The 144,179-nt window shown below is 40.1% G+C and overlaps 2 protein-coding genes across 2 annotated transcripts in view; one reads left to right on the top strand and one right to left on the bottom strand.

Annotated features, from left to right (window-relative positions):
- Window positions 1–44,604: 44,604 nt before the first annotated feature.
- Window positions 44,605–111,411, top strand: LOC147144099 (nuclear factor of activated T-cells, cytoplasmic 1-like). Its single transcript, XM_086038122.1, has 11 exons — window positions 44,605–44,793; window positions 44,916–45,071; window positions 47,890–48,994; window positions 50,437–50,596; window positions 61,066–61,268; window positions 62,142–62,314; window positions 63,771–63,911; window positions 72,775–72,830; window positions 74,265–74,397; window positions 86,706–87,362; window positions 109,616–111,411. Exons 2-11 carry the CDS (start codon window positions 45,053–45,055, stop codon window positions 109,669–109,671), a joined length of 2,703 nt encoding a protein of 900 aa, XP_085894248.1. The 5' UTR covers window positions 44,605–44,793; window positions 44,916–45,052; the 3' UTR covers window positions 109,672–111,411.
- Window positions 111,412–143,673: 32,262 nt separating this feature from the next.
- The window catches only part of slc52a3-2b (solute carrier family 52 member 3-2b), an 8,325-nt gene continuing 7,819 nt past the window's right edge, over window positions 143,674–144,179 (bottom strand). The window contains exon 4 of the mRNA XM_086037950.1: window positions 143,674–144,179. This exon is cut by the window's right edge and continues 255 nt beyond it. The gene's annotated coding sequence lies outside the window, so the exon portion shown is untranslated.

Below are 144,179 nucleotides of genomic sequence, written 5' to 3'. Positions count from 1 at the left end.
AAATAATAACATTTGAAAACAATTGTTTGGCTTTGTCGGTGACCATTGCTCTAAGTACATTTTGTAATTGTTTTCAACAGAATGTTCTCTTGGGTTTCCTGTGCAGTCTGCCTGAAGCTGTCCTCATATTAAAGCTGTTGTTCATGCCTGAGTAACAGAGGACGTCTCTGAGTTGCAGATATCTCATCAGGAATCCTAGAGGAATGCACCTGCTATTAATTATTTAAAAGGGTGTGTAAGGCACTGAAGCTCTACCAATAAGGAAAGACAGAGATGAGAGGAAGTTTTCTTTCTTCCAGGGAAGAAATGTGATAAAGAAGACCCTTGCCTTTTATATAACACCTAACCAAGACCTTCCCCATGTTCAGGGTGTGGCTGATGGATGGGTCTGCATTTCCCGAGCCTGGAATCACCCCCATAAACACACACACCCTTCCTCCTGCTGCACATCTGTAGCTTGGACAGGTGATACAAGTGTATATTTATTTATTTTCTTTAATACTCTTCTTTATCTCCTTTGTTGTTATTTGGCCTGGGAGATTGATCAATATTTAATTTTCTGGGAGAAGAAGTGGAGAGGAATCAGGGCTGTAGTGACACTAAGGAAAATTTTCCTTTGCATACCCGCTTCAGGCCACCATCTGCTTCAATCTTCCTCCTCATGTATCCCTCATTTGCCGTATCAAAATGTGACTCCTTCAAGCCAACATCATTGTTAGCCGGTTTCACCATGATTCACTAATCTGGCTTTTGTTGTGTTTGCCCTCAAAGAACAAAAGAAAAGGCAGGGAATAACCTATAATTCAATGAAAGACGTTAAAGGCACCTACTGTGACCTCTTGCAAAAAATCATATTGAGGAACAGGACACTCTGGTGACCTCTGACCCCATATTATCATTGCCCAATACTTGGCTATGCTCTGTAATGACTAAGCAGTCAAATCAATGGAGCATTTTTCACTTTGAAGGAGGGGAAGTCTTGCCTTTTGGTATAAGCAACAAGGAAGTGCACGCTATACAAGAGACAGAAGACAAAAGTAACAAAAGACAAAAGTAAGGCAAATCAATAGGGTTCATTTTCTCTTTTCACTGACATTTGGAATTTCTTAACATTTTGATGGCGCTCAACCAAGTTCTCTTTGCAAAACCCAGAAGGTGAATACCCATAGAAGTTGACCCTCAAGCTCTTCTTCAATTAAGCCATTCATGTTTTCCCAATATTGCAGACTCACTAATATGTGATCTTTTTTTATTATATAAATGTTAGACTCAAAGTCCCAAATCATTACATGGTTAAGTACTGTACAGGCTTTGTTTTTACTTTTGGTATCAACATGCTGAAGACGTTTTTTCCCTTCAAATGCCATTTAAACAAAAGTATGGTAAATAGCCTCTCTCCAGTTCCATAAATGCTCTCAGTTACATAAAAAAGATGACACATCCTCATTTTAGACCTCACACTATCTGTGTTGCTTTACAGTAAATCATAAAAGGGGAGCTGATAGTTTTGACCGCAGGCCATCTCAGCATAGAGGGCAGTGCCACCCTGGCTCTCATTATGTACCCTGTTCCTTTGCCATGCTTGATAATTGCCACCAGAAGGGTTCAGGAATTTCTATGCACATGGTGGTGGTTTCTTGCTCCTTTCAACTTTCTGCTTCTTATCGAGCAGCAAGGAATGTACATTTTTTATTCATGAGGAGGAGAAATTACCGTGCCCATAAAGTTTTTCCTGCCTCAGTGAGTTTGTGTGACTTAGAATTGTCCACACTTAGACTTTGAAATCAAGTGCTAAACTGTTATCTGTAAGATAGAAACAAATACATAGATATTTCACAGTTTGTTGTTTTTTTTACTTTCCTGTACAGTAGTTTGTTTTAGCTTTGTCTGACCATGATCTGCATAGTCATCTAATAGCATAGAGATGCATGTAGTCTTTGCGCCGTTCAGCCAAGTGTTAATGCTGGAGACCCCACAACACCTGGCCAGCTTCAACATTCATAAACACATTTAAACCATACTATGCCCTCTTTAGTAACCTTTATTCAACAAACTGCTTTGCCTAGTGCAACTATTTCTATTGAATCTGGATAGAAATTTGATTTGGCCTTATTTGGCAACAGTATAATGAAGGAATAAATGTAAGAATTAATTACTGTATTTTCTGGGCTATAAGCCGCATCCACTCTATTAAAAAAAACTATATATATATATATATATATATATATATAAATATACATAGTAAATATACATTTTCCAACATAGATCTGTGCGGCTTATATAAAGGTATGTATATATATATATATATATATATATATATATATATATATATATATGTATATAAACGCATTCTGTGCAAGACATGGCAAAACAATGCGGAGGGTTGTATGCTGTAACAAACAGCATGATGAATTGCACTGTAAAAGATACAGGCAGTCAATTAGGACAAAATATGGGTTCATACACTGTAAAAAACTGCTCCCAAAATAGCACTGTAAAAAAATCTGGGAGGTAGCGAGTCCGCGAAAGGTGAACTGCAATATAGCGAGGGACCACTGTACAGTAAATCCACGTTGATTATTCAGAAAAAAATAACATTTTAGAAAGACAAATTTTGTCCTGTAAAACAATCGGATGGCTCGGTATTTGCATGTTCAACAAAGGTTATCTGAGTTTGTAAATGATGAATAGCATGCGGAGATCAATCATTTTTCCAGGGGCGGCCATTTTGTCTTCTGTCGACTGAAAATGACATCACAACTGCTCACAACGACCAATCGCGGCTGACCTGTTTTCTGAATTGCGCAGTGATTGGTCGTTGTTGGCGTGTGAGGAGTGCATGTATGTTCACTTGGACAGAATATTGACTGATAACGTGTCGCCAGCTACGGTCCTGTCAGCTTATGTGAACGTCTGTACTTCTGTCAACTTCAAACGTTGCTAAATGCTCAAACAATCTGCCCCAATTTTGGGATTTTTATGAGCAACGACTTCTTCTCCATAGGCGCTCATTACAGCTTACTGAGAAACACGCTTACTGATCCGAAAAAAAAATCTGAAATATTTCCTTCTAACAATTTCCAGGGTTGATTAGGTATAAAGGGTCGTGTCTCCCACATATATAAAAACCATACCTGATGTTCTTGCGACACTTGAAACAACAACCCAAAATTAAATTAACAAAGTAAAATTTGAATGTTTTCAAATAATAGCAATAGAAAAACAATAAATGAAAAAGAAATAACGGCTGTTTCTGCCTGCCTTGGATGTGGATATGGCTACCCAGAGGCGTTTTACTCTTGCGACATCCACCCAACTCAGGGCTCAAACTTGCGCTTTACTGTAAGAAAAACATGTGGCACCCAGCGAATCTTCTCCGCTGGTTTGTCTAAATGCAAGCAGATTAGCACAAAGTTCAACGCAAGTGTTGCGCCATGCTCTTTGTCCACAATGTGAAAGGAGCACAGGCACAATGTTGAGGTGATCTTTTCAAATGAAGATCCTCAGACAAATTTTTTTCTGATGCTCATCCCCGGGAAGGCGCTGGAAACTAGCGTTTAGCACAACCACATTCTATCCTCCTTGTCCGGAGTGCCACTTCAAAACAATGCTCTTGTAGTCACGGATTCAACTTCTTCTGCTTGTTAATACAACCATCAACAGTGCACGCACACCTCCACCAGACTCACCTCCCAATTCGAGCCTGAGCCTACAGTGGAGTGAAGTCAGGGCTACTCGACTCTTAGTGAAGGCTTCTTCTGAGGCAAAGATCAATCAATCAATCAATCACATTTTATTTACATAGCACTTTTCATACATAAAACTGCAACTCAAAGCGCTGTAAAACATCCAAAACACAACATAAAAAGAAGATCCGTTATCGCCCTCCCTTCCAACAAACCCAAAGACATATATCCACCAGTACATCAGCACTCACACGCACACACACACACACACACACACACACACACACACACACACACACATGCACACACGCACACACACAAAGCACACAACCTGATAAACTGTGTTAGAAAGACATGACAAGGCACAGAGAAACCATATGAGGAAAGGCTACCCAAGGGGAGCTCATCCACGCTGAGGGGAATGACAGCCCACGGCCACAGGGGTACCACCACCACAGAGACCCCCAGCCCGGATCAGCCGGGTAGACCCCACACAAAGTGTAGAGTCACCCGGACCCAAGGAGCCCCTTCGATGACGGCCCCCACGGGAAGGGCAGCCACCGTCCTCTGGCAGGCTATTCCAAAGTTGACGACCAAACTGGCTGAATGCAGCCTCGCCATGCGTTTTGGTCCTCACCCATGGAATAATTAAAAGGCCGGCGCCAGAGGACCTCAGGATCCACGAGGGTTGGTATGATAAAAGCAAATCAGCGGAAATGCATAGGAAACTACGGTGGCTTAGATAAACCAAAAATAAAAAAATCGAACGTTTTTAACATCGTTTTATCCAGAAAATTTGGTTTCGGTTCAAAATCGCTTAATCGAGCAGCCCTATGAGGAATATAACTGAGCTCAGAGTAAAAAATGACGCACAAGTTCTTCACACAATGTGAGGGATTCAAAAATTTGACGTTTTGGTAAAAGTTTCTCTCTCTGACCTCAGTTTTGTACTGATGGAGCTGTAGAAAATTCTCTGCCATCCATGACTCTAAAATGCAATTTAAAAGGGTATCAATGGGTCCTGAGTCATCAGGGGACACGGCAATATACAACTGTGTTATCAGCATAGCTGTGAAAGCTGATGCCATGTCCCCTGATGACATCCCCAAGGGGAAGCATATAAAGATTAAAAAGTAGGGTGCCTAAAATCGAACCTTGGGGAACCCCACATGTAATTTCATGGGTTCTGGAGGAACAGGTATCCATACTTAAGAAAGATTGATCTGTGAGATAGGAATAAAATCAGTTAAAAACAGTACCAGAGATGCCCGCCTGGTGTTTAAGTCTATTTAATAAAATTTGGTAATCTACTGTATCAAAAGCAGCGCTTAGATCCAGTAGCACCAAGTTTTTTCACGTCTGCAGTGCACCTAGTATCATTTAAAATCCTTAAAAGAGCAGTCTCCGTACTGTGGTTCATCCTAAAACCAGATTGATATTTCTCTAAAATGTTATTTGTATTTAAAAAATGATTTAACTGGAGGAAAACCAGTTTTTCTAAAATCTTACTTAAAAACGGTAAGTTGGATACAGGTCTGTAATTATTAAAAACACTGGGGTCAGAATTGCTCTTCTTCAGAAGAGGCCTCACCACACCTCACCGTTTTAAAGGCAGTTGGGAAGACGCCCGTCTTAAGAGAGCAATTGACTATATTTAAAATCTGTTCCTCAAAGAATCCATAAAATGTTTTAAAAAGAAATGTGGGAATTGGATCCAAAATTCAGGTCATAGGATTTACCTGGGAGAAAACTCAACCAAGTGTCCTTGCGTCAACCAGGGCAAAACTTTCCAGTGTTTCCTCATGTAAATATGATTGTCCATGTTTATTAAAACTTGTGTTTTGGCGGGCTTTGAGAAATAGGCTTCCTATTTGAGAAATAGGAAGTTGTTGCCCGTTTGACTGTTTATTGTATTATTTTAGTTGTTCACATAATATTTCATAGTGTACTGTAAGATTACTTTTTCTCCACCTCCTCTCTGCACTCCTGCATTTTCTTTTTGATATTTTGATTGTATTGTTTCTCCACGGGGGTACAGCCTTTGTGTTTCTTATTTTAATCAAAAGTGGAGCTACTGAATCTAATGATGATTTTAGATTTAGATTAAAATTATCAACAATAAAATCACAGGGTGCAGGTAAAATGTCAGCAGGAGTGCTTTTTAAAATCTTGATAAAATTCGCAGCCACCTCAGAAGATAGGTAGCGTTTCTTCACTGTTCTCACCGGGGCTGCCAGATGGTTAAAACTGGCGATGTTAAAATAGACACAGTAGTGGTCTGACACAGCCAAGTCAACAACAGAGGACACACCGGCAGACAGGCCATAAGTTATGACCAAATCTAAGGTGTGTCCCCTGTTGTGAGTTGGCTGCGAGACGTGCTGTTTAAAATCCAAGCAGTTTAAAAAGTTTAAAAATTCTCTGGATAGTGAGTCCGAGATGTCGCCCACATGTACATTAAAATTGCCGGTTATTAAAATCCTGCTATAACTGGAATATAAAACGGATAAGAATTCTGAAAATTCTGTAATAAAAGAAGGGGAATGATGGGGAGGTCTATAAACGGTAATGCAGAGAATAGGGGGACTGCTAAAAACAAAAGCGTGATGTTCGAATAATAAATAGCTGTTAAAAATTACCTCCTTTGGGATTATTATAGTATTAATAAAAATTGATGCAGTCCCACCCCCTCTTTTCCTTTCCCTGGTAGAAAATAAAAAGTTAAAATTCAGTGGGCAAGCCTCGGTGAGAACAATTGTCCCAAGCCATGTCTCAGATAAAAGAATACCAGATGTGGGGTTGTAGGAGAAATAACAAAGAGCACTTTGTCAGAAAGGAAGCACAAATCTCTGGATCCCTCCACAATGTCCTAGAACCCGCACCTGGGGCTCAAGGATGTGTTCCCTGCTTGAAGACGGGTAGCAGCCAGCGGAGCTGGGGAAGGGGTCGGAACATCAAGATGGGTTCAATCCTCTCGAAGCGGTTCTGTGGTGATGGGATGTGTGCTGGGTCCATGACTGGCCGGATTGTACTGACACGGGCATGTGTATAACTCAAATGAAGTCCAGCGTACCACAGAAATAGTTGGAACTGACTTTTAAAAACAACTGTAACAAGTCTAGCAACAAACGGGTGAGTAGCAATCAAGTTAATGTCAAAGTCCAGATAAAGAGTCTTTATGTTAATATTGGGAATGAGGTTAGGACCTGGTCATGTAATGTTTCATAATCCATAGATAGAGAAATTCAAACTCACAACTCAACACTCAACTGTTATGGGAACAGAAAACCTGCTCAGGTAGATTTCGTAGTTGGGGCCAGAAGACTTTAGGGATTTCCAGGAGAACAACCATGGGCAGCGGGGTCAGGGCATACAAGGTTGACAATGGAATATCAACCCATGGAAAAGTGCTGGAGAGACTTGCATTGGCACGTAGCAATCAATCTAGCCATGCAGAGTGAACAGTAGGGCCTCAAATAGGTGGGAGTGGCTGACCGGTATAGGAGGGAGTGGCTGACAGGCAAAGTGGAGGGCTGAAGGGAAAAACACTCAGAGAGCAAAACAAGGACAGTGACAACACCGAACTGTGACATGAATAGACCATTAAATACGAATGAATAACTGCTGATGCTACTAGTGATGTTGCCTGATGAGCAAAGCCTAAAGTGGCAGCTACTGAAAACAATTCAGTAAAGAGGATATAAAGATACCCAGAATCAAAGGACCCTGAGTTGGCTCCTTGCTGACTCCATGAGTAGACATTTCGCTGTCCAAAAGGTCCTGGATGAGATATTTTCAGGAGTTTAGGAGATGCAAGAGGATGAAGATGAATCTTAAGAGGAAGATGGGAAGGAATGCAAACCAGAGGATGATGAATCTTTAGATGAAGAAGAAGAGGAAACTCCTCAAGATAACAGACATTTTTGTCAAAGAACAGCAGGATTGTGAGGTTCTCATCAATTTCAGACAGCAACCAGGGAAGAACAAATGCACAAAACATCATAAGGATGAGTCCAGTACCAACAAGGTGTTCAGCTGCCCATGTACAGGAAATTTCATCAACTTTTTGGTCTACATTTCACAAAGAAAAATTGCATATATGTTTTGAGTTATTTCGGAAAATGTCATATTAAATCATGTTAAAAATTCATTTTGATTGGTTTTGATGTCAAAACCATATATATTAATTCATAAAAATACTCTGTAGAGGGGGGAATGGAAAAAAAATATGAATCGGCTAGTAGAATTATTTTTATTCTTCTGTAATTGTGTGTTTTGGTAGTGACACATTTTAGGGACAGGCAAGATATAAGGGAAAAGCTAAAAAATACTGTTTGAAATTTAACTGTACTTTTACTATATTTGTGCCCCTTAGATATGGTGTATCATGAACACAATAAACATTTTTCTGTAATAAAATAAAAAAATTCACACATTTTCCAACTCTGAATTCAGTAGAATGGCCCATATAACGAATGATTCATGTTATGATGTTTTTATCTCACATTTGTATTATGAAGAAAATAGGTTGATTAAAGCCTTTTTGGAGGGTCTATTCGATGATATTAGGATTTGTGCAAATGAACGGGGAATGTAAGAATAATAGTGTATATAATGATTCATGTGTTACGATGCTTTTATCTCACATTTGTATTATGAAGAATAGAGGTTGATTAAAGCCTTTTTGGTAGGGATGGCCAAATGAAGCCTCATGAAGCAATGAAGCTTTCCAGCCAATTGGTTTGCACATGTAGCACAGCTTCATGGTGCTTCATTTACTCTACGGCGCCATCAATTGGTCTAGAAGCCCAAGAGGTCAACAGTGGTAAGAATTCAATGGCTATTTGCTTAAGACAAAGATATGAATGTGCTTTTGTTAGTAATTTAGCATGTGAGCAAAATACAACAAATGCTAAGGATAATTTGTTATTCATTTTTATTTTGAAATAATAGCTTTCCCACGGTGGCTGGCTTTAAATGTTTCTTTTTTTGGACAATATTTCACCAGCTTTAGAAAACATTCTTTCACAAGGCGCAGATGATTCAAAGTGTGCGCCACACAAACTGTGTGTCGCATATGAAGCTCCCTCACACAGGCGCCCATATTTGCTGCACCATCTGTTAGGCAGGTAACTTTGTCAGTGATGCTCCAGTCAGATATGAGTGCAGTTATTGCTCGAGCACTATTTTCAGTCTTGGGGAAATGTTCTACCCCCAAAACAATACTGTGCAATGATGTTTGTTCATCAGTAAAATGGCAGGTCACAGCTTGATATGAGTGTTCATGGATGTCCACATCTGCTGTAAGGCTAACTGCAGAAGCCTTTGACACCATTTCTTTGGCTTTTTCTTTGGCCAGCTTGTCGTCCACCATAGCTTTCAAAGCTTAAAAGGGAACAATATAAAACTATTGGAATTGCCACTATGGGGAAATGAGAAGAAATACTTCATGGGTTCACATACATACCTTCCTTGTGGGAAGACCATAGGACGGGTTCAAAGCTGTAACAAACTTTCTGAACCCTTCGTCCTCCACAATAGTGAAGGGCTGACAGTCCTCAATGACCATGTTGACCAAGGCTTCATCTACATCTTTGCTCTCTTGCAATCAGAAATCAATTATAGGTTATGTTTGTAATGCAGTATTTAAAGTGTATCTTAACATTATCTATACACTGTAATTTTGCTTACCTAGGCCTGGCCCAGTTTCATGGCTCTATAATGCCTCAACATAGACAAGGTGTTATTGTTGTATACATGTTCCCTTGCACACAACAGACACTTCACCTGTGAAATAACAAAAGTTAGACACGAGAACAAACGAAAAGCTGCATTGTCACATTTATAATAATGATTTTTTTCTCCCTTACCTTATTGGAAGCAATCAAATCAAAATGTTCCCATACAGGGGAGGGTCGCTTTTTTCACGCAGGTTCCATCGCAAGCAACGGACAAGGCTCGAAAAAAGATTGCACTAGTTGCACTGTTACGCACAGGTGTAACAAGTACAGGATCCCGAAATCCACAAAATGTGAGATAACAGGTGACCTCCATTGCGTTTTGCAACCAATTTATACTGTAGTCTGTAATGTGTTTGCAATGCGCGCCAAACGTCGGACCACTACCGAAAGCGTGCATGCGATTCAGTCGGCCAGCGAGGCTTCACACATCATCATTTCCGGGTTTTGCCGAAATGACGCGCGCCTCGATACAAGCTTCGTTGAAACGCCCCTCCCATTACTCGACACAAGCTTCGGAGCCTCAGCCCATTTCGTCCCATCACTACTTTTTGGAGGGTCTATTCGATGATATGAGGATTTGTGCAAATGTAAGAAAAACAGGGGGGAATGTAAGAATAATAATGTATATAATGATTCATGTGTTGTGATGCTTTTGTCTCACATGAAGATTATGAAGAATAGAGGTTGATGATTAGCCTTGTTAGCCTAGTTAGCTAATTATGAAGGATAGAGGTTTGATGATTAGCCTTGTTAGCTTTGTAGGTTTAGCTTTAGCTTTTTTCAAATCTAGGCCCAGCTTCCTTGATGTGCTTTGCTCTCACACATGTATGATAATGGCACACCCGCACGCACACCCACACACACACACACATAGTCAATACAAGTTCAGAGTGTTCCAGCCGCTTTCGCTCCCCTTTCCCTTAGAGCTGGAACACCTTTGTAATCAGGGACTCCTAAGAAAATAAAAAGAGAGGAAGCGCAGGAGTCGGGCAGAAGGTTTTGAGGAAATCGTACATTTACCTGCGCTCTCCTTGCATGCAAAAAGACAATATTGTGTTGAGTGTCTTCTCTCCTCATTGTCTGCGTTGTTTACTAATGTCTCACTTGGTGTGAACCTGACATTAAATTGGTCCTTTGAGCTGGATCCCTATATGCCTGAAGCTTCCAGCTGTAGAGACAACCTCCAGATAAAGTCCATGGCCACGGTGCTAAGACCCTTTCCGGAACTGGTCCTTGGCTCCACTTCTGGAACTGAAGGTTGACGGGAAGCCAGAGAAGTGAAGACATCTCTCGGTGAGTAGGAAACTCACAACACTAGTGGATGAGTGAATTGCGCGCTGGTAAAAAACCTTGACAATACTAGTCCCTTGTCAAGTGGAAAAAGACAGAGTGAGTCTATAGCACTGTAAGACAGAGTTGGTCTTTAAAACTGTAAGACAGAGTGAATCTATAACACTGTAAGACAGAGTTAGTCTTTAAAACTGTAAGACAGAGTTCATCTTTAAAACTGTAAGCCTTGAGAATACTAGTCCCTATCGAGGCAAGACAAAGTGAGTCTATAAAACTGTTAGGGCAACGGTACAGTGTACGTACTAATTTCCGTGATAAAACGCTGCTAAAAGTGTAACTGAGCAAACTGTGTGAGTGGACAGGATTGTAATTGACAACTTGGTGTGGAAGCAATAGGCAACAATCCTCCGCCACTTGTGGTAGAAGCTTGAGGATTGCCACACACTGTGTTGATTGTCACCCTGTTTTAAGATAAAAGTCAGTGTAGGACACCCTAGGTGTCATAAAACTGACTCTATATCAAACGAATGGGGAAAGTTAACAGTAAAATTGGTGATAAAAGTGATCCTAAACAAAACCTCGCATGCAAAGATTGGAAATTTGTGAAGGCATCCCAGATAACAACACTTAAACCTTTGGATAACGAAATATGATTTTGCTGGCCATCTTAACACACAAAAATTGATAAACTTGCAGGGTGAAATACGGCCTTAACGCAAAAACAATTAAATGAAAATGAAAAAGGATGGATATGAGGACATCACATTTTTGGAAAGTGATGACGCAAAAAGCGTGAGAAGAGGCCAGGTAAAATGGACAATCTTTTGTTTCATAGAAAAGAAGAATACTGACCTTGGGACTTTTTACACTGAAGAAGACGTGTGTTATCAAGGACGTGGCAGAGGCAGAGGTAGAGGAAGAGGCAGAGGAAAAGGAATTGGCAGAGGCCGAGGCACAGGAGAAGTAACTTGCTGGTGCTGTGGCGAAAAAGGTCACATTTCTCGTGACTGTCCTAAAAATACCTTGAATAGTGCATGACTAGGCCAGCCTGCTTCCCAACATGAGCCCGCTTCCCAACATGACAAAAAGCAAGAAAATGATGGACCTGATGACACTGGTCATAACACATGAATCATTATATACATTATTATTCTTACAACTGTACATGTGAGAAATACATGTGCAAAGGCCATTCGCACATGCACACATACTGTCCGACATGCAAAATAGTTGATGTTGAAAATGGTTCACAAAGCCAAGCAACATTTTTTGTTTTGTTGTGTTATGAGAAAAGTATTTTACTCATTGGCTTCATAAAGAATATAAAAGAATAAATCGTTGAAAAACGAGTTCCACATTGTTGACGTTTTTCCCTTTCAATATAATTACTTTAGAAATAATGATTCCACATTCATATGATAGCAATAATAAACATTTTCTGTGTAAAAAAAAACGTGTTATGACAGTAGGTTTGTGTTTAAAAAAAGTGTAAAAAATGGTCATTGATGATTGTCTTTTTAATTATGCAACAAAAATACATGATAAAAATAATTAAATCATGTTGAATTTATAAATAACAGGTTGTTCCATCATGCAAAATAGATTTTGACTTTGATTAATTAACCTACTCCATTTTTAGGGCTTTGGTAGGGTGGGTCTTTTTTTTGACCGTAGGACAAGGGGAGTAAACAGAATGTTAAGATCGCACAAGGGCTAGGGCCAGTCAGAGCTGTGTGTCATGCTGCCCCTCTCTGGCCAAAAATAGTCTCCCTTTGGTCTACCAACACGGGAAGTTGAAGTCCAATTTACAGTTCAAATGTAATGCTCCACAGAGAGTGTTCAGTTTGAAGATGAACCTTTGCTTCTTGACAAAACTTTTTGTCATGGCAGGAGAATGGTGATGATGCAGCCAAATGTGTCTGTCTGGAGCACTTCTGTCATTTTCTTTCCTCTTTTTGTACTACAGCAGGCCAAGAAACGTGGAATGACTTGAAGTTTTAAAACACCTAGAAAATATCAGTTTTATTGTCGAAGCTAGATTTTCCCTGTGTGTCTGAGGCAAGGAGCTGCATGTGTGTGTGTGCAAAACAAAATGCCACTCATTTTTCATAGAATTATGAAATCCAAAAACAAATGACTCAAGGTTCAGTGTATTTTCCCCTTGGATTAATGTATTTATACAAATAGGCTGGCCTCTTTCAGAGTTCCTGGAACATTAATCCATGCCTTAAACCCCGCTGCAAGAAAAGGCTTATGATGCTAACCTTGTCATATTCAGCAGCTGTCAGCAAAATGACCACTGTACCGGGCCACCCTGGTAAAGTGGCCTATTCATTATCCTAATCTCATTAGTTAAGATCTGTTAAGTAGAGATCAGTTTTAATGCATGCTTTTCCGTTTTAATTATTGACCATAAATACATTGGAGTGCATTAGGGGTCGAGAGAGAAGAGCAGAGCGGCTACTAATAGATTAGGGGACAAGCAAGAACATTATCTAAATGTACATATCTAACTAATCATGCATTTGCAATAGCCACGTAAGCATTGTGACATCCATTGCAGTTTGACATTCGACCCTTGGCGTGGCCTCTCAGAGGCTTAGCCCTATAAATGTCTCAACTCATTCACTCAAAGTTAAAAAAAAAAAAAAAAGGTGGCGGGATAGAATTATGTCAGTGGAATGAGGGCCCAAGAAAACAGTGAAGATTAAGAATGTTTCTGAATGCTGACACGTTATTTCTAAATTGTTCCATTGTTTGTCATTTTACAGATTAATAGGGGATTAGTTTCCAGTGCTTTTAGTAATGTGCTCTTATACTATCACACGCCGCGTTCTAAGGTAAACTTGCACGATTTGAGGGGAATTAATACAAGATATGTATCAATGATAATGATCCAGGTCAGAGATAATTAAAGGAGACATATTATGGAAAAGTGGCTTATTGAATTGCATACGGATAGTTGGTTCTCTGGAGTGCCTGCCCACGCATCAAAGGTGAAATTACTAAAACACAGGCTAAGGAACAGAGCTAAGGTTGCAGCACTTAAATCAGGGTGCCACTCAGACAGAAGTTTCTATTTCAAAATGAGAAATAAAGTCACCAAGCTAAATTATATTTAAAAAAAGAAAGGCTATTTTTAACAAAAAAGCCACAATTGTGTAAATGAAAAAAAATATGGGGAAATTTGAATGAAAAATATGTGTAGGAACTAGGAAGTCAAACATGTGAGCCAGATTAAATTATTAATTATTTTAATAACTATTTTATTGATAAGGTGAATAGTTTCAGAGCCAGCTTGCAAACACATGATTTCAATTTAACATGTAATAATACAGTAATTATGGGTAGGGACAAAACATGTTCTTTTTCACGAAATACAGTCAACCAAGATGCTGTGGAGAAGATGTTGCACTCCTTTTCAGATGATGCATCCCGTGGTCTAGAGAATTTTGTGTTTCTAACTGCTGCTGGACTGCTCTCTAAACCAATATGTCATATCTTTAACACGCTGAAGTCCTTGATATCTTGTCCCGGATTGTGATGTAAAATCCATCTATCCATTTCCTGCACCACTTATCCTGTTCTGAAAAGCACAAATGCACATACACAACCATTCACTTGCTCTCATTCACATCAATGAACAATTTACAGTCTTCGATTAGTGTAACATTTATGTTTTTGTTTTTTTGGGGGGGATTAGTAAGGAAGGAAGAGTATTCATCATGGGGAAGATAAAGGGGGGGAACAAGCAAACAAAACTAGAAAGGTCTAAATTGAGGGCCAGCCACATGCCCCACAATGCTGTCCACAATGGGCGTATATTATCTAAATAAATATGTTGAATGTAAGTGGCCAGGAGGGACCAGTGACAAGAATTAGGCTATCAGTAAGCAAGAGAACCGGATCCTAAATTAAGGTTGGACTCACCTGAGAACTGATGAAGACTATGCATTGCCAATCACAAAAATTGAAGCAATAACTGATACAAACAAGCGAAATTCAAGAATTTCGCTATTAGTAGCATTTTAAATGTAATCAAATACGTTTCCCAAAAAAAATGAAAATAAATGTTTGGCCATGGATGATGACGAAAATATTAGAAAATATCTTAAATCAAATCTACAATATGCACTGTACAAAAAAAATGAATTTGAACTGTAACTCTGATATATTTTTTTTTATTACATTTACTAATAATGCATTTTAAATCTGTAAATAGGGCCTACTGTACATCATAATAAAAGCTGTTGCCATGATGTTCATACAAAACGTATAACGTATGTCTGTTGAATTACTTGTTGTGAGGCTCATTTATTATGTGTATATTTTTGGAATTTCAGCGAGCTGTTTGATTTCAACTACATCCCTTAGATAACCATCAATTTGCGATACTACTTGTCCTCATTTTGGTCGTAGGTGAGCTGCAGCCTATCCTAGCAGACTTGGGGCTAGGGGTGGGGGGGTACACCTTGGACTGTCACTGGTAGCTTGCCAATCGGAGTCCGTTGGAGATGAAAACAAAATAACTTGATATTTTACAGCATTACTATTTTGTGTATGTGATTGCTATTTAGATGACAACATGTGCAAATAACTGAATTTCATCTGTTGCTTCATTATCGACAGGCTGCTCCATACATTGTGCTCTAATTCAACTGAGTCAATCGTTAGCTGCCCGCTAACATGAATGGATGGATGTCTGGGAGCGTCAGGTCATAACAGTCATATTGAATCGGCCATATTAGCGAGTCAATAAGAGCCCTAGGCAGGTTTATTTAATTACAGTAGGAGACTGATTAGAATGCTTTCCCTGGAGTAAGTATAGACTATATCTCATAATCATAACAATGGTGCAAATAATGAACAGGTCAAAGTAATATCCCTTTGTGGTTTGTCACTGGTAATCACCCTGGTAAATTATTGCAGCATGATGTGGATTCGTGTTGTGCCTGCAGTGATGATTTGACAAACTGCAAATAAACCAAAACAAATAAATGCACCATCCTAGGAGCACAGGCAGGACAAATTAGAATCCTGATGAGACCCCGGAGCTTAAATATTCCTGTTTCCTGTGAATGAATAGTTGGAGACATGTAAAATGAGAGGCTCTATAGGTTATGTTCACAGACACATATCCACACGAAAGCAAATGAGTGAGTGTGCCGAGGTATGCACAAGTGTCTTTTTTGTAAATTAAGGATTACAGCCTAAAACTATTTGCGCAAGCAATATAATTAATTTGGGAATTTTATTCTCATATAATTTACATGTAAATATGTGTTCTAGTCAATTAAAATAAAAACAATAAAACACACATTTAGATAAATGACACCCTCAAGGCCACAATTTTCTTTCCAATTGTTTTCAATGGAAAATTGTTAATTTCATGAACTTTATTTTGGACTTAACTATTCAATTTTTTTTAATTCATGAATATTCAGTTTGAGTCTGCTCACTGGTGTCATTTTACACGCTAGCAGACAGGAAACGTTGACAGGAAACGTTTCTTTTTATTGAAAATGAATAATGTCTTGTGTCCATTAGAATTAGATTTTTTAAAATTATTTTGTTTTACTCTGATCTCTTCAGAAAGCCAAATCTCCTAACTTTTTTGCCACCTTCCCTTAACTTTTGTTGTATGACGTCATCGGATCAAGGAAAGAGGAAGAGGTTCTTCCATAGGTGGCAAATCCAGGTCCGTAAAGTAAAAACCCTGCCACAGTTTGGCTTTAGCCACAGGTGCTTCTACTCAACCGGTTCCCGATGAGTTTGTTTACTAGCCTGACCATTGAGTTTGTTTACTAGCCTGACCATTGAGTAGAAGCACCTGTGGCTAAAGCCAAACTGTGGCAGGGGTTTCACTTTCAGGACCTGGATTTCCCAACTCTGGGAGCTTCCTTTCGAGCACAGGAAAAGAAAGCACTGTTTAAAACAAATTCAACTCCAGTTTTCCTATCTGACATCATCACGCGACAATGAATTTTGCTGACCTAAGTCTCTAGCTTGCGGATGCTACCTGCAAAATATTAGATTAATAATAAAATGAAACAGATACAGATACCACTTTTTTTTGTGAAGGATCACTGATGATGTTTATCTTGAATTAGAAATTGCACATACTCTGTTCTCATTCTCTTTTCCTTTTGCTTTGAACATATATGTATTGGCCTCATTACTATCCACTTGTGACAAAAAGTTTTTTAACTACATTTTAATGAATATTTTTTAATATTATTTTTAAAGCCTTGAATGTGAATCTCGAGCGTCTCCACGTAGTTGATCAACTCCTTCAGCGTGCTCTTGCTTCAAATATTGCCGTAAAGAAGTGTGTGTAATATCCTTTCGTAAAGGTTGTCCAGGGGTAACCTTTGCTAAAGCATTATGTGAAGCAAGACAAGAAAGACAGAGAGCAACATACAGATTTTGAGCAGTAGTCTGATTTGTACAACATGCATCCACTTCCACCCCAAAACCTGTGGGTCATCATATTCATATATAGAGCAGATGTTACTGCAAACACTTATGCAGCACCAATTCTGGGTCTGACCCATATTGAAGTTTGGGTCAGTGTTTGCTGATCTATTGAGCAAAGATCATGCATGCAACCTTTCACCATGAAGCAAGGTGCTCAGCCCATCCAACCCCCAGGCTAGTCAAGCACTCAAGACACAGTAGCCAAGGAATTACCAGGACCAGGCACCAAGAACCCGCCCCGGCATCTGCTGCCACCAAAGCCCGAACTATTCCCCATGACAATGCCAGCAAGCCCCCATTCAACGTCTCTTGCTCTTTTGCATGACCGTCCAATTCAGTTGAAAGGCAATATCTTTCCACGTGGTGGCAGCAAAGTCATGTTCATGTGTGAATTTGCTCCTGATGCCAGCTATATGTGTTTCAGGAAGTGTGCACGTGTGCATGCCTTCACGTTTGACAGCCCAGATTGGACTCATGCTAATGACACTTGCAGATGCGGCTGACAGGACAAGAAAATGACCCCCCCATTTGTCCTACACCTCCATTTATGGGTCTCTAAATAGCCCAAACACAGACTCCCTCATGTTTATTAGTCGTGTATCAAAAGCAGCAGCTGATAGACATGGATGCTCATTATCAGTTACTGTTGCTTCAGAAGAGACCGATCTGGGCCCTGTGAGGATTGTCATGCAAAAGCAAAGCAAGCAAGCCTGACACCGGCATAACAGCTCGAAAAGGAACTGTCATTTATAATGATTGAAAAAGCAGACAGAGAGAAGAAAATAAAATCACAAAGGAGTGGTTTCCGGAAAACATGTTGAGTTTGGACTTTAATATATTTTTCTCACAACCTTCTCATATGTTTAGAGGTGATTTTATGTGACGTCTGAAACTACAATTTGTTTTCCATATCTAGGTTTGTAGGTCAAATTAGATGAGGCTTAAAGGGTTTCTTGTGTCGTGAAATAAGTCAGTAAAATGCCATACTGTACTACATTGCGTAAATGACAATCACAATAGCTGTTAATTTATTTTTTCTCTTGCATGTGTCAATCAAAGTAAATACTATTCTTTGTAAAGGAGAATCGTGGAAAACTGGATTTCATTATATTGTCTACATGACATGTATCTAATAATATGGCAGATGATGGTCCATGTCTGCTTTTTATTAACACTAAATGAATATGAGGGAAATATTTACAATTCAATGATGATAACAGTCCCCTTATTTCACAAGGATTGCAACCATGGAATGCAACATTTTGGGTCTGGAAAGGTGGAGGGACTGAATTATGTGTGAGTCTGTGGCAGCAGGCGCTCTTTGTACAGTGACTTATTATGTGCAGCGATGATGTCATTTAAACTAGTTGGACACAATTATATTAAAAAAAAGTAAATCAGCAAATTATGGAAAATAACTTAACACTTTCATGCAAAGTGGTCACTACAGTGGACAGCTATTTAAAAGTTGCTTTCGCCTATATTAATTAAACTAAAAAATACATTAATATTTTAAATAATAACATTAAATCATAATTAATGTATGAAAGGGTTAAAAATATTTTTAAAAATTTTGATGAATTAATATAAGCGAAAGCAACTTTTAAATAGCTGTCCACTGTAGTGACCACTATGTATGAGAGGGTTAATTTAGAGTGAGAAAAAAAACGGAATGGCAATTTCATCTTTTAATACTGGACCTGTACTGGCTGTCTAAATGACATATTTTTCCACCAGATGGTGCCAGACTTCATATGTTAGACATAAAAGTCTTCCTGCGTACAACATGCATGCATCCATCGATCCATCCATACATCCCTCATTGTGGTCGTGTGTGAACTGGAGCCTATCCCAGCTGACTTGGGACGAGAAGACCCTGGACAGCTTGCCAGTCAAATGTAGACAAAATACAAACAAGCATTCACACTTACATCCAGAATTTAGGTTTTCAAATTAACCTAACACATATGTTTTTTGTTTTTGTTTTTTGCTTTTGTTTTAAATGTGAGAGAACATTTCATGCACTCTCAGAACAGGAGGGCAGGAGCCAAAATTTAAAACCGGAACATCTCGACTGTGAGAAAAATGTGGTAAGCATGAGTTCACCGTGCTGTCTATAATCTTGATCATCGTCATATCAATATAAGATTGGTGGTGTATTTAAACCCCAAACAAAAATGGTCATACCCTTATTTAAAAAAAAGAAATACAATCTTGTTATGGAAATATGATATTGCAACAAAATCAATGTATAAAGCCCAAACAAATCATATATTTTTAAAATCATATTTTACATAGCTGATTTGAGTTCCTTAAAAGTTGGACAAAATAAACATGCATGCATTATTATTATGATGTTGGACAAAATAAACATGCATGCATTATTATTATGATGATGATGATGATGATTATTATCATTATTATTATTATTACTATTGTCTAGTTATACTAGGGCGGCACGGTGATCGACTGGTTAGCACGTCCGCCTCACAGTTCAGAGGTCGTGGGTTCGATCCCGGCTCCGGCCTCCCTGTGTGGAGTTTGCATGTTCTCCCCGTGCCTGCGTGGGTTTTCTCCGGGCACTCCGGTTTCCTCCCACATTCCAAAAACATGCATGGTAAGTTGATTGGATACTCTAAATTGCCCCTAGGTGTGATTGTGAGTGCGGATGTTTGTCTCTGTGTGCCCTGCGATTGGCTGGCAACCAGTTCAGGGTGTCCCCCGCCTACTGCCCAAAGACAGCTGGGATAGGCTCCAGCACGCCCCGCGACCCTTGTGAGGAGAAGCGGTACAGATAATGGATGGATGGATAGTTATACTACAATTGCAATATATCTGTGATACAGCAGATGGCAGCGTTAATGCATTTACCAGTAGAAATCTGTCAACTTCTCAAAAAAGTCAACTTTTTGTTCTTTGCGTGGTCAGATTCTTACTTCCCATACTTTGACCTCATTTTGATTCAAAATGAAAACATGACATACAAAATTGTACTTTTGTAAATGTAAACCTAGATAGCCTTGCTCAATTCACTATTTTATTTTTCTTCTGTTTCAGCAAGCAGTGGTTAGGACATCTGCTCCACAATTTGAGTTATCGTCTTTGGCGTTCCTGTGTGGAATTTGCATTTTCTCCGCCGTTTTTTCTGCACTCCAGCTTCTGACATTCCAAAAATATGCACGTTCAATTTATCGAACTCTAAATTGTCCATACAGTGTAAGTGTGAATGTGAGTGTGAATTCTTGTTTGGATAGATGTTCTTCTTGAAATATTGGTGTTTTAAAGCATGTGCAACTAAATTCCCCTGATTTCAACAATGAAGCCAATCCCTTCATTCTTGGTGCTGTTAAGCATTGACTTGTGGGTGCGCCCTTACTTTATATGTTACGGTACTACGATACTGCTGATTCAATATTATGTTATGTTACGTGACAATGCTCAGGCAAGTGGAGCGGAGCACAAGTATTTAGTTCGAGTGGAAGAAGAGGTTAAAAATAAACGCCAGTTTGGAGGCTGAAACGACGACGACCCCGTTCCACTTATTCTCCACTACACGGAGACGATTTTGAATCACCGCTCCACCTGATCTTAACACTTGGGTTCAACATTTGAGCTTTTAGTCCGCATCTGCACAGCAGACCATTTCAATCCACCCATGTGGGCAAAATATATTAGCATGTGTGACTAACAGATGTGTTTTGTTTGGTTGCCCAGGTGTGCCTGTTCACAAAATAAATAGCACTGAATTTCTACACTTCGTTTTAGATTTGGGTTTTGCCTGTGAACAAAAGTTTCAACCTACATGAAAACCAGAGAAGTGTCTAGGTTTCACAAATAGAAAAAATATATAATAAATCTAAACTGTTGCTCTTGGCTTTTATTTCATGTCAAACTCAAATATTTCCAGTCTACAGCAAAATACAGGAATTGACCTCATGGTTCCAATACTTTTGGAGGATAGTGTACTTATAACTATCACCTGTTTGTGTTGAAGCCTTGCTTTATTAATTGAAACAACCCAAAGGCACATTATTCATTTTTTAAGTAATGTGGTTCATAATTTTGGTCATGGGACGTGGGTGACCCAGATGAATCACAATTATCGTCAGTAGATTGGCAATTAATACACATCCCTACTGTATGGACTTTGATTTGGAAATTGTTCAATAAATTGAACGGTAATATCAGTTTTATTCATTGCTGCCTATCCTTTCTGTACTGCTGCCAAAATGGGGATGAACCTTAATTCTGTGTCTCATTTCCTGATCACTTGTTTGCACAAAATAGTGTGAGTACCACACAATTGCCCTGTTTGTATCTGAGATTATTTTTGATTCATCATGCAATTAAGAAACATTAGATAATGTATGCTCCATTCGCTTTATTAGACTTATTAAGCAGTAGAGTTGCCTCAAGTTGTCTTTAAAATCAGGCTCCATTCACAATGAACTGAACTCAGATAGTAAAGCCTATTTGATAAATGCGTACCTCAAAGCCTCTGAATGTTGATACAAAGCAGCATGTCAACCTGACAAATCGTGCTAATGTGGAACTCTGACACGTGCACGCAATGACATGCGTATGAATACTTTCAGGACAATTTTCCAATTTAGCAATCCTAGATTTCTGCAAAAACCCACAGAGGAGACACAGGGAGACACAACAGTAATGTGTTCCGACTGGAGGCAGACCCTGACCAATGCCAAAGTGGGAAATCTCCTTCATCTGGAGGTCTCCTCAATGCTGGCCTGGCCAGGCTTTCTGGGAAGTGAGGAAAGCCGAGGTATTGAGTCACACTGGTTGTTGGGTCAGGGTGGTTTCAGACTGTTGGAAAAGAATTATCTTGGAGGGACCAGTATGGAGTGTGTATTCTCAGAAGGGCAAGCAGGGATTCCCTTTGACAAGACCCACACTTTATTTTCTTATGGAGAAAAGAGAAGGTGAGTGGGCAGGGGGAATGTTGGAGGGTGGGGGTGAGGAGGTGACGATGTGTGAAATTATATAGTCCAGATGTATTTACACGCATAACCACAATCGCTTGAGAATAGAGAACCGTTTTTTTGGCAACAGATCTCGGTGCACAGATGTGTGTAGAAAGCAATGCTTTCTGTATGTTCATACATTTATTGGAACATTTGTGCATTTCTCGGTGAGCTTGTGTATTTTCTTTATTTTTTGGCAGTGTCATTGCTACTGATCTCCTTTTACTGGAGAATGATTAGGGGCCCAGACAGTTTCCCAGAAGCCATCGCAGTTATATTTGTGACACATGGGAGGTGCTGAGTAACGCTGCCTCCTGCTGCTCTAGCTGACGAGCCAACAAGCCACGGAGGCATCTTTCATGGTGGGAGTGTGTCATAATCATAAACCCATCATGTATGTATCAGTAGAGAGTAAAGCGAGACAATATGCCATATGCAGATGACACAAGTGCATTCTATTTTCTATACCGCTTTTCCGATTCATGATCATGAGGAAGCTGGAGCGTATCTAAGATGAATTAGGGCTGGGTAGGTAGGGTACACCATGGACTGATGGTCACTCAATTAGAGAAGTAATATACATATAAGGCCATTTCACTTCAAAAATACCAGGAACTATAATGTTCTGTGGGCCAGCAGAGGACCCTGGTGCATTTATGTAAATGAGGCTTATAACACTGCAAAAGTAATTGCACTACAGTGGAGGTGGCGGTAGAAAAAAAAAAGACGTACCCTTAAACGGGGCTTTTATGTCATTAAAGCAACAAGGCAGATACTACGAAGTTACAATTTGCACTTAATTACACCCATTTTCATCAGGAATAAAACAGTATTCTTACAGTCTTGCTCACCGTTGTTGGCACCCCTTCATTTTTTTGCATGATATCTAAATATCTTCAGAAATAAATGGAAATGTACCAAATTTATATTATCAGGATCTTTTAACTGGATGTTCAAAGTAATTCAACAAAGATTTTTTTTTTCAATTAACAATGTAATTTCAAAGAAGAAAGCATGTGCAGCAATAATGGCACCCCATCTTTAATATTTAGTTGCATACTCTTTGGCAGTGATGAAAGCTTACAAATGTTTCTTGTGGCCATCTTTAAGCTTCTTGCATTTCTCGGTTCTTAGTTTCTCCCACTCTTCGTTTGCAAATTGTTAAAGGTCTTGAATGTTTCCAGGTTTCTTTTGCCGAATCGCTGATTGCAGCTCATACCAAAGATTTTCACTCAGATTGGAATCAGGACTCATTGCTGGCCATTTTAAAACAGTCCATTTTTCCTTTTTAACCATTCCTGCGTCTTTTGGATATGAGCTTTGGGTCGTTGACTTGGAGGACCCATGATCTTCAATTCAAACCAAGTTTTCGAACACTAGGCAGGACAGCAACTTTCGCACCAACTTTCGAAGACTTATGTCATAAATTTTTCGCCCCATGTCCAGGGAGGTTCTTGACAGTTTTATGCTTGTCAAACTTCTTAATGACATTACACACTGTTGAAACAGGGATGCCAGGGTCTTTGGAGATGACTTTATACCCTTTGGGGGTCTTGTGTTTACGAATTACTCGTACTTCTGATGATCTCAGGCAGCTCCTTTGTCTTTACCATTGTGACAAAAAAAAAGGTGATAACAAGTGGCTTTTTAAAACATGAAAGTCATCATTCATTGGTTAATTCATTTCAGATGGGCAGGGACAATTTAGAACAAATGATACTCATTTGCGATTTACCAAGGGTGAGTCACAATGTGTTTCCATGCTGATTTACAGGAAAGAGTGCCAATACGTACCAGTGACACAGCACACTTCTCTATGGTTTTCCCCCCATTGTCTATTGTTTAAAATTGTTGTTTATCATATGCTCTTTCTTGCAGAACATGAGTTCTTTATAGAAAATGCAATGTGTCACCTGATATTCATTTTTTTTTTTCTGAAGACATTCCACATTATGTACTTTAACTTCATGGCTGCCAATAATGGTGAGCAGGGCTGTATTTGTTACAGAGGCGGAGCCAGAACGTGGCTAATGGGGTGGGCCTGAATATTTCTCTCACTGAACACAATCCTCCTGTACCGACACATCGTATATTCAAATAAAATGACAAGCTGAATAATATGAGGTTCAGATCTGCCTGGGACAACCATGATTATGCCATTATAAATCCATCCATTATCGATACCGCTTATCCTCACAAGGGTCGCGGGGCGTGCTGGAGCCTATCCCAGCTGTCTTTGGGCAGTAGGCAGGGGACACCCTGAATTGGTTGCCAGCCAATCGCAGGGTACACAGAGACAAACATCCGCACTCACAATCACACCTAGGGGCAATTTAGAGAGTCCAATCAACTTACCATGCATGTTTTTGGAATGTGGGAGGAAACCGGAGTACCCGGAGAAAACCCACACAGGCACGGGGAGAACATGCAAACTCCACACAGGGACGCCGGGGCCGGGATCGAACCCAGGACCTCTGAACTGTGAGGTGCACGTGCTAACCAGTCGCTCGCCTCGCCATTATAAATATTCAATAAAATAAAAAAATTACAACGAAACACAAATTCAAAAATAATTCAATTGTAATTTATACAAAATTTAAAAGTATATATTTTTTTCATGAATCTCACCTGGTGGGCAGTCTGTCAATATGGGCGGGCCTGTGCACACCCAGGCCCACCCATGGCTCCGCCCCTGATTTGTAAGACTACAGCTGAATTATGCATATGCCTGGATTTATGTCAGCAAATCACATAAATAAAATAATGTTTTTTCTTATGGGAAAAATTACAGCTTATTGAAAAATGCTACTTTTGTTTTGGATCGATCTCTTTGTATACTGTATAGCCTCTTTTAAACACAGACCCTGAAAAGCTTCTCCGTTGCTTTTTACTCAGAGTCCGGAAAAAATTGAATTATTATAAATTATCACAACTGTGTGTTCTATTACACAGCACCGTGGCAGCATAGAGATCGACAGTTGCATACAAAGGCAGTTCTAGCCTGTTTTGGGGGGTGCTCAAGCTCCTATAAATTGAATCCCAGCATCCCTATGTTTGAATTGGAATGAGAAGTTAGCTGTTGTGTCATGTATTAAGCGTTATTAATAAAGCAGAGGTGCTATTGACAAGCTAACTGACCGGATGCCCATGAACATTTTAACTCCTATATTTCATATATATTATCCACCATGCCGTCAATACTACAGCCACCGACAGACCAATCTCAGCTGCTCACACCACCACCCTCCTCACCGGCTCTCCCTGCAGGCCCCCATTAGCATCACCACCGCCGGTCAGCTTCCCCATCCAAACTATCACTGGCAGACGCTTCCCTCGCACACACGAAAAACAAATGACCTGATTTTACAAGGTATTCTTTTATCTGAGACATGGCTAGAGACAGATGCCCCAGTTGCTCTCACCGAGGCTTGCCCACCGAATTTTAACTTTTTATTTTCTACCAGGGTTGGGAAAAGGGGCGGCACGGTGATCGACTGGTTAGCATGTCCGCCTCACAGTTCAGAGGTCGTGGGTTCGATCCCGGCTCCGCCCTCCCTGTGTGGAGTTTGCATGTTCTCCCCGTGCCTGCGTGGGTTTTCTCCGGGTACTCCGATTTCCTCCCACATTCCAAAAACATGCATGGGAAGTTGATTGGACTCTCTAAATTGCCCCTAGGTGTGATTGTGAGTGCCCTTGTTTGTCTCTGTGTGCCCTGCGATTGGCTGGCAGCCAATTCAGGGTGTCCCCTGCCTACTGCCCGAAGACAGCTGGGATAGGCTCCAGCACGCCCCGCGACCCTTGTGAGGATAAGCGGTATCGATAATGGATGGATGGATGGATGGGAAAAGAGGGGTTGGGACTGCATCAATTTTTAATGATACTCTTTTCTCAAAGGAGATCATTTTTAACAGCTATTTACCATTCGAACATCATGCCTTTGTTTTTAGCAGTCCCCCTATACTCTGCGTTACCGTTTATAGACCTCCCCATCACTCCCCCTTTTTTATTAAAGAGTTTTCAGAATTCGTATCCATTTTATATTGTACTTATAACAGAATTTTAATAACCGGCGATTTTAATGTATACGTCGATGATATCTCGGACCCGCTGTCCAGAGAATTTTTAAACCTTTTAAACAGCATGGATTTTAAACAGCATTTCTCACAGCCGACTCACAACAGAGGACACCCCCTAGATTTGGTCATTACCTACGGCCGCTGGTGTGTCCTCGGTTGTTGAGCTAGCTGTGTCAGACCATTACTGTGTGTATTTTAACATCGCCGGTTTTAACCATCTGGCAGCCCCGGTGAGAACAGTGAGGATACGCTACCTATCTTCTGAGGTGGCTGCAAATTTTATCGACATTTTAAAGTGCACTCCTGCCAACATTTTACCTGCACCCTGTGATCTTATTGTTGACAATTTTAACCAGAATCTGAAATCAGCCCTGGACTCAGTAGCTCCACTTTTAATTAAAACGACAAAAGCAAAGACTGTACCCCCGTGTAGAAATAATTCAATCACAATTTCAAAAAGAAAATGCAGGAGTGCAGAAAAGAGGTGGAGAAGGAGTAGACTTACAGTACACCACAAAATATTATGTGAACAACTAAAATGCTACAATAAAACTGTCAAACAGGCAAGAATTTCCTATTTCTCAAACCTCATTACAGTTAATAGAAACAAACCCAGATTCCTCTTCTCCACCTTTGAACTTTTAACTAGCTCTGATCTTAACAAGTCCCCACAGAGACCAACAGACACTCTCTGTGAGGACTTTGCAGACCACTTCAGAAGTAAAATCAATAACATAGGATCCAGTTTTTTAGCCCGTCAAACCATAAGTTTCAGTAAACCTGGACAATCACATTTACCTGAGGAAATACTGGAAAGTTTTGCCCTGGTTGATGCAAGGACACTTGGTCGAGTTTTCTCCCAGGTAAATCCAACAACCTGCCTTTTGGATCCAATTCCCACATTTCTTTTTAAGACATTTTATGGATTCTTTGAGGAACTAATTTTAAACATAGTCAATTGCTCCCTCCAGACGGGTGTCTTCCCCGCCGCCTTTAAAATGGCGGCGTTGAAGCCCCTTCTGAAGAAGAGGAACTCTGACCCCAGCGTTTTTAATAATTACAGGCCTGTATCCAACTTACCATTTTTAAGAAAGATTTTAGAAAAAACTGGTGTTTGTCCAGTTGAATCACTTTTTAAACACAAATAATATTTTAGAGTTATATCAATCTGGTTTTAGGATGAACCACAGTACTGAGACTGCTCTTTTAAGGATTTCAAATGATATTAGGTATACTGCAGACGTGAGAAAACTCACAGTCTTGGTGCTACTGGATCTAAGCGATGCTTTTGATACAGTAGATCACCAAATTTTATTAAATAGACTTAAAAACCTAGTGGGCATCTCTGGTACTGTTTTTAACTGGTTTTATTCCTATCTCACAGACCGATCTTTCTTTGCAAGTATGGATACTTGTTCCTCGAGAACCCATGAAATTAAATGTGGGGTTCCCCAAGGTTCAATTTTAGGACCAATACTTTTTATATGCTTCCCCTTGGGGGTGTCATCAGGAGACACGGCGTCAGCTTCCTCAGCTATGCTGATGACACACAGCTGTATATTGCCGTGTCTCCTGATGAAACAGGACCCATTGATACCCTTTTAAATTGCATTTTAGATATGAAGTCATGGATGGCAGAGAATTTCCTACAGCTCAATCAGGACAAAACTGAGGTTTTAGTTATCGGCCCTGAAGGTCAGAGAGAGAAACTTTTACTAAAACTACAAGATTTTAAACCCTCAGAATGTGTGAAGAATCTGGGCGTCATCTTTGACTCTGAGCTCAGTTTTATTCCTCATATCAAAAATGTAACCAAGATAGGTTTCTATCACCTTAAAAACACCCAGAGTCCGCCCGTTTCTCTCTCAGGCTAACACGGAAGTGCTGATGCATGCTTTTATTTCCTTTCGTTTGGATTATTGTAACGCTCTGCTCTCTGGCCTCCCCAAAAAGAGTATCTTTTCTTTACAACTACTCCAGAATTCAGCAGCTCGGGTGCTGACAAGAACCAGAGGGCGGGAGCACATTACACCAGTTTTAAAATCGCTGCATTGGCTACCCGTGTGTTTCAGGATCAATTTTAAGGTACTTTTATTAGTTTATAAATGTCTTAATGGTCTTGGGCCATCTTATTTATCCGATTTGCTTTTATCATACCAGCCCTCGCGGATCCTGAGGTCCTCTGGCGCCGGCCTTTTAATTATCCCAGGAGTGAGGACCAAAACGCATGGCAAGGCAGCGTTCAGCCATTTTGGTCCTCAACTTTGGAATAGCCTGCCAGAGGACGTCAGGTCCGCAGAGACTGTTTAAGAGGAAGCTCAAGACACACCTTTTTAGTTTGGCTTTTAACTCATTTTAAAGTAATTTATCTTTTCTTTTGACTGAGGATTCTTCTCTTATTTTACTGATTTTAGTTCTTCAATTATATTACTGTTATTGTTAGCTTTTAGCTCCAGTGTTTCCTCATGGGGGGCCCTCCACGTTAGGGGGGGTGGCTGCAATTCTCGCAGGGGCCGTCATCGCAGGGGCTCCTTGGGTCCGGGTGGCCGGGGGCCTCTACACTTTGTGTGGGGTCCACCTGGCTGATCCAGGCCGGGGGTCTCTGTGATGGCGGCACTCCCTGTGGCCCGTGGGCTGTCATTCCCCTCAGCCTGAACGAGCCCCCCTTTGGGTACCCTTTCCTCATATGTTTCCTCTGTGCCTTGTCATTTCTTTTTTAACAAAGTTTATCAAGTTGTGTGCTTTGTGTGTATATGTGGGGTGTGTGTGTGTATGTGTGTGTGCATGTGTATGTGCGTGTAGGGGCGAGTGCTGATGTACTGGCGGATATATATCTTTGGGTTTGTTGGGAGGGAGGGCGGGAGCAGGTCTTCCTTTTTATGTTGTGTTTTGGACATTTTTACTAGACAGCACTTTGAGTTGCATTCTATTTGTATGAAAAGTGCTATATAAATACATTTGATTTGATTTGATATATATATATATATATATATATATATATATATATATATATATATATATATATATATATATATATATATATATAATTATTATTATTTTTTTTTTTCCTAAACTCGGACAGGTGGAAGATGGCATTTGCGCCCTTGTGGGATGGAACACAGTCAGCTCACAAGCGGCTCCCCTCATTCCCTTAAAAACTAGGGCGGTTGAAGCACACACAGTCCTACACATTAGTAGAAACAGAAATTGACTCGCGCACATGATGTAGTGGCCTTGTAACCACAATAGTGTGTCCACGTCCTCTGTCTTTTCACGCCAGTGCCATTCACAGCATACAGAACTGTAAATTTGAACTCCAATTGAGCAGCTTGAATATGTTGTTTAAAGGGACTTTAGATTTATTGTTGGTATAGTAATGCTGCAGTGAGAATTAAGAGTTATAGAATGTAAATTACAAATAAAAAGTACAGTACTTGAAACTTTGCTTATATGGTTGAGAGTTTCAAGAGTGACCCTGGAGTGAGTTAAAATCCATTTCCTGTGGCAAATGTTTTAGGATAGGTTTTTCCTGTCTGATATATATATATATATATATATATACACACACACACAGTATAATGTAATGCAAATTAGCGAGGTATTTATTCTAAAGTTTAATAGTTGATATATAATTGTAGATGTTTTTGTTGTTGTTGTTTTTTAGGTGCATATAAAAAGTTATAAACAAACAGAGCAGGTCCACTGATAGTGTAGTGGTACACACGCCTGAGTTGTGTGCGGGCAGCGTGGGATCGATTCCCGCTCAGTGACAGTGTCTATGTGTGCCCTGCGACTGGCTGGCGACCAGTTCGGGGTGTAGTCTGCCTTCGCCCATTGACGGCTGGGATAGGCTCCAGCAATTCCCCGCGACCCTGTATAGGATAAGCGGTTTGGAAGATGACATGACATGACAAACAGAGCATTGCAGTCCGTCCCGGGGCCGGACTGGTCGGACCCTCCATTTTAAAAAAGGGCCAGAAGGGTACCCAGGTCAAGGTTGGAGGGTCGCAGCCGGACCTGCAAAAAAGGGTCAAGTGCCCAGCTCTGCAGTTTGGTAAGTATTAGTGGCGCGTTTGAAGCGTGTCCACAGCGGGTTTGAATAGTAAATTAGCTTAAATAAACCTCTGCCCTTAGCATCTCTCCCGTGACGGCGTCATGCACGAGATAATTTGGAGTCCAAGTACAGTTTGACAGCAGACAGTTGTAGCTGGGTTTTGAACAACAAACCCTTTGTTCACAGGATAACCTGCTCTCCCAACTGAGCCACAGGCACCCAACCATTTTCAAGCAGTATATTACATCAATTAACCGTTTCATTAAAGCATGTTTGAGTCACATCGATTCAGACACAGATTCAAGCCTGGAATCTGTGTGATAGGATATCGCTAATCACTGTACTACAGTACCGCCCATCCTAATTAATCCAACGTATCGTCAATGTACTGAACAAATACCACTCCCTAAGAATAGACAATAGTGATTACATCCCTCCCATTGCCTTTGAATAAATATCAATCTCTGTGTACACAGGATGCAATATGCAACTACAGCCATGCCCAGTTAGAAAAGAGAAGTAGAGTTACATATCCATCTATCTATCTATCTATCTATCTATCTATCTATCTATCTATCTATCTATCTATCTATCTATCTATCTATCTATCTATCTATCTATCTATCTATCTATCTATCTATCTATCTATCTATCTAGTATTAGTCATTAATTGTGTGTGACTCCTATTAGGATTAAACCTCTAAAGAAAATTGTCATTATAAAAATGTATAAAGCTGATTTATACTATACTTTATAACGGTGACATTGGCAGCAACTACTGTGAAACAACTAAAATTAAAAAAAAATCAACAAAAAAAAACCAGATCAACCGGTGTTGAAAAGAAATGGTGATTTGACAATTGAGATTGCTTACTTACTTATACTCCTGCTCCAAATTTTACAATAAACCATGCAAGTGATCAGCAGTAGAAGAAGCCAGTTTTCCTCTGTTTTATGATGAGAGATCCCTTATTACATGATTATGATATTTGGTTTCAGTGCAGAGGGTCTAAACTGCAGCATCAGGGTATTCCTCCTTATTGGGATCACTGTCTGAGGTCAGAAGCACCGCTGCAGGATTCAAGCGAGACACATACCACCGGATCAGCTTGCCAGAAACTAGTGATTTGCTGGAGGATGCATGGTGAAAGCAAAGGGCGTCAGATTGAGCCATGCTGCATGGCAGCACAATCTCTCCCTGTGGAGCACCACTTAATTGTGTCAGGTTTCATCTCAGCACAAATTCATTGGCATAAAATGTACAACAGAGAAAAATAAAAATGTAGTTCCACTGGTGTTAATGTGTGTATGAAAATGCGAGGGAATATTTGAATCCAGCAACTTGTGAGTCATTCCGACCAGATGTTTTTATTTTTTTCACGCGGACACTCATTCTGGCCTCTGTCAAGCACATGCCTGTGAATGTGAGTGGTTGTTAAAGTCTTTAAATAAGCAGAACACAGCCTGATGCAAGCTTGACATCCATGCTATCAGTACAAAAGTGAAGTGAACGATGTGAAGGTCAAGCCTCTACCTCAGATGTTACCTAAACCTTGAGCGTCACACTATATGGCTTATTCCTCATGTGATACATTCTCACACCACTTGTATCAGTGCCAGATGGGGGTGAATCAAAAGACGAGGCTGACTAACAACATGGTGTGAATCACAGCAATGCTTTGTTCTGTTGCTGTGAGTCTAATTGAAGCCAAGTATATTGCAGATGGAATTTAGTTATAGAGGCAAAATGATCTGACACATTTGTTGGTTAAAAATAAAGACAAATAAAGTAAAGAAACAAAAAAGTGTTTTTATTTTTGAAAAGTACATATTATGACATTCTGCTTCATTACAGGTATGTTTTAAAAATTAAATGAGTCAAATGGGATCCATTATTGTCCCCACACTACATAACATAAAATAACATAACATGACATGACATGACATGACATGACATGACATGACATGACATGACATGACATAACACACAACAAGATCGTGTTTCGAGCTGGTACGGGATTATGTCTACCAATGTTGAAGTGCAAACGGAACGCTCTATGTGTTGCAGTTACAGATTCGTTTGTTTTGATAAACGTTTGCACAATGAAAGCGCGATGCTCACCAGTCCAATTCATGGCATTATAAAGAAACAAAGCAAAATTGCATTATATGGAAAAATGGCATTATATGTACTTTTCGAAAATAAAAACACTTTTGTGTTTCTTTACTTTATTTGCCTTTTATTCAACCTATAATTGTGTCAGATCATTTTGCCTGACCCTGTACTTTGCTTTTGACACCGATTTAAGACCTTAAAAATACAACTATAATGTTCACATTAAAATGGACACTGGCTTAATTGTGCAAATACAATGAGTCAGGTGTTTACACAAATTTTAGTGTCCATCCATTTACAGTATAAACCGTTTATCCTGTCCCATACCTTTATCGTTCATATTCATATGTGGCCCCAATCACCCCCCCACTCCTTCCTCCCTAATGACCCCATAGCTGTTGCTGTAGCTGCCCAGTGGGGGTTAGAAAAACTACATTTAATTTTTTTTTTAAGTTATAATAAAGCTACATTAAATGAATTAATTTCTACAATGATTCAGCGGGTTCGATGGATGCCATTGTCATATTTAAAATAATAAAATCCATCACGCATGTCCGCGGAGCACAGATTCTGACTGCGCCCCCAACAAATGAATCTAAAAAGTGTTACTCTACCTGCGCCGATACTTAGACGTTGTTCTGGCAGGTGTAAAGTTTAGTCGACTTTCAGCCACCAAATAGTCATGTTTGCATGGCGCACGTCAAAGGAACACCCAGAGCGGTCTGCCAATTTCCCAAACAAGCAAAAGGAGGCTTGCACTTGTGCAAAAATCAAGATCCACCAGTTTTACGCAGGAGAGCAGCTGCGCAGTCTACGAATATAGAGCCCAAGATGCGTACTGTATGTGACTGTAATATATTCAAAAATAAGAAGGCACTTAAAGGATTTACAAACCTCCAACTAGTAAACGCCTGTGGATGACCATAAATTCAAGACCTTTCATCTGTTCAATGGACCAGAGAGGCATCATAGTCACTATGAAATACAGACATTCTTAAAAAAAAGAATGGGGCACAATTAGCAAAATGCCATCATAAAATATGATAGGCTTCCAAACATACATGTACCTCATAACTCTCCCTGAACCCCCACCCCACACCCAATAGAAACACACACACAAAACACAACCAAAAAAATCCTGCCAACTGGACAGCTGCCATGGTTTCCGAGCAACTCACACTAACAACAGGAAGCACAAGAGAGGTCCCATCACAACACACATAAAAAAAGAAGGTACTGAATAGTGAAATTAGTGAAAAAGAGGAAGCAGACATGAGTTGATCCCTTCTGACCCCACCCCCCATTCCCACACCCACTCCCAGAAATAAATGCCCTGCATTAAATGTGTTTTTGCTCTACTGTCCCATACAAGGTTGGGTCTCTGTGTTACTTGGTAGGATTCATAATTTAATCTCTTGTGAATACCAACACAAAAGAAAGGACAATGGATTGGCCTCAAACTCACCTGAGAGAAGCTTTGTAAATCTTCAGAAGAAATAAACTTCTATTGTTTTTATCCTGCTGTCAATCACTTGTTGATACCCAGATACACTCACGATGTTCAACTGTGAATTGTAGCGGTAAAGAATGCCGCTCAAAGACCCAATGGCTAGCATCATGTTTCAACATGTCCTGTCAGATATTGAGGTGTTTGAGAGTCCCACTACAATACAACAAGGTAATAAGTGGCCAAATCATAAATGCTACTTCGAAAAGGGGAAAACACACGTGAAAAGCAATATCCCTCTTGTACATCACAGCTTTGCCGAAAATAATAAAGTCCATCTGTCTATCGGTAAAATGCTCTTCTAGCTAAAGGGGAAGTCAAACCCAAACTTTTCTTTGCAAGAATATGTTCTATGCAGGCCCACTAGTCGAAACATGGCATTCTGATTAATATTACGTTTGTGGAATATGAGTTCAAGTGGAAATCAACCCAAGCATATTTTTTTCAAGAATAAGTTCCCAGCAGACCCACTGGCTGAAACACGGCATTCTGATTAATTGTGCGTTTCTGCAATATGAGTTAAGCAGCAAAATCCCCCCTTTTTTAGCCATTTCAGAGGGCGGCCATTTTGTCATGTCTGTCGACTGAAAATGACATCACAACTACCCAGGGCTCAGGTAACAACCAATCACGGCTCAGTTTCAGAAAACAGGTCAGCCGTGATTGGTCGTTACCTGAGCCCTGGGTAGTTGTGATGAAATTTTCAGTCGACAGAAGTGACAAAATGGCCGCGCCGCCCCCATAGATGGCTAAAAACAAGTGGATGAACTCTAATTCCACAAACGCAATATTTGTCGGAATGCCTTGTTTCAACTAGTGGGCTTGCATAGAACATATTCTTGAAACAAATATGTTTGGGTTGATTTCCACTTTAAGCAGTAAAATCCACCCGTTTTAAGCCATCTCTCGGGGCAGCAACTTTGTCACTTCTGTTGACTGAAAACGACATCACAGATGCTCAGGACTCAGGTAATGACCAATCATGGCCCTGCTTCAGAAAACAGGTGAGCCATGATTGGTGGAGTTTGTCCTGCATGTCATTAAAAATCCTCAAATCAATAGGCGGACACGAGCATGATCGGACTGTAAAGCTCACTTTGCTTTCGCTTTCCATCTGTAACAGCCGCTTGCCCAAGTCACCATACGCATTTGCAACCCGTTTAACTGTGTTAAATATCATCTTCCACACCGCTTATCCTGTACAACAGGGTCGCGGGGAGGTGCTGGAGCCTATCCCAGCTGAGCGAAAGGCAGACTACACCCTGAACTGGTCGCCAGTCAGTCGCAGGGCTAACTGTGTTAAATATATCCATATTTTTGGAAGACACAAATTTGAGTAACTCCTTATTTTACTTGCACTTTAAACAAACTGTCAACATTACTTCAGAGGGAAAAACACTACCTTTTTTAACTTTACGGTCTAATGGGCAAATGAGTATAGAATACTGTATATATGTAAAGAATATCTAACCTCTTGGGTTGAAAACGCATCAGACTGACATGTTGCATCGTCATATTACCATATTATCAAATTGACAATACAAACCTTTTCAGAGATCTTGCTTGAGTAATCATTTGTGGTGAAGTAGGAAAATTGTCTCACAGGTCAAATATCTTTGACCTATAGAAAGTGTTATTGGCCACAGGCTTTGAATTAGCTGCACATGTGGGTAAGATAAGAGTAGCCATGGTGGAGCTCTTATCACAACTCACACTGTCAGCAAAACCAGTAGTAGAGGAAAAAAAAACTTACACCAAGTGCAGTAATAGGTCATTAGTTAACAATGTGCAAACATTTCGACCCCACAGAACAATTCTTTGTCTAGACATTAACAAATAATGAACATCCTCAATAGACCTTTATGATTTTGTTTGTTTAAGGTGATGCCGAAAAGATAACACATTAAGGTACACTCATTTACGATCTTAACTAATCAGTTTCAGCTGAAGTTCTTTTGCCAAAATGTCTGCATTTCTTGTCAGGGAAGTTTTATTAACGTTGTGTTTTATTTATTTATTTATTTATTTATTTATCTTTGAATGAATGATAAGTGCATTGCAAAGCAATTAGAAAGTGGGAAGCTCAACTCGTATTTGTTGCATTAATATAACTACACTTGGTTGTATTCATTAGTTGATTTTTCTTAAAGTTGAAGTCAACCCAAACGTATTTCTTTCAAGAATATGAAACATGGCATTCTGATTAATATTACGTTTGTGGAATATGAGTTAAGCAGCAAAATCCACCTCTTTTTAGCCATCTCAGGGGGCGGCCATTTTGTAACTTCTGTTAACTGAAAATGACTCAACTACTCAGGGCTCAGGTAACAACCAATCGTGGCTCAGCTTCAGAAAACAGGTGAGCTGTGATTGGTCATCACCTGAGCCCTGAGCAACTGTGATGTAATTTTCATTCAACAGAAGTGACAAAATGGCCGTCCATAGAGATGGCTAAAAACGGGTGGATTAACTGCTATTCCACAGAAGTAATATTAATCAGAATGCCTTGTTTCAACCAGTGGACCTGCATAGAACATATTCTTGAAAAAAATATGTTTGGGTTGACTTCTTTAAGAAGTATAACATCCTAGTTCCTCCCCATTCTCCCATCAGTGGCCATGTGACGATGACAGCCCCGCTTCTTTGGTTGACAAGCCAGACATGTATGTTACTTCCTGTTCATAAGAGGAATCTCTGAAAAACCCAGCAGCTAAACATACAGCAGAATCCAGACATGCCTAAGATAGCTCCTAGCGATAAATTCTGAAAGAGGAAAAAGGGGAAGTAAAGTGAACTGACCAAAACTATTCACAACTTGCCTAAAATGTTATTTTAACCATATCACCATTCATGTTTTGAAAATAAAAAAATCAAAAGATGATGAGTAATCACGTCTGTGGTTAAAGTTGCCATTGACGCTGAGGATAAACAACTGGGATGGCTGAGTAATGGAGTAAACACAATTGAGCATTAAAAGGGATTAAAAGCTGTATGATTCAGGTTGTGGTTAATAAAAAGAACAACGAAAAACTAATAATAGTGTAGGGAACTCAAAATGGCATGCTAATGAGCAAATTTTTCAGGATGTGTCAAACAAAGATTATATACATGTACAGTAATGGGAGAGGCTCAATAGGGGAGGAGAGAGCTAGAATTAACCGCCTTAATTTTAGAACGATTTCATATATGTTTTAGCATCCCTGTTTATATAAACATCTCTTCTAATATATATATATATATATATATATATATATATATATATATATATATATATATATATATATATATATATATATATATATATATATATATATGTCAAATTTAGCCTAAATTCTGAATATTAAAATTGCTGGTCCGTGTTAATGGGAGCAAATTTTGCCTGCTGAGGTCAAGTTGTTAGACTGCTTCCTTGGCCAAACCACACGTAGCAAACATTAGAGCGGCTGCCAAATACACTACTATTAAAGCCAAATCCACTCTTGTCATTTATTATATCGTCACAGCAACTGGTGATGATTCCCAGCCGATGATGTACTACAATGAAACAATGTAGCAAGCAAAGACCAACTTAATGCCAAAACTCAGCTCATACGTATTTAATTCAGCTCTGCTTGACAATAGACAATTCCTCTATGCAATTAAATAAAAAAGCAAAAGGAAAGAAAAATGTCAGTGCAACATCTCAATCGTAAACACGAAAGCCGCATGTCTCTGTTTACGCAGTATGAGCGGGGATCACTTTGTGTGAAACAAGAGCAAGAAGCAGGCTGCTCATAAATCTCAGCGTGTCGCTCATGCTCTCCACAGACATGTTGTGGCTTCTCTGTACGTGTGTTGTCACAAGGCCAGATGCAGCAACACTGTAAATTAAAATATAACATTTCCAGACATTTCATTTGATCTGTTAGGCACTTTACCTCAAAAGTATCAAAACATCTAATAGAGGGGAAAAAAAACTACTACAAATAAAAATAACAATGTTCCAGAAGTATTTCGGTAGAGGTTTTATGATTTTCCTTTATACATTACCACAATGAAGTTCTCAGAAAAACAACAGCAATAATAACAGAATTACAGCAATTTAATGCAGAAGGCCTCAATTTTCAGGGGCTCAAGTATATTCAGATAATTGACAATCATTATTTCAAATCATAAAATCATAATGAAATTAAATCCTTGGGCAGTCGTTTGCTGAGAAAATCCAAGCAGTCAATTATTGTCCATTTGTTACAACGTTATACTTACGTTGTAAGCTCTATGAATTGTCCAAAATAATGTCGGTTCCATTTAAAAGCCAACCGGTCCTATTTTTGCGAAACCTCATGAATTCAGTTGGGCTCAGTTAGTCTTTTAATAAGTATGGAGTGTAATCTTTTGACCCGCTCCATGTGTAAGGTGCTCTGAGACAACTTTTGTTGTGATTTGACGCTATACAAATAAAATTGAATTGAATTTCAAGCTGAAACTGTTCACTTCAAATGCATGTTTTATTTTACTTTGTAAATCCATTATGTCATATCATAAAAACTTGATGACTTCCCAAGTACTTCTGGACCAAATGGTCCCCAATTCCACAATGACAATGTCAAAGTATCCTTGAGCAAGAAATTCAGCCCCCTGTTACTTCTCACACTGCATCATTAGTAGATGAGGTTTGCGGTCGGAATCGCTGACGGAAGCCCGATTAAAATCAGAGGTGGACCGGCCGATAGGTGGGTACTAATTTTTTACCCCCCCCAAAAAAAGGTGAAGGACGAACGATGGAAGGGTACCTACGCTGCAGACGGATGACGAATAACGGACGCTCAATTTTAAGTAAAATTCCCAGCTCTGTTGAATAATGCTGCTTCTTCTTTTCCTTCTTAGTTTTTTGTTTACCCATCAATTCCTCAAAATGGGCAGTCAGAGGTCCCCTTTAAATACCATTTGGGTACCTTGAAGGTACTATTCGAATGAAAGGTTTTACAACCTAATGTGTTGAGGGAAAACCAGTCAAACTAGATACAGAACACTACCAAATAAGATCTTGGAAATGTGACTCAAGCTGTATATTAGTTTTAAATGTTGGCAGTGAGTTCATGACAATCATGTCACTGCTGTTAAAAGCACATTTTATAATCAGTAGAATTGAGTTCTCCCAAAGAGCACGTTGCCCAACACTTTAAAGTTTATAATGGCACAATAACAGCTTCAGTATGGATATTCTTTCATTTAAAAACCTTGTCTCATGTAGAATTAACTTTTAATAGGGGATTTGAGCATAAAACAGAGTCCAAATTCCACAACGGCACAGCCAAGCTTTTGACACAATACATACTTTATAAAAAGCTAAAGAAACAAACATCACATTTATTAAAAAGGGAACAATGCCAATTTCACATGGAAATATGTCTTTAGGGCTTTAAAATTATGAATAGACAAAAAAAAAAAAGATCCTCGCACGTGGTGACTCATGCCAAGGAAGAATTAAGTATGGTTAAAAATAACATGTCTGACTCTTGTGCATCATTTTTGACTCATTTTTGCAGTTGTTGAATGAATGAATATTTTCTAAGGCTGTTCACTTAACACACGGCTGTATGTTTACGACAAGCATTACATCATCCGGTTTTAAGAATATGCACATTTTTTTTGAAGTATAGGCTGCTGAATAGCTTGATGTGTTGCTGCTTCAGAGAGGGTCTGAAGTGCTCTATTGTTGACAGGCACTGAAGCTAATGATACTTTGCTCAGTAGCACGGAATCCATCAAGATAAGACAAGAGCCTGCTACTGAACCGTGCCACGCCACAAGGTTTGAAAACCGCTTGCCAACGAGTGAAAGCCCATCCCGCTGACGGTGCCAATCAGTTGCGCAGCTCCTTTTTTTCCTACCGCAGGTTTGTATCATAATTCACGTCGACTATATGATGCTGCTTTTTCATCTTTGAGCTCACACGTGCACATCAGCCAAGCCGCAGCTGACGCCAGAGATGGAGCTACTGCAGGCAGAGAAAACACAAAACACTCACTTTCTCCCCAATGCTGTCTGCGTGTGCCTACCTCCTAACTTGAGTCTGGTTCTGATTATGTGATCATCCTTTGGGTTTGCCATCAGCCTTTCAGACCCACAGCAGCCCCCAACCAAAATGTATTACATAGGAGCTTGTCTAAGCCATAGTTAATTGCCCTTGTGGCCAGCGATAGTCCACCTCATCTTGATGTATGGCTTTTGCTTTAAAGTTATAACTATTTCCACACTATTTGTAACCCACATAATGGTGACTGTATTCTGCCATATACATTCATAGTGCCAATCATTCGAATCTGCACTCCAAGTATCATTAGGTTTCACATCATTAAAAAATTTCAAATTTGAATTATTCATGTGAGCTGACAGCTGTTTTGCTGAATACTCAACTCTTATAATCCCTCCAATATTCCAATGTCCTCAGGGAACTAATAGAATTACATTTTCAGTAAACAAGTCCTACATGTGGTTTTACTTATCTGTACGAACTACCAATCACAGATTATATCGGTGTTGCCTGATGGAATCTACAGTGTTTAGGTGGTTGTAGTTTAGCAATATGTGTACTGTACACTGAACACCATGTAAAATAACCTAAAGCGTATGTTTGTTTTATGTGAATATTTGTTCGATTTTATTTTGTGTAACTGTATTGCCAGTATGGTAAATATAAGCATCAGATTTTTTAAATATATATTTTTAAACATTATTAATTTATTGCATACTATAATTATATACTGAAATGTAATTCCTTATAGAGGGACCTTTGCCTGACATTAGCGCAGGCAGGGTGGTTTCAGTTCCTACTCAGTGACAGTCTGAATGTGAGAGGAATGTTTGTCTGTCTCGATATGTGCTCTGCGACATACTGGTGACCAGTTCAGGGCATAGTCTGCCTTTTGCTCGAGGACTTAATTAAGCGAGATGCAGTGGGATTGCCAGGGTGACAAAACACCCTGGGGTGACCAGGGTTGGCCATGCGCGCATCCGTCATTCTTTCTCATAGGATCCACAGTCAGGGTTTTGTGGAATAAAACTCACACATGTCTAGGACAGTGTCAATCACATTCATAATCAAGCAGTAACAACTCGAAGTGAAAAGCAACATTTTGCTGATCTTAATTTACTAGATAATGCCATTGTCTTTGTAGGGGCTTTGCTTTCATGTACTATCTCATAGTCTACTTCAGTCTCGTGCACTGATTCGCAACCTTACAGTCAATCAAAGTGATCATTTGTCACAGACGACCGACACACTTTTGCACACTATGATCAATGGCTCATTCATTCAAATCATATCTAAAAAGCACAATTACATAAAAGTCTTAAAGTTGCTTTTTACTAAGGTTTGTTCCTGATTGTATTGAGTATGTGTGCGAGATTGTTATATGTGTGCATTTTAATCCATGAAACCATGACTGTGGGTGGTATGATGAACAATTACGTCTTAGCCATTTTGTTTGCTTGCTATAATATGAATAATTTTGATTGATATTGACTATAAGAATTGAATGTCCTTTACTTAAAACACATGATTTTAGAGTTTGCATTCAGATCAATTTTACATTTATTCTTTAAATAGGCAGTTCATATATAAAAATAAAAACTCGTGACAGAGTATAAAGGGGTGTAAGAATACTGCATGCATGTAAAAATGACAATAAATATATCAATAATAAATGATAATAGTAATAAATATATCAGATATCAAAATGTTCCCCTCGGTATGGGAGTGGCCACAGAGTGACCAGGGGTAGCCTTGGCCATCCCTGGCCACCCGATAGCTCTGGACCTGTGCGGTGTACACAGTGGACTGGTTGCAAGTCAATTGAGGGCATACAGAGGGTCCAAAAAGTATTCATAATCCATTGAATTATTCACTCTTTGTCAAATTTCAGCCATTTGTGTTTTTTCCTCATTAATGAACACACAGCACATCAGATTGACAGAAAAAAATAGAATTGTAGATTTTTTTTTCAGATTTATAATGAAAGAAGAACTGAAATATCACATGGCCATAAGTAATCTCTGTTGTGACCGTTGTATATTTAACTCAGGTGCTGTTTAATTCTTTTGATCATCCTTGACATTGTTCTAAACCTCAATTTTTGTCCACCTTTGTTTAATTACTGGTATATTGATTGGACTTCATTGAGAAAGGCGTACACCTGACTATATAAGATCTTGGAGCTAAATGGATGTCAGAACAAATGAGTATCATGAGGTTGATGAACCTGAATGGGATCTGATACAGAATTGTGGCAAGGCACAGATCTGGCCAAGGTTGCAAATGAATTTCTGCAGTACATGCTGATCATTCCTAAGAGCACAGAGCCATCCATAATTCTTAAAATGGAAAACATTTGATTCTTCTTATAGAGCTGGCTGTCCGGCCAAAATGAGCAATATGGGAAGAAGAAGAGCAGAGAAGGTGAACCCAAAGATCACTGTGACTGAGGTCCAGAGATGCAGTTGGGAGATGGGAGAAATGTCAACCGTCATTCCAACCTTCCACCAGTTGGGGCTTAATGACAGAGTTGCCTGATGGAAGCTTCTCCTCAGTGCAAGACACATGAAGGCCCACAAAGAGTTCGCCAAAAAAGGACTCATAGACTATGGGAAATACTTCATTGGTCTGATGAGACTAAGAAACATTTTTTGTACATAATTCTAAGTGGTATGTGTGGAGAAAAACATGCACGGCTCGTCACCTTGCCCAATACAATCCCAACAGTGAAACATAGTGGTGGCAACATCATGCTGTAGGGGAGTTTTTCATCTTAAGGGACAGCATGAATCGATACTATTCAAGGAGGGATGAACGCGGCGAAGTAGAGAAATATCCAGGGTAAAAAGCTTTTTCAGGTTCCTCAGGATCTCATACTGGTACGAAGGTTCACCTTCCAACAAGATAATGACACATAGCAACAACTAAAGTAACGAAAGAGTGGGTTTGGTACAACTCAGTGACTGCTCTTAAAGCCCCAATTTAAACCCAATTGAGCATTTCTGGAGTGACCGGAAGATGACTCTCCACCAACAATCACCGTTCAGAATGAAAGAACTGGAGAGGATCTGCAAGAAGGAATGGTAGAGAACTTCTTATGTCATTCTCAAGAAGGCTGGTTGTATTAGGTCAAAAAGGTGCTTCTACTCACTTCTGAGCAAAGGGTCTTGATACTTAAAGCCATATGATTGTTCACTCTTTATCTTTTAATAAATCTGCAAAATCTACTACGTCTTTCAGCTATTAAAATGCGTTACTGTGTATATCTTCGTGTGTGAGGGGGACTTAAATTGTTTCAGCAAATGGCTGCAATATGACAAAGTGAAACATTTAAAGAATCTGCAAAAGAATCTTTGCAAAAATGTATTTTAGGTGCCTTCATTAGACTAATCATGGCATTCTGATTAATATTGCGTTTGTGGAATATGAGTACAATTCGGCAAAATCCACCCATTTTTAGCCATCTCAGGGCGCAGACATTTTGTTACTTCTGTCAACTGAAAATGACATCACAGTTGCAAAGAGCTCAAGTGACAACCAATGACGGCTCACCTGTTTTTTGAAGCTGAGCCATGATTGGTCGTTACCTGTGCCCTGAGCAACTGTGATGTCATTTTCAATCGACAGACGTGGCAAAATGGCCGCCCCCCTGAGATGGACAAAAACGGGTGCATTCTACTCCTGAACTCACATTCCACAAACGCAATATTAATCAGAATGCTGTGTTTCCACTAGTGGGCCATATTCTTGTAAAGACAATTTTGGGGCTGACTTCCACTTTAAAGGGATATGAATACTTTCTTTACTCATATATCTGCTAAAATATAATTTAACATAATCCCATTTTGTACACAGAAAAACACATCACCTATTTGCTGCAGATCACACATCACTTTATTTATACATAATTCAGTAGACTTCTTTGAATCAGTTGTGCTGTAACACATATTTATTTTTGTATGTATGTATGTATTTATTTATTTATTTAGTTAGTTAGTTAGTCAGTTAGTTAGTTAGTTAGTTAGTTAGTTAGTTTTGCTAGTTGGTTTGTTTCTGTGTGAATGCAGACAATTGTGTATTTAAATGTACAATATTGAACATGAACATAACAGAACATAACATCATGAACATTTTTCTCTACAAACGACGAGGATACTGCATTCCTCACTATGTTAATTTTATTTTCCTTTTTAATTATTATTACGTGTAGGCCTGCATAAACATATTATTTGTATTATATTGTCTTTATAGTCACAGTAAAATAATATTATTTCCCTTGTCCTTGATTTTGGAGCTCTTTTTAGGTTATAGTTGATGTTTTTAAAAAAAAAAACAACAACAACAACAACGTTTTTTCCTAATCGTTGCACATTACCATGTGAGGAAAATAAATGCAGATCGGAAGATCGGTATTTTCTGTGCGATATACAGTATAGGAATGATTAAGGCAAAGCAATACAGTAATCGCAATAAACACTGATGATCCACTGCTGATTGTAGTGAAGTCCCCGAATGCAAACACCGCGCAAATGAAGGTGTGCGCGTGCGCGCTCGCACACATGCAGACACACACGCGCCTCGGGATCTTATACGGCGGAAAGCATCATCGCTTCGACCAGGAGCTTGCAGCAGCCGGCTGCTAGCGTCATGGATGGGCGGTGCGCTGAGAACGGGTGTTTTCCAGCTTTAAAAGAACCAGAGACTGCCCCTTTGACAAAGCCGCGCTGCGTCATCGACCTGGGGAGACTCTTGGAGACTTTCAATGGGCACACGACAGAATAACTCACCTCTGCCACAAGTTTCTTGAGCAGCGCTCACCTCCTCATTCACTCGGCCAGCACTTACACGGTGTGCACTACTCACCACGTTAATACTACATTCATTAGCTTTACTTTGAATTAGTATTTTACCCGTGACTTTATTATCTAGCGTGCAGTGGGTTTTTTTTTTATTCTTCGTTGCTCATGCAGACTCACAGCCGGAGAAAGTTGTGCACCGCTTGTTGCATGCAGGATACTCCGCTGGAGCGTCTCTTCTAAGTTCAGCTTTGAAGCTCCAGCCAACAAGGAGTGGGGACTCCACTCGTTCAATCACCTTTCTCGCCGCGATGAAATCTGCAGAAGAAGGTAACACCTTCCTCCATATCTCAGCTTGAAATACGTCAATGCCAGTCTTACCTAGACATACTGATAGTGAAATTAGCTCTGCAATATAATTTGTCGAAATTTCTGAGTGACAAGCAAATGAATACACGGTGGGATCAAGCCTACACTATTAATACGTCTCTTTTGTACAAAGCAGCACTGTATTGTGTAAATGATAAATGAAGCGTGGATTAGGTATGACATCCTTCACCCATTTTAAACACTGAATTTAGTGAAATGTATTAAGCAGCGCGGGCATCATATGCCCCATTAGGTGTCTCCAGCAGGTGTTTCACTGCACAGGTTACATTGCATTTAGCCTCGCAGGACCTAAAAATGTCAAAATAATAAATACACTGGAATATGATTGTTGATTATTTGCACAGGGAGGCCTGAGATCAGCGATCATCAGGTGTCTACAAACTTTCGGCTTCACTTCTGCTTGTATAATCCTTCAGCCTGGTTTTAAAATGCAGGCTATGTTGCCTCTTTTATTCATGATTAATGGTACAAAATTTCATTGGGTACACCAAAAGTCATTGATAGTCTGCCTTGTGTGGTTTCCAGTGCTGATGTCACCGGCTTTGTGGATTTGGGATTTCATTTCATCTTTGATATTTCAGATGAACGGGTGCGGGTTTTATTATTATTCATTTTGGCCTAGAGTCTTATAATTGGTAACAGATGTTTTTGTGAGCGTGCATGTGTGTGTGTCGGGGTGTGTGCGTGCAAGTGTGTGTGTGTGCATATGTGTGCGTGTGTGTATGTGTGTGTGATAGAGAGAGAGAGCAAGAGAGGCATAGAATTGTGATGTGTCCGTTTAGGGATGCCGAGTAGCTTGCTTGGCAGGGAGTCATGCTTAACCACTCACAGCCTCAGCAGTATGCCGAAGCCTGCTTTATTATCACACAACTTCACAAGTGTTACACACAGAGCTAAAAACACACATCCTATTGGGGTCCTGCCATAGATTGCTCTCAGCTTGTGTAATGAATGTGGATCCAGGACTCTTAGCTCCAGAAGATACAGATGGCTTCTGTGGGCAACCACCTATCTGTCCCTGAGGTCCCGTCAGTCTCATCCCGCTGTAGACCACAATCCCTGTGGATAAATATATTCATTCTTTAGGCATGCATGCTCGGTTCTGCTAAGAGTACTTTAAAACCAATGGCATAATTGGTAACATTTGTGGAGGGAAGATAGACAGATAGATAGATAGGAGTACATTATGTGTGATTTTGGTGAGGGGGGGGGTAAAACATGAACGTGTGGCAGACTCATAGTGGGACTTTAAATTACTAAATGCTGGTTTATTTTTGTTAATCTGACAGATGAAACCTTAAGGTGATACATAATCAAATAAGACAAGAAGAACGGAAATCCCCATTAGGTGAAGTATTGTGTGAGAAATGCAGCTGATGTGTACCAAAAAGTTGAAAAAAATAAAATAGCGGCTGCAACTCTTAAGAAAGTAAGTCAGGCTTGAAGTAAGGAGGTGTGTCACACTGGGTGGAGCGGGCAGACACAGTATGTCATCTGTTGGGCTCGAGAAGCGCTGAAAGCAGTAAAGAAAAGCATCAGAGGAGATTAAGCTGGGACACACTTTTAGGGAAGTAGAGATGAGTTTTCAGCAAGAGGAGCAAGAGTTGGATTTTAGTTATATGTTTGAGCACAGCCAGTGTGTTTATCAGTCTCAGAGAGGTGAGTAATGCAAATGCATTTCTTTCTTTTATGCAATGTGATAAAAGTGTGTTTGTTGCAATAATTAGAATTATTCTGTTAAATGACAATAAGTCAATATGGAACATACTATACGGTATTTGCACTTCTTGAAGTCAAAGGTAGGTATCATCTTTATAACTGCTTAGGAGCGAGAGAGTGCACATTTTCTAATGAACAACTGACATTATTCGACATACTGCAGGCTATGCTATTACTTCACGCATGCCATTGCACTTGTGGTATAGTGAGCAATGCACAGCACAATAACAACTCTGAAACACATTCTCACAAACGTTTTTTTTTTTTTGATGACCTAGCCGTATAGGATGTGGTGTGTGGCATATTTCATATAAAAGCACAGCATTGCGGTGAACAAATTTAACAAAAGGGAATGCCCTTGCCATTGGCACACTGACTGAACGGCGTACACTCTTTGAGCATTCACCCTCATTGACAATGTTAATAAAAGACAGACATGAAGTTTACAACTGTTGATACAGCAGCAGCTGGTTAGCAGAGGAGACAAACCGACAAGGATTTAGGGTCTCGTTGTGTTGTCTGTTGTTGTTTATCTCGCATGCTTTCTTGTGCTCGTACCTCCGAGTAGGAGTGTGTTATGCTGCAACAGCCTCTCTTTGACTTAATCACAAGCTCAGAGCGAAGCGAGAGTGCTGTCAGATTTCCACAGGGGAGGGCCTAATTCACTCAGTGAGTGATGCAATCAATCAAATAAAGCATGCATCAGTCTGCTGCTGGATGGATTCCTGTAGTGTGCATTTGACAGCAAGGAGTGCCAAACAGAGTCTTAAATGAACTTATCCAGCAAACAGGCTGGCTGTGCAACTTGGGACTACGGATGAACCACATATACAGTAACTGCTTTGAAATGATTGCTAAGCTTCTCCAGATGTTCATAGAATAAAGAAAGGAGTCAGTCTGCCGCTGGTAAGATTTGTATAGGGGTATTGTTTGCACATGTAATCACAGTTAATTATTGCTACAGTATAATGACTACTGGCTACCTTAATCTTTGGGGCACACATGGTTCTATGTTGAAAATGTGCTTGTTTATTTTCAGATGCATTCAGCTACACACCAAATGTCACCCTTTCCCTTCCACTTGGGATGGGCAACCCATGTCTGGCTAGCCAGTACCACACCTTACAGTCCAGCCCAGTTATCTCTGTTACGTCTTGCCATCAGACAGGCTACAACTTCCCAAATGACAACCATGTAGCAACAGGTTATTACCTACCCCACGGTCTGAGACCAAATGGGGCTCCGGCCCTGGAAAGCCCTCGTATTGAAATCACCGCCTACAGCCAGTGCCCTGAGGATCAAGTAGAAGAAAGGCACTGTGACGAGCACATCATCAAAAGAGGTGTAAACTCCATTGTGACACTAACGCTGCCCAATGCAGATGGCTACCGTGATCCCAGCTGCCTCAGTCCTGCGAGCAGCATCTCTTCACGCAGCTGTAACTCCGAAGCTTCCTCCTATGAGTCTGGCTTTTACAACTATGACAACTCCCTGCAGAATTCCCCCTGGCAGTCTCCCTGCGTATCTCCCAGGGGGTCGTCTTCACTTTTGTCCTGCCCGCATGCCAGCGGCCCCGCAGCCTCCCCCAACAATTCACCCTCCACATCCCCTCAGATCGGAGCAGTGGCTGAGGAAGGCTGGGCAGCTCAGCCGCGGGACTCCCGGCCCAACTCTCCTTCCCTCAGTGGAGGTGGTGGATGCAACAATATCAGCATCGCTGGCGTGGGGAAGAGAAAGTACAGCTTCAACGACACTCCCTACCACCAGCCACCCTGTTCACCCCACCAATCTGCCACCCCTTCCCCACATGGCTCCCCTAGAGTCAGTGTCACAGATGAGAACTGGCTTGCCAATGCCAACCAGTACACCAACTCCGCCATTGTGGCTGCTATCAATGCTCTGACCACAGATGGAGTGGTAGACATGGGAGAAGGGATCCCAGTCAAGACACGCAAGATTGTAGATCATTCACCTTCCATGAGCCTCAAGGTGGAGCCAAGTGGAGAAGAGCTCAGTCATGAGGGGGAGATCAGTCCCGAGGACTATCCTTCTCGCCTCGTTTTAAAGAAGGAGAACTACTGCGGAGGGTTCCTGGAGGTGCCCCAGCATCCCTACTCATGGTCTAAACCCAAGCATTACCTCAGGTAGGTATCACATGATTCAATAAATTACAGATAAATAGATTTGTTGTCCTGTTTTTGTAGTTTTTTGTTACACATTTTAAGAACACAGAAGGGTACCCACTCGAGCCGCCACAATCTCTTTTGAATATGAATATAGAGGAACAATTAAAATCCCAAATTGCAGTACAGTGGCCTACAGTACAGCATGCACGGATGATGCCTTCCATGTTTTTTTTTCAGCAAGGTTCATGTTTTACAAATTCAAATTGTGCTCCTCAAGACATCGTTTTCCATGCCAATAGCACACCTTCCTGCCGGAAATAAAGTGTTTGATTAAGATAGTGAGCAACAGGAAGTAAGAGTGACAGGCCTGGTTGAAGTGGAAACAGTCTGTGGATTAATCAGCCGTCTCGCTGCTGTGGTCTGTCGCGCCATCAGACCATCTCATTTTGTAGCCACGGTGATGTCATGCTCCAACCGGACAGATAAAGTCTTGTGGTGGGAAATCAGTTCGTTTTGGGTCAACAAACAGCGTGCAAGTTCCACAAATATGCAAGAGATTGGTTTCAGTTGAGCCACCCTTCAGGTCAGGGATTCTGCATTTACCATTGTCTTCGACATGTTTGTTTTGGTTAAGATATCGCTGCGCTGATCGCATGGGAAGCGCTTTCTCTCCAGGGAGAGAACAATGATGTTGAGGGAGGTCAGTTGTAGCTTCAAGAGGCAGATATCATGGTCCAGTGTAGGGTGTGATGCTGATCCCATTCCAGTGTCTTATTCTATTGTCTGGTAGTTTAGGGTGACTTTATATTTTCCTTGTTATCAAATTTAAATCAATCAACAATGAATCAATGGGACTGAGTTTCAGTGTGTATGTGTGAGATTTGTTTTTGGAGCTCAGAAATGTCGTCCCTCCCACCTTGCAAGCTCACAGCGCTTGTTCCCACTTATAGTATGTGACAATATAGTATTAACACACTGAACTTGTAGCCAAAGCAGACTGGTCTCTCTTTTTTCATTAATAAAAATAAATTAAATAAAGTGAGAGAGACATCATTACCCAGGCTCAGGGGATTACACGTGATTAGATTACAGACCATGATGAAATGGAGAAGGATTAAGACAAGTTTGAACTACACAAAGTGTCCAATATTAAGGCCAATTTAAAGCAAGATCAGAAGATTTTGACTTTGACTTCTTTGTCAGATCTGGGGCTTGTGGAAAAATATCAAACCTCAAGCAGTTTCATTGAGAATAATAGACGGTAATGAAAAGACAAATGTAAAGACCTGCAGCCATATGTCACATACAGTATGTGTTCAAAGTAGTAGGCTGGAAATTTTAAACAGAGCGGCCATGTTTTCACCACTATCCCAATGTTGGATTTTTTAAAAATAATTTTTTATTAAGACTGTTTCAGAAGTTATTTCAATAATAATCCATAATTTGCAATCTTATTACAGCCCATCCCTGCCAGCACTTGACTGGCAGCTTTCATCCTGCTCCGGTCCATACAGTTTACAGATCGAGTTACAGCCAAAGTCCCACCACAGGGCCCACTATGAGACTGAAGGCAGCCGTGGGGCAGTCAAGGCTCTTTCTGGAGGCCATCCAGTTGTCCAGGTATGCTGACTATACTGCATTCTAATAGGTTAACCGGTTCTGCCCTGGGTGTAATGCTACAACACAGCTGCATTAGCTGTGACAAACTGAACTTTTTTTTTTTTCCCAGAAGCAAGCTTGGATACATAATTTTTGGCTGTTGTTATAAAGTAATGTGACAATGTTCTCCATGATGTGAAGTTTAAATCTTTTTTTGGGTGGGCCCATTACTGGGTCCAAACCTGTTGAAAATGCCAGGTTGAAGACAAGTGCAACACACAGAAAACATTGCTATTAGGTCAGATTGTCTGATTGTATGAATGCAACAATGTCTGGAATCATCACAGAAAACAAAGACAATATGTCTGTGCTGTCATTACAGATATATTAAAATAAAACAGAAAACAATAGGGAACAGAATGTTTCTCTGTTGAAAACCATCGATGCCACATTCTGCTCCACATTGTAGATTAAAATCTGAATTACAATCACGTGTGTTGGCCAAGTAGTTTAAGAACACATAGAGAATGAGTCACAGGAATTTGATGTCCATCTACTACTAAAGCACACCAAAAAAAACCGACATATAACAAAATAACATTTCATATATATAAACTAATGTACAAAGTATTGTCCATAAAATCACCAATAAATGCAAATGCCCCCTATGATCAGAAACAGAAGTGAGTAACAATAACAGAGTAGGTGCAGGGACAGATAATGATAATAATAACAATAATAATAATAATAATAATAATAATAATAATAATAATAATAATAATAATAATAATAATAATAATGTTGTACATTGTTGCAATGCATAAATATTTGAATAATTTTATAAAGGATTTTTTGTAGTATCAATATTAATTTGTGCATTTGTAATGCCTTAATTTTAGTGAGGTCGCTAGGTTAACACACGGGCGTAGCCATAAATGCAATTGTACAGTATAAGGATGCTAATAAACACTGAAATTTCACATTTAATATCATGAATGTATGGGGCCAGTACCCCTTAATTATGACAGGGCAGCCACAACTTAGGGCTCACAGGCTAAAAAATGTCGGACCCCGAGAGGCAGAATATTTTCGATAGTTACTAATAGTTTGATAGCTAGTAATGAATCTCATTTGATATCTACTGACCAATTAAGTGTCCGGTGAGTAAAGTAAATGTTTATAAAATTAAAAAAAGAATTTCCATTTCCTATGTACAGTGAATCCTCACATACTCGTTCGGCAACCGCAAATTCTTGTATTTGCGAATTTTGTTTTCAATATTTTCTTTATTTTTAAATATTTGGAGAAAGCCAAACATTGTTTGGTTTTGTGGAAAACGCTCATTGGCGAATCATTTTCTGGACTAAAAAAAAAAAAAAAACACGCACACAAAATAAAAAGGTTAATTTTATGGTCAAATAAGTTTAATACTCGTGTATATATTTTTTTGTTCCACAAAAAGAGAATGTTGAATATTGTTCAGATATATGAAGCACTTTAAAGGTTTTGTTTACACTGATGTTTTAATGCATAAAAAGAAGCAGCTTATTCTGATAATAATATAAATTTGTGTTTAAAAAGAGAACTAGCTTGTTCTGGTTGCAATGTTTTTCTACATTTTTCACTGTGTCATCACGTAGTGTCGAATCATTAAGTCTTATATCGATATGTTTCGTATCAGCCCAAAAACACATACAAAAAAAAAAAAAAAAAATATATATATATATATATATATATATATATATTTTTTTTTTTTTTTCCCCCAATGCATTTTAAATGCATCCATAGATAATATTTAAGATTTTTAATATTCGTGGGCTGTCCCGTTCCCGATCCCGCTGTCCACTGCATAGGAAATTTGAAGTTTTGCACTGTCATCTACAGGAGTATATTGTGTTTGAATTCAATTTCAATGAGTTTCAATCAATTGCTGAAAATGTTAGTCTTAGCGTCAAGCGGCTCCTACTGACTCAATTAGCATGGATCAGGACCATAACAGTTGTGCTTGGCAAACACTTACAGAGCACATTAGTATCGCCAACAGAGAGCACAGAGCGTCTTTCATCCTCATCACACCATGTGGGCATCTTGGTTTACACAAGGTGGTGATATAGAGAGAAGAACCATTCGAAGCAAATTTTTGCAAATTAAAATGGGTTATTATCCAAGAGTGAATTCAAAGGTTTAACGCGGCTATTTATTATGAAAAAGATGAACAAACATAAATGACAAAATCCAAGGGGTTACCTTTTATTATTATTATTATTATTATTATTATTATTATTACTATTGTTGTTGTTGTTGGTAACCAGCAAATTTAAAGGTTGGTAGTTCTACTTATTGTGAGATTTCGACAGCAACACAGCTGCTTTGTGAATGATGTAATGGTGTCAATGACCTGATGATGTTGTGAGCACATCCTCGTATGTTCAATGTCAATGGCACTTGACAGCTTCAGGGCTGTCAACCATTAGGTTTTTTTTAAATACCAAGAACTCTGATTTAAATACACACTTTTTTACACCCAGCAAACACTTTCCAACAATTTAATAAGATACAATGCTTGAGTGAAATAAAAATAAAATCTAATTTTACAAAGCCACACTGAGATTTGAAACATCATAGAGCTATTAAACGGGAAGGAACCTTTTTTTTTTTACAATATGTTCTTTGCTGCCCCACTAGTTCAAAGATGGTGTTCTGATGAATATTTCTTTGTTTATGTATTTATTTATTTATTTATTACCTGTTTTCTCAGTTTGGTCATGTGACATTCAAATGTAGGAGAAGCTATATGAAAATGGACCCCTGATTTATACAATTATTGTTACAGTTGTACTAACAATAGTAGGCTAGTATTTGCATGGTCTATAACAAGGGTCACCATACTTTTTTAAGATGAGAGATATATCTTGAGTGTGAATTAATGCGAAGGGCTACCAGTTTGCTATACCCACGTCTGAAATAACAAATTTACTCAAAATACCCTTAATAACATTGCTGCTATAATAATAATAATAATGAATGGTATTAATTTATGTGAATATACTGATCATGTTATTCATTTCTCACAGTAATTAGGATAACATCTGAATACCAATAAGCAACACTTCATTTCTATAAATGATAACTTCTACAAAATGCAAGGAAATCACAATGTCCATTACCTATCCTAGCTATTTATAGAACATGCACGGGATACTCATGCGGTACAGGGTCGTGTCATCAAATATAATATTTACTTATTGTCCTTTGCATTGCAGTAAGTAGTCTTTTTAAAACTGAAGCTCATTAAGAATTACTTCCGCTCATCAAAGGCGCAAGAGCGCTAAAATGGTTTGGCGATCATAAGCATCAATTATGTCCTTGCACAGCAATTGTTGTACAATAACCTCATTGATGACTTTCCATACAGAAACTGCAGACATGTTTCTCTATAAATGGCACACATGCACGTTCGCTTTACATTTGTTCATTTATTTATTTTAGGTTGAAGTTGTTTTTATTTAGTATGGGTGAATTCATTTTATTTCATTTCCGCTGTTTACTTTTTATTTTCAATAGCGGCTGTCAAATAGCATGTTTTGATATGGTCATTTTGTAGCTATGATAAATTTGGGATGGCAAGAGGTGAGGTGGGGGGTCTCCAAATGAAATTTTTCCAAGGGTCCCAATTTGGTCAGGTGTGGCCCTGTTTTTGTGTTTACTGTATATGCAATGGCTGCTTATAATTTTGTTTAAAATAAGTTTTTTTTAATTTAATCATAATAATATATTACTTATCTATGAGTAGCAGCTTATTAATACAAGACAATTTATTGCTTTATTAAAATATAAAATTACTAAATTACTATGGAACACAGTTGAGATTAGCATGTTGGCATGGCCCTAGGGGAGTGTTCCTATTTCTCATGTAGGACCCCTCGGAACATTCATTGAAGAGGGTCTGATATTGAGAGGGTTTTTTTTTGTTTTATCAGAGAGTACTGCGAGGTACAAAGTCTTATTCTTAATTCTTGCATTTTTATTTAATGTGTATTCAGTTGTGTTGTTGTAATCATGAAGGATAGGACACGCCATATTCCCCAGTGCTCATGAGTGGCAGGCGGTGGATTGGTGAGGTGCAGTCAAGGAGAATAAGTCAATAATGACACAGGGGCACGGGTGTAGGAAGCAGCCAAGGAAGTGTGTGTGCAAAAGCCAGAGCAAAAAGAATGAGAAGGGGCAGAGGGAATCAGCGCAGCTGGGCCTCGGTTCGGCTGCCTCTGGAGATGCTCTGTATCCTGCTGATTAGGGCCTTGGTGGCCCTGAGGTTGGCTGAGCATGGTGCTAGTTGTAGAGACAGGAGGGGATGTTTGTGGTAAAGAGTCACTTCGTACTGCCCCTCCCCTCTCCACGCTTCAGTGCCCCCCTCTCAGAGGGAGTTGACAATGTCACTCCTTTCGAACTGCTCATCCTTCGAGCATTTCCCAAACCTGCACAAGCAGGACACCCTGCACTGAAGCTCAGTCATGCTCATGGGCACACACACTGTGAGTGCTGGCGTGTGTTGGAAAGCATTGACAGGTGAAAAAACAGCTTGATTAAAAACATCGAGGGATACAGTGTTTGTACAGTGCCCTAGAGACAGCAACAGACATTCAAGTGGAAATGCTGAACTGCTCGTTTATTATTGTTGACATGTCCCAAAACAAGCAGGCATGTTTTGCTGCGCTTTCAAGTGCAATCATAAGGTCTGACATTAGGGCTGTTCGATTTTGCCTAATAAGAAAATCCCGATTATTTTCTCTCAAATCCGATTTTACGATTACGGTTTCTTTGTAAAATAAAAAATAATGAAAAGTATTTTGAATGTCTTTTATTTAAACTTAATTTTTCTTTCTTTGAATTTAAAATGCCAGTCAATTTAACTTAATACACACAGAACAATCCATTGGGATTAAAAGCATTTTACTCAATCGATTTCAGATCTGTTCTTAATTACACCAATAATGAAAGAAGAAAGTGCATATACCATCTGAAACGAAATCATCAACATGAGAGAAGGTAGACAGTCAAGCCTGTAAACCAAACAGTCTGTCAGCAAGTCATTTTGCCAACCAGCTAGTAACTAGCCTTTCACCTTTCTCCCTGGTCTTACTTAAACATAAATCAATGATTAGTGCAACACTGTCCCTCAATAATACAATGCACTTTCAAGCTTAAGTACGGATGCATAGCCCGACTGGACCAGAGGTCCGTAATAGAGGAGAAAAAAAAGGGACGACTTTCAGACGTTGAGTTACTTGCTCACAGGTTGTATTGTACATGCGGGGCACACATTACATTACAGATCTATTTTTGCCCGATTTATTAACTAAACGCTCACTTGCCTGAGCAAATAGCTGAATCGCCGGTAGCCATGGATGTTGTTGTTGTTGTTGTTGTTATCGGACTTTGCGCTCGTGGGAGGACGCGCAAATGCAGAGGGAACTACGGTGGCTTAGGTACACCAAAAATAACAAAAATCAAACGTGCCGAATTGAACGTTTTTAACATCCTTTTATCCAGAAAATTTGGTTGCAGTTCAAAATCACTTAATCGAGCGTCATCATTATTTTTGCACAGAATAAAGAAAAGTTGCGAGTAATTTCAGACAAATTTTGTGAGAGCATGTTCAACACTTCATTTATGGTGGCATGGGTGAGTGGAGTGTTTGAAATGATCCAATTAACCATGGCATAAGCCACTGCCCTATTGTTGCTTTTTCTGAGTCTCAATGCAAATCAATTTGATTGTCATTCCAACATTTTTATATTTATTCTGGACTCGCACTCCATCCTCCTGACTTCAATTTGATATTCATAACCTCACGATTGGGAGTTTTTGCGACACCCAGGGCTGCTTTTTCACTTTATTTAAAGCAGCCAACCATTGCGGGATGGAGAGGGTCTACGGTAATCTATTGGCTCCTATCATAGTTTTACAACCAATCTGCTCTTTTACCACAAATATGCCAAAAGTCCACAAAATGATTTTCAAAGCTGTGCTTTGGAAAACCAATAACCTGGTTTACCTATATCGCTCTGACATTGAATGATGTATTTTTGTCCAGAGGGAAACAATGGGGGGAACTAACCCAATACAAATTGTTTTCATTGTGATTATTGTGAACCGACTCGATCTAAAATACGGGTTCTGATAAAGATGATGCAACAGCTTTTAGGCTCATATTCCATCAGGAAACACATAGACATTCAACAGGCCCTTAGTAACAAAAGACAATAACACCTGTGGAGTATTAACCCTAACATATAGGACAATCCTGCATATGGCTAGTTCATGCAGGATAATGACAGGCCTATAGGGCTTTCTGCCTTCCTCAGTCACACAACCTCACTCACTTTCTTATTAAGTCTAAAGCAGCAACAGACATGGAGTAATTTCAACAGGATGTGACCATCATCCCTATTAACATGTGCGTGACTTAATACCCATCTCCCTTCCTCTGAACCTATATGTAATACACATCACATTTGCAGTATGTTTTCCAAGACTGCGACATGAAAGACCTCAGAGAAACATGTGTTCGATCCTTCGCACATGCAATCTCACCTTGGATCCAGTATTCACTTTCTGTGTAATTTCCCAAAGAAATACGGTACACAATATACAATGTCAAATTTCTTTCTAGATATGAAATGCCGACATTGGTTTGATACTAACAAGGCTTTGGTTCAAAACCAGTGTCGGAGTTTTCGTTCTTTTGATATTTTGCTAGACTTTGCACAGGTAGAGTTTGGTGTCACGAGACGTTTGAGCCTTTGTGCACCGTTGTCTGAGTAATCTTTACCAATCCTAGCGGCATCCCTCATTTCAGGGCAGTCCAAGTGCAGTACACCCGAGTATGCCGTGCTTGACATTGCAAATTTAGAAATAGACCACGCTGGGTCATTGGCGTGTATACTGCAAGATTTTCCCTTGAGGATGATGTAGTTGGCCATGCACATAGTGTGGGTAATTGGAGACCGCCTTATACCTGCACTACCGTGCGTCCGTGTGAAACCCCCCCCAGGCGCCAATAGTGACAGGGGTGCTATAAAATACTTTTAACGTGATAATGATTATAATTTGATCAATGAAATGATTTCTACAAAGATTCAGAGGATGAAAAATGAATCAACATAAACGGAACACCAATGGCTACGGGTAGTGTAGCAGTTCAAGTCTGCATGATATTGCTGTGAGCGCAATTCTTTGTAAATTTATAATTTTACTGGAATCTTCTTATTGCCTCAAGGCAGCTTTGGTAGGATCTGGCTGTCGTAGAGCCCTTAAAGAAAAATGGTTGAAATACTGTAACTATTGCTATAATATCAAGAGCAATTGTCAGCATGAAACCAAATTTAAGGATTGTATATCAAGCCGTTAATCAGTGGAAATTTGTGATGGTGGAGTAAGTTTAAGAAAGAAGTGAGAGCTGTGATGAGCATAGATTAAATTGAATACAGCAAACGCTTGTTGCAAGACTATCAGCATATGGCAGAAAGGCAGATGTGATATTGCCGAAAGGTCGGAATCCACTCCTCTGTTTCTCCTCCCCTTCCCCTGCCAAAGGAGGGCTATTTTGCTGCTGCTACTGATCTTCTTTTCTCGTTCCCAAATCTCTGCGCCACGTGTACTTCTTCAAGTCATGACTGTTCTCCAGGCAGTGATGAAATGAGGAAAAGAAATCCGCCTCTGCAAGCCTGCATAGTGTATTCACACTGGATAAGGCTGGAAGTGTGTAATTCTCTACAAAGTAAATTTAAAGCTCACAAATGTATACATATAGTTTATGGATCTTTTATGATGAATTTTCAAAACCTATAAGAGCCCGGCAGTGGCTCATAAGGTGATGAATGATGCAAAGTCACTAGGGGTGCACCTTCCTCTCGCTTTTCAGCTTGACACCCCTCCACATCATCACAACTGATCCAGACAATACAGCTGCATCCAATTACACAATTAATGCATCACCTGCCACATCCGCAATGTTTCCAGTTGACAAATGGCTCAGCACACTCGCTTGCAGTGGGGGTTGTACTATGGCTGACACAGAAGCAGAGGTTGGAAATCTGCAAATCTAGCCTCTGTTCAGAATTATAAAATAAATAGTAAGTATAAGCGGGAAAAAAAAATGCAAAACTCATCTGGTCAAACTCTCTGTGGTCCAATCCTCAGATTTTTGAGGAAAGCCACTGTGATAGACCACAATCAAAATTTAAATCACCATCTTGGTGTCTCGCCTTTGGGAATTCTGTAACATGAAGACGTTGTGCACTCGACAATATTTGAATGAGCATCACTGAGGTGCTGCAGGAAGGGGCAGCTAGGTGGCCTGGAGAGAGGGTCAGAGGAGTACATATGTTAAAGAAATAGTCTGATAGAGGGGACTGCTGAGAAGTCTAATGTCACAAAGACTACCTGACCTCATGAATCATTTCCTCCACTGCATGAGAGCTCACGAGGATTCAAGTGGGGATGCCATATCATTGTGTGCTACCACAAGATGAGTGAGGGGATAAAGAACCACCCTCCAACCTAATAACCAAACCCCATTCACCCCCCCTAACCCCCCCGCCCGCGCTTCTCCATATAGCCACGTGGCAGCTGAGGTAGTAGTTGGAGGGCCAAAATATTTTAAAAATAGCTCTGTTAATAGTCAATGCTGTCATTCGTCAAATTTGTACCATCAGCTATTGTGCTCTCAAGAGTCAATACAAGTAACTAGTAGCATGGTTAATTACTCCTGGTGGCACCATAACTAAAAAAAAAACAAAAAGAAAAAAACTGTGGTGGTGAGATCACCTCATAAATGAAGTGGTCCCATGGGATGGCAAGACTTCAAGAAGCTCCTGACCTCGGCCTAACTCACTGATGACTTTCATGTGTGACTGGCTCACAGGTTGAGGCAGCTGCTAGAGACTCTCAGTGCAGGGTGGGGAGAAAAAAAAATACAGTAGAAATGGGACCCTTTAGAGTCCTTATTTTACTAGTCCCTTTCCATCTCCTGCATATCTGAAACAAAAATATCAGGTTTGGTGTAGATGTAGAGCTAATTTGCAACCTGTTGAATAATTCCAAACACATTTTTTCAATTGTTATTGTGTACTTAAAAAAAAATCCGCCTTGTCACAGTCCAACCTCAAAATGACTGATGTTGATATTTATTTTACATGGGTAGAATTTGTTTCATTTTAAACAAGCCAGCAGTCTAGTCAGGAATATACATTAGATATGTAAATTACATTTTGAAAGTGTCTTATTGCTACTAAAGTAAAGTCCTTGAATGCATGAACTCAACTGTACCGATATGGCATTCATCTGCTGTCCTCTTTTTTTATAATAGGTTTGAAGTTACATTTTTTTCAGAAAAAAAAATTGTCTCAAAAAACGAGACTTCAAACTCAAATGTGTCAAATGTGTTCTCATGCAAAGACATACAGTAGGTTGCCAATGAAGCACTAATTTCCACAAATCTCAAGTGACATACTGTACCTCTTTGGTCCTCTGCCTGCTTTCCTTATCCTCAGACCTTATCCATGCCCTTTCAAAACTAATTATAAACCCATTAATCTGCTCATGTCATAGGTTACATGTGGTATTTATTTTGTTAGGTGACTCAGTCCATTAGACAAACAGCCAGGGTCTTTTATTCCTTTCGACAGTACTGCTGTTTTCACTCGGACTGAGCTCAAAGAAAATTGGTCTGAGGTGATGTGCTGGTGTTTGCTAGGGTAATTGACCAATTAGTGTGATTTTGTCGGATGGCCATGGCTTGCTGAGCCTTGGTTTTGACTATATGATCATTCACAGTAGAAGCCATACTGTCAAGTAGCCAACTGAATAGATCCAACACCTCTTTGATGTATCAAATAGACTTTTCTGAAATCTTAAGTCAACATATATTGTTTATCTCTCCCCAACCCCCCAACATCTGCTTATAACCCTGCATAAACACTGAAGTGTAAAGACTGTGCATATCCTGGGAGGTCTGCAGAAGACAGCTGGATTCAGCACAAATCCAGATTTTGGTCTGCTCAGAAATCCCTCATAAAGTATCAGTTGACTTCTACAATTTGCAGCCCAGCGTATCTGTTCAGATTTCTGTGCCATTATACACTTGGTTAAATTATATAATTGTGTTACCTTAGACAGTCAGAAAATGATCCGTGCTGCTGAAATTAAATTGGCATCAGTTTTATATATATTTATAAATACATATTTTATATATATATATATATATATATATATATATATATATATATATATATATATATATATATATACATATATATATATATATATATATATATATATATATATATATATATATATATATATATATATATATATATATATATATATATATATAGATATATACACACACGTCTAAATGAAGAATTGCTTCAAAGGAGGTCTTTAAACCTGGTATTGGCTCTTACCTGACTCCTTTGTCGTCCCGCCAGCTTTATGGCTACATGGAAAGCGAGCCGCTCACGCTACAGCTGTTTATAGGGACCGCAGACGACCGCCTCCTGCGACCACATGCCTTCTACCAGGTCCATCGCATCACTGGCAAAACCGTATCCACTGCCAGTCATGAAGTCCTGCAGTCCAATACCAAAATTCTGGAGATCCCTCTGCTTCCTGAAAACAACATGAGAGCTATGTGAGTTATCTTAGAGCTTCACAAGTCCACTATCAATGGTTCACTTTCCACATTTTAACTGATAGCCCTGACTTTGAGATAAACAAACAAATCACAGTTCTCTTTCTCTACACCTTCTTGAATTTTGCTTTAGCTCCAAAAGCAGAATTTCTGATGAGAGACACTGTACACTGTACATATGCCCATGAGAGTTCATATTCATATTTATTTTTACCCATGAGGTATATTCGTTCCTAGGTGAAATAAGTACACATTGTTGACACTTCATAAGAAAAGCAGCTGTCAAATATTGACAGAGCTATATGAGCCATACAACATGAATTAAAATGATGAAATATGTCTGGGATATGTTACTAAGAACATGATGCATTTTTATTAATGTGGCATAAGTAGACATCGGTTTAGCTGAGAGGGAAAAGCCAACACCATAGGAGGAGCTATCACAAGTATATGCTGTAGATGCAGTATATTGCATAAAGTAACAATTTCCCATATTGGTGATGCGAGTAAGTAGTAAGTAAGAAGTGTAAGGCCTACTTAAGTATATAGTATATGCCGTACTGTAAAACACAATAATGCAGTGAGACCCTTAAAACTGAAATGTGTTGTGTTTTTTTTTTAATTAACAATATCCGGGTCATCATCTAATTGACTTCCAAGGGTGACCTAAGTACCGTTTCTTCATTGGGGAAACTGTTTTTAATGCTCAGAGTTTAGGTTGCAAATCTCAGCTCTTAATTTTTCTATTATTTACAGGAAATATATGGTTTTCTTAGTTGCAATAAGTGTAAAAACACAGACATGAAAAGTCCACAATTTCTCCTTAATTCTGTGTCTTTTACATGGTGCTAATGTGTTTTTTATTTGCCCCAGAATTGATTGTGCAGGCATCCTAAAGCTGCGCAACTCAGACATTGAGCTTCGCAAAGGGGAAACAGACATTGGACGTAAAAACACCCGAGTGAGGTTGGTGTTCCGAGTACACATCAACCAGCCCAATGGCAGGACCGTGTCCTTACAAGCTTCCTCTAACCCCATCGAGTGTTGTAAGTATTACTATCCTAAGTCTCTCTCACACACACAAAGAAAAGCCTTCCTCTTGGCTATTTCAGTTGAAAAGTGGCATCAAATGGTTCCAATACACTTAAGCTTCTATTTTCTAGAACATCTGCTCACAATAAATTTTCAATCATCAAAGCAATTTGCAAAGGTAATAGATATGCGATGCCAGACATATGTTATCCATCTCAATATGTATTCTATGATCAGGAGCATATACTGTAAGTGTGTGTGCGTGTATATTATATATTATATTATATACATACATACATACATACATACATACATATATACATATATATATATGTGTGTGTATATATATATATATATATATATATATATATATATATATATATATATATATATATATATATATATATATATATATATATATATATATATATATATATTTATATATACACATATATATGGGCGGCACTGTGGTCAACTGCTTAGCACGTCCGCCTCACAGTTCAGAGGTCGTGGGTTCAATCCCGGCCCCGGCCTCCCCGTGTGGAGTTTGCATGTTCTCCCCGTGCCTGCGTGGGTTTTTTCCGGGTACTCCGGTTTTCTCCCACATTCCAAAAACATGCATGGCAGGTTAATTGAACACTCTTAATTGCCCCTAGGTGTGATTGTGAGTGCGAATGTTTGTTTGTCTCTGTGTGCCATGCAATTGGCTGGCAACCGATTCGGGGTGTCCCCCGCCTATGAAGACAACTGGGATAGGCTCCAGCACTCCCCACGACCCTTGTGAGGATAAGTGGTATAGATAATGGATGGATGGATGGATATATATATATATATATATATATATATATATATATATATATATATATATATATATATATATATATATATATATATTTATATACTTTTATATGGTCAGACACAGACACGTACAATCGGGGTCTCTAAGTTATGATCATTATCAGCTTTATTATATACTGTATTTTTGCAGTTTAAAATCATCCCACTGACCGCCGCACAGCTATGGAGTGCGGGAGGCAAGGTGGGAGCTAAACACAGATTTACATTCAAGATGAAATGTTCACTTCACAGATCTGTGATCTCCCTAGCCAACTTTGTCATCTGCCCGAGGAGGTCTGCTTGCAGTTCCTTATAAATGTACTTTGGGCCCCTTGACCCGGACAGTAATTTAAGAGAGTGAGAGGAGCCACCTCAATTGCCGGTGAATCAAGTTGGCTGTGTTCACACCCACAACAGTGCTAAACTGCCCTTTTTAAAATTTTCCATGCTGCACCCGCTTGCACGCAACTGCGAAAATACCAACACTTGGTGTTGCCTGCCCCTGCACAGATTTATACTGTGTCTCACGTCAGATTTTTACCAGGCATTAAAATAGAGCCCCAAGTGTTTGATTTTTTTTCTGCTTAAATCTGAGTTTTCCACGTGTAAACACTGTATGTGTCTCTTTCTCAGCCCAGCGCTCAGCACAGGAGCTTCCTTTGGTGGAGAAGCAGAGTATGGACAGTTACCCTGCAACTGGAGGCAAAATGATGGTGCTGAGTGGTCTCAATTTCCTCCCTGACTCAAAGGTGGTGTTCGTGGAGAAGGCCCAGGGTGAGTCGCGGTGACCAGTACATATTTACCACATTGACATTAAATATCCAATCTCACTCTCTTAGTGTCTCTTTTAAATGTGGCCCTTCTCCTCTCCTTCACAATTCTTCCTCATTCAATTCGCCCCAACAAAATACAGCAGGACTTGCCATCGAGCCACATGTGTTGTGCATTAGGCCACTATATTTTTAACCAAAGCATATTTACATTTGCTGAAGTTTCCATTGTCGGTTCACTGACGCTTGCCACAAGTTAAGGAATGAATCACAACCATGGCATGTTGGATGACTTCCTTCGTCTCAGTCTGTCTTATGCCACGATTTGTGACATTTGACCCCGTTCACTTATTTTACACCTGCTGCTTCCTCAACCTAGTCGATTTAACTCCTGTCTGTCTGACAGTGACTCATGCCAAATATACAGTTCATTAATGTTGACCAAAAAAATGTTCCTCTTTCTGTATCAGGCAGAAACACAAAACAATACTGACCATTAATTTTGGGCATTCATCTAAAGCACCAACTGATATAAAGAAAGTAATAAATAAAAAAAGCAATCATAATTAAAGTTTTCATTTCATAATGTGTTTTGGTTTACAAATGTACACCCCACTTGATGATTCCATTGTTTGGAAGTCTGAAGAATCTATAAAATGGGAATAGATTAATTGAGAAAATATTTTTAGCATAATAAGAAAATAGGAATAATTAAAGATAAACATATGTCTGTCTATAAATGACCTGATTTAACCCATAAAACTACTCCATGTCTTCTTTGTTAATTAATGATGTAAAAAGTACAAAAAAAGAAGTATAAAAAGTGAAAGTAACTCCAAATCAGAGTATTGATTAACATACCGTAGTTGTCTTTGTATTGAGAAATAAGTAAAGGAAAAACAACCCCTCAAAATTCCAATTATCACTAAGTTAGAAGAGTGTCAAACAGTGAAAGGAAATTATCACTCTAAAATTATCTTTATATGCTCTGGACAGAAGTAAAGTTATTTGAATTATTATTTAGTTTTTTTTGCTTGATTGAATAAATAGTACCCCAGGGGCCACCTCAGATGACGGGTCTCCTCTTTTCTTAAGTTAAGATGTTTTGGTTCCTCTTTCAACTTCTTTCAAAAGGGGCTGAGTGGAAAAAACACACATTTTGTTTCACAGACTAGTAATTTCATAATAAGAACTAATAACTTTGTTCATATTCTCACCTCCATGGCAAACTGCATCCACTTTAAAACTACTCTTATAAGTGATAAGCACACTGAAAGGGTGAGACAAAGGTGGAGGAAGAGGAAGTGGATGAACTTGGTCAAATGGGGCTCTTCCTTTTTCTGCCTTTAACTTAGTCATGGAGGGGGTTCCCCCAGAGCACCTTTGTCTAACCCCTCATGCCATATGAGAAGTATGACCTCGTGTAGGATGTATTTTCCTTCCTTCAACCACAATTTCTCTTCCTCTCTCGCTACACTGTTTCCTTTCTGTCTCTCTTTTCACAAACAACCCTGCACTTTATCCACATATTTTTCTTACCCCTGTCCTTAATATCGGGTAAAGACATTAACAAGTTGGAGCTCTGCACTGCTGGGATCCCTGCACCGTAGCTTGCCATCAACATTTCACTTGTATGGATTCCATGGTTGCGGTGTCCAGCGGTAAGATGAGCAAGGGTGCCTGACTAGTACTTAGTCTGCGTTTATGTAAACTTTTATGACCCGCCACTTCCAGGGTCCCCCAAGTCAAAAGCCCATTACAAACACATTTTCGCGCAAGCACACGGACAAAATTGTGGGCGTCTTTGTCTTTCCTTTAAAGAAGGGAAGACCTTAAACTGTCAAAGTAAAAATAAATACATTTTAAAAAGATTGCCAAATTGCTGAAAATGTACAAATGGAAACCGAGCATTGCTCTTTTAGTGGAACAACAGAATTATTTGACATTGTATTATTCAATACAAACTAATGAAACAGGGCTGGACAAAAATGATGGGAACCTTAACTTTGTTTCCGGTTGCACAAACATTTGAAGCACTCATTCCAGTCAAACAGTTTCTATAATGAGATTTGTTCACCTTTCTTCAGGTATTTTGGCCCATCCCTTGTGGGCAAACTACTCCAACTGACTCGAGTTTGAATGATGTCTTTCTCCAGACTTCTTGCTTCCTTCCACAGATGTTCAACAACAAGATTTCGATCAAGGCTCAAAGAAGGCCAATGATCAGTCTGATGTTTTGTACTTAGCCGTTCTGTTTGTTTTGTTTTTATCCGTGTGTTTGGGTGGTTGTCCTGTTGGAGGAACCATGACCTGTGACTGAGAGTGAGACCAAGCTTCGTGACTCGTGGCCTTTTCACTCCAGAATGTCTTTAGTTTAGTATTACGATTTTACTGTACACTGCACAGATTCAAAACACCTTGTGCCAAATTCAGAAAAGCAATCCCAGGACAAACTGAAAAATCATCATGTTTAAGTGTAAGTGCAATGTTCTTTCTATACTGTGCGTCCTGTTTTCTTTTTTTTTTTTTTTTTTGCGTAACAACGCAGCTAACACGACATTGCCAAAAAGCTCCAGTTATGTCTCATCTGAGACTTTTTCCCAGAAGATTTTTGGCTCGACAATATGCGTTTTGGCCAATTCCAGTCTCATTATTTCATCAGTCACCCTTGTGGCTTTGCCTTTTTTTAACTCAAGGTTACAAACAATTTTGCTAGTGCCTTGTGGACCAATAAAAGAACAATGTACCTACTGTGAAACATGGAATAAGATAACTACTATATTCTGTGACTGCTTTGCCCCATCCTGTACAGAGTGACTTGTGCTCGGTACAATGAAATCCAAGACTTTTGAGGCATTCTACCGCAAACTGCTTCCTCTAGTCAGAGTAACAGAAAAAAAAAAACACAACTAAAAACACCCATGAATGAGAAATTATAGGATTATCATGAAGTGGTCTTTGATGAGCTCTAATCTCAATCTAAATTTTATTGAACATCTGTGAAGGAACAGCTGAACCATGTCATTTGGAAAAGGTAAACTTCAAATTTGAGGGACCTGGAGCGGTCATGAGGAACGGACCGAAATACAGTACCTCTCGATTGGTGCCGAAGTCTCATTGAGAGTCAGAGAAATTGCTTGATTGCAGTGGTGACCTAGTAGGTTGTCCAACAAACAACCCATATCTGTCAACTTGTACGTTTTCCCCGTATTTTATACGTTTTTTGATCATTTCAAATTGTGTATGCCGTATAACAATTTTTGTACGGGAAAAAATAAAAAATAAAAACTTATTTTTTGCTAGACCGATCTCGTCTTGCCCATTTCGGCTCTAATCCGGAGCGTCCGTTAGCGATTCCGACTGCAAACTTCGGCCGACTTTCACGAGCAAAGTACTGCACTTTACACATGTAGTGTGATGAAAAATAAAACAACACAACGACAATTGCTGCATGCTCCATGTTTATTCTGCAACTTTTGGTTTATTTTTCATTGGGAAAGTCCATAACTACATGGACCCAACAATTATTCCTCAAAGGCATGTGCTTCCACACACTTGGCTGTTGATGTGCATGTACGGTCAGGCCCCTTGTACTGCACACTAATCAACACCCTCACCGTAGTGGTGAAAGTCATTGCTTTTGCTGCCATTTATGATCGGGACAGCCACAGAATTTCCGCAAAATTCCACAAATAAAGTACAATAGAACATTTTTGAGTGGCCCCACTAAAGTAAACAAGACCCATACATCATCCAAGTTAAGCCAGAGGTGTCACACATCACGTCTGGTCATGGCCATGCTCACAAAATTGTTGTTTTTGCTTGTCATATAATAACATAATCAAACCCATTCCATTAAAATATATATAATGTTAGAAGATAAGTCAACAGTCATCACTAGACCATGGCAGCATCCCTGTATTTTATATTTTAATAAATTATCAGAGACAATATTATTTGACTTCGTAGACAAGAACATTTGTTCATTGAAAAATCATTGGAAATCCAATAAATCTTCTGAGTAGACAAACAAAAATAAATAAATAAATCCATCCACACTTTCACAAGTTCTCCGGAAGGCATATACATACCCACCTAGCACAGTATATACCGGTAGTTGATCTCCCTGTATCAAGGGAGACCTTAATGTGTCTAAAAACAATAATAATAATAATAAAAATATTTACTTTTCAATTGCTTGACTGACAGGATAAGTGATGCAAACTCCACAAACATTACAAGTTGTTTTTTTGTGCCCACCCGACTCCTGTTAGAATGGTTCATGCTAAATCATCTCCAAGAGATGCCCGAGCTTGGCAAAATGGAAAAGACAGAAAAATTGGAGGGAAGAGCAAGGGAGAAGAAAGTCAGAAAATGACAGGGCTTCCTTAGAAGTCTTGCACTTTACTGTTGTACTGCAACATGACATTGAGGAGATTATCTGGTCTTGTGTGTTGACGTTATTTTGTGAATGATTGAATGAGTTTCAACATGCTTTGATTTGGGCTTCTGTGGTTCCTTTATTTATTCTTTATTTATCTGAAAGCTACTTCACAATATGAACTAAATCAGAATTTTACCTCGCTCTATATCAATAGCAAAGGGTGCAATTATTTCAGATCCACTGATTGTCTGCTTAAACACGCGGCTGTAGGAAACTAAATAGTAGCCCGATAGAGAGTGACGTGTTGTCAACATTTTAAACTAAAAATCCACCCATCCATGTTCCACATTTCCTCATTCATATCACAGTTGAGCCAGAACCCATCCCCGCTCACTTTGGGCAAGAGGTGCAGCACACCTATCCTGGACTGGTTGCCAGTCCAATTGCAGTAAACTAAAAATAGTGTAGCTGGCATCCATTGGAGCTTTGGTTCGATTCCTGCTCAACGACGTTTTTACAGTGCGATTGACTGACGTTTGGCGTCTGCCCTTTTGTCTTAATGTCTGCTCAAGGTTTCTTCCTTAAAGTTTTTTTCTTCTGCTCATCGCCTAGTGCTTGCTCTTGTCGGGTACAGTTGGTCTCCTAATTAATGAAGAGTGAGGTTCTAGACCTGCTCCATGTGTGGCCTGAGACAAGTTCTGTTGTGATTTGACACTGTACAGTAGACACCAAAATTCAATTGAACTGAATTAAATCATCAGGGATGTGCTTCAGCCCCTGCCATGATCCTAAGCAGGAGAGGCAGTATAAAAAATAGATGGATTAATGGATTATTTTCTTTTATTGCTATAAAATTGTACATAGAATTGTATTTTGAATAACAATTCAAATGAATTCCTTTCCAATGTTGTGCACTATGCATGCATGTGAGAAGTTGAACTTCTGATGTAGGAAGGAGTCCCTGGCACACCTCATGCAGTGTGTGTTCTGGCTTGCCCTGCTTTTCCTGGATGGAATGATTGTTAGCAGCAAGTAAAACAGATAGACAGACAGACAAACAGGCGAGATAGAGAGATGGGGTAATCCTACACTCTGACTCGGAGGGGGGTGGGGTTAGTGTAAGGGAATTCCCTTGTGAGCTGGATAGTTTTTACATCTGGTTGGACTGGAGCATTGCCCAGAGGTCAGCAGCCTCACGCAGGCTGGGCCGCAGCAGACAACTGTCTGCTCCTATCCACGTCTGGCACAGGCTGAATTCTGAGTTGCGGTATTTTCTGCAAGAGACCAAAGTCCACAAGAAAACCTGTCAAATGCTTTTCGTCATGTCCAAAACTGAAATACATTGTGTCTCACACCTTTTAATAGAACTCAGACAGTGACTGGCACTGTTAGAGTTCATTCAAACTCAACTTTGTTGAGTCTGGTTACCTGGGGCAAGTCTAAACATCAGACAGATTGCTCCACGTATTGTACTTTTTGCAGAGTCTAGACTACCATTTGTCTTCAGACAATTTTGCCTTGAATACTGTTCGCACCCAGTTTTGGCACTGTGTCAGAACAAGGTCAGCCACCACCCTTGCTTCAGGATACAGCTGAAAAGAAATGTAAGCATTTGTTCATGACTCAAACCCTGTCACGTTTCTTATGTCAAGTCATAATTCAAACCTCACCATCTGAAAGAGATGCATCTGTTCCATTTTTAAGAGTTGTTTGAGTGGCATACAGCAGGTGCTTCAGAGAAAATAGCAGATATATCGCTGTGATTAGTCAAATCGTTTACCATAAATAATGAATACAATACAATACAAATGAAAGTATGTAACTTGTCAAGTCCAAGGCAGAATACATTTTTAAGGTGAAACATACATAAAGAAAAGAATAATTCATCTAAAATATACTAGACAGAAACTGTCGTCATCATCATCTCAGGAAACGAGACAGACGGTGGAAAACATTGTCACTGCTTCTCATCAGTATCAATGTAACCACAACTCTGTACGGATCTATCTATCTATCTATCTATCTATCTATCTATCTATCTATCTATCTATCTATCTATCTATCTATCTATCTATCTATCTATCTATCTATCTATCTATCTATCCATCCATCTATCTATCTATGTCTCTCTCTCTCTGTCTGTCTGTCTGTGTCTGTCTAAAGTCAGCATTTCTACCTCACGTGGCCTTAATAAATTATGGCTTGATGTTGTTAGCATTGTTTTTCACATTAGCATTCAGAGTCCACAGACTGCTTCATCCTACTCTCCTTCATCTTTATCTTGTTTTTTGTTGACTCATGACAAATTCATTACTTCGACTTACAAGCTGTTTCACGACAACACCATGTGTGAACAGTTAGCCGTTAGCTTTGGCTCTCCCTCATGGCAAATTAGTCAGAAAATTAAGACCCTTTTTTAACAATCAGTTATTTAATGTTAACAATCATTATCATATTCAAAATATGATATGCTATGCAGTATAACAAACAACAATTTGTGTACCGGTATGTGGTTTCTGAGGTGGTAGGTGTGTGTGGGTGGAAGTTTCATCGTAATTGGGGGGGAAGGCAAGGCTCGTTAAGTTTCATACATCACCCCCCCCCAAAAAAAGTAAAAAATTGCATATAACATTAATGTTACACACCGCTCCTGTTATGCCATTAAACTTCTGTTGAGATTTTGGCAAAGGTTCAGTTTATGCTATCATCACTTGTCTAAAATGATCATATTGAAATCTTTTTGAAAAAAACGGAGTAAGTGCTGACACGAAGAAGCCAATCCCTTACATGTCGTCGAATTATATGATGACTGTCAGTCTATATTACTTTTGTCAAGCTCTTATGCACCTTTATGGGAGTCATGGGCAAGTTTACAAGTTTACATTGAAAGATGTGTTCATCCATTTCTCAGCTTTATCAGAACGGGATTGTAGCCCAAAACTTCCTAGACACGACTCTTATTCCTACAGTGCGTGTCTTGTCTCACATATTTACAATTAAAATGCGGGGCAAAAGCTGATGATGTTGTGGCTGCATCATGCGTGGGTGAAGGCAGCATGAAGGAGGAGGCTTTGTCGGTAACAGAGGTATTTTGCAGATGTGGCGGGGGAAAAGAGGTGAATGGAAATTTCTGTGGTTGTCAGTTGAACAGCGCTCTTGAGTTGCAAAGCAATGCCATTTCTGGCTTCAGCCAAGGTCAGTCTACAAGTCATTATCAAGAAATTATCGTGACCCATAAAACGTGTGAGAAAATATTTATATGCAGGTACAGAGGGAAACATTCTTTTTTCCCTCTCGGAATGTCTACCATTGCTGATATACTGTTCAGATACGCTTTTGGCTCCCCCTGATGTAACCTGATGAAGGTCTCCTTCACTTTCTTTGACTAACTTTGACTAATGCTCTGGCACCACAGTCCTTTATTCTGTTGCACGATTCATTCACCTTCTCCTTATCAGTGGTATTGACATACCCGTTGGTCATCCCATTTAGAATCATTACACCTGTGTGCAACTATGAATACGCATTTTCTTTCAGATAAAAATCTTTTTTCCTTTCAGTTGACTTTATTCTCTTTAACAGAGATTTAATATAGCCATTGTGGCAGTTGTGACCCTGTTTCAGCAGCTCACTCTATTTAAGCCAATCATGGCCCCTCATTTTTTTCATTTCCCATGTAATGTTAAAAACACATTTAACACTATTTTATTTTTCTTCACATTTTCTAGAGGTACTCAAATATCCCAAATGGGACACACCTCAGCACAGCAGCAGGAACCACTACGTATATTGCTTTAAGCTGGAAGTCACACCTACTGAGCAGTCTAATAAAGTATAAAGCGGTGTGGTACCACATTGTTCATCTTGTTGCTTTGTATGATGTGCCATAAAGGCTGATCTGCAACCCTTGGAATTTTGTCTGCTCTACTGAGCTATTGTGCATGTAAAAAAGAGATGAAAATGGCACTGGGGTCAGTGCAACTTGGCTATATCGAGACTTGAGCAATTGTTGTTTAAGGTGTGGCATGAAATTATGTTTAATGAAAACTATAACCCCAAAAAATAAATAAACTAAGGGAGTCAGCTGGCCTAGGTTCCGGGTCACCTGCCGGCCCTAGTGAGGATAATCGATGTAGAAAAAGGATAGACAGACAGGTGGATAGACAGAAAATTGATTAATTCAGGATTCTTTTAAAAAAAATCCCTACAGAAGACCTACTACAGTATGTAGTTTTCCCATTTAAAAAGTCAAATTCAATATGTCACTTTTCCTAACCTTTCATTACAAGACCAGCAATGAACAAAATGCTGAATTAATTCTATTGAGTCGTAACACGAATACTAACACACATCACACTTTTTTTTTTTACCAATCTTCTGTGTTTATCGTGAATTTATGTTATCTAAACATGTCTATACATGATTGACAATGTCCACAATGGTTTTAATGATAACCTGATGATTTTTTTTTTTTTGTACATAGATGGTCATCATCTGTGGGAGACAGAAGCCAAAGTCGACAAGGACTCTGTCAAATCAGTAAGTGGCCTCATCATTTCACTGTTCAAGCTCTCCATATCCTCCATGGACACTTGCTACTTATCTGTCTCCTTCTCATCTGTCCCCCTTTATGATGTAACCTTTGCTAAGGCATTGCTACATAGACACTGATGATTAGCCCATGCAATCCTGAATGGAATTTTCAATCTCTGCTCTAACACATGGTAAACACAAGCAACCATATTGCTTGCGCATCAATGATTCAGAAACAGTCGCAATGATAATGTAAACAAACACACGAGCGCCAGATGATTAGTTTACAGTGAAATTTTCCTTTGTGATAAATTTGTGCCCAACTTCATCTGCACTGTGGCTGTGGATCTTTTCATATGATTTTCTGTCTGTGTGATTAAACCGCCCGGCGTGTTTTCCTGACCCTCAGTCACATAGTCACACATTGCCTAATCAAATAATGGTATAAAAGAGACTCATCAAGCGAAAGGAAAGGCTCATTGAGTCAACAGTGAGATCTGCTAAGTCCTGAGACGTGTGTAACGCCTGTCACTGTCAATGTATCATTTTGTCAAATTACGCAGGGTCTGAGATCAAGCATGGCCACAAAATGATACAAATATACAGTGTTTTTCAGGTAAATTGGTTGCATCATGACATTGGCCCGCAGGCCCTTGACCTGATATAGTACTGTGTATGGCTGAAGTCCCAACTGCTAAAAAATATGAGGAGCAGTAGTTTAGAGCCACGGGGCTGATGAAATGCAAATACCACAGTAGGACGAGAAAGCAGGAGCGCACTGGAATTCTTTTCTTATGTCACTAGACTGGCTTAACGCACTCCAGACTGCCGACCTGCATTTACTTTTATTGGCGTTGGAAGTGTGCTAACTTTCACTGTGAGGGAAGGTGAGGGAAAACCTAGCAAATACACACACATGCACACACATTTCTACACTGAGTCAACCACCTGCATATTTTTCTTGTAATCATCTGGACAGCAGACCCCTGTCCCACCCACCGTTTTTGTTCACAGCTATGGCCAATGTAAACCTGCCCTCTGTCACAGTGGACTGTTCTGTCCTGTTTAAGTCTCAACCGGAATGGCAGCCAAGAAATTAGACACAATTAGACACAAATACTTCAACAAATTTTTTCCTTGTCCCTGTGTCAAAATGAAAGTCAAAAAATACTGACATTCGTCCAGACTTGCAGAGATGGGGTGGAGTTACTGCCCTGCAAAAAAAGAACCCCGACAACAAATAAGCCAGCTACTTCTCCTTGGTCATGCTGTACAGGGATAAAGTTAAAGCCCTGGGGTTTCCTCAAACACAAACATGGGCACTGGACCAACCTCGTGGGCTCTACTGCTTCTAAACAGTCCAGATGGGCTCATTTAAACCATTTATATGTTGGGCTGGCTATCTGTCTCAAATGGGTAAAAATGTTATTTCTTTTACAGAATGCACTTTTTGTTGAGATCCCACCATACCGAAACCAGAGAATATCCAACCCACTGCAGGTAAACTTCTACGTGTGCAATGGCAAAAGGAAGAGGAGCCAGTACCAGAACTTTACCTATCTTCCTCCCAGTGGTAATCATCATTAATACTATATACGCATTATTGTGCTCGCGTGTTTTATATTTTTATGTCAACACAATTTGTGTACATGTTTCACATTATTGCCGGGCAGTGCATGGTAGCCTGCGAGTGTGTGAGGTGTGTTTATTCTATAGTGGGACCACGTTCCCCAGCAATGAGGTGTACTTGCTGAGTGACAGAGCCTAGGAGCAGTGTTGATGTAGACAAGTCAATCCCACTGCAACCTCGTTCTCGCACCCCCACATCACACAATTCCTGCCTGGTTCACCAACACACCCACGAATGCACACGGGTGTGTGTGCGTGCACATACACACACACACATGCAGTGCTTTACTCTGTCATTCGTGTAGCAACCTGAAAACTCAGGGATACTTCTCTCGGTGTTCATAGATTGCCCTCTCATTGGAATTTAAAGAATGGATTGGTGAGAGAGAGTACATTACAGATGTGACCAATATACACAGGTGAGATATCAGCCTGTGTGATTGCATTGTTAAGAAACATAGTTGCTTTTATATCAAGGGGATTATAGTTTTCTACTTTTTTAAGGTCCCATTCCATCAAAATTCATTCTTCCCAATATTTTCAATATTTTGTTATACTGGTGCGAATCCTGTGTTTGCATTTTCTCCATGTGCTTTCATGGGTTTTCTCCAGGTACTCCGCCTTCCTCCCACATTCCAAAAACATGCATGTTAGAGTGATTGAAGACTCTAAATTGTGTGGCATGGAACCTTTTTTCAAATGTATTTGAGTCTGCCTTTTACCAGTGGAACATGTGGCTATCAGGTCTGCCTTCTAGTCTAGAAGCTCTGGTTTTGGATCTTGATTCAGTGATTAGACAGATCCTGTGATTAGACTAAAAGTCAGCCATGGGATAGGCTCGAGCTCACCCCATCGCCCTGAAAACGATAACATGATTAACTTATGAAGAGTTGTCCTTTTAATTATATTCATAAAAATCATTAATTATATTTGTAAAAATCTGAGGTACATTTGCCTTGGTGGGGTTTTCCCAGTGGGTTTTTGCTATTTCAACCTGCAATATTGTACTTGCAACTCAGTCCAAGACGGCAATATGTTTTCATTGATCAGCATCTAATGGATCTAGTGTTGCTAGGGTATCATGCACTGTGTTATAAGTATACAGCTGTTAATAAGATGTGTTGTCTCAAATTATCAGCAGATGTATTTATGCCCACAGGAGATAAGACACATTTTGGACAAGGTTCTGAGAGAAATGCAGAGGAGAGCCCTATTTGGAGATCCCTGATTGTTTTGATTTATAAGTGCATGGTGGGTAATTTGGCCAGTTGAAGGCAGACAAACTGTGGCCATATTTAGTATATTCATTTTATACACTGTACTACCTCAAAGAAGCAAGTCTTATCGGTCCCCATTATGCATCCCCAATCATTTCACTGAGCATAAACACAGGTCTAATTAAAAGATCCTGCTTTTGCTGCCAAGTCAGCCACAAGTGCAGTGTAGACCACACAGGCAGGGCCAATAGAGCATAATTAGTTCTCTAATGTTAAAGCCAAGGAGTATATGAACAACACGCAAATTGGTGGTATTGTAGTTTGTGATGTGCTAAATAACTTATTACATTATATGGGGTAAAATATCAAATATACCAATAGCATCTCCATGCCCTTTTTAGGTTACATTAACAAAGTCAAAATGGAAAACCACTCACAATAAAGACGCATTAAGCTTAAGTGTTAGCACACCCACAGTTGTCAGGTTATCTCAAATACAATCATGTTTTCAATACAGCAACAAAGAATGAGGAAATCCTGTTGAAGTCTAAGCTTTTTGCTATACAGAGTTTTGGTGTGTCAGCTATTAAGGAAACAGCTAGATTGTGGCCACGTTCGAGGCTGAGCTTGAGAGGACACCCACAGACTTTCACACACATACACTGTTGTCAACACTTTCTTGCTTTCCTTTGTGAAAGGGACTCTTCCGGCCCACTGTCCCACTTGAAGAACATTTGTGGTCACTGACGTTATTAACGGAGAACATTTCTTTCACACTCTGGTGTCTGTTCATCTATAAAAAGACAAAACCCACCCTTAAAATAGACTTGTTTGAAAGAGCGGAAGGATGAAGCAAACACCTCTGTGGCACAGATGCGAGTGAAACTAGCTTTATTTTCCATTCTGGTCATGCTGTCTTGTTATTCTTGATTGTTCACGCAAATGTGAGCATCACCCATCCTTCTATGTATTCTCCAAATTGTTCTGAGCGGTTCCATTATTTTTATTGACCTTGCTCATGTTCATAAACTTTGTGAGTAAGTTGTAATATATGATTTGAGTGTTTTGCAATCACAGTAGTAACATATTTGTATAATATACAGACTGTAGTAGAACACTCTTATGTCCATAATAGTACATGAACAAAATCATAAAGTGTTGTTTAAGCATCAGATTTCACAATAATAAACATGTGATAAAAATTTACTTTCTTACAAAATGTCCAAGCCACATTCAGCTATCTTATTTAATAGTGAGTTTCTTGGTTTCCAGGACATGGTCAATATATTACATTACACTAAATAAAACAACAATAAAAAGTGCCATGAAATAAATAAATACATTTAAAAAAATAAATGGAATAGGCAGAGGAAATGGCATTATGTTCAGTTTTCAGTTTTCAACAGGTGTGTTTCTATTTGTAATTGGAAGTAGTTGAAAGAATCTAAGTTTCTGAGTTGTGGCGGTAGTGAGTTCCACAGATGGGGTGCAGAGTGGCTGAATGACCTGCTCCCCATGTTGGTGAGATGGAAAGAGTGGACAGACAGGTGAATGGAAGAAGATAATCTGAGGGCGCGGGAAGAAGTGGGGACATGGAGAAGAACAGACAGGTATGCGGGGGTGAGGTTGTGGATGGCCTTGAATGCAAACAGGATGAATTTGAATTGGAAGTGGAATTGAATCGGGAGCCATTGGAGCTGTTGGAGGATAGGGATGATGTGATGGATAGAGGGAGTTTGGGTTATGACGTGGGCATCTGAATTCTGGACTAGTTGAAGTTTATGGAGGGATTTGTGAGGGAGGCCAAAAAGAAGAGTGTTGCACTAATCTAGACAGGAAGGGACGAGACTCTGTGGACAAGGATGGCAAGTGGGGGACGGGGGGGGGGGGGGGGGGTGAAAGCGGTTGATGTTACATGGATGGAAATAGGCGAACTGGGTAATGTCATTGATGTGGGATTGGAAGGATAGTGTGCTGTCAAGGATGACACACAGACTCTTAACCTGGGCTGAAGGTGAAACAGAGAGCTGTCGGTGGTGAGAGAAAATATGTCAGTTTTGGAGAGAGTGGACTTGATGCAGATGAGGAGAACCTCACATTTGTTAATGTTTACTTTCAGGAAGTTTAGAGTGAACCAGGTTTTTATTTACCAATCTGTAAAGGTGGGTGGTAAAGTGGACAAGGGTTTGGTGGTGAGGTCGAGCTGGGTGTCATCAGCATAGCAATGGAAGTGAATGTTAAATATACAGATTTTTTTTGCTGGGGTAGATGATGAAGAAGAGAGGCCCCAGGAAAGGTACCTGCGGCACACCTGAAGCGAGGAGTGAATGTATTTGAAGGACTTGAATGCTCAGGTAACGACCAATCACAGGTCAGCTTCAGAAAACAGGTCAGCCATGATTGGTCGTTACCTGAGCCCTGAGCAGTTGTGATGTAATTTTCAGACACCAGAACTGACAAAATGGCTGTCCCCTGAGATGGCTAAAAAGGGGTGGATTAACTCTTATTCCACAAACGCAATATTTATCAGAGTGCCTTGTTTCAACTAGTGGGCTTGCATAGAACATATTCTTGAAAAAATGTGTTTGGGTTGACTTCCATGAGATGAGATGAGATGAGAGATGAGATGAGATGAGATGAGATGAGAACCAGTGATGCCGATGGAAGAGTCTGTAGAGGAGGCTGGTGTGACAGCTGGTATGGAAAGCTGCACTCAGGTCGAGGAGGATGAGGGTAGTGAGGAGTCCAGAATCAGCTGCCATGATGATTTCATCAGTGATTTTGATGAGTGCTGTTTCAGTGTGATGAAAGGAGCGGAAACCAGACTGTTCATACAGGCGATTGTGGGATAGGTGGGAATGGTGTTGAGTGAAAACATTTTTTGGGGGGGGGTCTAAAAGAAGGGTCGACATTGGGTTTGTTCAGAATTGGAGTGATGGAAGCAGTTTTGAATGATGTTGGAATAGTTCCAGTGGTGAAGGAGGCGTAGATGACGGCAGATATGAGGGGGACAAGGGAAGGGATGCCGGCTTTGTGAAGTTGTGTGGGGAGGGCGTCCGGTTGACAGGATGACTTGGTTTTCTGGATGAATTTTGTGATTGCTGAGAGAGTGGGGTGGTGCAAGGAGGAAAAAAATGATTGCTGAGAGAGTGGGGAGGTGGAAGGAGAAAAAAAATTGGGTGAAAATAGGCTGAGGTGCTGAGTTGAGGGCTCCATCCAAGGTTACCTTGGATGTCCTTGATTTTATTCATTGAAAGTAGTTGCAGAGGGAGGTTGGGTATACAGTAAGTGAGAGGGAAGGAAGTCCTGGGTTTGAGTGATATTGGTATTCACGGCAAACTGTGACTTGGACTTTTCTTTATTGGCAGTGATTACACTCGAGTAGTAGGGGGTTTCGGTGCTGGCAATATAGTCCTTATGGTCTAAGATATAGTTAGTGTGAATTTCTTTGTATAGTGAGTCCAGTTTTCCTATAAATGTGTTCAAGTTGTCGATCTTTGTCTTTCATCAGAGGGTGATTGAGGGTGAACCAAATACAGAGAGAGAAACAAACAAATCTGTTTTTTTAGTGGAGTGAGGGAGTTCAGAATGTTATCAAGTCAAGTGTTGTTATGAGAGGCCAGGTCATCAGGGTTGGAAAAACTATTTATGATGGGGAGGCAGAAGGAGTCAGTTCTTGATGTGAGATTGGCAGGGTTCATATTCTTTATATTCCGAAATGATCTCAGGCGTGGTGTTTTGGTGATGGCGAGAGTGAATTTCAGTGTAAATGAGAGAAAGTAATCGCTGATAGGAAAGGGGGCATACCAGAGCAGCAGATTAGGTCGAGGATTTGTTCTTTGGAGTGTGAGGGAGAAGTGACAAGTTTCTGACATCAAAAACTCTCTAGACAGAAAGTAAAGTCTTAGGTGACAGGTACGTTGGCATTGTCGATATGAATATTGAAATCGCCTAGCAGGATTACCTTAGGAGAGAGAGAGGACAGATGGGTGAGAAAGACAGCAATATCATGTAAAATATCACTATTGGGTTTAGAGGGACAGTCAACAGTAGCAATGATGGTTGGAGTGGGAACAGAGAGATTGCAGACATCAGATTCAAACGTGCTAGGGAAAGTCACGGCCACGAGCAAAACTTTCAAATTCTTGCGGTGAATTATTAAGACCTCCGCCCACCTTTTGCATTGGATGTCATTAGATTGTGAGTGTGCACCTAATATTGTGGCCGTTGAGTTTATATCCAATACAAGGATCCCATCTAACTCAAGAGATGAACTTTTTTTCCAGTAGCCCTTGCAATCATTCTTGCGTGAGTATTGATGTGACGTGTTGATCCTCAAATAAGAACCAGTTTTACCAACCACACTGGAGAACAGATGCCAAAAATGGCTGCCAGTGACCAAAGCATGAGCTTCTCGGAACCCCTTTATTTTTACAGGCAGTTTGGAGATGCCTTTGTAATATCAAACTATTCTTAACACAAACTGGAGCCCAGTCTCCTTAGTGTATAGAGCTAAAAGGAGAAAGATGTTCTTTGACACGTACAGGAAATTTGATATGGCACGCATTGTTCTTACTCACAAAAAGTTAGGGATATTTGGATTTTGGGTGAAATTGATGAGCATAAATGCAGTCAAACATGTACAGGTGAACTTAATGTGACCTTCTCTAAACTTTTGAATGCACATGTCCAACTGTTGAATGTTTCAGTGTTGGACATGGTGCATCAGGTATCTGTGACCTGAAGTACAACATTTTTACATTCATGCATCTCATTTTTTGTGTGTCTTGCTCAGAGTTTAGTGGAGCCGACATGTGGTGCCTGATTTACTAAAGGTTTGTATGTGCAAAAATAGGCGCAAACTTGATTGTGCACGAAACCAAATGTGGAAGGTGATGTACTCACTGGGCGCAACCAGGATCTCATCTGTGTTTACAGACGATTTTGCACGTTGTGGCAGCAGTACTGTTATGCAAATACATGAGTTCAGCTTAGTGTCTGAAAGGCAGGTGCAAACAAGGCGCAAAGCGGTACCAGCATAGTGCAAGTAAAATGAGAGGCAATGGGGAGAACTTTTCCACTCGTGTAAACATTTTTGAAATGCCAACGGAAATTATCGCAACATATCGTCTATTCACCAGTGCAATTTTGGAATTTCTGAATGATCCATGGGCTTGACTTGGAGCCAGCCAGAAGAAGCAGCCATGCTAATTCACCAATGACAAAACTCATTTCAAGTCTATATTTTGTGCGTCTGAATCATTACATTGCATTGTTTCGTATTGGTGCCCTGCGATTGGCTGGCAACCAATTCAGGGTGTCACCCGCCTACTGCCCGAAGACAGCTGGGATAGGCTCCAGCACTCCCTGCGACCCTTGTGAGGATAAGCGGTATAGACAATGGATGGATGGATGTTTTGCAATGGTGCTGGCCTCTCACAGTTTTGCCGGTTTGCTGTCCCAAGACTTAAATACTATGTTATGAAGGATAGGCATAGACCTCCTATACATCCACTTGCCATGCACTCAGAGAAAGTTAAATACAAAAAAAAAAGCATGGCTTTTATGAATTGCTGTAGTTCCCAAAACCCTCAACACAATAACTGTATTTTCTGTAACTCAATGATGTTTGTTTGTCTTTCACCAACACTACCAATTCCATCACTATAAACTTCATTTTGCGCTTGTAGTGCTCTTCCAAATGTTCTATGGTGAAAACAATCAGACCTATCTAAAGCACAAAACCCCGTTCAATACGGTGGTCATCACCACCTTTACTCCTATTGTCAACAACTGGGGTGCAACGATATATGCGACTGTAACTAATCGTGCGATACAGTGGTCACAGTCCAATAGAGCTCCGAACGTCACGTGACTATTCGCACAAGCATTTGTTTATGCAGCCACTTTGGCAGTATAGTAGCGTGGGCATGAGAAGGACTAACAATAGAGAGCAGCTATAAAATTAGCGTTCATCTTGGCAACATTCTGAGCAAGTGAATTCACATCTCTCTTTGATGAAAACGACATAATAGGATACAAGCTGGACAGGTTGATATTACTGATCCCTCAACTATTTTTAACTATCACGACGTAGAAAGCAAGAATGTTACGGATCTGCAATACCCAGAATGCCACAATTATCTGGTCGAATTTCCCTCTCACTACACTGGTGAGCAATTGCGACCACACAGTACAAAGGCTCGGCAGGTTACACCTTTGAACAATCCGGTTTTGTAATTCCCCTTTACGTGTGGTCAGTATGCTATCCAACCTTAGCAGCTTTGCGCAGGTCTTGCACTGTTTTTGGGTATGTTAGGATCTGCTGATTCGGCCACCATGTGCCAAGTGCTGGATCACGTCTTTCACCATTATTTAATAATAAAAACTAGACAATCAAGCTACATCTACATGAGCAACTGATTCAATTATTGACTCACCTCATATGAAGTGATACACAGGCAATAAGCATCGCTGTAAGAAGGATCCCGCTTCACAACTTTTTTTCTTGGTTACGTCTGCTAACTATTGGCCACACCTTGGTTCCTTTTTTGGTAGCCTGTGGGATGCTCGCCCCTTCTTTTGCCTTGTTGTGGCACGTTGGTGCACAACAGCTGTCTACCATTGTAAAAGTGTGGCGTTTACGTCTACCCAAAGAAGCGATCCATTTTCTATCCTGCCAAAGTGGCATTGCTTACATTTGGCGCAGTGCATTGTGATATGCGTGACATCAGCGTCTGAAGCACTATATACGTAGCACTGACTGCACTACTTTGTTACTTTGAGTGTCAGCAGAAGTCACAATAATTTAATACCAAAAGTGGCAATAATTGAATACGTAACTATAAACAACACCACTGTAACTATATTACAACCTGCCTGTACAAAATAAAACCTATATTTATAAAAAGTCACAAGTGTTCATTATAACTGCAACAAAGCATGCTGGGAACGACTGCCACTTCTCTAGCCACTCGTGAAGCCCCGGCCTCTAGAAAAGGCCAAGTGATTTATTCTTTTTTTAATTTGGGTGTTTTAACCATTGACTATATGTATAATGTTCTTGAATGAGGTTAGTTCAAGTAAATTGCCCATGTGCAGTGGAATGTGTAACGCTGTCAGGCTGAGGGTAGCTTGTGCACATACTGGTGTGAGTTTGTTCAATGGTGTGGCCAGTAAGTTTAAATTGATAAATTAATAAGAGTATAAACATACAACTTCATTAACGTTGTGAACTAAAGTGGGCTGGTCTGAGACATGAAACCCCAATAATGTTCTTGACATCATGGTAAAAATATGGAAATTCAGACAAATTGTTCTGGACGTGCATTTCTATAGGTTGGCAATTCTGCAATGGGTTTTTCTCATCATTATTTTGTACCTTATTTGTTTGCATTTCTGAAACTCAGTGTGTTTCTTCTACTGTCTAAAAATGATCATGTGTGGTGTTTGCCGGCATAATTCCCCCTGAGAACTAAAGGTTGAGTGATGTGCTGGGGGACGAGTTGTTACGAGCGTTGCACTTCCGTTTTAGTTTGTCTCTTGTTCCTGGTTTTTCCGTATAGGGATGTTCAGTAAAGTCTTCTGTGATACACCTCCTGCGTCTCCTTTCCTTCGGCACCACACTGGTGACCCTGACGTCAGTACTGAAGTTTCAGTGGCTGTATCAAACATGGCGACAAGTAACGTTGTTCTCAAGTTTTGGGCGGCGTCCGCGGCGGCCTGGTTCGCGCAGACAGAGGCTCAATAAGCTCTGCGCGGGATTGCTGATGACGACACGCGCTACTACTACGTCGTTTCGGCACTAGGGGGTGCAACTGCCGCAAGAGTGGTGGGCGTCATCACATCTCCTCGTGCTCGGCCTCAGATGCGCCTACAAAGAGGACCTGCAGTCCTCTTCAGCCGAACTCGTTTATGGCCAGGTCCTTCGGGTGCCTGGGGAGTACATTCCGGACGCCATGAGATCCTGGTCGCCAGTTGAGCAACGCTCCTCCCTGCTGCTGACTTTCGTCACGTTCGCTCCAGTCCCTACTTCGCAACACGGCCCTCATGTTTTCCATTTTCCACCCGGCCTGCGCTCAGCAGATTTTGTTTTCGTCCGCCAGGGCCCACTGCGCCCCCCATATGACGGGCCGTTCCGGGTCCTGCAGCATGGTGAGAAGGACCTCATCATTGATTTGGGGGGTAAGCCTGAGACCATCTCGGTGGACAGAGTTAAGCCGGCTCATGTGGACATTTCCGGGCCTTTGGTGCTGGCTCGACCTCCTCGCCGAGGTCGACCTTCCCTGCCCCGCTGCTCTGCCGGGATCCCCTGGGGCGCCTTGTCGGCGCCTTCTGCCTCCCGCCTGGAAGTCAACACTTCCAGTTGCCCCTCTCCGACCCCTTCATTGCGTACCCGCCGTGGTCGGGTTGTCGTTCCGCATAGGCTGGAGGATTTTGACTATGGGTGAATTCTGGGAGGGCCTGTGTGGTGTTTGCCAGCATAATTCCCCCAGGGAACTAAAGGTTGAGGGATGTGTTGGGGGACGAGTTGTTACGAGCATTGCACTTCCGTTTTAGTTTGTCTCTTCTTCCTGGTTTTTCCGTATAGGGATGTTCAGTAAAGTTTTCTATGATACACCTCCTGCGTCTCCTTTCCTTCGGCACCACACATGGATGCACAATTTGTAGTGGTTTAGAATCAGCTGTTAGCACTGTCCAAAGCACTCTGTGCAAAGACGAAATGATGTCAAACCATCCTCATGTCTTTTATCATGGGGAACGTAGAGCTATCTCAGTTAAAAACATGATACATTTTTAAAAATACATGAAAACTTTGCAATTAAAAAAAAATTACAAAAGTGTATCAAAAAATATCGAACATTGACATTAATGTATCCAATCGAACCAAACCCGGAAATTTTTGTATTGTTGCAGACATAGTTCTTGTTGGCGGTACTGAACTGCGCAAGTTTCATAGAAATAAAATGACTTTTTTGTGCCGTCACGAATCATACGAGTGAAGTGAACAAAACGGACATGCACAGGTGTCTTGAGATGGACTCACCGACACCTCAGGTTAGATTGAACCATTGTGCATATTCGTAAAAGATTGCAATCCTAGTAAATCACGCGCAACACACCCACCAGTGTGTGCAATCCATTACAGCGAACACGCAGTTTAGCACTTGCTATTTATGATCTTAGTAAATCAGGACCATAGACACTACAAGAAAGCGAGAGAAAAAAAACATGTGCAAAGCATCAGCTGTCTTTGGGCCATAACCCACAGGTTAGGGGTGGGAATAAAAGCCAGATGAAGTTGAGCTTTTCTGAGGAGTCTGTTTTGTGAACTTTCATATGAAGTGAAAAGGAGATCTCCACGTGGATTAAGCTTAGAGGGATCTGTTGGGTTTAGATCGGATGTGACACGTTGCTTGGGACATGTTGAAACCAACCCTTCTTGAATGTTGGACATGTCTCAGTGCTTCCTGATCCATACTTTTGCCTTATTATTTCAGATAACAAAACATCATGCATGGCACATACCTGTCACTGAAGCAATACTACCTTACCATGGTATTTTAACAAAACGGCATCAAATTGAGTCCATGGACATTTGGCATCCATTGAAAAGAGAGCAAAGAGAGCCCAAGGACAAATGAAAATGACGGCGTGACAATAAAGTGGACCATGTGAGGTTTATGTTATTCCCGAGGCATGAAAGAGGAGGTCCTTGAACCATGGGACTTGCCTTACGGTGCTCTCCAGACAACCTGTTCCCTGGGCTCCCTAAGCAGACAGGACTGACGTAAATGGTCTCCCTGCTTCGTTATCACTGCACCACAGCTCAGCACCCCAGAGGCACACAGGCGTGATTACTGTCTTTTAAAGTCTCCTCCCACAAAAATAAAAACACATTGAAAAACAGGTTATGTTTTATTTGATTCTTGATATAGTGCGGTTTATTTCCCTGACACTATATTCTTATTAGTATACAAGTAAAACAGTATTAATTTCACTTGCATTTACATTGAAATCGTTCTCACTTTACTTAAATGGCACTGCTGTTTTAAAACAATATTATAATATAATCAATGGCACTAATTACCTATTACCATAGAAATAGTATGTCTATTATGATTCAGAACCTGTCTTCCACATTTGAGTCTTCATTCTACGCTATTATTTTTTTAAACTGGTGTGTACATACATGGGAATCTATGGAACAGAACAACTCACCCCAGATTGTTTTTTCTAATGAGAACACTTCTCCTTGGTCAGTCTGTCTTTCCTTCTTTTCCAAATCTATACTCGAAGCTTTGTTTGTAACTGATAGAGACTGAGGAGGCCCTACACAGCAATAAAAGGAAAATGTATACTGTGTCCTGATTGAAGAGAAGCATGTGATATCTGTCAGTCAGAAAGCATCAGGAAATATTGCAGACTGCCTGTGCTGGAATGGAAGTTCCAGAGACAGGATGATCAAGTGGGGTCACTGCACTCTCTTCCATTCGGCAAGGCCTGAAGCTCCTGAAACCACAGGCACAACTCTTTGGCCACTTCAGAAACCCAAGCAGCCCAATCAAAATCCAATCATCTCCTTTGTTGTCCTACCATTTGGTCCTAAGAGAAACAATTGATTCTAGAGTGCAGAGAAAACCAAGGGACCTGCAGTTCCTCCTCATGCGGCAGCAACCTTCTGCCTTAAAGTAGAATTTTATTGGATATCAGAGAGCAGGAGGAGAGTCCAAAGAAAATAGGTCTTATTCATTATTAGAACCAGCTGTGGTTTTCCACTCTGATGACTCATCCATTTTTCTTTTCCCCCTATTCTTTGGCTTTTTGTTTTTTCATGACAGAATGCCGAGAGTTTCTCGGTGAAACACTAAGACAGTCACTGGTTGTTTGTTTGGATTATCAGCGTCATAGCCGCCACAAGTGTGCATGTTCATTGATTCAGTCATTCTCCCTCATGCAAGCATTGAGCCACGTGGACCCCACTGCGCATTTTTTTTTAATATGTCCGTCTTTCTTTCTACTTTCCACCCTTCAGTGCCGATGATAAAGACAGAACCCAGTGATGAATATGATTCTTTGGGGACTTCAGTGCTGCCAATGCATTCAAAGCCCTACTTCAGTCATCCCAGACTTAATCCCATCATGCCTGTTGCTGATCATGATCCTTGTCTGGCTGGTGGCTACCCTCCCTGCCCTTCTCTCAATGCCGCCATACCATCATCGTCCCCCAATTCCAGCCCAACCCTGCATGACCTCTCCCCTGTGGCATTTAGCAAGTGCCTCCCAAATAGTCCGACCCATGCAGCACCTTCAGGTCAGATGGTGACGACCTTCCAGGAGAATGGTAGGCCAATCCTTACCCATCCAGCATCTCCTGACCATGGCTCTCCCCTGGGTATATTCCAAACTCAGGGTAGTCCCAGTCACCTCAACAGCCCGGGAACGCATGGATTCCACCCTGTCTATGCCAATAGCAGCCCTTCATCCTCCCCAGCCTCCCATGCTTCTACTCCCAGTGGGCCTGCAGAGAGTCCATTCATCCAAGCCTACAGCCCCAGCCAGGCTCAGGCAGCAGCCACCTCAGCCCAGGCTGGAGGGAATTCACCCAGCCTGCTTCATGAGGATTCCAGTCCGCCTGCCGTAACCGTCAAACAGGAACCTCAAGAACTGGACCAGATGTACCTAGATGATGGTGAGTTTCCGTGATACTAAAAATACGATCTCAAACTGCATTGGAAAGTGTTTATCATTAACATTATATGAACAATATACTGTAGATTATTTACTCAGAACATTTATCTCGTTTAAAGTTGCTCATCATAAACTAACAAGAGTTGTCACCCCACAGCTTACTTTACCTCTCTTTAAAATGTTGTTACATAATACAGGCTGCAGATTTACATCACACCTGTCTTATGTGAGCAGAAATCTAAACAGAAACACATTTAACAGTTAAATTTCAGTCCCAGACAATTTATTTGCTTTTCTTATAAGCGTGTGGGCCTGTTTGTATTGTCCAAGTAGTTGCTTTAGTTCGTAACACAACATTGCCTTGATGGGATTTTGAAACAATCTGTCAAAACATCACAGAGTATCTGGGGTCAGCCAGGTTCCAGCAGAACAAAAACAGTGGCACACGCGTGGCAAACCAAACTGTTGACATATCGACAAATGATTATGAAGGAAGCAAAACAATAGGCAGGGGTTTCCTAATCCCCGCCTGGTTTTTTGAAAGGGATGCCGGGAGCTCTGAGGCAGAGGCATTCTTTTCCCGTCTTTTCCCTCTGGAGTACAGGCCATGCAGCTGTCGTCATCAAGGGAGACTAAAGGGTCATGGGTCTACCCCGGCAATGAGATCAGACACACCCAAGGGAGCATATGGCCGAGTTTATTGCCTCCTGTGCCCATCCCATGGCTCGTCTCTTGGGTCACCAACCTGTTATCTATGTTAGCAGAGGCACCACTTGTTGTTATGATATGTATTCATAGTACATTCAATGGATTTTGCCAATTTGAAATTGTAACAAGCCCCTGCATCGTAATACAGGTGGGGACCCAATGATCTCTGTTGAACTCTTGACTCGTCACCCTTCCTGTTAACGTTAGTGTGTGCGTGTTTCTCGCAGTTTGTGTGTGTGCGTGTGTATATCAGGTGTGTGTGGGTGTGTGTGTGTGTGTGCATGCTTGTGTGTGTCAAAAACTCACAGAGGCGTGAGGTAAGCATGAGGGGAACAGGGGAGTGGGGAGTTGTTGTTGCTGAACTATAATCGTGTTGTCAGCATATCTGGCCAGTTTTGATGAGTCCCATTTGTCGTCATAAACAGCCAATGCAGACAAAGAAGGATGTTGTAATCAGCTCTATTAAGTTATTACACACTTGTTTTTGGATGTGTTTTCTTACAGTAATGTCGCAAAATCTGAGTTGTTCAACCAGTTAATGGAATGCATTAACACTTAATTGCACTGTTCCAAAAACGATGTCCAGACAGAGATTGTTTACATAATTCCTATTCGACAAAGAAGCAATGTGAGAGATATTAAACAATAATTTAAATAAAAAAGTTTGCAAGCTGGATTGGAAATACAAAGTACTTATATCACACAACAATTCAGCAAGGGTTGTCACTATTTCATATTTTAGAATTGATTATTCCATCGATTAATCCAATAAATGTATGAAAAAATGTGCATTAAAGTTTATTGCAATTTTTTTTCAGATTACTGTTTATTAACCCATTTTTATTTTTTATTAAGTATTGTTTAATGCAAACATAAGCAAATCAACAAGTATGCAATATCACACGAGAGGGAGTGATTTACTCACCAACGTATTTGAAACTGCGAGCTATTTCTAGGGTACTGATTAAAGGGCTACTAGTTTGAAGTTTTCTGAGGCTGCTTCAGGTTCAACTGCCAATTACAGTTTATTCATACTCTAGCTGCAAATAATTATTTTTGAAATAGAAAAAAACTGACTTTTTTTCAATAAATTGATTAAGATTCGGTTACTTCATGGGTTTTGAACATGTCAGAAAATAGGGAAAAATCTTGATCGTTGTTTTCCAAAGAAAAAGCAGATGTTTGCAAATTTAAATAAAAGATAAGTATGCTTTAATAAAGGACTAGTGAAATCAGAGAATATGTACTGTTGAGAGGTTTAAATCTGAGGATTTGGACAATTTCAAGCTAAACAATGGCTCTAAAGGATTCATCGATTGTCAAAATAGTTGTTGATTAATTTGATAATCAATTAGTAGTTGATTAATCCATTAATTATTGCACATATGAATTCAGACAAACCACTGTTGCAAAGTGGGGACTGACTTTAGGCAAAACAGTGTCCAGAGTTGTTTTTGTTTTTTTTTAATATTTGCATCCACGTAGCGCACCTAAAAACACCTGAAATAAATGTTGTTCTCACTGTTACCAACATGACAGACTGAAGCTCTCATTTCATTCTGAATAATTAAATTAAGTGAAACTGCAGCTTTATTTTTGATTTTGTATTGGTATCCTTTTACATAGATGTCCAGTAATTAAGATGCGCCAGAAGTCCATTGAAATACCAGGTTAAAATTGTGTAACCTAGTTTCCCTTCCACACTACTTATCCATTGTCACTTAGTGGGCTCAATCTTTCTTCACCCAGTGGCCAAATGTATTCTATCAGTGATTACAGTTGCATTAGGGACGCACAGGAATGTGTATTGATTGAACCAGGACAGTGTAGAAGCGCCATGAAAAACCTCAGTATACTACCGTTTTGCATCACCTGTCATCTGCTCATGCATTCTGCGGTGAGCTCCTGGAGTCCTGGTAAGTATGCGGTGGTAACAGCATACTCCAAAGGCATCTGCCGCTCCCACTTCTCTCTCAAACTCCTCAAATGAGTCCTAAGTTAAAATAAATAAGATTGGAAGGTAGCTCACAGTGCCTCCTGCTTCCCTTCTCCATGCATTACCGCTGTGCGTTAGTGAGCTGAGCTCTCCATTAGAGAGGAAGACAAGCGGATGACCTCACCTCAGCAGCAGTGATTTAACGCAAGGGATGTAGCATTGTGTTGCTCCTCAGCAATTGGGGGCTGGTGATTTGGAGTCCATGGGCGCACACTTGATCTTCCCCAAGAGTGCAGCGCCTCCCACGCTCCAATGCTTAGGCCTCCAGCTCTCATCAGGCAAAGGAAATGTGTCTCTCTGGCCAGGACTAGATTTTATAAAGCCCTTGAGAAATCACTCAACTTATCAACAGTGAGCTACTGTACCACAAGGAGCACTGATAGGACGGCGGGAGTCTGAGCTTTAAACCCCTTGACTGCAATACACAATCTCCGAAGTAGATTTTGTTTACCTGCTGTACTTGTGAGCATGTCTGAATGCGATACCTCCACTGTCGGTTTCCGTATCACTGCTTTTACCTAAAAAAATGGCCTTCAGCAAATTTTAGAGATTTTTTATATAGTACTAACCAGTCGACCACCGTGCCGCCACAAATATATAAATATATATTAGGGGTGTAACGGTTTTTGTATTCGTCTCGTACCGTCTTGGTACGGGCTTCACGGTTTGGCGCACGCAGCCATATGATGAATACGTATATGCATATTATATGCATATTATATATATATATATATATATATATATATATATATATATATATATATATATATATATAAGGCGGCACGGTGGTCGACTGGTTAGCACGTCCGCCTCACAGTTCAGAGGTCGTGGGTTCGATCCCGGCTCCGGCCTCCCTGTGTGGAGTTTGCATGTTCTCCCCGTGCCTGTGTGGGTTTTCTCCGGGCACTCCGGTTTCCTCCCACATTCCAAAAACATGCATGGTAAGTTGATTGGATACTCTAAATTGCCCCTAGGTGTGATTGTGAGTGCGGATGTTTGTCTCTGTGTGCCCTGCGATTGGCTGGCAACCAGTTCAGGGTGTCCCCCGTCTACTGCCCAAAGACAGCTGGGATAGGCTCCAGCACGCCCCGCGACCCTTGTGAGGAGAAGCGGTACAGATAATGGATGGATATATATATATAATAGTGCCAGAGCTGGGCACTTGACCCTTTTTTGCCGGCCGCGACCCTCCACCCTTGACATGGGTACCCTTCCGGCCGCGCCCCCCCGCCCTTATTCATAAACATTGTTGGCCCCCGCCCCGTTCTGCCCTCCGCCCCCCCCCCAAAAAAAAGTGTCCGTGATTGACGCCGCCGTGGGAGAGATGCTAACGGCAGAAGCTCAAACGCACTGTGGACACTCTTCAAAATGCGTCACTAGTACTTTACTACTTACCCAACTGCGTGTGCTTACTTCCATTGTGAGCCCCGGGGTTGGTTTTGTCGTATTGTATAATTATTTGGGTCCAACAGACGGCCAGAAGTCGCATTCAACAAGTTATTTATTTTCCACACTTCCCTTCGTTCACGGCCTTCAAAATAAAAGCATACCAGCAAACCACTGTATACAGCAGGTTTCCTACGGCGTATTACGGAAGTAGAACACGCCAGAAGAAGTGCATGAACTCCACCTTGATGTGGCAGCGTCATACTTGAGTGCTGCGCGCAGCTTAATATACCCCCGGACACAAGTTGTTTTGAGTTAAGTTCCAAGTCGGGGGTCGTCGCTTCAAAAAGACAGCGACAACAATGGATATCGTACCTGCTACAATCATAAAGGGGACCGAGATGACTAGACTATGCATTTCATTTTATTGCCAAACTAGTTTGCTTTTGCAGAAGCAAAAAGTTGCGTGCTGCATCGTCTCCCTCCTCTCCGTGTGGGAAACTGTATGTCATCGCAACATGTGACATAATGGACTGATCAGAGCAGCAACAATTCCTGATGGGTGTGTGGCATGTGTTGCAGACCTGTCGCCAACAGCAAAATGAGTCGGTCACGTGAATCAATGCGGCAGTTGTCGCTCGCGCTGACGCGGGAGTAGGAAGAAGCCTAAAAATAAGCCTTTCACTGAGTAGGCTGAGATGAAATTTGGCCGCCTCGCGACCACGTCAAACGCATGAGGGCCGATTAGTGGGCCGGACTAAAATCAATTTCCGGCCATGCTTAGTCCAGCCATTTTTTTAAATGTGTCGCCCAAAACGCCCCCCCCACCCCAAAAAGGCATCCGGCCGGGCCGGAGGGTCCGACCAGTCCGGCCAAGGAACGGACTGCCCAGCTCTGATTAGTGCTATCAAACTTACCGCATTATCGGACAGTAATTCAATTTTGTAATTGATACCGTCAAAATATTTGACGAATATACATATATATATATATATATATATATATATATATATACATACTGTACATATACAGTATATGTATTTATACATCTATACATACTGTATGTGTATATACAGTATATCGTAGTATATATTCGAAAGAAGAGGGCAGCTTTAAATCTCAGAAATGTGAATAAATTGGTTTGCCTCAGCGACTGAGGATGAATAGAGAAGAGGGCTGTCTTTTTTTGTGTTGATAAAGTCATTTTAAAGGAGGAATGCCACCTGATACCACCTATAGCATAGCACAGCATAATATTCACCCGTCATATGGGCCAATCAAATTTTTGTGACCTTCAGCGACCACTTGGAAAACTATAAACTATAAAAAGAATATTACAATCTGTACATTATACACACACACACACGCACACACCCACACACCCACGCAGCCCCACACGCACACTTTGTTTGCACATATTTGAAATATTTCTGTCACTGTTCTGAGGCCCTTTTGCGTTTTTGTAGTGAATAAAAGTCTACTACTGAAAGAATGATAATAATTTTAATTTAAAATGTATTTTTAACATTTATTTAAATAATTTATCTTTCCATTCCAACAACAATTTACAGAAAAATATGGCAGCTTTTGGAGATTGTTTGAATTGCAATTAATTACGATCAATTATTTTTTAAGATGTGATTAACTCGATTATTATTATTATTATATTACGAGGAGGATTTTTGTTAACTGACATGTGTAGGTGCGTGTGTGGGGGTGTGCATGATCGTGTGTGTATTGTAAGAAGCATGCCTACTGGGCCTGGTATTTGGTCTTGTGAGGCTACTGCACTGTGCCCTGTCTTATTAGCTGCTGTAGTGATTGGTGATATCATGAAATGCAGCTGAATGCAGCACAGTAGTGCTAATCAGAGGGTCAGATTTGTACCAGCTGCCTCTCTGGGACACAGAGGACCCTTATTCTCCAAAACAAAACAAAACAAAACACACACACTCACACTCACACACACACTCACACACACACACACACACACACATAGCAGCCTCAGTCAATTTCTGACAGTTAACATGTGTGCTCTGATTGCTTTGCGTTTCAGGGTAGTTTTACTCGTGATTGTTTCCTCTTCAATTCAGGTTTACTGCATTTGAAACTCGACCAGGCTTGTTTTCTCAACTTGAAAATCCAAATGTTGTCAAATCCCCTTCCCATCGGGAACAAAAAGGGGCATTCTATTCTTGTAGAGGATCTCCGTCTACCGTTGATGATTCTGAAAGCAACTGAGGCTTTCCTCATGGAAACTTTTACACATTCTGGAAAGTTTCCCAGACCCCAGGACTCTCCAAAACCCTTAATGATGATTGAGAGTGCGTCCACACCACGCTGAAAACATGCTGAGTCGATAACATTGGAGTGTGCCGCAAGGCTGGCTTTAGGATCAGAGGGGAGGACTGAAAAGACAGAGTTAGGGGGAAGGGTGTATATTTAATTCAAGGTTGGAAGTGTCTAATGGGATTAACTAAAGCAGAGTTCCTTTGAATACTGTATGTTTTTAATACTTCTTGTATGTCTTTAAGTAGTGGAGTCAGCAAGATGAGGTACTCAGTGGTCAAGTGACCCCCAACCTTTTTAACCTATGTCCCCTTTTATGAAGGTCAAGACCGGATAAATGTCTGTCAAACAAAAAAAAAAAAATGTCTGTGGTTAAGTGCAATGCCAAGAACACAGCCCTCTAGACAAAGTGATATTGACAGGTACCAGAGAAATGGTGATGGCTTTTTTATTATTTATGACCACAAACAGGATGTAGATATTTTACTACTGTTGTTATTGATGCCTTCTCATTAGAATACTGTTTTCCTGGCAAACTTAAACATGACAGAAGACTTGGGAGAAGCTCTAAACACCAAAATAAAACTAATGTTTATTTTCAACAAATTTAATTGTCATGTTTGCCTCATTGCATTGATGCATATAGTCTGTATTTCCTCTCAGTCTCTCTCTCTCTCTCTCTCTCTCTCTCTCTCTCTCTCTCTCTCTCTCTCTCTCTCTCTCTCTCTCTCTCTCTCTCTCTCTCATATATATATATATATATATATATATATATATATGTATATATATATATATATATATATATATACATACACACAGTACTAGCGAGAAATTGTTTTATTTCTTAACTGCAGAGGGAGGAGGCATGGATGAATTCATTTTCAATAATAATAATAATAATAACAATAGAATATCATCAAGGACTGGTCACTAAATATACAATATCGGTAAGGACTGGTCACTGGCAGTGTAATGGTTCACCAGGCTGAGTCAGGCGCAGCCCATGTCTGTTCCCACTCAGTAACAGTGTGAATGCGAGCGTGAATGTTTCTGCTTCTGCATGTGCGTTGCGATAGACTAGCGACTAGTCCAAGGTGTGTAGTCTCCCTTTCACCCAAAGTCCACTAACTAAATAAGCGGTATAGAAAATGGATGGCTGAATGTTAGGACTAGAATGTAGAAATGCAAAGAAATGTTAAGGGCAGAGCAATATTGAATGTAGCGCTGCTAGGGCTTCATAGGGTTAAAGCGTTTACTATGGAGATTAATTAAAATTTTCTAAAGCATTAAAAATGTTTTAACTCAGTTAATTTAATTTTATTTACTTCCTGTGGCAGCTGTGACCTCTGCTCATTTTGCAGCCAAACTTAGAGGGAGTCACTGTAGCAAAGACGGACTTTTACATAGTTTTACTTTAAAAAGTTGCTCGGTGGCTCATTGGAGAAATCCAAAATAATTTGCGCACTTTGCAAAGTCAAATTCAAATACCATACTAGTTCGGTAGTACATCTTTGGTGTATCGTTGAACTGTTGTATTTTACAGCAAAACAATCATATTCAAGGATCAAAAAAGGTATTAGAATAGTCTTTCAATTTTAATATACTTTTTTTTTTTTCACATCAATTCCAAGATGTTAATCAAGTAAATATCTGTTCGAAGCTTCTTAAAAAAATTGTTGTTGAAAAATATGATTAATCGCGATCAATTATGCAAAAATGTTGCTTTTAATTAAACCAGGTTATAATAGTTTGGGATTTTTAATTACAATTAGTTTTTATGTCCTTTTGGCTTTTTTTTTTTTTTAATCCAGTTTTTTTTTTTTTTTTTTTTTTTTTAGTTTCGAGAGTGACTTTGCCAGTTTTTATTTTTTCCCGAAAATGCTGCATTTTGGTTTAGGTTTTATTAGTTTTAGTATTAGTTTAAGTTTCATAATATGTGTATTTTTCAAGTGCAAGATTAAAAAAGATCACAGAGGAAATTTTCGCTATGATTATAGACTTTAAGACGTATTTTCGGTTAGTTATCGGTCATTTTAGTCCGTTAACGTGAATGTTATTAAAATTTATTTCATTGGTTTTCGTGAACTATAATAACCTTAAGAGGGGTGCGCGTAAAATTGTGGAGCAAGCGCATGAAGGTCAATTCAAACTCAGTTTACAATTTAGTAGTTGTGTTACTTTTAAAAAGGAAAATGAAGAATATATGTGCTGGAGAGTTGAGCCACCATGTCACTTCAGTTCAGTGAAAGGCCTTTGGATTACCCTCTGTCTCCCCTTACATCATTTATCACCACTGGCAGAACATGAGAGCCTTTATATTCTTGGTAGCGATCAGCATATTTTTTTCGTAAGACATATTTGACACTATTGTCAGGATTGTGTGCACGTTGAACAAATAACTCAATCTAAGTGGTTACATATGAAAGCGGCAACGGGGTCATATCACACATATGACATTTTTTTAACTATCTGGACACAATTAGTCCTGATCTGATGCATAAAGATTAACGTGTAAAATCAATCCATTCATTGCCCAATAGTGCTGGCTGGCGTTTGCCTGCGTGTGCACCACAGCCCTGGCTGAAGAACCAGAGGATCTGGTCTGGTTTCAATTGCTCTGTCATAATATCCACAGTCACTAACAAAGAATGTGTCTGCTAAAAAACTACACCTAAATTATCCAAATAAATTGATTTTCCCATTAGTCTGGGATGTGACACTCATAAATTGTAGATGTGATCCGTAGGTTCAGATTTTCAATTACTAGTGTTTGTTCTGTAAAAACATCATCAATGTGGCAGATTTGCTACTGGAGGAAGGTGTAACTTATTTCCTATAATTCACCCAAGCTGTGTAGAAAAGGAGCAACGCACTTAAGATAGAGTATGAAATATTGCTTGAAAAGTACAATTGGACTTCACTCAAGAACGCTGTTGATTCAAGCCGCACAAAATATTTGAAGCTCTGTTTCTTAAGTTAATCATGCATGACGTATCTCATACACTTTCTCCTGACACAGCCGTTTAGAGGGTCGGTTTACGTGGCTCACATTCTGAGGTTTAGAGAACACAAGTTGAAAAGCCACAGAGACACACAGATCGTAACGGGTCAGGACTCAGACAGGGTCTGTGGCTTGGCTGGGATATGTATCTGTGTACACAGTATCTGTGATCATGCAGCCACCACCTCGGAGAATGACAAACGTCAGTGTGGTTGATTGCAATGACAGGATGATCATGGAGTCAGTCTACTGTATTTTCCCAAGAAAGCTTTATGCTCCTTATCTGTGCCCGAGTTATGATTTTGCGTACTTAGAGTGAAGATTTTTTGTGGTAGGTCTACTGCTACCCTTCTTTGAGTAACGACTGAATGACAGAGACTAAGCTGGTTTATTTGTTATGAAAAGCACATTCTACCACTACTGTTTAACCACTGTTCCTCTTTGGAGAGCTTGCTGAAAATGCCATAAATGCTGCAGAGCAACAGAAACCATACATTAGCCTTTAATGGAGGATATCTGCAGTTGGCAAATACGGTCCAGAATGGAAAAAATCCTAGCAAACCTCTGCACATTTAGGTTTCATACACAGAGCCCCAAGAAAGTCATCATTATCTTGCAGCGACACAAATTCAATGTTCAGAAGTGCACATTGTACTCTTTTAAATTTCATGTATAAATTCTCTAAAACTGAAATGAACACATACGTTATGCCCCAGGGAAAAAAATGGATTTCTGGATGCATGGCTTTCCCCCTCTCCCCCATTTTATTGCAATGCTTATGATTGGTTTTATTGTGGAAGTAAGTTACAGTATCAGTAAACAGAAACAGATCTCCATTCCACACTACTTAATAACAGCTCCCCTCTGTCTGAACTGTGTTCGCTCAGTGAAAAAGTGTCCTACTGTGCGGATGTCAGTAGAAGGTTGGGATTCAGCTGTGGGAGATAGGGGAAGCTCTTGGGTTTGCAACACTTGGCAGAATTAGTATACTAACACCCCAAAAGAAGTAGGTGGAAATCTGGAGGTAGCAAAAAATACACGAGGGGAGGTAGTATTGATGACTTTAAATATAAAAAGTAAAATGATTGATTTCTTTACCTGAAATACTTTGCAGTAGTCTGAAACAAATTTACAATTGCAGTTTCAATAGAGTTACAGTCCATTAAGAACCCCTCTACATTCAAGTTGACGGATCAACAAAAAGTGCAACTTTCAAAACCGTAAAGCTGTCAGATCTTGCTAAAACTGTTTCAAATGTTTAAACTGAGTTTTTCAAAGTTTAAAACTCAGTGTGCTGATGGCCCTGAATTAAAGATAGCAATCTGGAAAATTTGGGGTCAGAGGAATTTCATCATATCCTCACATCCAGGAATATTCAAAGAGCATGAGAAGAAGCAGGTCAGTCATATAAAGACGTGAGACATAGACACAGACAAGCAGACTGAGTGGAAGAGGGGAAAAACTGAGGTGGAAGAAAGTTGGTTGAGATCTTGGTGATTTTTCCCTGGCAGCTTCTCCAACTGCCTGACACATACACATGTGCCGCACACACTCAAAACTTTGTGCCTGAAGAAATCTAAGAGCGATAAACAGCAGCAAAGTTAAAGATCGCAACTAATTTCTTTGCAGCATAGGGACCTACAAAGCAGTGGGTGAAAATATTTATTTTTGAGGAGGGAATGATCATAACCACTGAAATGCAATTGTCCTACTGTTGGTATGTTACCCACTGCAGCTATTAATCTCAACAGGTCCCTGGACTCTCCTGAATGTATTTGACCAATCTCAGCTGCTTTCAAAGCAACCTTCTAGCGAATAGGGAAATAATTTCATGCTCACAAAACATTTTTATTCTGAAGAAGGGATTCACTTCAAAAATGCACAAATTGTATTTAACACTGAAGGACAGAAATGATTCTCCATCCACTCAATTTCTACACTGTTTATCCTGTTCAGGGCCATAGGTAAACTGGAGCCTATCCCAGCTGATTTTAGGCGAAAATAAGTCTACACCCTGAACTGCTTGCCAATCAGTCGCATTCTGGTGATTAACACTACGGGTGTATATAATAATATCTTTGTGTGTTATGGTTAACTGGCATTGTATCATATCATACTTTTAGGGAGATTTTTATTGTGTTTAGTTAGCTAGTTGAACAGTAGTGTCCCAGAACCTTTCTCGGTTTCTCGTTTCTCCGTTTCTCACATGAGGCAAATTCAGACAAGCTTCACCACGCAACAATGAAGCCTTTGGAAACCAGTTTGTGATGTGTTGGGGAGAAGCAGGGGATGCACGGACTTATATACAAGTCCGTGAGGGGATGTCACTCCATGGCCGGACGTGCTGTCCTCTCGTCTGTTGCCAGCGACGGTGGGTGTCGATCACCAAACAAATAACAGAGAGATGGGGATCGCATTGCAAAGATGGCTGTATTTATGGCACTCATTCCCTATGCTCATTAACCATTCTGTTCTTTATACTATATACTCTCTATATTGGCTCCTACACAGCTTCTGCATTTCTCTCTCCTTCCGCATTTGTCCCTCCCTCACGTGCGCTCACTCCAACAGCAAATGTCTGATGAATATTCAGTATGAGGGGGCAGACTCAGACAGTTTCATCAGTTCACTGTGATGTGTTCGATAATTTCATTAGTCAGATAAGACGAGACGATGGGTAAATCTACTGGCAGCTTTAAGCTTGTCCGTAAAAATACATTTAAAAAAAAAAAATCTAATTCAGCGTCACATTAGAAGCTGTGGGGTTAAAAAGAGAGAAAAAAGTAGTGGATTTTACTCATGAAAGTACGGTACATGTCACCATATACTCACCTTTCATTTATGTTAACCATCTAGCCAACAGATGGATTACATTTTGTCAGGATTCAATGTAGAGCTATGTCTTGTGGATGTTTTTAAGGAGGACATGGCTAGAATATTTGAATAGAAAAAAAAAAGTTCAGAGTCTTGGAAAAAGTTACGAATGTGCCCCGAGGAATCGCCCCACTCTGTGTCCTCTGCAATTTAGGCTTTAAGGTCGTAGGGCAGCTTTCAAGTTCAGTGCACGGAGCATTAATCAGACAACAGTTCAGCATATCTAGCCACATCCCAAGAGCTGTTTAAAAATTGAAGCCATGTTTGTGCGCCCAGCAGGAGCTTAAGATTTAGTTACCCTCAGAGTAATAATGTGTGTCTTTTCTGTGACTTTTGACTGCTTGTGTGTGGAAGAGAATGTTCTAGTTTTGCCAAAATCATTTGAAATCCTTGTGAAAGGTGGTGATACAAATCACAACAAACTGGACCAAAAACCAACCAATGCAAGTAGGAGAAAAATAGCTCTTGTCATAGAGATTCTTTATATATTTAAGAAATATTAACCAAAGTCAACACTTTTGTTACACACTGCCACAGCTAACATCAGTCTAAGCTGCCTGTCTATGATGGATAGTAAACAATAAAGTGTGCACTGAGGTTAACCTTGTTGGACAGGGAGAACACGATTTCTCTGTGTATGAATAAAAGAAAACAACTTCAAAATCCCAGCTCACAACTAACATGCGACAGGTGATTTAAAGACGCTCAAGCAAATGCACAAATACATCTACAAATCATCCTCTTTTCCGTCACACATCCAAGGTCTCACTCAGACGAGGAAAACTGGCTGAAGTATGATTGTTTCAGTACGCTCGTATTCTCCGTCAGACTCCACAGGAGCATACGTTTCTGATTCTGAATATGTCATAGTAAGTTTATAAGATGGTTGAGTGATTTAATCAGGAACCTGTTCATAAAGAACCTTACAAAAACCTTTAATTCGTCTCTGTCATTCCTCAATCCAACAGTCATGTGCTTCCCTCTGTACAGTGTATATAACAAGTTTACACACCACTTTCAAATGCCAATTTTTTGTGATATAAAATAATCTGAAACCAAGATAAACTATTTCAAAAACTTTTCCAGCTTTAATGTGACCTATAACCTGTACAACTCAATATATAATAATAAGATTTGAGAAGGACAGTAAAAATACAGCTGAGAAACAGCTGAGATAATGCCGTTGTACAAGTGTATAACTGGAGATGTGGCTTTGTTCAAAACTAAAGGTGCAATCTGCGATGTTCAAGCTGCTAGCAAGATGTAGCTTTAGATGTTTGAATGTAGCCTGATTTCACTACCCCACCCTACTCTGGCATCCCTGACCAATGCTACACCCCTCACGAAATTGCACGCAACATGCAGCTGTATGTCCAATGTGCACCGTGTACAAGCCGATGTTAGCCAAGGCTGTTAAAGCAACACTGCGTAAATATTCAACCTTAATAAAATATTTTCATAACTCTTCCGATGAAACATCAACTTACAATTGCTTGAATGGCACTTTGTCATGGCTTGAGGTCTGTATCGCTTTTATTGGCACTAGGCAACTTTGAGAAGGAAACCACAAACAAAAAAAAAACTACAAATGTGCTGACTCATTTAAGGCATATGTCACTTCCCCCCTTTCCTAATTCGTTACAAAGACGAATATTATATTATAATATAATTGTTATATTATATTGTTTAGACACAATGAAATTCACTATATTATCGAAATATATCATAGACACAGCCACTTGAAACAGAAATGCAATTCAGTCCAATTGCAGGCTAGTGAGCTCAGGATTTCACGACAGTTCCGTATGTTCTGCGCCGCTGGCGCTCATGGGAAATGTGGTTGACTTCACTCAAAACACTACCGCTTTTGTCCAAGTGGCGTTGCCATAATCAATGAAAAGTGAAGATTACACAGTGTTTCTTTAAGTTGTTAGCATGGGGTATTCATGTTGTAAAGTTGCCATACATAAACTGTCACCGCTTTGATGGTGTATTTTTTTGGAATACACAATCAATTAAAAATAGAGGAGAGGTGATCAACTTACCTGACAAGGCAATGAAAACGAAAGTTTTCCTGGCCTATCAATACACCCATTGAAAATCACTATTAAATCTACCCTTGTGAGGATAAGCGGTATAGATAATGAATGAATGAATGAATGAATGAATGAATGATGGGACCAGAGAGGGATGATTTCTCAAAAGATCATTTTAATAATATTCTACTGTGAGGTCAGAAAGACAGCAGTATGACACAAATTTTATTTTTTTGTTATTGTAAATCCAACATTTAACCTATCACATTCACAATTATGTTAAATGGGGATCAGCACGCAACTGCCACCATTTAAAATTCCTCTGATTAACCCTAAATAGAGTTAAATGTTCTAGTAAGCTTTTCCTGGCAGTTTTTTGCTTTCGCACAGAAGCCTGAAGGCTTTGTGCTCACATTGACTATATTTAGAACTGTTGAATGGTGCAGCTTCAACCAAAAACAGCTTTGAAGAGCCCATTAAGCTTCCAATTCATCTCCTGATTCATCAACAGCCAACGTTTGGTTTTATTATTGTTTGTGGCCTTTTATGAGTTTTGAAACAATTGTGTTTTTCCATTCCAAAAGCAACACAAACTACCAGGGATATTAGTGTGTTCCAATGTGCACACTGTTTTTCTTGTTGCAAATAGTGTATGCAACATTTTAGGATGAAAAAACATTTGCTAAATGCACAAACACACAAGCAGTCGCAGCGCAGTGTGATAGGGTTAAGGAGGGCATTTTTGGAGAAATCTCAAAATTGACATTTTTAACCATCCAATAAATTTTTTACAATTGTCAAAACTGACCCTTGCGACATGAGGACTCTTTATGCAAGGCTTAAATCTAACGATGTACACAGACTCAGACTAAAAACTCTGTCAGAAAAAAAGTTTGAGAGTTTTACTGGAGTCACAGCACTTTCCCATCATCTCGATTGTTTAAGCTAGTGTCTCACTGTTTCGTGACTGTTTGTGCATGTAGCGAATGTTGATTTTTGTCAGGGTTCCTAAAAGGTTCCAAAGGTTTGCGAAAAAATTTTCTTGCCGCAGTGAAATTTTGAACATGTTCAAAATGTCTTGGCGACCATTAAAACTGTTTCCGAAAGTCTGGCAAACGTCTTTGTGACCGTTTGCAACCTTGAACGTACTGTACTATGATGAAAAATCAACATTCGGGCCATGGGCAATTACTCTTTCTGAGCAACAAAGGTTGGCGAGTAACAGGCTTGGCAAGTACAGGCTTTAGTGTAAGGTGGTAATCCCAACTGTTTTAGATCAATTGTTTTTTCACTATGTGTCCATGAAAACTTTTCAGTCATTGTGGTTACGTGACAACCAAAAACCAATAGATGAGCCTGAACAAAATCGGAAACAGGAAGCTTTGTAAACAATCACCAAAACCAAAGTGGAAACATGGTAAAAATGTGACTGAGCATAATGGGGAAAATGTGCATGGTGGGGAAAAAATGCAGAAAGAATCCAGTTTTAATCTTATAAATAGTGACGCTTTAAAATTCACAGTCTTTGTAAAATCTTAGTCTGAGACGAGGTTGTGACTAACAATTTTATAGCTTGTCTTTCAATGTGAGCAGGTGTAAGATCCCAAGGGTCTTTTCCAAATCAAGTCTTCTGATGCACAGGTAGCTTTAGCCAGAGCGGGCCACATATATTATCGGAAAATATTGTTATTGTTGATATGTACACATTTGTATTGTGGCAGTTGTAACAATAGGTATTTTTCCATGCTAGCATTTACTGTTGCCCAAACTGTTCTTTGCCAAGCAGCCTGAAAGTAACTGCTCTGTGATTTCATGGTCAGCATGGAAAGCAGCAGCCACCATGTAAACACCTCTTCCTTATCGTCCCTGGGGACCACCCTCTCACGGGCACACCCGTAGCCTCCTGGGTCTTGGAGGAAATGAGACGATGAGGAGGAAGAGAGGGAAGTGATGCTATGAGACAAAGAGGGATGTGAGACAGGGAGAGGCTCATCAGTTGAGTGCATGATCAAAGACAAAGGTTACACACCACTGCAGCCAAAACAAGCACACCAGAGGTGGAAATTTATATGAAGCTTTTTAGATAATCTAATTTGGGATATTGCTAAACACGGATCACATTTTTCTTTTGTTATTTTTGAAAATTTTCAGTGAACACCTACGCATATTTTCCACAGTTAGATTTTACTTGGCTTCTTCACCCTGAACTTGTCACCAGTCAATCAAAGGGCACATTTAGACAAACACCCATTCGCACTCACATTGGCCTCCCTGGGCAATTTAGGCCCCGTCCACAAGGAAACGCATAGAGTGTACCCGCAAAAATTTTTCCTTTAATCATTTTGACTTTTTGTCAAAAAACGTTTTGCCCGAAAACAATCATTTTTACAACTAGGTCCCAAAGTGGATGCATCTCAAAACGCTTCCCTCACGTTTCCTAGTGTACAACACATACACATCTTTCCTGAAACAATGACCTGGTAGTCCCAGTTCTCAGATGAGCATGCGCGAACACCGCCAACATTTAAAACAACAATGGTGGATGTTCTCTACCTTGGTGGTGATCTGGGCTTTAGTTCTGAAGAAGTTGTAGCTCATCATCAGTCCGCACAAATGTTACCTGCTCGCTTCACATTCCCTGCCAGTACATCGCACGGGCTTCGTATTCTCTGTTTTGGGTGACGTCCTGGGGCAGTGTTACTGCGCCACTTCAGGCCTAGCATATGTACTACAGCATTTCAGCATCGTTTGAGGTCACCCACGTTTCTTGAAAAAATTCTGCGTTTACACGAAACGTTTTAAAAGCAACTTTGAACAAGCTTTACTCTGTGTGGCCAAATGAAACGTCTTCATTTGCATGCATGTTTTTGGAATGTGAATGGAAATGGGACTACCCAGAGAAAACCAACAAACAAACAAAAAACTCAAAAAGACCCTGGTCGAGTTTAAAAAACAAAACTTCTGACTGACTCTGAGGCAGATGTGCTTGGCACGTACTTTATTCTGTTTATTCTTTTCTATTTATTGTTTTTTTTTTCTTTTTTTTAATTTGGTATGTCATTAGCCAGTTGGTTTCTGATTGGCAAAATTGGTCCCACATTTAGGATTCCTAGAACTATCTTTCCCTTTAGCATGTGCTTGACAGCCATGTGTTTTATTTGTGTGTACAGAGACATAAAAATGTGGAGAAAAGTTTATTAAAAAAAAAAAACTTTTTTGGTGGAATGTTTCTTCACCTACTGTGGTCTGAGCCTGTTTGTCCCCGAAATGTCACAATACGTAAGCATTAGGACTTTTTTGGGGGGGATACCGCCATCCTCTGTTGTCTGTACTTGCGGTAAATTGAGTCTTTCCACAACACGAGAGTCCAGAATTTAACATTTCGCGTAGCTCTGGAAATAAACTCCCTTCTTTCTATATATCACCGCATCATTAGGCCCAAAGGTTGATTCTTGAGGCTTTTTATCATGATAGTACGTTCATGAAATATTTTGTCTTTTTCAATTTAGTTTTTGTATATATACTTACAGTATGTCTGTCTGTTTCGTCTGATGTCTTTTATTTCATTTCTTTTTTTTACATTTTTACTTTATTTTCATCTTCTGACCCTTGACCCCATTTTCGTTTTTCATGCTTTTGTTATCGGCATAGGATAAGTGACGTTTTCAGAGGCTCTCCGCCCAGCGATTTGAGCCGTGTGTGTGTATGTGTGTGTGGGAGGCAGCAAATTGTCCATTAAGTGTTTCTGCTGAGGCCAAGAGAAGATTTGATATAGTGGGGAAACAAAAGTAATATGTAGCAGGAAATTCAATTGTCTCTCTCCAGCAAGTTGGACCTTTAGTTTGGCTTCCCCACCAAATCAATTCCACATGAAGTTCAATTGAGGTTTAACTTGGTCTTACCAGTCCCTTTTGACTCTTGTGAGTATTGTTTATACTGTATTACCCAGATTCTATGACACAGGCACACTTCCTCACATGCAGCGAGAGCTGGATGCCACAATAGAAGGAAGCTACCTCCTCTTTCTCACAAGGCTGATGTGCGAATACGCGAGTGTTGAGAAAGCATAGGAAACATCACCCTTCGCTATAAAGCATGAAGGTCTGTGACCCCAACAGCTGAAACTTTATTCGTGTAGTGAAAGTGATTAAAGTTCAGGAAAATGCCCTGCTCCCCTTTGGTGTCCTGGGACTAAATGTGAGAACAGAAGTCCCTGGCAGGAAACCTCTGTTACAGCCTTTAGGTCAGAGGTCCCGCTTTCTAAAGTCAGCTCAGAAGCTGATGGAAGGTGGCGTCACTCTCCGCCGGCTCATTGCCAGTCACAACTGATTTAGCTGAAGATCAGGTTTCACCTGCTCAAAACGCAGAGTGGCTATGGAGCCTCTAGACCACAGGGTATCTTCCATGGATTTCATAAGAAGCCCTGATGTTACTGTGCACAACACTCCTTACTAACAATCTCGCCAAAGACGTCACAGGGCATCTTAAAAATGAACCCATTATGGCTTCATACTCAATGTTGGATTATTTATGCTGTAATATATTACATCAGTTACAGTTTGAATTTAAAATGTACTTGCCTGATTCCAGTTTTGGATCTCAGCCTTGGGTCCATCTGCCGTTAGCTTTGGGCAGGAATAAAAGGATCATGTTAGAAGCAATGGCCAAGGAATATCTCCGTTACATTCTGTTTTTTTTTTCCATTTTAGGCTGAATTATAGAAGAGCAGCCCATCTCACACTTTATCCTCACAGTTGGGAGGTTCTGTGTTTGAATCTCAGATGATCGAAGATGGATGGATACAGAAGTGGCAACTTAGTCAATCAGCATATGACATTTTTAAAAATCACAGCTAATATATCGGTGTTCACTGAAAAATTGGATCAATTATGTCAGTGACTGCATCAGTCTGGACACCTTCACATTTTCCAGTTGTGTTTCTCTGGGAAAATGCACAAAATAAAGTGGCTGTTGTCAAGTGGTGGTGTCTGATAGATGTACTAACTTATTGACCCGTCTAGATTATATTATTTTATTAGGACCCGAAGCAACAAAGTCCCACCTACGCAGCCTCGTGTATGTTTTTTTTTTTTCATCTTTTAGGGAGGGCTATTTTTGTTCTGCATGCCTTCATCTAAATGCTGGTTCGTGAAGCTGTGTTTGACATTCATTTGAATATGTGTCAGGATCATTTACCCATTCGAACATTCAATAGAATTCACATGTCTGTAAAGTACATTCATATTTGTGTGTCTCATATTATTAAATAGATCTCTCAGCTGCCCAAGCCGTGTCAATATACGTACTGCAGGTCATGGCAGGTTGGTTTTATGGTCCACTGATTGCAAAGACTCAGCTACTAATGAAAAATGTCACTAATGTTTGAGTCAGTCTAATGCGACATGTTTTTCTTTTCTCACCAGGGGAATAATGCAGTTCATTTTCCCACTGTTTTTGTTTATTCATGGGAGTGTATCCTCTCAGTTACAGCTTTCCATGATTACTGAGCTACCGAACTAAGTAAGAAAAAACAGCCAAACCAAATGTGTTTGTCCAGCTGTCCACTGAGATGACACGATTAATTAGTTCAAACATGTAATGTGTTCATTTGTAAAATAGCCCTAATTTGAAAGCATTCCACCTGTCCGTGCTCCTCATGAAGCCAAATGACATTTTGCAGCCAGTCTCCACGTTGAACAAAATGTTCCCAAGCATGTCTGACTGCGTTCCTTAATGCCGCATATTTGAGGTTATCTAGTCACTTCAGAGAAGGTGAGATTGATTCCAAAATGAAATTCTCTCACTTGTCTGCCATGACACATACCTGACTTTATCTTCTTGTTTTGTTTTACTGATGCCAAAAAAAGATTTTTTTTTGAGAACATTTGCAATATCTTTGCATTTATGAGGGAGCCACTTCTCATTTTTTCTAACAATCTACCACATTGAGGCGCTAAAGATAGTGTCTTTGGTATTGTTGTTTGGGGTGGAATCTGACCACATCCTGCTTCTGTAGTCCTCACTCTGACACCGTGTACGTAAAACAAAAAACAAAATGGGAAACTTATACATTTTGTATCACTTTAGCAGCCGTTTTCTCAGAATGGAACATGATCAACTATGCCAGTGGAAAGTATGAGTTGATCATGGCAGCACCACTGCAGTTTCAGAATTGTTTGTATGAAGGAAGGATGTGATTGTTTCTTTTTTCAAAAGCAGTATCAAAGGTTTTTGTGGCTTTTCTTTCTAAACTACTAAGCTTTTGGGTTTTCCCTTTGCACTTCAGAACTACCTGGAGCTATTGCTCACCTAAGCTCCAGAGATGTGATATTAAAAAAAAAATGATGGTTTCATAGTTAAATATGTGCACACTTCCTTCAGGTGCCGCAGTGGCTGAGCTAAAAATAACCTTAAGCGTGTAAATGCCTGTTGAGCCAAATAGAGTTCAAAACAGTCTGTAGTGTTGGCACAGGTTGTGTTTTTCCAATGGGAGTTCCTCCTGTTTCGGGAGGTGAGCCCCATACAACGTGTGTTTGTGGCCTGTTTTAAAGGGTACAATCTTTCTATTTTCATTTGATTCGTGACGAGGACCAAGTATTTGAAACACTTTTCAGGAAATTTTGTTGTGGCAGAATACAATATTATAATGCAAACGCGGGTATAATATCGCTCAATATTGTCTTATCAAATTCAGCTAATTTATTGATCTCACTAAATAGTGCGCTTGTGCCTCTTGAATTGTCCACTGAGTGTCTCACCTCTCACCTTTAGTTGCATTGGTTTCTTCTTCAGAGGACGCCCTTGACCAAATCAGCGTGTCACCAAACAGTATCTTGTAATAACACACTGCCTTAAGGTGGGTGGACTTCCTGTCATGACTCCTCACTGTTAGACCCCGTCTGTCTCCGTCTACATCAGTAAGCTTTATCGCAATCGGCTTTATAAGTGGGGAGCTTCTTGTTTGCATTGAGTTGCAGGACTCGAGGTCCTCGCCATCTTCTCGGTCACTTCCCTCCGTTTTGCCAAAGAATACAAAGCAGATAAAAGCAGTAGGCTGATCTGCGCCTGCCCGACTGTGGGAAAGGCGCAAGCACAGGAAAGACACAAGGATGACTTGTGTAAAGAGATGTGTGTATGGGGCCGATATGACTTTTCAAGGACAATAGATTGTTTGGATTCCAGGTTTGTGGTATTTCCGAATACCACCATTTGATGTCTTTTTTTTTTTTTTTTTTGCCAAAGTGATGTTCGGCATTGTGTATGTACAACAAGCTTGTTGAGTCATGTTGTGTAAGACATCATCTTGTTATTTGAAGCATTTGAATGAAAAGTTTTGGGGAATGTTCTCGTTACTCTATTGGAAGAGTATGCAAAGCTTAGCTTTATATAGACATAGATCAGGTGTGCCCAAGTCCGATCTCCTGACTTGGATGGTAATCACTTATATCAATCAATTAGTGTAACTAGACAAGATCAGCTCATTTAAATGCATGTCTACATTAATGCACTATTACAACTTTTCTCTTGAATTATGGTTATTTTTTTACTCTCAATAATGATTTTTCTCTCATAATATTACAAATCCTCAAAACTTGATGGCAAATAATAGGAATTACCAACTAACATACAAATATGATCACTTGGGGCTGTCAGCAGTCGGTTGGATACGAAAAGTGGCCTAATACCAAGCCACAGCATCATTGTTACATTAATCAGCATTTCCGTCCATAATGTCAACTAATCTCCTTGCTGATCAAGTCTGATAATCCGGACACAATTTAAAATAAAAAGGACACAATTTGTTCTTTGATTGAGTCAGAGTTTTCTGAGGGATGTAATTTAAGAAGTGATTTATAATAGTGACTAATTAACCTCCAGCAATAACACGTTTTACTGTTTCGTATTCACTCAGGTGCTTGGGTGTGATTTTAGAAAAATGACCTGGTACCTTTTTGTTTCCACAGTTAACGAGATCATCAGGAATGACCTTTCGAGCATTTCCGTTCACACTCATGCATAGATCATTGATCGAGGCTTGTGCAGCAGCAGCAGCAGCAGCAGCAGCAACACGCACACAACTATCAACAAAAAACAATACAAATGAGAGAAGAACAATAAGATGAAGAAGAGCCACCACGAGCAGGATCTCCCATCTGTCCAGTGTTGCTATCAGTACCTACTTCCTCAAAGACTTGCTGCAGATTTACATTGACTGCCCGGCAAAGTTTGAATATCTATTATAATTATGTAAGTATATATGTAATATTATCTGTACAAACGGGAAGTGATATCGAGGGCAACTCTTGCCTTAATTGACAAATGACAATCTTCATTTGGAGTGTGAAAGTGATGTTTCATTCATGCATGGACAAACTAATGCGACAATAACAACTGTCATGCGTCATCACTTTGTTTCGTTTGTGCTGTCAGACCACAGAAACTGAATTGTTGGTGCCTTACTTGTAGTGAAGATGACAGACAGCAGCAGACACAGATTTTACTGAAATGATTCTAACCCAAAGTGCAACATTTTTATATGACGCTTTTGTATCATTTTGGTGATTTGTTTATGGGGAGAACTGACTAAGGGTGGAAATGACCATAGCGGAGCATGTGAACAATTTTTTTTTTTCTTGTTCTTTATTCTCATTGTTCATTTATACTGAATGTTATGTATCATATTCTTTTGTATAAACACAAATTTGACAATATGCCTTATGCTTATACTACGCATTTTGCTAAGCCTTTCAAATTGTCTTCCCCAATATACTGTTCTTGTTGTTGTTATTTTTATTTCTGCTTTTTGTACTACGCTTCATTACACTTGTCACCCTATAGTGCCTGTTTTGTCATGCCCAGACCATGACATATATTCACAGACAATCATTCAACATCCCACAACCAAGGACCAAGTTTTCTTCTTGGCATGAGCATATAAAACCACATTCCAAATACAATATAAAGTTTTTATTGTTGTTGTACGGTGCAGATACGATATCACATTTAAACAATGGTATGCTTACCTGCTGAATTTAAACAAAAATACAATACTCCTAAGCAATTTAGTCTTTAACTTCTTGCACTGCAGATTTGATGTGTACATGAGCAGAAGGATAATTTAAGTATGCTACCGCCTCAGTTTTACTCATTTTGGTCATTTAAATGAGGACCTGGCAGGACTGTTACTTCTAATCGGCAATAATTGATTTGTGGAAACCAAAGGATTTTATCTTTGGTGATATTATTGTCTAGGTTTCATTTTTCAGACTTTAACTTGCAGTGATATTCCACCCAATAGAGAAATATTATGCACTTTACCATAGAAACAGAGGCAGGTAGTAGTGCTCCCAGACCAGATGTAGTGCTCTCTCCTGTTCTCATATTAACCTTTTCTTTTGTATGTTACCTATCTTATGAAGCATGCACATTGGCTTAATATTCCTTATTTAGCTGACAATGGATTTCAATGTAGCTCTTGCATACATTTTTGGAACTACAGTATAAAAGCATGACTAAACTATATGAGCAATGTGTGCCTTAATGTCCTTCGAGGATTCAAAATCATTGACTATTTCTTTTCTGTGTAGGCACAAGGTGAACCATATGTCTCATTAATATGATATATATTTATGAACAATAAAATGTGTTTTAAGTGCATTTAAGTGTGAATTAATAAATGGTGTAGTGACCATGCATAACTTAAGACCCCAATTATTATTTTTTGAGCTGTTAATAAAGTAACACGTTTGTTGTTTGTTGGTGTTTACGCTAAAGGTTGCATAATTGAATGTTTTGTTTCTTTTTTATTATTGTGGTTATATTAAAATATTATTGGTTGTTTCATGTTTTGTTTAAATAAAATATTAGAACCATTTAGTATCGTATGACTTTTTCTGTTATAAAAAAGTTACAGTCTTGCAGCATATGAAACACAACGGTTATTAACTAACTTCTGGAAGAATAGGAAACATACTTAAAAACCCCTGAGTCAACTTTAAGAAACTTCGGCAGAGCAATGCAGCGCCGTGTCTTCAATACTGCAAATCTCATCTGGTAAACAAACAACTTAATTGGTTCATTCATGTGATTACACTAAGAGGTACGGTACAGTACTTAGTATATACAGCCTGTGTCAGCCGCGTATGTGGGAATAAAAACAGCCGTGTGATGATGCAATGTCCGCCATTTGAAAATACCTGTTATATAATTAGCACTTATTTAAAAATAATCATAAATAAACCCTGAATAATCTTGGGCTGTTCGGGAGCTGTGTGGAATTACCCGATTGCCACTCCGCCCCTGGATTAAAGACGCCATAGTAATTGTTATTGGAGTTTTAACTCAATTGGAGCAAAGCTGTGGCTCGTGGAAAAGCATTAGCCCCCTTGTCAAATTCTTACTTGTATGAATGGTTTCCTTACATTAATGATCAAACACATGTAAATATCAGACAAATACAACCCAACTAAACAAAAGAAGTTCTTAAATGGGGATTTTATTCATTAAGGGGGAATAAAATATTCATTCTACCTGGCCTTGTGTTAAAAAAGTAGTTGCCCCCTAAACCTAATAACTGGCTGGGCCACCCTCTGTAGCAACAACCGAAATCAAACATTTTCCATCATTGGCAATAAGTCTTTCACATCTCTGTGGAGATATTTTAGCCCACTCTTTCTTGCAGACTGTTGGCTTCTTCAAACCGCAATCTCCAACTCTCACTGGAGCGGTTTGCAGCCGAGTGTGAAGTGGTTAGGATGAAAATCAGCACCTCCGGAAAAGGGTGGACTGCCCTCTCCAGGTTGGGGATGAGATCCTGCTCCAAGTGGAGGAATTCAAATATCGTTGGGTCTTGGTCATGAGTGAGGGCAGGATGGAGCGGGAGATCGATAGGTGGATCTGTGATGTGATGTGAACTCTGTATCGGTTGGTCATGGTGAAGAAAGGGAAGAAAGACTGAAAGACGAAGCTCTCAATTTACCGGCTGATCTACGTTCCTACCATCACCTATGGTCACGAGTTGTGGATCGTGACCGAAAGATCAAGATCCCGGATAAAAGTGTCCGCAATGAGTTTCCTCTGCAGGGTGTCCGGGCTCTCCCTTCGAGATAGGCTGACAAGCTCGACCATCCGGGAGGGACTCAGAGTTGAGACGCTGCTCCTCCATGTTAAGAAGAGTCAGCTGAGGTGGCTCAGGCAGCTGACCAGGATGCCTCCAGGGTGACTCCCAGGTGAGGTGTTCCGGGCATGTTCCACTGGTAGGAGGCCCAGAGGATGACCCGGGACACGCTGGAGAGACTATGTCTCCTGGTTGGCCTGGGAACGCCTAGGGATCCCTCCAGAAGAGTTGGAAGAAGACCAAACCTCAGGTAAGCGGTAGTCACTGGATTGGTGGGTGGATGAATATGATAGTACATTCAACTTTTAATCAACTTTCCAGCTTGAACCAGAATTCCTGATATGTTTATAAATAATTGTGATGATGATACCAGCAGTATTGAATGATATGCAGTGTCAGATTCAGAGTTAACCTAAAATAAAATCAGAATTGTTGCTTTATCTGTTTCAGTGGTGGAAAATTGACTTTTTAATTGCTTGTATGCAAATAGTCATATCGTACTGCCATAGGCCAGCCGCCGGACAACACTTACTGAAACATTATCATTCAGTGGCAATGTCATGCAAAAAACACACACATCCCCCATGTGTGCAAATCTCTTGCTATCTTGTCAAAGCCAAAAGCTAAGCAGAGCTGCACTGAGTTATGGTGAATGCACAGATTAGCGTTAGTCAATGGCGGTAGCTTTAGCCACATACTGTTCTTGATTGCTCTGTCAAGTTGTTGACACAGTTATGGTGGGAAGTTAATTTGTGTTTCCGCTACATTCACACATTGTAATGTATTAACTGCTGCCTCCAGTTCGAGAAAATTGTTGCTTCGGGTCAAAGTAGTTAAATTACCTCGCTTCACCTTGGTCATCATGGTGACAAAATCCATAATTGCCATTGACCAAGGAGTGTATGAGACACGGCTAACTTGCGTGAGACATGAGCAACCTATCCAATGAGCCGCTTTCAGCAAGACAGAAAGAATAAAGAATAAGTGCAAGAAGATAGATAGATGGATGGATGGATGGGTGAATTGTGTGTCTCCAAGGGCCCTATTTTGGTAGACTGGCACCCGTGCGCTCGGTGTAAAAACGGGCGTAACTTCATTTTCATACCAGCGCAAGTCTAGTCTGGAGTGTTTGGTGCCGTGGTGCAAATATAGTAGAAGCAGCCACGCCTCGGACACACCTGCTAATTTGGTGACAGAAAGCAGTCTGTGCTCCCCGTAAAAATGGGCGCATTTCCGTGTCGGGGCAGTGGTCTAGTTCAGCGTATTTGTGAATTTGATAGACACGCTACATCTCACTGGGTGTTCCTGCCGCACCTACCACCGCATCTCGCATTTTGGTGACAAAAAGTAGACTAAATGTTACACTTGCTTGCACTCCATTGACGTGCATGGTGGACCTCACTGTATTTCATTCATATACACAGACGCACAATTGGGAGGTGCAAGTGGCTCCCCATTTGTACGTCTCACACACACGCCTGACTACATCACCCGAAAGAGAAGATATTACAGATAACCTGCCAATGTCATGCATGGACCCCAACGAGTACATTTTCCTTTCTTCAATGCCAAGCATGGCATACTCGGACGTGCACTTTGTACTGCCCTGATTTTGATGCAAAAGAGGGATGCTGTGAGGATTGGCTGGGAAAACACGTTCCATACAACAATGGCACACAGGTGCAAACTTCCCATTACACCAATATTTACGGGCGGAAAGTCTAGCAAATAAACAAAACGAAGAAAACTTCACCCTTGTACATAGTGAGACTTGCGCCTGGAACAAAAATAGGGCCTCAAGTGTCACTAAGTGGATTTATCCCTTTCAAGCACAGTGGACAGCTATTTAAAATTTGCTTTTGCCTAATAATTCATAATTCCTAAATTAATTCATCTAAAAAATATATTTGTATTATAAATCATATCATCAAATCATAATTCATGCATGAAAGGGTTAATGTCTCATAACATCTTGAAAAATGTATTTGTTTCCATCTTAACACGATATACAGTAACAGTGACTCAAATGTCATTTCTCACCAATTTTACTGCTTCAGTTTTCATATTCATTAGTTGAATTGTTTATATGTTGTTGTAGTGCAGTTGCAGGTACATAAGTATATTGTTTTTCAATATAGCTTTTGGTTTGCCCAATTGAATTGCACATTCTGATGACTTACTACCATAGGCGTAACCAGCACGTTTTTGGGGGTGCTCAACCCAAGCACCCCCAAAAATTATAGCATTTTAAAATTATCTTTTCCTTAATAAAGGACAGGGTATGCTTACATATGGTGAAAAACGCTGGATTAAAAAATAAAATAAAATAAAACAACACAAAAATGTGAACAAGGCAGCATCGGAAATACTCCCCTGCCTCGAAATGGTTCAGTCCATTTGATTCCCAGCACCGTTCTCGCCCACCTCCCGGCTCCTCCCTCGCTCGGCTCATGTCACTTGTCTGTGAAGGCTCCGGTGTAAACAACTATTTTGCCACCCAATACCATGACTTTATCATCAACAGATATTAGTCCTCATTTTAGCTGCATTGAATCGAATGCAACAATTCAATAATTGTTGCGTGTGTGTAATGTGTGTGGTCATCCTCCCAGCACCAGCATGGACATTCTCAATTTTTTCTGTAAAAAAAGCATCATGTTCAGGTGAGAGTACCCACAGTAACTATAAAGAAATACACAAAACCTCTTCCTAATTTATTTGTATATGGTTGTCAGCACTAGGAGAGAGAGAGGGGCAGAAAGGCAGGAGAGGGAACCTGGAGCCCCGGAGAACACAGGTAACATACCAGTACTCACGGAGAAGCAAAATATGAACAGTCGTAGAAGTTAAAAACATCCCATCCAGAATAAAATGTAAGATTTATGCTGATAATTATGTATTTTCTTCCCATCAGTTGACCACATTATCATCACATTTTGATGGATTATCTATAAACCAGCATTTACTATTAAAAAAGTATGAATTGATACTGATTTTTATTATACTGAATTTTTATCTTCTTGGTAATAAAACAGCTTGCGTTTGATAACACAGATGTAGATTATTTATTTATTATTCATTACTTATTTAAATAACTGAATGAATATTTTTAATGACTGAAAGATGTTTGTATGTGGTTGTTAGTGGAAAGGGAGAGAGATAAAGAAAAGGGAGAGGAACACTAAAAAGTTATCGACTGGTTTGCAACTCTCAAGTTCAGGCGACACAGCTTAATCCGTAAAGTGTAGGGTGGAATTATAAAGTGTTGAATAGAATGCATCATTGTCTAATAAGTTCCATGCTTCTTCTTCTGTGTGTGTATGTGTGTGTGTGTACCGTATCAGAAATAAATGAGTAAAAACTGGGCATGGCGTAGTAATAGTGTTTCTGCTAACCACAAAGTGTAATGTGCTGTTCACAAATGGGAAGTGACACTCCTGAACAGTGTTGAATGATCCTAAATCACTTTAAGTGAAATGAAAAAACATTTTTGAACTAGCCAGACACTCTGGGCTCTCAGCACCCCCAAAGCTTTGAACCTAAAATCGCCCCTGCTTACTACACACATTTTACTCATAAGAAAAAAAAAAAAGAAAAAAAAACATCTTTAAAGACATTTATATAGTTTGGTTATTGTTTTTCTGAATATGAAAACAAAATCTCTGAAAAATGCTGAAGCAGCAAATTCAGTGAGACATACTGTATAATTTGAATCACTGCCGAAACTTTTGGCTATGACTTCCCTGTTGTGTCAAGCTATCAAATGCAACAAGCTGCTTGTCATCCAGCTGCAAGCAGAGGCCTGTGTGTTTTCCGGGGAGAGTTGTTAGTGGTGGGTCGTTGTGTGAAACGCTCCTCGCCGTGGGAGCTGTGCCTTACTCCTGTGTACCACCTGCCACTCCTCCAATCTTTTTCCATCCATCAAAGTTACGAAGCACCCATCCCCATAGAGACAGAGGGCAGGCCTGGGCGGTGCTCCCCTGGATGACCGTGGTAATCCCAAAATAGCTCCACAATATATTTACATTGGCAATCCCCCCCCCCCCACCCCCCTTTTTTTCCTGGCACACTTTCTTTACCTTGGTCTTCTTCCACTGGCAGCGTGACTCCCTGGAAGACAGTGAAAAAAATGACTCAGCCAGGCCATGCTTTCCACTCTTTTATGCAAACTTCAACAATTTTCTCCTTGAACCCTGTTGGATTTGGCTTACTTTGATTTTCAAAGCCCCTCACTGGTCTAAGAAAAATATTGAGTTTCAATTCTAAAATGAGGCATCCCACAGAAGAAATTGTTACTACCTACAAAATGAGCATGCACAATGAGAGATGTTCTTACTAAGGTGAAATGCCAAAGAAATTAATTGAAAACTAGAAATCGCCAGTAATGGTACTAGTAATACATCAAATCTTATTTTACCAGCAGCAGCATGACATTAGGGCAAAGTGATTCTCTTCCAGTTCCAGTGCACTTTTTTCAAACTCGTAGAATTTTGGTGATGGTGTGATGAACATGGCAGGAAAATGAATAACACATTTTGAAGCAAAATAGCCTCTCAGTATTTAGCAACTAGGTTGCATACACACACCAGAATTTACAATAGGGTCTGTTTAATAAACAAATCAATCCTGTAAACTCTTTTTTTTATGAATCGTTAGGGTCCAGGTTCTTATGCCAGCTGTGGCCTGTTTCTTTCATATCATTCTTCATTCTCACCCATTTTCCTACTCTATCCATTGTCCCCTCTCCTATCTAAAGAGAGAAGATAGCCCCCCAAAAGTATTTGAAGGCAAAGTCAACCCTAACATTTTTTTGTAGAATATTTTAGAATATGTCCTATGCAGGCCCACTAGCTGAAACATGGCATTCTGATTAATAGTAAGTTTGAATATGAGTTAAGCTGCAAAATCAACCCATTGTTAGCTATCTCAGGGGGTGGCCATTTTGTTACTTCTGTTGTCTGAAAATGACATCACAGATGCTCAGGGCTCAGACAATCATCAAACAATCATGGCTCAGCTTCAGAAAACAGGTGAACTCTGGTCGTTACCATGTAAAATGGGCACATCTTCATTTATGATGTTGCTGGCAAGTCCAGTTTAGCGTGTTTGTGAATTTGGTAGACCGAGCTACGCCTCGATAGGCGTTCCGGCGTTTTCAATTTCAGGCCCCCAGTGCGTCTGGCAATTTGGTGACCAGAAGTAGACTAGATTTTAGACAACCAAAGAGTAGGTCTAATTTTTGGCGCAGTTGGTGTAACGCGATTTTGGTGGATTGGATCGAGGTATAGGGAGACTGATTCTGAGCTCCGCGGATATATGTGTCATCTGTAAGCATATTTCATTCATGAATAAGAGAACAATGACTCACGGCTCAGCTTGCAAAGGTCACATGACCAAACCCAGAAAACATTGGTTACCCGAGTAACTCTGATGACATTTTCAGTCGACAAGTGGCAAAATGGCCGCCTCCTGAGATGGATAATAGTCAGTGGATTTTGCTCCTTAATTCATATTATACCAACACAATATTAAACAGAATGCCATGTTTAGACTAGTGTGCAATAGGGGGACGCATAGAACATATCGAAAGAACATTTTTGACTTGACTTCTCCTTTAAGAATGCAGGTGTCAGATGCATAAGGAAAACTGAAAGTAAACAGATAAATGAACAGATTTTTATGGGGGGGGGTTATTGAACATATAAAAAAAATTGTGAATAAAGTAAAAGAAGGAAAGGAATAAACATTAGATAAATATGGTACAATTGTTTCTCCAAAGCTTGGAGGTGGAATGTATTTGTGTATGTTTTGATTACTTGATTTAGCAGCTGAAAAAAGTCCTGGAAAATAATTTGTGGTAACCCTGCTTTGTGCACCAAACAAATATATTACGTATAGCTGCTCTTCCTGTCTCAATTCCGTTCACACAAAAAACCCACCCACACACACGCACACACATTTTTATTTATCGACACCGAGAACATAATTCTCACATCACACGCAGGGTCGGCACAAGCAGACATGCCGCCAAAAAAGCAAAACAATATAAAAAAAATAACAAAAGACACACACGTAGCGCGGTGATCGATGAAATCCAAACAATATGGGGCACGTCATTGCATATGTGGGACCAAAAGGTATATATTGATTATCACATCAGTTAATCTGGAAATCGTCCCCCACCCCTCTCAGTACGCAAACCACAGTACAGTATTTTAGTTTTTTTTTTTCTTTTACTGGCGACAATGTATATTTTTTCAAGAATATGTTCTATCCAAGCCCACTAGTTTAAACAAGGCAGTCTGATAAATATTGTTTATGGAATAAGAGTTAATCCACCCATTTTTAGCCATCTCTCAGGGCGGCCATTTTGTCACTTCTGTGGACTGAAAATGACATCACAACTGCTCAGAGCTCAGGTAACGACCAATCACAACTGACCTGCTTTCTGAAGCTGAGCCGTGTTTGATCGTTACCTGAGCCCTGAGCAGTTGTGATGTCATTTTCCATGACCACCCCCTAAAATGGCTCAAACGGGGTGGATTTTGCTGCTTAACTCATATTCCATAAATGCAATATTAATCAGAATGCAACTAGTGGATCTGCTGGGAACATATTCTTGAAAAAAATGGGTTTGGGTTGATTTCCCATTTAAATAAGGATGTCTCTACACATAACACTTGAGTTTGCCAAACTTGACGTTTGAACACTATATCAACTTCAAACTAACTAAAGAACATTTTAACGTCGATTGTCAAGGGTCTGGAGTCATTCAAATTCACAAGTTCCTCTCTGCCATTAATAACTGCTCCAGAGGACGTGAGGAGCTATTAAAAAAGTGATCCAGCATCGACTGTCACTTTCATTTTTCTGACACATTTCCGTCAATAATCACATCATGTTACAGTTACACTCACAGATGATCGCAATTTAGCCATGTAGATGCGCTTTTTGTTATGCAAAAGATGGAGAGCAAAGTATGATCTTAAACTGAATAGTTGTGCACGTTTAAACTTGTCTCGTGTGTGTTCAACCATTTAAATAGTGATCAAACTAACTGTGACGAGGTTTTTCAGCCTGTCCAGCATGAGCTGCACTCATTTGTGAGTGTCTCAAAGGCATTTCAGCAGGGCCACTGGCCTAAGATGAAAAGTCCGATGGTAAGCACCACCCCACCCAGATATTAAAATTTTCCATGACCTGAAATTTTGAATGTGTGTTTTTGTCTGAGAGGTGAGTGGAACAACCTCTTAAAAAATGAAGTTAGTAACATAATCCAAGTACCATAATATTAAAGCAATGTAATGTGAATACTGTTTGTAAGGGGGCAACACGGTGGGCGACTGGTTAGCACATCCGCCTCACAGTACAGAGGACGAGGATTTGATTCCAGGCTCCGGCCATGTTCTCACCGTGTCTGCGTGGGTTTTCTTCAGGTACACCTGTTTTCCTCCACATTCCAAAAACATGCAAGGTAGGTTGATTGAATACCCTAAATTGTCCCTAGGTGTGATTGGAAGTGTTAATGGTTGTTTGTCTGTGTATGCCGTGCAATTGTCTGGCAACCAGTTTAGGGGGGACCCTGCTTACTGACTGAAGACAGCTGAGATAGCTGAGGCCTAGATAGACCAATCTGACGTTGCTGAACAGTGACAGACGCTTACCCCCTGTGGCGTCCGGCCGGCTGTCGGCACATCACGATGGAAAAATACACTGCAACGACAGACAGCGACGCTGTACCTTAAAGTACCTTCTGCGCATGTGTGGGATGTAATACCCTTCCATACTATCGGCGGCGGTAGTCACTATTTCTCATTGGTAGAAAAATCCAACCGGAAAGATGTTTGCCGGGGGCGGATTATAAAAACGTAAACAATGCATTCAGCTATATTCTTCGCTCACAATGAACTCCCACACGAAGTAAACCATCACGTTCTTGACACGGTATTGCGAAATACTTAAAGTGGAAGTCAACGCAAACACTTTTTTTTTCAAGAATATGTTCTATGCAAGCCCACTAGTTGAAACATTCTGATAAATACTGTGTTTGTGGAATAAGTGTTAATCCACTTGTTTTACTGTTCACAACGACCAATCATGGCTAAGATTCAGAAAACAGATCAGCCGTGATTGGTCGCAAGCAGTTGTGATGTCTTTTTCAGTCGACAGAAGACAAAATGGCCGCCCCCAGAGATGGCTAAGAATGAGTGCATTTTGCTGCTTAACTTATATTCCACAAACACAAAATTAATCAGGATGTCGTGTTTCAACTAGTGGGCCTGCTGGGAACTATTATTCTTGAAAAAAAATATGTTTGGTTTGACTTCCGCTTTAAATTGTCAACCCTCACTCTTGTACTTGTAAGAAGATTAAGGCCGCGAAGGCGCGCTCACTGTTTATCTGCATCTGTCACATCCCGTTGGTACTCCGAGCGCTGATTTTAGCTAACAGCCAATCAGAGTGACCAAATGTCACGACTGGCGACGCCGAGTCAACATGCGTAAACGCCCACCAGACGCTTCCTGACGGGTTACAACACTACGACGGTGGTCACTATACCAATCAGACGGCGCATTCAGACGCCACGACTCTTCACGACCTCCGACGTCGGTTTGGTCTATTTAGGCCTTAAGGATGCAGCAAGGATTGGCCAGAAAAAAGCTACGTTCCACCCCAAAATGGCACACAAAGGTGCAAATGCCCCATTACATACAATTCTGCCAGCGCAAAATCTAGCACAATACCAAAAGAAAGAAAACTCCACCCATGTGCAGTTAGACTGCGCTTTGTGCTGGACATGCGCCCAGAACGAAAATAGAGCCCAAAGAGTCTGATGATCATCTGATGCTCTGAACTGAGATTTTACAAGAATTGCTGAAGTCTTGCTGCTGATTTGAAAGTTTTGTGTGTCTATCAACAGTAAGATTCTCACTCGTCACATTTTTGCTCTCAAACATCTGTCACAACATGTTTATAAAACCAAGCAAAATATTTCACACGTCATTAAAAGAAAGAAAGCATATTAAGATGAATGCTTGCAATGGAGTGCAAAAGACGCCACAAGATTTTACGACAGCCATCTGGTTGTCTTCCTGGGTGTCTCTTAAAATGTCTTTTAAAACAGTAATTTGTCTGAGGGTCTTCCACCATGTGATAATGTCAGCAGGTCATCTTCAGAAGGTGTCACATGAAAAGTTTAGTGTACACCTGTGGAGAAAATCTCCCCTCAAAAACCATAGCCATTGTAAGCATACATCATCGGCGTCGGGCGGAATCCATGTACCTCTAATATCCATCCATCCATCCATCATCTATACCGCTTGTCCTCACAAGGGTTGCGGGGAGTACTGGAGCCTATCCCAGCTGTCTTCGGGCAGTAGGCGGGGGACACCCTGAAACGGTTGCCTGCCAATCCCAGGGCACACAGAGACAAACATCCGCACTCACAATCACACCTAGGGGCAATTTAGAGTGTCCAATCAACTTACCATACATGTTTTTGGAATGTGGGAGGTTACCGGAGTTCCCGGAGAAAACCCACGCAGGCACGGGGAGAACATGCAAACTCCACACAGGAAGGCCGGAGCCGGGATCGAACCACCTCTAACATCATTCACGGCAATTTTCTTCAACCATTATCATTGCATTCTTATAGCAAGTAAGCCATTTTCAACACTTAAGATTGGTCAATAATTTGTAAACATAATACCCACATGTGTGGAGTGACCAATGGCACAGAGTGGTGAAAAAATATGAAATTTAATAAATTGTAAATTGACGTAGGTGGTTTTGGCCCGATGCCAGCGACATACAAATATCCTCCACAACCACATTAACCACATGACTTATCTTTTAGGATGGCTTTACTAAGCATAGTTCAAGTGGCACAATTCAGATTTTTTTGAGAATCTTATTTCTCATAGTCTGGGAGTCCTTCATGTGTTTTTTGGCAAACTTCATGCGCGCGAGGCTACCGTCGGGCGACTCTGCTATAAAGCCGCGAATGGTGGAGGGCTGCAGTGATAGTTGACTTTGTGGAACTTTCTTCCCTCTCCCTACTGCATTTCTGGGGGTCAGCCGCAGTGATCTTTGGGTTCTTCTTTACCTCTCTCACCAAATCTCTTCTCCCACGATTGCTCAGCTTAGCTGGACGGCCAGGTCGAGGAAGAGTTGTGGTCCTCCCAAACGTCTTCCGTTTGAGGATTATGGAGGCCACTATGCTCTTTGGAACCTTGAGTGCTGCAGAAATTCTCTTTTTAACCTTGGCCAGATCTGTGCCTTGGCACAATTCACTTTCCTAATCAAATCCAATCAGTTTAATTAATCAGAACTGGACTCCAATAAAGTAGCAGAACCATCTCAAGGAGGATCAGAAGAAATTGACAGCATATGAGTTAAATATGAAGATTTTTTTGCAAAGGGACTGAATACTTATGACCATATGATATTTCAGTTATCATCTTTTTTCATAAATTTGCAAAACATGTCCATCCATCCATCCATTATCTGTACCGCTTCTCCTCACAAGGGTCGCGGGGCGTGCTGGAGCCTATCCCAGCTGTCTTTGGGCAGTAGGCGGGGGACACCCTGAATTGGTTGCCAGCCAATCGCAGGGCACACAGAGACAAACATCCGCACTCACAATCACACCTAGGGGCAATTTAGAGAGTCCAATCAACTTACCATGCATGTTTTTGGAATGTGGGAGGAAACCGGAGTACCCGGAGGAAACCCACGCAGGCACGGGGAGAACATGCAAACTCCACACAGGGAGGCCGGAGCCGGGATCGAACCCACGACCTCTGAACTGTGAGGCGGACGTGCTAACCAGTCGACCACCGTGCCGCCTGCAAAAAATGTCTACATTTCAATTTTGTTCTGTCAAGATGGGGTGCTGAGTGTACATGTTTTTGGCAAATGGCTGCAATGACACAAAAAGTGAATCAATATCTGATATCATATCAGATATTTCAGATCATATGGTCATAAGTATTCATATATATATTGTATATATGAGTGGGGGGGCGGGGGGATTGGGTTGTGCGTGCGTGTGTGCGTATGTGTGGGGGGGGGTGGGTATGTGTGTGGGTGTGTTTGGTTGTACTTGCTATTTGAGTGTGAGTGTTTATTCCACCGCTTAAAAATCATTACGAAATCATCACTGGAATAAACAAAATTCAAATGAATTAAAACAATAAGAAATCTAACCACTCACTATTAAAAAAGTTTAATTTTGGTATTTAAGTACAGTATATTAAATGTCAGAAAAATGACGATTGAGGAGCAAATGTCAGGTACTTTTAGACTTTTATTCAAGTAACATTTGACAAGGTTTTTGTACTGATTTGTAATTTTACATAAGACACTTCGGGGACTTTTATAAGATTCAGCAAGAATGTTCAAGTGATTCAAATCTTTGCATTACGCCTTCGCAATTATAGTAATTACTTCAGCTGTATGACTGAATGCTTTACTGTTTTTACATTACAGTATTCTGCTTTTTTTTGGGGTACTATTTTTTTCATATAAAATTGAAACGGCTGATCATTATCTTTAAGTGTACATTTATACAATCACAACTATTCTCGGTTCTGCACATGGAAGTGAATGGAGTCAATATGAGTTTTCTGATCCACTTTGTGAGCTGCATTTCTTCATGGAGACTTCCCAAGCAATCAGTCGTCCATTGCTGGCTGTAAATGTTTTAGCACATATGCACAATGTTTACGTTGAAGTATATTGTAGCGCACATTAGAGATATACTTAATGGGCTTCAGTAAAAGCCCTGGCTAGTCAAGAGTTCAGGCAGGTGCAGACTCTTACAGTAGATAAAGCAGACGGGCACTGAAGATGAGTTCATGACAAACACTGTGAGGCTTTTAGACGCCTTCTCCAAGCTCAATCTTCATTTCCCCTGACACTGATTTTGCAATAAGGATCCGGAGAAAAGGGGAATGTCCATCTATTCATTTTAATGATCCTTCATTATTGACTGCTGGCAGGGAGGGGGTGGGTAAAGGTAATGATTCTTTGTCTTTGCTGGCCAATCACTCCTCTTAAAGGAATCAGACTCTAAATAAGGCCACTAATGGATGCCCACTGTGACCTAAAAGTGACCCTGCATGCAATTCAGGACTTCCGCACATGCTGGAGATTGCTGTGTTGATCTTTTGTCTCAGTGTTGGTTACAACTTCTCGCATCACAGAGGGTGGAACTGTGAACATGAATTATCCTTCCCACAAATTCAATGTGGTTTGTGATAATTGATTCCAAAGATGAAGCACACTGAAACCATGATTACAATAATTATTAATAATATAATAGTACACTATTATACTCTCCTTATTAGAGGAAGACAAAGCGGTTGACATTTTGGAAACTATTCCGATTGGCTTCCTTTCAGAGTTAGATGACAAAATGAATCGCACATGTCGGTACACTCATTTATAAAGCCACAGACTGAGGTCTGTTAGCTCAGTTTAGCACAAAAACTTGAAAACAGGCCAGACAGACACTGTCCCAAGGTTACAAAAGCTGCTCGTCATACCTGCCATCTCCACAAGTATGCTAGGATCCACCACATGGCTGCGTGCAGCAAACAGAGAGGGTTTGTGTACCTGACAAATTGTTGAGTCTACTTGCAGTTGTCTGGTCACTCACTGGCTGTGCATGGAGAACATATGATCAGATGATGACTGCAAATCACTTTGATCGTTAACCGTAAACAGCCTGCTGATCTTAAAATGTCCAAGTTTGCATTTCTGCCAAATGGCTTCTTTTCCAACCTATTTATGCTACTTATTTTTGCTGTTATGTGGACAAATGTTGTCCATAAGCTGCATTTGTAAGATTGAAAAGGTGTGAAAATTGAAATCTAATTGAATACAAGGCATTATGTCAATATCACAATGCTGTGCTTTTAAGGTGATCAACCAACCACAAAGGTATACGACACATTGGCACTGCCCTCTATTTCTGTCTGATGTGCTTTTGTAAATTGCAACATATATATACATACAGATGTATATACATTATATATATATATATATATATATATATATATATATATATATATATATATATATATATATATATATATATATATATATATATATATATACATATAAATGTATGTATATATGTGTACACTCAACAAAAATCTAAACGCAACACTTTTGTTTTTGCTCCCATTTTTTATGAGATGAACTCAAAGGTCTGCAACTTTTTCCAGATAGACAATATCACCATTCCTCTCAAACATTTTTCATAAACCAGTCTAAATCTGTGATGGTGAGCTCTTCTCCATCCCACCTAGACTGCCCACAATAAAAGGCCACTCTGAAAGGTGCAGTTTTATCACACAGCACAATGCCACAGATGTCGCAAGATTTTTGAGGGAGTGTGCGAATGGCATGCTGACAGCTTGAATGTCAACCAGAGCTATTGCTCGTGTATTGAATTTTCATTTCCCTACCATAAACCGTCTCCAAAGGCGTTTCAGAGAATTTGGCAGTACATCCAACCAACCTCACAACCGCAGACCACGTGGAATCATACCAGCCCAGGACCTCCATATCCAGCATGTTCACCTCCAAGATTATCTGAGACCAGCCACTCGGACAGCTGCTGAAACAATCGGTTTGCATAACCAAAGAATTTCTGCACCAACTGTCTAAGGCAGGGGTCCCCAACCAATGGGCCACGGACCGGTACCGGGTCGCAGGCCGCTTTGGACACAGATGAAAGAAAAAAAAAACGTACAATACTTCCACTTTATTTATTGTCCGAGGCTGAAAAATATTTTATTTTCAAAAGTGACGCTAAAAGTAAATGCACAAGATAGCAAATGAGTAAAATAAACAGACGTATTTGGGAATGCAATGCAATGGGGAAAAGGCCTAATGAGAATTCAACACAAGAGCCGATGCCCAAGAAGAAAGAGAAGGGCACATTTCAGAGACAATACCAGAAGACGTACTTGAAATAGTATACGTAATACGGCGACAAGTGATTCCCAAGCAGGAAGGAAGCCCGCCCTGCACAACACTATGTGCAGTCAACACAGACTTCAAAACTGATTTGTCAACAAATATAAGTGCCTTGAGAGTGTAATACTTGATGGCTAACCACTTCTCTAAGGCTAAAAATTCATTCAATATTGACGAAAAAAAAATTAAGTGATTTTTTTTTTTCCGCAAACCGATACTAACTGTCCGTCCCCACTTCGTCTGTAATTTGCAGAGCTGGGCATTCGTCTATGCTATAAATCAAATCAAATCTAATGATATAGCACTTTTCATACATAAAAGTGCAACTCAAAGTGCTGTGCAATAAAAACATCCAAAATACAACATAAAAAGAAGACCCGCTCCCCTAACGCCCTCCGTCCCAACATGCGCAAAGACATATCCACAAGCACATCTGCACACTTACACACAACCTGAGCAACTGTGTTAAAAAAGACATGGCAAGGCACAGAGAAATCATATGAGGAAACAGTACCCAAAGGGAGCTCATCCACGCTGAGAGAAATGACAGCCCACGGCCACAGGGAGCACCACCATCACCGAGACCACTGGCCCAGAATAACCGGGGGACCCTACACATAGTGCAGAGGCCCCGGACCTAAGGAGCCCCTGGTGGAAAGGGCAGCCAACCATCCCAGCGCGGAGGGCCCCCATGAGGGAACACTGGAGCTAAAAGCTAAAAACAACAGAAAACAATGAAACTAAAAGACAAAATAATAAAAAAAAGCTAATAACAAAAAACTTTGAAAATATTATTGTAAAGAATTTTTTGGACTTGACTTCCCTTTTAACACTGCAATAACAACGTCTGTCGAGAAATCTGCAAATAGGGTCTCTCCGCGGGCTTGTTGTAATACACCAAATAAAAATTCAAGTGAAACAATGTCATCACTCAGGGGATATAAGAAAAAAACAAGAGGATGAAAAGAGAAAATGTGATAGTGTAAAGTAGGAATGTAGATATGTCGCATGAGAAAAATGTTTGTAGGAGTAAAAGTAGATGGCAGGTTGTCCCGGTCATTCCATTCATCAAAAACGCATCGCTAACATTAGTCAAACATTAGTTACATAACTATAGTTGAGACATAAAAATACATATGTTTGAATTTGTTTACATTGAACAGATTTATGTCACCAGTCATGTTGCAGTTTTTTAGCCGAATAATGCTATCAATGAAATTGACAACCGGTGTTGCTTTTTGACCGCTATGGACAGTCACCCAGGTTGGCAATCTCCGTGGGGCAGCACTGGCATCTGTTGGCATCTGTTGGTTGAAAGTTAACCCCCTAGCACAGTAAAAAAAATATATTTTATTTTATTGTATAAGAAGCTGATTGAATGTATCCTATTTGTTTATGTTTATGCAAAACTAATCAGGATGCCAATACTATGAGCACTGAGTTAATTAGTTGTGCATGTGTCAGCTGTCATCGGGCTGTCAAGGTAATAAACCCTGCTTTGGTCCAGCCCCCAACAGCCCTTTAAGGCATCATTCACGCCACTGAGGAGACACACTCAGGTATTAGTAGTCCTGCCTGGATGGTCCAGTTGATGATGGGTGGGCGGGGATGTTATTAGCAGCATTCATCTCCAAGGCTCCCCAAGCTATACTACATTGAAACTGACCACAAGACAACCCTATCATCTTCAAAGATTACCTGTCTCCTGCACGCTATATGAATGTTTTATCATAAAAGCTTTCCTTTTTTCTTTTTGCTAAGTGCCTCCTTGAGTGTTTGCTTTCAACTTTTGATTACTTTATGTCTTGTTGTGAAGAAGAAAAAAGGCCAAGCCCATTTGAATATAATGGACCTAACGGGAAAGGTAATCTCCCATGCATTGGAATGATAAATGTGGAGGTGAAACTTAGTGTAACAGGTGTGAAAAGCTTTCAAAATGTTGGTATCTTAAGCATGTTTGTCACCTTCAATCTCATTCGGATGTTGAGCAAAGGGAGAGACTCAATGGCAGCGAACAGCCGGGACAAAAATCATAAAATACCATGCCGAGTTCTGTATCGAATCCACATTTCTATGTGAGAAAAGTTATAGGATGTGATGCATTTCCATGTAAAACGCCTCACTTAATTCCTTTATAACCAATCAAATTTTCTGATGTGTCCATTCATATATCACTTTTCTCAGTTTTATACACACCATGGCTTAGTTTCAATTTTATAGTCTTGAGTCATTTACAAGAAAAAATATTTTTACACTCCTTTGGTCCAGACACTGAGGTTTCCAGCCCCAAGACACCCCACCACACCCCCTCTCATCGAGGTTTTAGCAGACACTGCGTTGTGAGTGGGGAATGGACGATTGCGTAACAGCAGGCGAGACATGATCGTTCCTGGCCGTTTTGCAAAATTCAATCATTCTCTGCATACTGCAGTCCCATAACGACACATTAAAAAGCAGCATGAATGCGGATATTTAGTCATGTGTTTTAGATTGAAATTGTGGACACATAAAAGTTCATAAAGCAGAGAGAATTTCAGGGAAAAGGAGACAATGTTACACATGAACAGAAAAGATAAATACAAACTTAAAGAAGAGTGTAAATACGTGCCACCCACATTTATTCTGATCATTGTCAAAGGGCCCCATTGCATGGAATCAGTCACCCCCCTTGCAAATCCTTTTCCAACTGGTCTGCAGTACTTACACAAAGCACACCATAAGTCATAGAAACTACTGGAAGAGATAAGAGCCAACAGGTGATGTATGACCACAGAGATGATGACCCCAGATGTTCACAAGGAACCTCTGGGATCTGAATCAGACACTGACTAGTTATGACTTTCTAGTTCTTACCTGTCCCTGTGGATTAAAGGAAAGAAAAATGAACACCCCTTACACACATACAGTCTCTGATTTAGTGTGTGGGGGATGTGATGCAGACGCTGTAATATGGGCAAACCCCCTCCAGAAGGATGCATCACCAGGCCACCCCCGAAGTACGATTTGGGAAAATGTAATGAAGCCCTCATACAAGCAAAGTTCACATCATGGCTTTTAAATTGTTTTATTGTATTTTATGTAATACAATTAGTACCGTCAAGTTGGAGAACTGAAGGTGCATCAATTCTTTTTGTTATCCCATTCAGACAGAGACACCTAGTGTTCATTTACAACATGTGCATGTTAAGGCTCCTACTTCAAGTACACTCACTATAGCCCAGACAAAGCATCGGATAAACAGTTTCACAATATAATGAGATCACAAGTGCTACTGACATTATATTGATATTAAAAATAAATAAATACATCCTTTGCAATTATGATGCACAATGTCAGAGAGGTATTTCTGTAACAATATGTTTAGCAATATGGTTGATGGTTGGATTGTCACAGGTAGTCATTTTCTGATACCACAAACTCATAGATGCAATATTTTATACAGTAATTGATGACTTCTTAAAAACAAGATGGTATTTTGAAGCAATTTGCCATAGGAACACAAACAGAAACAGAAACCCATGTGTGTAATGCACCAAAATAACCCATAAATGTACAATACAACAACATTTATTTAGGTACTCAGGCTCCAATGTAAAACAGAAAAGACAAATCTAACCTTATCTTTGTATTTGTTTGCACGTAGACGACCCCAATCTCTCAGACTTCAGGACACTTTTAGACATACCAATGGTGGTGCTGGTGAATGCTATTGTGCTTGTACTATTCAGTATTGTGGGATCATCCAAAGACAGTTATTTTCTAATAGTTTGCATCACATGTTCAGAGCCGTCACTTCTGTCAACTGAAAATGACATCACAACTGCTCAGTGCTCAGGTAACGACCCATCACGGCTGACCTGTTTTCTGAAGCTGAGCCGTGATTGCTCGTTATCTGAGCACTGAGCAACCTCGATGTCAACAGAAGTGGCAAAATGCCTGTCCACTGAGATGGCTTAAAAAGGGGTGGATTTTGCTGCTTAACTCATATTCCACAAACGCAATATTAATCAGAATGCCGTGTTTCAACTAGTGGGAACATATTCTTGAAAAAAAAAAAAGTTTGGGTTGATTTCTACTTTAAAGACTCTTTTAAAAGCCTACATGGATGAGTTGGTTATAACCCTAACTTTTGACTTGGTGGTTCTGGTTCAATTCCTGTAGTTGTACAATCTCAGTAATGACATTTTTACTAAATTGTAAAAGCAATCTTCAAAATGGGTACACTCCCTGGAATCTAATTTCAAATTTTAAACCCCACATTGAAACTCTGACTTTTTGAAAACCCAACATCCAAGGTTGTTGCATTTCATTTTTTACTCAATCTCATAACTATTCTTAAAAAACAGGGTCCTGCATGGGAGCCAAACCCTCCTTTGGACAACTGACTGCTTTAAAACCAAAGTTCACACATTCTGACGGATGAATTTTTAAACTCAACTTTGGGACAGCCGTCAAAAATCGTGACCGTTTGCAGGTCGCCTATGAAAACTTAAATGCCCCTTTGAAGGACTGACTGATGATGCCCTGCAGCTGTCTACGTGGCTGAGTGAATTGTAACCCTGACTGTGGGTGTGCAGGAGCTGGATTCAAATCCAGTGCTAGGACAGGCTGAGTCGTTAAGTTTTTCACAAAATTTAAAAGCCGCTCTTAAATGACTTTTTAAACCCCGCCCCGGGCTCCCTCCCACCGCAAAGACGCGGAATCGGGCGCTTTTTCACAGAGAGCCGAGCGCAGTGTCCCTGGACAGAGAATTTGGCATGTTGCTGTGCAGAGTTTATACGCACCGTTTTCGTCCAAGCGGATCTCGATCTCGCGACCTTTCGTTCCGGTGGCAGCGCTGCTCCATTCCTACGCGACTTTGCGTAGTCCCACACGTGCGTAGAAAATTGGATTCATGCCCGCATAGAAAAGCAGATTCATCTATAACCTTTGTCAGTTTGGCAGTAAAGAGTTGATATAATACACATTAGGCTTGTGGTAGTCACGGTACATCCCCCAATTTCATAATTTAAACACTCCTAATATAAATGCCCCTTTTAGAAACAGAGATCATTTTTTATTAGTATAAATTTATTATAAATGATGTTTACTTATAGCATACATTTGTTGTTGATGCAGTAGCGTTAGTCTATTTGACAGCTAAGTAAACATTGTATATTCCAGCTTTTATTAGCAATTAAAATGAAATTACAATGACATGGAGTCTGTTTGTGAACAGAATTTATTCACCAAAAAAGGCACATCAAAAAACCCACCACATGTACATTAACAAGATGGCATTAACGTAATAAACAGAAAGGCTGGACATAGACAAGTGGAATGGACCAAATCATGAGCGGCATCCAGAGAAATAGAGGGCGGCAGGAGACGTCAGGAGAGGCAGGAGGCTGAGTGAAGACTGATGGAGGCTGGGGAGGATACCACCAAAGGTATCTTGCTTCGTTGTGGCACCAGCTCTGGCTTCCTTGTTTTGTCATTGGCCCTAAACACCGTCTTCCTGATCCAGTCCTGCTGGAATGATGGGAGTTGCTCTTTCCAGTGGATAGGAAGCTCTGCAGGTGGATTGCCCAGGACTCCACAACGCTGCAGGGACACAAGCAAGCAACCGGGGGGGGGGCAACAGAAGCAGGGACAGCAGCAGGGCGTCTCGCGACAGCTGTGGGGTTTGTCCTTTTCCAATCTGCTGGACAGGCACTATGGTTAGCACAATTAATACAAATTATGTATGATTAGTAGTAAGGCAGCATGATGATGAAAGTCTAGAATTATGGAAGGAGGCAGTGAAAATCATCCTTTTTTCACCCAAGCATCATTAGGTCAAATGGAAAGGGAGATGGAATCAGCCAGGCATGGAGCAAAGCAGCCCAACCACATACTATGAGTGCTATTAAACTACACAACTACAGTCCAGGGAGAGCAGGGGATGTGTGAAAAAATAGGAGAAATTAGCTGAGTCATGGTTATGATCAAATCAAATAAATACAATTACGTACACCTTTAACCCTTTGGAGAAGTGCACTCAAAGTGAATGGAGAGGCACTTATCACAAGTGCCATTTTTCTGTATTGTAAAAGAAAACATTTTAAGACATTAAAAAAATTATTTATCATTAACTTGTTTGCAATACTTTGGGATTACATACATACAGCAGGCCACAGTTACCATCTCCTGTTCAACTTCCACCTCAAAGAAATCCCCAGCAGCAAGTTCTTCCTCAGCTTGCGCCTAAAAGCAACATCTCCTGGTCTTCTTTCAGCTAAAAAAAAACAACCAAAAAACAACAGCACTTGTTTTTATGGTTTTACATTGTTTAATAATATAAGTAAGTACAACAATCTAGCTTTTACGGCGAATGGGTACGTGTATAAATACCATGATATCTCATTTAACCTTCGTGCCATGTTGACGTTTTTACCCCTCTTGCGGTATTTTGACCAAATATGGACAACGCTTTGAAGTGTGATAACTAAGTCATTTCTGAATATTTGTTCACTTTCAACCACTCAAAATGTTCAGAGGCACCAGACCTAACCAACCATACATATATAGTTTTTATTTATTTATGGTCTCTATGGACACAGCAGCTGTGGTATACTAATATAGTATATTATATATATAATATCCATCCATCCATCCATTATCGATACCACTTATCCTCACAAGGGTTGCGGGCGTGCTGGAGCCTTATATATAATATATCTTAAAAAAAAATCTAATTGGAATACGTCATAATGACATAATTAGAGCATTGAATAATTCAACAAGTCATAAACGTTTTGGGGGGGAATGTCCCTATTTTTGACAATGGCAATTTATTAAAAATAAAATAAAAAAATATATATTTTTTCACTTTCAACCACTCAAAATATTCAGTGGCAACAGACCTATCCATACATATATAGTTTTTAATTATTTATGTATTTATGTAGTTATTTATTTATTTATTATGCTCTCTATGGACACTAACGGCTGTGGTATGCTACTAGCAAAACTAACTATGCTGTATAGATCTAAAAAATTTAAATAAAATTGGAATATTTCATATGACATAATTAGAGCATTGAATAAGTCAAAAAGACAACAAAACAACAGATTTTTAATTATATTATTAGTCTGATGCGCTCGTTTCTTATTTACCTTTTTTTTCAAATGACCTAGAAACTTTGTCACGTGTTCACGCACGCACACATTCATATCTGTCAGAACGCATGCAACAAACGTGCAGTTTTGCAGAAAGCATTTCGCAATATGACCGCACATATTCCCTTGCACACACGTGCACGGCTGACGTGTGTGAATGTATGTGCGTGTAGTTACACATGTCTGAAAAGGCAAAGCAAAATTTAGCGCAGCCAATGTCACCCCGGAAGCATAAACACTACTGGGATGACCCCAGCATAATCAGAAGGTTCTTATCTTGGCACTACCTGGAGGATTAGGGCTGTTCACACTCTCAACAACAATTTTATACGTTGACTGTGTAGTACACTCGTCACACAATAGTTTAATTCGGTAATCATTGAAAAATGCACGAAAACACATCAGGTGTATAGTGCATCAAAAATCATGATTTATAATGGGACTCACAAAGTCTCACTGCACAGTATAAGTCTGTGAGTTGATGTAAGCAGACACACGTACACAGCCTGAAAGTCTTGTGTGCGCGTGCGTGTGAACGTCCGTGCATGTGCACGTGCACGCACACATTCATATCCACGCATGAACATTTGATAAGTACTCTTACTTCACTAAAACACTATTTGTCATGATTGTCCCATTCATCTCACACACACACACACACGCGCACACATACGCGCACACATACGTTTCTTGTCAATCACAATGCAGCTTTTTATGCATGGAGCGCCACTCACAGCGCATACACCAGCGAAAGCAATGAGATCCCATTTGCATACAGCATTTTCATTTTCCAATATGAGCGCACGTATTCACTTGCACGCGTGCACGGCTGAGGCGCGTGTACGTGAGTGTATATTCCTGTACGTGCACGCACACAACCGTCTTTTCTCAAATAGAGGTGACCCGGAAAAAAAATCGGCTCATGCAAACTCATGCCACGAGCATATACGTCATTTCGAAGCAAAATCATTAGTTGTCCTCTAGCAACACCTGGCGGATTAGGGCTGTTAATACTGTAAACTCCAATTTTAGATTTTCACGGCTTAGGAGACCTGTCACACAATGTTTTCATCGGGTAATCATTGAAAATGCACGAAAACACATCGGGTTTACAGTGCGTCAAAAATCATGCTTTATAATGGGAGTCAATGGGACATATTATGGACATTGAAGTGACGTGAATTGAATGTAATAAGAGGGCGGCATGGAGGTCGACTGGTTAGCACGTCCGCCTCACAGTTCAGAGGTCGTGGGCCTCCCTGTGTGGAGTTTGCATGTTTCTCCGGGTAGTACGGTTTCCTCCCACATCCCAAAAACATGCATGGTAAGTTGATTGGACTCTCCAAATTGCCCCTAGGTGTGATTGTGAGTGCGGATGTTTGTCTCTATGTGCCCTGCGATTGGCTGGCAACCAATTCAGGGTGTCCCCCGCCTACTGCCCGAAGACAGCTGGGATAGGCTCCAGCACGACCCGCGACCCTTGTGAGGAGAAGCGGTATAGACAATGGATGGATGGAAGAGGGCGGCATGGTGATCGACTGGTTAGCACGTCCGCCTCACAGTTCAGTGGTCGTGGGTTCGATACCGGCTCCGGCCTCACTGTGTGGAGTTTGCATGTTCTCCCCGTGCCTGCGAGGGTTTTCTCCGGGTCCTCCGGTTTCCTCCCACATTCCAAAAATAAGCATGGTAAGTTGATTGGACACTCTAAATTGCCCCTAGGTGTGATTGTGAGCGCGGTTGTTTGTTTGTCTCTGTGTGCCCTGCGATTGGCTGGCAGCAAATTGACCCTTGTGAGGAGAAGCGGTATAGATAATGGATGGATTGAAGTCACGCGCGCTCAACTTCATCAGCTCGTAGATGCAATGTTTTAGAAATGCCGGTGTTACAGTTCAACTGGCTTCCAGAATAACTTGCTCGCAATTCCAGACGTGGCCGTTATGGCAATGTCAAAAAGTCATTTAGTGTTTCCTCTCTGCAGATTCGTCACAAGCTACATGGAAATTGTTCAAGTGCATACCTGTTCAAATCCTCAACAAACACATGATACCAAACGTCTCGTTTACGACTCCCGATTCATGGCTACAGGTAATTGTAAACAGAGCGAAAATTAAAACAAACAAAAAAATAGAAGAGGAAGGCGGTACTTGAACCCATGACGCAGGGAACAATAAAGCAACACATGGCTCCTGTGCCGCTGCCTTAGCACTACGCCACGAGCTGACACACTTTCGGAGGCGCACAATTGATACTTGTAGATCGGAATAAGTACACCGGCGAGGTGGGACAAGTTAATCTGGTGTTAAATCTGGTATACGCCCATGTTAACTGGCTACTGGGAAGCAACTTGACATGGTCACGATCGTGTTGTTTTTCCCTTAAATTAAAGTTTGTACCTGACACTCCCGCTGACACTGATGCGCCGAAATCGCAGATGAGTGATGAATACGTGCATGGATGTAAAAATATGTGATGTCAAAAAGAAGCATCAACATGTTTGAGGCGATGTTGTAATCGGCTCCATCTGAAAAGGAAGATATACGCATAACTGCTGTCTGTCGTCTGATCGCACTGTTTTCCAAACTCATTCAGAAATAAGCACGCGGACCAGCACACGTGGACTTGTCGTCTTAGGCAACAGCAACATTCTTATTTTTATTATTCGACCATTTTGCAGCGATCGGAAATGAGTGTTCTATATACTGTATGTCTCGTTTAAGGGCGATTTCAGCCCAAGTGTAAAAGTCAATAAACAGCGGCTCGTTCCCCACTCTGGATCGACTGCAAGAAAGTGGGCAAATAAAAGTTAGAAATAAACTAATCAAAACATCTGGGCAACTGTGGTACTCGAACCCATGAAGTCAAAATGGTACGGAAGGTATTACTGTACCGCTGTTCATGTCACTCGCCTATCCGAGGGACTACAATGGGCGTCGTGCAACTGGTCCCCTATAGATGAAAAAAATGGCTGGGAGCACTCATGGCATTTGCGTGTCAACTGGCTTCTGGGAAGCAACTTCTTGACATGGTCTCGTTCACAGTTGAAAAAAAAAACTTTACAGCAAAGTTTATAGGCTACCCGACATCCTCACAGTTGGGCCAAAAGCAATTATGAAACGTTCAATTTAGCATATTTAGGAAGTGGAAGCGCAAAAGCAAATATGTTTCCAGTAGTATCGTTATCCGCTTTTTGTATTAATAAAAGCTTGGAGAGGACTGAATTTCATAATTGGTTGAGGTCAATAGGGGACGGGTGGGATATACAATCTGCCCACATTGCATCGTCACGACAGTAAAGGTGCACTGTTTGATAAAACATCACTCTTTGCAGAATGTGAACGATTCATTGGACGTTGGACGAACGAAAGGTGAAAGTCGGGGTGATGTCCATTGGTTTGGGGCAGGGGTGTCAAACTTATTTTTGTCACAGGCCACATCATAATTTTGGTGTCGCTCAGAGGGCCGTTCCGACTGCGAACCCATGTAAATGTATGATTGACTCATATTAACACATATAGGCGACAAATTGACGGATAACTAGTTTTGAAATCACACGACACTAAATAAAGGAGGGATTGGTAACAGATGCTTGCAATATCTCATATGCGGTGTAAGAAGTGAAGACAATTTGAAAGAAACGTCATACGAAAGAAATGTCAAGTCAACACAGATGAATTGCTTTCGCGTGCCACATAAAATGATGTCGCGGGTCAGATCTGGCCTTGGCCTTGACACCTGTGGTTTAGGGGATTGACACCTATGGCTTTGGGGATATGTACAAAATACAATTCCTTGCAGAGAGAACCACCATTTCCCCCCAACCCAGTTTAAATGGTCAAGTTTGCGTGCACCACTATTTCAGGGATGAGTAATGCATTGGCTATGTGTTGCTAGTTCAAGGACCTTTAAAATGTGATGAATAACTGGAGGCAAACAACTGTAAAGTTAATTTAGGTAAATTTTATTAATAGTGTACACAGAAAAACACAAATTCATGGCACTTTGGTTACAGAGTAGGTTTACATGCAATCACGCTTCCCTCCCATTTTATAAAACCAAACGAACCCCTGCAAAAGCAAGTAGTACAGGAGCCAAAAAAACTCCCTCCAAGGAAGAAAACTTGAACAGAACCAAGACTCATGTGGGGTCTATCTGTCTTGTCCAGTTGATAGAGAACCCAGAATAGGATTCAATTTTACAGATCAGGTACGACAAGTAAACATGCAGCTTTGAGAGTACTGAGCTCCAGTAGGGTGATAAGACAAGAGATTTTGGTGAGGAAGGCAATAACTTTGAAAAGATACAAATGAAAAAACAAATGATGCTGCAATCAAATACATAGCGTACAACAGAAATACTCTTCCTCTTTTGGTTCCCCCACACAATTCCAGTGGTACCACTAATGGCACCGGGAGCACTCAATCTGTGGGGTACAGAGAAAATTACACATTTCATCATATTATAAAATCACAACTGGAATTTGTGAGGACTTATCCAATTAACAATTGCATCCGAACTTTCCTTTCCACACACTCTGCACATGACAAATCTGTGAAATAAAATATCACATCAAGTACATGAATAATTTATACTGAAGTAAATACTTTACCTGTGTCTTTCATTAACTTCGCCGCTATGTGCAGGCGAAGGGCTATAATTCCCTGCTGATCCACAGCGAAGTCCATGGCAGTTTTGGAGAGGAGGAGCTCTGCAAGCTAGGATTTTAGGGTACCAAAATGAATTACCACAAAGGTTAAAGTATGATGAATACTGTGTGTGTACAATTAAGACTTATTTTGCAAACAAGCACACCACAAGACGTGCTATCTTGCTGCACTGGATGACTTCTTGTAGTGCATGTCCATCGTGAAATGTTGTGATCCCTTTGCCACATAAAAGCCTTGAAAAATAAATTAGACTTCATTCATTTTATATGTGTAAGCATATATCAAAAATACATTTACCTGGAGATGTCAGTTTTACGACACTACCATGATTTATGTTAGTGCCCTTGTGAGGGAGCTCAGGCCAGAGTGGAGAAGCTGTCGAGGAGTACTGTGGCTCGTGCTCGTGCTCTCCGCCTTCACCTCATATTGTCTCAGTTTGCTTTCCTGTTAGCGTGGTGGACTTGTGCTGCTGCAGACTGAGGTCCTTGAGGGGATAACCGCTGGATCTTCAGCTTTCTGCTCGCTCACTCCAGGCAACCACTGTCATCCACACATACACAAATATCCTTTTGCACACATACATAAGAGCTCTGGACAGTATTTTGGTTTTGGCTGGCCAGCCTTCATTTTTCTTTGGACATTGAGGACATTGAGAAATTATTCCTCCCTATCATTATTTTCTTTTGCGCGCGAAGACCGTGTCGGCATTTTTTTTTTTGTCATTGATTGTTGGTGTTGAAGGTTCAAATTATTTACAAATTGTTGGTTATTAAAGAGGTGAGGTAAAATTGCATTTCTGTCCATTTATAATTTGAAAAAATAAATTGGACCGATAGTAAACTGCTATCAGGACTCTGCTTTACTTCTACTTGTTGGTTACAGAACCACATGGAGTTGGGCTGCAACAGACAAGATTTGGTCCAATTCACTCTAAAGGTACCAATCAAAGATTAATATTCTGGAGCTTTAATACCTCCATTATTATATTCCTTAAGAAGCTGGGATCTTTTAATATAATGGGTTTTATTCCTCCACAAGAACTGAAAAATAACAGTGTTAGCTTTTATAATATTTCTAGATGATATATACAGAGAGTGACAAGGGTAAATCAGTTTGGAAATACCTTCCCCTTTCGATAGTGTAATTCTGCCAAAAATAGTAAGGTCTCGAGTCAACCAGCGACTAAGTGACTTCTTCATATCTAGTATACGGCTATCAATATTTGTGTCTTCTCTTGTAGTGACATTTTTCGATATGGTTAATCCTAAATATTTTATTTCAGATTTAACTTCAACTGAAGCAACAGATGTGTCAGTAGTTGTATGAAGAGGGAGTAGTTCACATTTATCAATGTTTAGAGGTAATCCAGATGCTTTAGAAAATTTTGAAATGGTATTGAGAGTTTTGTCCACCATTAATCTATTCTTTAAAAATATACAGGTGTCATCTGCAAATTGACTTATCTTAAATTCTTTATCAAAAATGGCAATTCCGTGTATATTTCCAGCATTATTAATAAGTAATGTCAAGAGTTGTGTTGCCAGTATAAAAAGCTTTGGAGAAAGTGGGCATCCCTGGCGAATACCACGTAATACAGTAAATCTAGGTCACTCCAGGGTTTAGGGAAACAGACCTGCTTATGTCAGTGTAGAACATTTTCACAATATTACAAAATGTATTCCCAAAATCCCAAAAGTGAAGCGCTTATAACAAGGGATGTTCAATGGTATCAAAAGCCTTAAAAAAAAAATCTAGAAAGAGTATATAGCTGTCCGTTCTAACATATTCACTATAATCTAACAAATCAGTAATGAGCCTCGTATGATTATGTATGCTTACCCTTAATAAAAGCCGATTGACATTCATCAATTAAATTTGTTAAACCCATATCTAATCTCTTAGATTAAACGTGCTAACAATTTAGTCATTACATAAAGTTATTGGCCTCCAATTTTGAAGTAAATCTGTCTTTATTCGGTTTCGGGATTAATGTGATAATTCCCTGTTTCATAGTAGTAGACCAGTGTCCTGTTGAGATACATTCTGCAAGAGGATTATAAAGCATCACTCTGGTATCGCTCCAAAAGAAAAGATAAAACTCCACAGTTATTCCATCGAGCCCTGGAGAGCTCCCTTTCGACATCCGTTTAATGGCGTTAATTCTTCTATTCTTAGGTCATCCTCCATATGTTGCATGAAATGATCATCAATTTCTTTTCTACCTACCTGAATTGTCTAAAAAAATGACCGACAATTCTCCCTTGAAAATTTAGATTTATACAAATTACTATAAAATGTTCTTATTTGCTAATTAACTTGCTTTTAGTTATCAAGGATAGTATTATGAATCATCGGTTTATGAATGTTCTTTTTTGTTTGTCTGTGTTTTTCTAGACTAAAGAAATAGGATGTATTTGTTTCACCGTCTTCCAACCATCGAGCTCTCGAGCGAATAAATGCCCTTTTAGCTTTTTCCAAATATAAATCTTCTAATTGGTTTTGCAGATCATATAGCGGTAATTTAGATTGTTCCTCCCTTGTTAATTCTGTTTGTAGACACAAATTATTTATACCTTCAATAATATCTTGCTGTTTTTGTTTCTTCACTCTAGGATTGGTTTTGTTTATACTAATAGCAGTTTCTCTAATTTTGAATTTAAACCACTCCCATTTCATCAAAGGTGACATTTTCAAATCATTAGTTTTTCCTTTACCATTTTCTTTGTTTCATTACAGAACTCTTTATCCTCAAGAAGATTGCTGTTAAACTTCCATATAGAGTTAGAAATATGCTGAAATACACCTAACCGAAAGGATATTAATACTGAGCAATGGTCAGTCAAGAGAGATGCTGAAATTTCACATTTATAAACCTTATTAATCAGGTTTGTAGAGATTAACCAATAATCTAACCTTGAACACTGTCCATTATTGGCAGAGCTATACCAGGTATACTTTCTGGTAAGAATATCCTTCATTCTCCAAAAATCAATTAAGATCCCCTGAGATACAAAGTCAACCAAAATTTTCTCAAAATTGTGGCATTGTCCTCTTGAAGGAAGCCTATCCAACCATAGACCTGGGACCAAATTAAAATCTCCACCCACTATGACTTTGTAGTATTATAAATTACTTTGCAGTTTTCCAATAGCCCACTTAAAGGTTGATAATATTGTTTGTTTTGAGTCCTTTGGTTGTAACCATACACACATACCAAAATATAGTTAACACTATCAACTTCAATCACCACCATTAACCTATGTCCATTAATGTCACCTATATGGTTAATTACATTCCCAGAAAATCTGTTGAATAGGATCATAGCTCCAGCAGAGTGTGACGTACCATGACTGAAGAATATAGTGTCTCCCCACTGTTGTTTCCAGAAAGCAATGTCAGTGTCCACAGAATGAGTTTCTTGTAAAAAATAAAATTGCTCTTTTGCTCCTTACAAAAAAGAAAAATTGCCTTTCGTTTCACATTGCCTTTTAATCCCCTAGCATTTAACGAAATAAAAGATAACATTCACCAGATTCTAAGTATGCACAAAGAAAATGATGTGCAGCAATGAGTGTCACATATGTCCTCAACATCTTCCTTTTTTTGTGTGCGTGTGATTCCCAGTAACAACCCTCAGTTTTCTGAAGTTGACAAAAACAACAAAAGTCATCATTCCAACACTGGATGAAAGCAAACCTTAAAAGGATGATCAATCAGGATCCACACGTTGATTGTCGATCAGAGCATATTCTTCTTTCAAAAAGGCCCGTTTCCCCTGCTTCCTGGCTTCTTGAACCTGTGGCCACAGCTTAATGCGAGCTTCCCGGTCCTCCTTGGAAAAATCTTCTTTGAAACGAATGTGCATCTCCCTGCACACTCTCACCTGCCTTGATGCTCTCCATACTTCATCACGGATGGTACGCATCCCGAACTGAATGAGAATTGCCCGCGATGTTTTTGATGAAGCCGGGGCGTTTTTCTTTCCCAGGCGGTGGACAATATCCACTGTATCACGCAGTCAATCCACAGATATTGGTAGAACTCGGGTAAGTATTCCGATGACGACTTCACAAATATTTTCTGCATCCTTTTCAGGTAAGCCAGTTAAGACTCAAATTCCATCCCCTCTTGTATCGAGCTTGCTCTTCACATGCACTTTTCAAATCGCTGTTTTGTTTTTGAAGCTCCTCAACTTTCTTCTGTAGCATGTTAATTTCTTGCTTGTTTTCTCTTGCAGCCGTTGCGTTTGCTTCAATACGTTTATCTAAGCTTTTCAATACTTCAGTCTGCCCATCCACTTTTACCGTCAGAGCGTGAATAGCATGGTAACACTCATATTCTCCTCCCCTTCGCAATTCTTCTTCTCCTTTGTTTTAATGTCATCCTGTTTCTTCTTCGCGTTTTTAGCATTGGGACTTTTAATAGGTGTGTGACTCAGATTCATTTTGCTCCTTTTGTAAGTGTTAGCATCTACTACCTCAATGTCTTCACTGTCGCTGTGCCCGCAATCCTCATTACCAGCAGAAGTGTAGTTGTGGTCGGACATATTTGCGTAAAGGCCGTCTTACATTTAATTTTTTATTCAATTTTATCACAATATTTAAAAATCATACCCTGCATGGAAGCCAAACTCTCCTTTGGACAACTGATTGCTTGTAAACCAGCGGTCACACTTTCAGACAGCTGAATTTTTCATCTGAATTTTGGGACAGTCGTCAAAAATTGTGACCATTTGCAGGTCTAATTCCTATGAAACCTCAGCCCCTTTGAAAGACTGACTGATGATGAACAGCAGCTGTCTAAGAGGCAGAGTGGATTGTAACCCTGACTTTGGATGTGCAGGAGCTGGGTTCCATTCCAGTGCTGGGAAAGTCAGAGTTAAGTTTTTCACTCAATTTTAAAGCTGCTCCTAAATGGCCAAACTCCCTGGAAGCTAAAATCACCTTTTAAACCCCACTGTAAAATCAGGGATTTCTCTTGCATGATGCTATGGATAAGAGGTGTGTATGTGTGTGTGTGGGGGGGGGGGGGGGGGGGGCGGGGGGGTGTCCGTGTGTGCGTTTTGATTAAAACATATTAGAAATGGTGACATTAAAGAAAATATAAATACTAAGAATTTTCATTTTGGTTTTATTTTGCATTGTTTTATGTTTCTCCACTCCAGTAACATTATACAGCAGTTTGTACTTTACAATGTACTCTGATAACGTCCTAATTAAAAAAAAAAAGAAAAAGAAAGAAAAAGAAAAAATTATCACATCTTAGAGGTGCACACTCAAAATACTATTTCAATACTTTCATATTATGATAACAAATAGCTGACCTCATTAGCTTTTGCTAAGGAACTGATAATGCAAAAAGAACACACACAAAAAACAAGTGTAAAAAAAAAAAAGCAGCAATACATACTTCAATCTTTTTTTAATGGTCCTTACTCTTTCAGAAAACTGATAAAGGCAGTGAAATAAGAAATCTACCATATATTACCAAGCCTGTTTACACAAGATGGAGTTGCAGATAAAACACCTGAGGCAACTCAGCTCTGTTCAAAAGTTGGAATACGTAAGGCCTTTTAACACTCCCACTAATGTGCCCATATTACAGTACAAGTGCATGTTA

This window comes from Filicampus tigris, chromosome 8, assembly GCF_054856515.1.
Source record: "Filicampus tigris isolate MCC_2025a chromosome 8, RoL_Ftig_1.0, whole genome shotgun sequence".
Lineage (NCBI taxonomy): Eukaryota > Metazoa > Chordata > Actinopteri > Syngnathiformes > Syngnathidae > Filicampus > Filicampus tigris.
Note: the sequence above shows the minus strand (reverse complement) of the source record. Positions and strands in the feature narration are given on the sequence as shown.

Bases quoted from the DNA above. Each gene is read 5' to 3' on its own strand.
- LOC147144099 (XM_086038122.1), top strand. The intron at 48,995-50,436 runs GTAGGTATCACA...ATCTTATTACAG, and splicing joins AAACCCAAGCATTACCTCAG to CCCATCCCTGCCAGCACTTG. The intron at 72,831-74,264 runs GTAAGTGGCCTC...TTTCTTTTACAG, and splicing joins ACAAGGACTCTGTCAAATCA to AATGCACTTTTTGTTGAGAT.